At 38.7% G+C, this 142,879-nt stretch overlaps 1 protein-coding gene across 5 annotated transcripts; it reads left to right on the forward strand.

Moving 5' to 3' along the window:
* Positions 1–2,314: 2,314 nt before the first annotated feature.
* Positions 2,315–119,670, forward strand: ZBTB44 (zinc finger and BTB domain containing 44). Of its 5 annotated transcripts, none has more exons than XM_077112419.1 (6): positions 2,315–2,399; positions 84,570–85,642; positions 112,498–112,582; positions 115,404–115,567; positions 116,786–117,086; positions 118,402–119,670. In XM_077112419.1, exons 2-6 carry the CDS (start codon positions 84,625–84,627, stop codon positions 118,682–118,684), a joined length of 1,851 nt encoding a protein of 616 aa, XP_076968534.1. In that variant the 5' UTR covers positions 2,315–2,399; positions 84,570–84,624; the 3' UTR covers positions 118,685–119,670. The 5 variants fall into 5 exon arrangements, with proteins under 5 accessions (XP_076968534.1, XP_076968536.1, XP_076968537.1 ...); XM_077112421.1 differs by having other exon boundaries at positions 115,455–115,567; XM_077112422.1 differs by having other exon boundaries at positions 115,458–115,567.
* The last annotated feature ends 23,209 nt before the right edge of the window (positions 119,671–142,879 follow it).

Raw genomic sequence — 142,879 nt, forward strand, 5'->3', positions numbered from 1 at the left:
GCTTCTTGCATGAAGCAGCTCCTGTGACTCATGCTTGAAAAATGTTTGTTATCTGCTTCTTGCAAAAATGTTTATCTGCTTCTTGCAAAAGTGTTTGTTATCTACTTCTTGCATGAAGCAGCACCTGTGACCCATGCTCGACCCTCACCCCCCTCCTCCTACCCCTTAAAAGCTTCCCCAAACCCAGGCTCGGGGCTCTCTGTTCCTGCGCGTTCAGTGAGCCCCACGCATGTGTGGTAAATAAACCCCTTTGGGTGTTGCATGAGAGAACGTCTCTTGGAGTCCTCCTTTGCGTGGCAAAACTCTCGAATTCTTACAATGTGATGGTATTGTGAGCCATTGGTCTTACACTATGGATGGATTGTATGTGCGTGAAGATTTCTCAATAAAATTTTTTTTAAAAAATCATGTAATTCCTACAGTATTGTGCAAGTCTTGACGCTGCCAGAAGGCTGTCCTGATTAATAAGACACAGAAATCCTGTGTATAAAATTCAGAACTATTTAACATTATTTAAACCGGCGATTTGCATTTAAGAAACTATAGGGTCAATACCTAGAGGCCGATCTTCTGCATTTCATTAAAATTGAGTTACTGGTTCATTTCTCTCCTTGGGCAACTCATTCCAGCCGTAAAGTAAAATCAGGAGGATAAAAGAACAAACCTCCCAGTAAAAAAGAAAAAAGTAAACATAAAATGCTAATATTAGTACAATGATTATTATCATTAAAAAACAAAAACAAAACTCAGAACACAAATGCCTGGACCTAAATCGGACCTTTCTGATTTTCCTCGTTTGTGAAATGGGAATAATAAAGATGATCGTGGGAATAACAATTAAATTCATGTATCAGTGTTGTTGTGAAGACTAATTAACATCCTAGTTATTTGAAAACTTGATGGAAACGTAAAGGAGGATACAATTAGCAGGTTTTAAAAGTTGTCTTTATTTCTCAAGCAGATTTCAAATGTTACGATTAGGGTGTTAGGGTACCTGGTTGCTAGTCTCTCACACTGAGAATTAATGCGAAATGTCGACAAGTGTTTCAGAAGAGTAATTCACTCGGACTTCAGAACGTCAACCCACTTGGAACAAAGCACTTGAGAGAGAAATCTTTCTGTTTAAAGGCTGGAAGCTGGGGAAAACAAAAGATGCAAATGAAGACAGCCCGGGGCGCGTCTGGCTACCAGGATCCCACCCTCGCACTGCCTCGAGGGTCCGGGCAGGCGCCCTCCCCCTGGGCGTCTCGGCGGGGCAGCCGGGACGGTCCTTTTCATCGTCGGGTCCTGGCCCGGAGGGGCCGGCCAGATGGGGGAAAGTTCGGATCCAGGGACTGGGGAGTCTGAACATGGTACACGCTCCCCGAGTCCTCCCCAAGCAGTACCGCCACTTTGGGGTGCCCAGCAAATAAAGTGCCGGTGTCATCTGAGGATGAGGCGCGGTGGCGGAAGGCATGGGGGCAAGCCAGTTCTCGGACCCCTCTCCCGGCTGCGGGGTCGCCTCTGCACGGCAGCGTTTCCCTAGGAGAGGCTTGACCTCCCCGGTGGGTCCGGGCTGTGCTGTTCCGGGTTCAGCCCCGCAGCAAAAACCACTGGAAGAAACCGGCCTTTCTTTGCTTAATTCATAGGGAAGAAGTGCGAGCTGCGTGCAGAACGCCGAAAAAGGCGGATCTTACCAAGTGGAAAGCAAATTGAGCGGAGGCGGGACGAGTTGGGGGGCGCTCCTACGGCACGTGGAAACCCATGTGCGCGCGCACCCGGGCAAACACACCGCCCGCGTCCCGGCTCCGCCAGCGAGGCCTGACAGGCAGCCCTTCTGCGCCTGCGCGATAAGTCCGTGCGGCCGCCCCGCCCCGCCCCTCCAGCCAGCCCCGCCGCCGGCGCACAGCATTGTGGGACACAAACAAAGTGCCCCCCAAGCCGGCTGGAGGGAGCCGGGCGGTAGCAGCGGCGGCGCAGGGCCCGCACGAGCGGCGGCGGCTCCCCCTCCCCAACCTCCCCTCCCCTCCCCTCTCTCCCCTCCCCCCCTCCCCACCCCGCCCCGCCGGGACCACGCGAGCCGTCGCCGCGCTCCCTGCGGCCACCCGCCCCCACGGCCGCCGGTCGCGGCCCCCTGGGCCCTCGCTCCGCCCCTTGGGCCCGCCGGCCGCCGGGGCTGCGCGGCCACCCTCCGCCGCGCGCACTCCCCGCGGGGACGCGCTGGGCGTCCCCGCCGCCATGCCCCAGCACCAGGCCGCGCACGGGCCTCGGCGCGGCGGCCCGAGATAGGGCCTCGGCCCCCGGGGGGGACCAGGAGCCAGCCGCGCGCCCCGCCCTCCCCCGGGCCGCCGCCGCCGCCCGGGCCTGGCGGGAGGAGGAGCAGCAGCAGTAGGCCTCCGGGCCTGGCACCGCCGCCGCAGGTAACGGGAGGGCAGGCGAGCGCGGATGGCCGGCCTCTCTCGGCGCTCGGTCCCTCGGGCGCGCCCTCGGCAGGGCTGACACTGCGCGGGCGCTGTAGGGACCGGGGAGCCTTGTCTGTCACCCCCCCCCCCCCTCCACGCGCACACAGAGACTCTCCACGATGGCCTCTAACCCTTGAGGCAGGAAACTGGTCTTAGCCCACGCGGTTCGGGGGAAATTATCCCGATCTTCAGTCTGCGCACCCTGATCCAAAGGTTACCGCCGCTCACCTGGGGGGATTTTTAGGTGGGAGCCCTTGACCCGACTCCCCCCACCCCCACTCTGCCACGCTCCTTGTCTGGTATTGGAAAGAGGCTGGCACTTTTTTGTTGTTGTTTGTTTGTTTTAATCACACCTTTTTTTCCTGCTGTACCTGAAGATCATCCTCCATCTAGTCATTTTACTGCCGGCCTAACCAGAGCAAGGGGTTTCCTGCGTTTCGTGAAGTGACAAGTAACGTTAGAAATGATGAAATTGCATCCGTGTGAGTTCTATGAACTCACCGGAATTTAATCCAAATTTAGTCGAAAACCCAATAAATGTGTACTTTATTGGAATGGATCTATTCAATGAAGACAGCGACTTAAAATTTTTCAACAAGGGCGTAGATGTGCGTTGGAGTCAGGAAAACATTCTTTAACTTCACTTTTCTTAGTGTTTTCTTCGTATGTAGGCTACTACCAAAAGCAAACTACACAATTTGAAGCAAATACTTTATGTAGGTGACGAGTTTTATAATTTTCCTTTTTGTCTAGGGTATCAGTTGAAATTCTGAGATTTAAAAAAGTTATATGAATCTTCATATCCCGTATTATTTTACTTTAACTTCCGGTGGTTTAATACTACTTTTTTTTTTTTCTTAACATGGGCTGAGGCACCGGGAATCGAACCCGGGGTCTGCGGTGTGGCAGGCGAGAATTCTGCCTGCTGAGCCACTTGGACCGCCCAGTACTTAATTTTACCTTAAATGTGGTTTCTTTATCTTGGAATGTGAAAATAATGAAAGGAATGTTTTCCTTTATTCTTGTAGTTTATGATGATTGCAGTCATTATGGAAATTGTTTACTTGTATGCAACGTTGTGCTAGGCATTTTACTATGGAATCTTATTTCTCAGAGCAAGCTAATGAAGAAGGTATTACATTTTATAGATGAGACAAAAACAGTGATGTTAAGTAACTTGTTTTAGGCCACACAACTAATAAGTGAAAGAGATGAAATTTAAACCCAGAAATAATTTCAGTGTAGATAGGTGCACTTTCTACTGTATCTCCTAATAGGAGTTACAGGTATCTCCTAATAGAGTTAGAATGTTTTTAAGTTTATTATGAAAATTTTCAGCTGTACGAAGGCAGGAAAAAACATGCAATTATTACCCACCATCAACATTGAGGAGTACCGTTTTTGCTGCATTGTTCCCCCCTTCTTCTGTGTGTGTAACCATTTGAAAGTAAGTTGCAAACATCATGACACTTATATTTCAGCATGCATTTCCAAAAAGTAAAGATGTTCTCTGACCCCAGTATCATTACCACATCTATCAACATTAAGATTCCAATCCCTATCCAAATTTCCTCATAGCAAAAAGTTTGTCTCCTGGCTGGATTCAGTTGAAATTCATGCGCTGTATCTGGTCTCTTTTTAAAAAGAACATACTCACTCCCCACTGTTGAGTTTTTGTTTTGTTTTGTTTTTCCTTCTCGGACATCTGAGATCAAAGCAGTTGACTTTTGAATATTGTGGCATTCCCACGTTCTAGAATTATTTCCTCATAGTATCACTTAACTTTTTCCTTTATCCTCTGAATTTGTGTTAGCTGGAAGTTAATCAACGAAGACTTGATTAGCTTGAAGTAAACTTTTTGGGGGCAAGAATTTTTATAGGTGATGCTATTTACTTTGCATTACGTGATTTCATCTGTCTTTATTGAAGTGGTGACTGCCAGATATCTCCATTATCTAATCACCCTGGTGTGATTAGTGTGTAATAATGACACCAAGCCCATAATCCGTTTATAGCTACCTTTTGTTCAATGATTTGAGTACCCTCAGTTATTTTATTGGAGATTCTCTGTAGGAGAATTTTCTTTTCTCCTTTCCTTCAATACCTGGGCATATACTAAAGGTCTTCCTGAAATGCAGGTTAAATGTTTAACTTCTTCCCTTTCATCATCAAAATTCAGAGTCAAGACCAGGGTAATAGTCAACCTCTGATGGTGGCAAACAAAAATTTTTTTTGGTGGAGGGGGCGGGGGGTGTTCATATCACTATGTGAAAGGCAAACTCGCCAGAAATAAGTTGGGAACAAAGGAATTCAGGCAGAGGCTTTATTTCAGAAGAAACAGGGCCGCCGAGGCAGTGGGCAGTGGGCAGTGGGCAGTGGCAGCGTTTCAAGAGAGAAACAGCTGCCCCGGAGGTGTCAGGAGATAGGGTTTTCATGGGTTGGGGTTAGGGTGTTGGGGCAAAGGTTAGGCAGGTTCTTATTGGCTAGTTTTCAGAAACAGGGGGCTAAGTTTGGAGTTGTCAGCTTTCCACTGGTAAAGCTTAAAATTTAAGCGCTGCTTTAGGCATGCAAGGTTGTAAATGTCGGAGGGTGGATATTGAGTAAGGAGAGTTTACTGCAAGAATGAATATGCCAGAGGGTGGAGGTTGAGTAATGTGAGGTTATCGCAAGAGGGCGACTGCTGGAGGGTGAAGGAGATGCGGGCTGGTGTGAATCGGGGTGAGAGAGGCTTTCTGAAATATTTGCCAGGGGTAGGTCATGTTATAGGGGAAGGGGTCCTGTCCTCCAGGCCTAACACTGTAGACACAAGGATTTTAATTTCTTTATTAATTGTTTTATAGCCATTTGCAGTCTTGGTTCTTTTTGATGATTAAATTGCACCTAATTTTGCTGGAAGAACCCTTTTAGGCTAGCACATGTCCACTTCTCTACTCTCCATCAGCTTTGCAGTGCTTTCTGGCACAAAGTGTCCCAGGCTTGCCTTGTACTTTCTTTGCACCTGATATGGGATGGACTGTTTATCCAAGGAGTCCTGGTTCTTTTTAGTGAGAAAAAGGTATATAGAAATCACACACTGAATGTTTAGCGTATTCATTGCTGCTAGTGTCCTGGCTTCTAGGCCCTTTCTGAGGAGAGAACTAGATGTTTTTTTCTTTGTTTAATCATGAGTTCATAGTGATATAGCCAAATCAAATTGGACATGGTAGTTTTTTTCTTCTTTGATTCATATGTGTATCTTTTGTTGTAAGTGAAAATCTTGATACCTAATAAAAATTAACATACTTATTTGCTTTATCCTGTCTGCATGATACTATTTCAAAATTATAATGCCCTTTTACTGCTGTGAAACAGAAATAGAGTGGAGTTTGATTTCTTTGCATTTATTTGGATCTTTTGAATGTATTCCAGGAAGGATGTATAATCAGAGTACTATGTTCACAAGTCACTTGAAATGCTTCTCTCTTGGTTTTATTACCAATTTGATACACAGGTTCATTGGTTTCATTTTTTTTTAGGTCTTTTTTTAAACTTTGTTTTTGAAAATAAATGTATACATGATGGAAAGTAAGAAAAATGTTTTAAAAGTATGCTTAAAGAAGTCTCAACCAAATTAGTTTTTTAAAATTAAGCATTCTTTACCTTTTCCATACTCCTTTTAATGTCTGTTATGTTCTTATGTCTCTTAAGTACAAAATGATTAGCAGTGGACAAGATGTGTCACTTGGTGTGATGTAGGGGTACTTTTAAATTTTGTTACTGGATTCTGATTCTTCTGGCAAAGAAAACAGTAATTTTTAGAGTTTAGCAGAGAAATAGATTTCAAGCTTGCTTCTGCATGTCATATTTTAAAATAACAAACTACTTTAAAACTAGAGCTTTAGCTTTTACTTGAAAATCATGTCTTTGAAGAAACAGATAGTTGGTAAAGGTTTCATGGCTCTATCTCCTTATAGGCCACGTGACAAAACCGGTGTACATATGCCGGCTACCAAAGGCATTTGGGCATATCATTAGTGAAGACAACACATTTGTATTGGATATACTTTGATGGGAATTCATAGTTGTGTGGTCTTAAATATCTTGTTCAAGTTAGGTTTTAAGAGGGAGCAATGGTTGTCTAAAGTAGGAGGAGCATAAAGAGGTAATTTATCAGCACCCTATCAACCAGATGCTGAGAAAGTAAAAGATAGACCCACAGTTTGTTCTCCTCTGTTTACGGCCACTACTTTTGGTAATAAGGGGAGCATTTGTTTTCCTCCTGTAGTAGAGTGGGAAGATGGAGAGTGTAGGTGCTTTGGACCCATTTGCCCTCCTTCTGTCTTTAATCCCAGTAAAATAGACTACCCAGATGATGAGAACACATTCAGTGCTGAGAGAAATGCTTTTCTAAAGTTTCTTTAGCATGTTCAAGTAAACGGACTGGCTTAGTACATTGTTGATCATTGCTAAGATTTTTGAGCCTTTTCTTCAAGCTAGCACTGTGCTAAACATTGTATTCATCATCTCATTTAAGTATCACGTGAACCCTATCATATGATTATTATCATATTTTTCAAGTGAGGAGACTCATATTTACAGTGCTAAATGTCTTGCCTGGGGTGACACAGCTAGTAAGTGCCAGACCCAGGTTTCAAACTCAAGTCTGTCTTCAGAGTTAGCTTTTAACTGCTCTGCCACACTCCACAATTAAATTTAACAAGTCATTGACAGCTATATAAAAACCAATAACATGCTATATTCTCCATGTCTACAGTGATCCTCTTGAACTTTTACTAAGTCATCTTAACCTTGGGAAGGATAAACTCTTTGAAACTGAAAATGGTCAAGCATCAAAGATTATTATTGTAAAGGGGTTTTCTTAGGAGACTCCTTCCAGCTATAACTTTTTTTTTTAATCCTTTAGATATTACATCTAACAAATACAGTTTTCTTTTTCTCTGTGGTTTCCTAACATTTTGTAGACTGCTGTTGAGTATATTCTTTACGTAAACTTTATGGGGTGTTTTTATTTTAAATGCCACAACATTCATGACTGAAACAGATAGCTTGAATACTCCTCAGGATGGTTGTTTGAAATCTGTCTCCTGTTGAGCTAAGCCACATTCATTTTTTTTTTTGCTGTGCATATTAGAAATACTTTACCCCATTTTAGGCAATGAACTGAAAATCTTTAGCTTCTTAGTCATAGGATCTAAAATAGTATATGTGCCTTTAAAAATATGAAGATTCATTGGATTAATATTACATTCTTGCTTGAAGGCCACAGTGAATATTACATTAGTTTCTTCACTAAACATTGTTAGTGTGGTTGCCAAAGTTGATCATGACCAGGGCATTTGTATATAACTGGACCTGAAGGAAAAAGCCTTGTTTTGGATGTGGTGGTATTGCTTTGTTTTACAAGAATGAAAATTGGGGGATAAAGGTTCTAGTAATGCCTCCCTCTTCTTGGAGATCTTCCTTATTTCCACATGGAATACTCTTCCATTTTAATAGTTGTCTTGTACACCTCACAGAAATGTGAAAATTACAAATGCTTGATACCCAATCTGTTTGCAGTCTCAGTATTGTTACTTCAAGATATTGCTATCCTTTGAAAAGTATTAAATGGTGAATGTTTCTTTATGTTGAAGTGATCTGATATTAACTGGGTTTAATAGTTTTTGATGTGTTCAACATAACTACAAACGTCTTGGGGTGGCAAGTAACCAAACCTGAATTTCTGGAATCATTTGGTTGTGGAACTCTTTACCTCTCACCTTCCAAAACAACTTTAGAAAATTCCTTTTCAAAATTATTTTCTTTTACTCAGATCTTAACTCGTTGAGTATCTAATCCTCACCTACTCTTGACAAGCAAGCATCAGTGTTGCACATTGTTAATTTATTTATGCTATTAAACTGCTAAAATTAGGATATTCTTTGGCCCAATCAAAATAAAGCGTGAGTTTCAGACTTACTAATTTTTAAAGTATTTTTTTCCTGATTTTTTTTTTAATTAGAGAAGTTATAGGTTTACAGAACAATCATGCATAAAATACAGGATTCCCATATACTACCCTCTTATTAACACCTTGCACTGGTGTGATACATTTGTCACAATTTATAAAAGCACATTTTTATAATTGTACTATAACTGAAGTACATGGTTTAACTTAGGGTTTAACCCTAAGTTAACCCTGTGTTGTGCAGTTTCATGTATTTTCCTTTTTCTGTTTTTATTCTAATGACATATATATAACATTAAAGTTCCCCTTTTAACTAGAAATATATAATTGTGTTGTTAATTACATTCACAATGTTCTGCCACCATCACCATCATCCAAATAGAAACTCTACATTTTAAACCTTTACTCCCTATTCCCTGCTCCCAGCCCATCCCCTGGTAACTGGTATTTTATTTCTCACTATGAGTTTGCTTATTCTAATCATTTCATATCTGTGAGATCATACAATATTTGACCTTTTGTCTCTGGCTTATTTCACTTAACATGATGTCTTCATGGTTTATCCATGTTGTCGCGTGTATCAGAACTTCATTCCTTTTTACAGCCAAATGATATCCCATTGTATGTAAATACCACATTTTGCTTATCAGTCATCTGTTGATATGCGGTTGGGTCGTTTCCATGTTTTGGTAGTTGTGAATATTGCAGCTATGAACATCAGTGTGCAAATATCTGTTTGAGTCCCTGCTTTCAGTGCTCATGGATATATATCTAGGAGTGCAATAGTCAGATCATGTGGTAATTCTGTGCTTAACCTTCTGTGGAACTGCCAAACTGTCTTCCACAGTGGCTGCACAATTGTAAATTCCTACCAGCAATAAATGAGTGTTCCTCTTTCTCCACATCCCCCCCACACTTGTAATTTTCTGTTTGGTTTTTTTAATAGCAGCCATTCTAGTGGGTGTGAAATGATATCCTTTGTGCTTTTGATTTGCATTTCGTTAATGGCTGATGATATTGAGCATCTTTTCATGTGCTCTTTTGCCATTTGTATATCTTCTTTGGAGAAATATCTAGTCCAGTCTTTTGCCTATTTTGTAATTGGGTTGTTTGTCTTTTTGTTGTGGAGCTGGAGGATATTTTCTCCCGTTGTTTAGGTTGTCATTTTACTTTTATGATAAAGTTCTGTAAGGCACAAAAGCTTTTAATTTTAATGACGTCTCTTTTACCTATTTTTTTTTTTTCTTTTGTTGATTGTGCTTTGGCTGTAAAGTCTAAGAAACCATTGCCTAACACAAGGTTCTGAAGATGGTTCTTGCTTTTATATTTAGGTCTTTGATCCATGTACAGTTGATTTTGCATGTTTTTGTATATTTTCTTTTTAAAAGCCATTCTGTTTCTGGTAATTGCATTTCAGCAGCATTTAACAAACCCGAACAGTCTTGTATGCTGACACTTTGCAGAATTCATTTATCTTGTGAATTTTTCAGGATTTTCTGTGTATTGTATTATTTTATCTGCAAATAGGGAGAATTTTACTTCGTCCTTTCCAATTTGGATGCCTTTCATTTTGTTTTCTTGCCTAATTGCTCAGGCAAGAACTTCTAGTACAGTATTGACTAATATTGGTAACAGTGGGCATCCTTATTATGTTTCTGATCTTAGAGGGAACGTTTTCGTTCTTTCACCACTAAGTAGGATGTAAGCTGGGGGCTTTTCATATATGCCTTTATCATGTTGAGGAAGTTTCCTTTTATTCCTAGTGTTCTAAGTGTTTTTATTAAGAAAGAATGCTGGATTTTTTCGAATGTCTTTTCCACATCAATTGAGATGATTATGTGTTTTTTTCCTTCATTGTATTAAAGTGGCTGTAGAACATTAATTGATTTTCTTACATTGAGCCACCCTTGCAAACCAGGTATAAATCCCACTTGATCATGATGTATAATTATTTTAATATGTGGTTAGATTTGGTTTGCTACATCTGTATTCATAAGAGATATTGGTCTATTTTTCTTTTCTTGTAGTGTCTCTATCTGGCTTTGGTATGCGGGTGATTGGGGCTTTGTAGAATGAGTTAGGGAGTGTTCCCTCTATGTTTTAGTTTGCTAAAGCTGCTGGAATGCAATATACCAGAAATGGAATGGAATTAAAAAAGGGAATTTATTAAGTTACAAGTTTAGAGTTTTAAGGCCATAAACATGCCCAAACTAAGGCATCTAGGGAAAGATACCATGACTCAAGAAAGGATAATTGGTCTGGAACACCTGTCAGCAGGAAAGGCGCTTGGCTGGCATCAGCTGGTCCTTTGGTCTCTGATTTCAAACAGGTTCCCTGGCGGGGGTATTTTCTTTCTGCATCTCCAAACATCTGGGTCTCAAGATGACTCTGAAGCAACTGCTGTCCAACGGTCTGCATCTGAGGTTTCTCCAAAATGTTTCCCCTTTTAAAGGACTCTTGGAAACTAACCAGGACCCACCATGAATGGGTGGAGTCACATCTCCATTTAATCAAAAGGCTACTCCCAAAATTGGGTTGTCACATCTCCATTGAAATAATCTAATCAAAAGGTCTTACCCACGGCTGGTGTGTCACATCTCCATGGAAGCAGTTCAATCAGTTTTCACCCCACAGTATCGAATCAGGATTAAAAGAAACATGGCTGCCCCTACAAGATTAGATCAGGAAAAAGGACATGGCTTCTCTGGGGTACATAACAATTCTAAACCAGCACTCTTCTTCCGTTTTTTTGGAAAAGTTTGAACAGGATTGCTGTTATTTTTCTTGGAATGTTTGGTAGAATTCCCCTGTGAAGCCATCTGGTCCTGAGCTTTTTTGTTGGGAGATTTTGTTTGTTTGCTTGTTTGTTTTTTGCTTTTCACAATGGAGATTTATTAGGTCACAAATTTGCAGTTCTGAGACCATGAGGATGTCCAAATTAAGGCATCAATAGGATGATGCATCTTGGACGTCTTTGTCACATGGGAAGGCACATGGCGACATCTGCTGGTCCTGCACTCTTGGGTTTCATTGCTTTCAGCTTCTGTCTGGCTTCAGTGGCTCCCTCTTTCAGCTTCTCTGGGTGTCTCTCAGCTTTTCTTTATGAGCTGCTCTTAAATTCTTCTCTTTTAAAGAATTCTATCTAGTAGAAGGATTAAGACCTACGAGTGGAACAGGTCACATCTCTGTTGAAATATCTGAACCGAAAGGTCCCACGTCTGTACCCACAGGAAAGGATTAAAAGAACAAGGCTTTTTCTGGGGTACATAACAGCTTCAAACCACCGAAACATCATTAACCATTAGGAAAATATGAATCAAAACCAAACTAGATACCATTTCACACCCACTAGAATGGCTGTTGTTTAAAAAAACAGGAAGAACAAGTCAAAAATAGGAAACCTTACACATTGTTGCTGATAATATAAAATGGTACAGCCACCGTGGAAAACAATTTGGTGGTTCCTCAGAAAGGTAACCATAGAATTACCATATGACCCAGCAGTTCCACTTCTAGGTATATATGTTGGGAGGTTTTTGATTATTGATTCAATCTCTACTAGTTATTGGTTTGTTGAGTTCTTCTGTTTCTTCTTGAGCGAATGTAGGTAGTTTGTGTCTTTCTAGAAGTTTCTTCATTTCATCTAGATTGGCATATTTGTTCATAGTATTCTCTTTTGATACATTTTATTTCACTGGAGTGGGTAGTAGTGTCCCCATTTTCCTTTGTGATTTTAGTCTTTTGTGTCCCCTCTTCTTTTCTTGTTGGTCTATCTAAATGTAATTTTATTGGTCTTTGAAAAGATCTGTAAGATTGGTTTTGTTGATTCTCTCTTTTTTTTTTTTTTTTAATTGTCTACTTCATTTCCCTGTTTCCTTCCTTCTGCTCAGTTTGGGTTTAATTTTTACTTCTTTTTCTAATTCTTCCAGTTTTGAGTTTAGGTCTCTGATTTGAAGTCTTCTTTTTTTAACATAAGCATTTACAGCTCCAGATTTCTCTTGCAGCACTGCCTTTGTTGCATTCCATAAGTTTTGGTATGTTGTATTTTATTTTTTATTTCCCTCAATATATTTCCTAGTTTTCCTTGTAATTTCCTCTTTAGTTCATTGGTGGTTTAATTTCCGCATATTTGTAAGTTTTCCATTTCTCCCTGTTATTGATTTCTGGCTTCATTCCATTATGTTCAAAGAAGATACATTGTATGACTTCAATGTTTCTGAATTTATTGAGACTTATTTTGTAATATAAGATATAGTTTGTCTAGATTGACCCAGGCACACTTGAGAAGAATGTCTTGTTGGGTTAAGTGTTCTATATGTGTCTGTTAGGTTTAGTTGGTTTGAAATATTGCTCAAGTCACTTATTTCCTTATTGATATTATGTTTGGATGTTCTATCATATTAAAGTCTCCTATTTCTAATGTAGAACCATCAATTTCTCTCTTCAAATCTGTTAGCATTTACTTCGTATATTTTGGGGCTCTGCTGTTAGGTGCATATATATTTATAATTGTTAGGTATTCTTGTTGAATTGACTCCTTTATTAGTATATGATACCCATCTTTGTCTCTTGTTACTATTTTTGTCTTAAAGTCTATTTTATCTGATATTAGTACAGCTATCCCAGCTTTCTTTTGGTTACCACTTGGAATATTATTTTCCCATCCTTTACGTTCAGCCTACTTATCCCTTTGAATTTAAGGTGAGTTGCTCATAGACAAGATATCATTTGGTCATGCTTTTTTATCCATCCTGCACATCTTTACCTTTTGACCATAGAATTTAATGCATTTACATGTAACACCACGACTAATAATGCAGGACTTTCTTCTCCCATTTTACTGTTTAATCTGTGTAAGTCATATCTTTATTGTCCCTCTCTTCTGTTAATGCCTACCTTATATTTATTTGATTTTTGTATCATACCATATTGAGCGTATCTCATTTCTATCTGAATATATTTTTCATTTATTTTCCTTGTGGTTACCATGGTGTTAATATTTAACATCCCAAATATATAACAGTCTGATTTGATTTGATACCAGTTTGACTTCAGTAGCATATACGTGCACCATTCCTATTTCCCTCTGTGACATCAATAGCATACATATACACTATTCCTAGTTCTCTCTGTTCTGCCACTTTTTTGGTACTTGTTACAAATCTATCATTGTACGTTGTATGTCCAAAACCATAAATTGAACAGTACTTTCTATGCATTTGCATTTAATACCCTTAGGAACTAGGAAGTGGAGTTATGTACTGAGAAATATAAGACTATATTACTTGAATTTATAATTACCCAAATGGTTACCTTTAGTGCAGGTCTTTATTTCTTTATGCCACTTTGAAGAACTATCTAGTGTCCTTTCAGTGTGAAGAACTCCTTTTTTTTTTTTTTATTTTTTTTTATTTTTTTTTTTTTTATTTTTTTTTATTAATTAAAAAAAGAATTAACAAAACAATTAGAAATCATTCCAAGAACTCCTTTTTAACATTTCTTGTAGGACAGGTCTAGTGGTGATGATCTGCCTCTGGGAATATATTAACCTCCCCCTCATTTTTGAAAGCAAATCTTGCCAGATATAAAATTCTTGGTTGGCAGTAGTTTTCTTTCAGCACTTTAAGTATTTCACCCAATACCTTCTTGCCTCTGTGGTTTCTGGAAAGAAACCATAGAGGTCTCTTTTAGAACTCCATTTTACATAACACATTTTTCTCTTTCAACTTTCAGAACTCTCCCCTTGCCCTTTGCATTGGACAGCTTAATCATTGTTCCAGCCCAGCTTTTAAAGAGTTCAGGTTGGCACAGCCCTAAGATCAAAGAATATGCTAGGCAGAGAGTTAGAAATAAATTTTACTGAAACTCACAAACAGAAGAAGACTCTTCCTGGTGGTGGCCAGTAGGGAAAGTCAGGGTTCTGCAGAGGGTAGGGAGTGCATGGGACAGTTTATAAGGGTTTAAGACAAGGGTGTGACAACAGAGTTTCAGTAGGGTCGCCTGACACAGGAATCTGGAGGTTTGTTATCAGTGGTGATCAAGGGAGGGGAGTTTTAATGCTTTGCTTGTACATTCTTCCCCCCTCCCCCAGAGGAATCTGATGACTTTTCACTTTTGTTCCAGTCATTGTAGGTGGCTACATGCAATAACTTATTCTCAGTATAAGTGGAGGAGGAAGTAAGGGCTGGGCCCATGGTCTCCACAGTCAGCATGGGATGAAATGTATTTGTTTTTTTTCAAGTTTACCATCATTGGTGTTCTCTGGGCTTCTTGAATGTGCAAACTCAGTGTCTTTTGCTGTATTTGGAAAATTTTTCTGTCTTTATTTCTTTGAATATTTCTTCTGCCCTTTTCACTTTTTTTCTCCTCTGGGACTCCATAGTGCATATTTCGCTATGTGTAATGGTGCCTCAGAGGTCTCTTAGGCTACTTTCACTTTATAATTCTTTTTTTTTTTTTCAACACCTCAGCCTGACTGGTTTCAATTGCCTTGTCTTCAAAAATCACTATTTCTCAAATTCTTTATATAACTCTCAGAAAATATTTTTAACGCCCCCCTCCAATTTTTGAAAGACAGCTTTGCTAGGTGTAGAACTAATGGTTGGCAGTTTTTTTCTTTCTGAATCTTAAATATATCACTGCCTTCTCACCTCCATGGTTTCTGCTGAGAAATGTACACATTCTCTTATTGAGCTTCCCTATGCAGTGGATTGCTTTTCTCTTGATGTCTTCAGAATTCTGTCTTTGGCTTTGACATTTGAGAATCTAATTAGTAAGTGTCTTGGAGTAGGTCTGTTTGGATCTATTCTGTTTCGGGAACTTTATTACTTTGTCAAGCTGCCAGAATGCAATATACCATAAGGGAAATGGCTTTTAAAAAAGGAATTTAATAACTTACAACTTGACACTTCTGAGGCCTTGAAAATGTCTAAATGAATGCACCAACAAGGGGTTACCTTCACTTAAGAAAGGCTGATGCCATCTGGAACACATCTGTCAGCTGGGAAAGCATGTGGCTGGCATCTGCTCATTCATTGCTCCTTGGCTCTGTTGTTTTCAGCCTCTGTTTACTGTGGGGTTCCTCACTTGGCTTCTGTGGGCCTTCACTTAGTTCCTCAAGGACACAATCCTGGGTTCTGGCTTGCTTAGCATCTCATGGAAAGGCACATGGTGACAACTGCTGGGCTTTGCCCATGTCTGGGGACCTGCTTTCTCTCTCACACCCCAAACATCTCCAAGCATCTGTATATCTATCAGCTCTGAAGCACCTATTCTCCAAGCCTCTGCATCTGAGGTTTCTTTAAAATGTTTCACCTTTTAAAGGACTCCAGTAACCTAATCAAGACCCACCCTGAATGGACAGAGTCATCTAACCAAAAGGCCACACCCATGTTGGGCGTGCCATATTTTTCTGGAAATAATCTCATCAAGAGGTCACATCCACAGTTGGGAGCACTATATCTCTATGGACACAATCTAATCAGAAGTATTTCCACCCTACAGTATTGAATCAGAATTAAAGGACATGACTTTTCTGGAATATACAACACTTTCAAACCAGCAGTTACGCTGCATTTCTTGGATCTGTAATTTTATGTCTTTCATCAGAGATGGTAAATTTTCAGTAGTTGCTTCCTTCATTAGTCTTTTGTCTCTTTTGTCTTTTCTTTTCCTTCTGTGACACCCAGAACATGCATTTATGTGCTTCATGTTGTCATTCAATTCCTAAGACCCTGCTCATATTTTTTTCATTCTTTTCCCTGTCTTTTCTCTTGAATGAAGGATTTCAGATGCCCTGTTCTCTAGTTTACTAATTCTTTTTTCTACCTCTTCAAATCTGCTATTGTAGGGCTCCATTGTTTTTTCATTTCTTCTGCGGTGCCTGTCATTCCCAGAAGTTCTGCCATGTTTTTTCAAACTCTAGAGTTCTTTATGTTCATCCACTCTTTTCTTTATATCCTGCATCTCTTGCCATATCTTCCTTCAACTCGTTGATTTGATTTTTGTTGTGATTTTGCATGTCTGTTGAAATATTTGAAATGTTAGTTTGTTCCTTTGACTAGGCTATGTCTTTGATTTTCCTAGTATGACTCATTCTTTTTTTGATGGTGTCTAGACATTGGATTTCCTTAATTAGTTTATTCTAGAGGTCATTTTCATTCTTTTACCTAGGGTTTTATTGTTGGTTGGTTTTGTTTCTGTTTGTTGGAATTAAGTTCAACTTATTGTAGACCTTTAGCATAGCTACTGTTTAACTGGTCAAAAATTTTCAGCCCTTGTTTTTCTAGTTCTTGCACTGCCTCTATGGCACCAGTTTGTAAGGAGAGTCTCCTCAGATATGGTCAACCCCAGTCAGATCTTCCTAGACCGAACAGCCCGTGTCTCAGGAGGAGGGTGTCATAACTGTCAAATTTCCTTTAGGGTGACATACAGCAGGTTGTTAGACTTTCCTCTGAAGCCTCTAGATTCTGTGCTTTTCCTATCCTGCCCAACATGTGGCTGTTGTCAGCGGGCAGCTTCCCACCAACAGAACATAATGTGGTGCCTTTAATTCTCAGCAGCCTCTCCCTGTCAGGGGTGTAGTTGAGACAGAAGCTATGGTAAAAAGTGGGCCTGGGTTGCTTCTGTTTTCCAAACCCTGTGGTCTGAATTTTCTGAGGGAGGCTGCTGCTTGAGCTGAGACCCATCCCCCTTTTCTTGGGGAAGATATGCCTTTAGGAAATTATTCCCCCACTTGATTCATTAGTTTGTCCTTCAAACCTGTCTTAACTCAACCCTTGCCTGTGTTCTGCTGGTAGTTGAGAATGCCTGGGGATTTCTTCAATGAGCTACTTGGAATAGTTTAAAGATAAAATAAAATAATAAAAGAAATCCCTTTTCAGAGTCAGTCTCCATCTCCCAAGTTTCCAATCTGAGCTTGACTGACTCTAAAACCCTCGCTCTTTATTCTATTTCACTTTAAGAGACTAGCTCTACAAAAAATACTAAAAGGAGCATTGCAGGAAGATAGGAAAAGACAGGAGAGAGAGGTCAGGAGAAGAGTGTAAAAATGAAGACTATCAGAAAAGAGGGGAAAAAAGATATGAATATAAAATCCAAAAAACAAAATGATTGAAGAATGTACTGCCTTTACAGTAAAAACGTTAAATGTTAATGGCTTATAATCCCCAATCAAAAGGCATAGACAGGCAGAATGGATTTAAAAAGAGGACCCATCTATATGCTGTCTACAAGAGACTCATTTTCGACCTAAGGACAAAAACAGATTGAAAGTGAAAGGTTGGAAAAAGATATTTCATGCAAACAACAACCATAAAAGAGTGGGGATTGCTATACTATCCAACAAATTAGACTTCAAATGTTGAACAATTAAAAGAGACAAAGAAGGACACTGTGTATTAATAAAATGAACAATTAATTGAGATGACATAATAATCATAAATATTTATGCACCAAGCCAGAGTGCCCCTAAAATACGTGAGGCAAAACTGAAGGGAGAAGTAGACACCTCTACAATAATAGTTGATGACTTCAGTATACTGCTCTCATCAATGGATAGAGCATTTAGACAGAGGATGAGTAAAGAAACAGATTTTGAATAATACAATAAAATGAACTAGACTTAATGGCATTTACAGAATATTATACCCCACAACAGTGAGAAACACATTTTTCTCAGGTGCTCTTGGATCATTCTTAAGAATAGACAATATGCTAGGTCACAAACCAAGTCTAAATACATTTAAAGATTGCAATTGTACAAAGCACTTTCTCAGATCATAATAGAATGAAGTTGGAAATCAATAACAGGAAGATGGCCAGAATTCAAAAATGTATAACACACTCTTAAACAACTAGTGGGTCAAGGGAGAAATTACAATAGAAATCAGTAAATATCTCGAGGCAAATGAAAATGAAAACACAGCATATCAAAACAGCAAAAGTGGTGCTGAAAGGGAAATTTATTCCCCTAAATGGCTATATTAAAAGAAGAGAAAAATTAACTGCTCATCTGGAAGAACGAGAGAAAAAACCCCAGCAAACTAACCCCAAAGCAAAAAGAAGGAAAGAAAGAACAAAGATTGGAGCAGAAATAAATGAAAATGAGAATCTGAGAAAAATAGGGAAAAAATCAACAAAACCAGAAGTTGGTTCTTTGAGAATATCAATAAAATCGATGGACCCTTAGCTATAGTGGCTAACAAAAAATAGAGATAATGAAAATAAGAAAACAGAAATGAAACAGAGGACATAATTACTGACTAGTAATTATGAAGGAGTTAATGGAAGGTTACTATGAGCAACTATATGCTAATAAACTAGGCAACATAGATGAAAGGGACAACTTCTTAGAAAAGCATGAACAGCTAACATTGACTTCAGAAGAAAGAAATGACCTCAATAAACACAATTATTGAGGCTTTACATGTGAATTCTGCCATTAAAGGAAGAATTAGTACCAGTGCTGCTGAAACTCTTCAAAAAAAAATTGAAGAAGAGGGAAAGTTACCCAACTCATTTTATGAAGCCAACATCACTTTTAATACCAAAACCAGACAAAGATATTGCAAGACAAGATTACAAACCAGTCTCTTTAATGAAAATAGATGCAGAAATCCTCAACACAATACTTGCAAATGGAATCTAGCTGCACCTTATAAAATTTTACACCATGACCAAGTGGAATTTATTCCAGTTATGCAAGGCTGGTTCAACATAAGAAAATCAATTATTGCAATACACCACATCAATAAATTAAAGCAGAAAAGCCACATGATCATCTCGATTGATGCAGAAAAGGATTTGACCACATTCAACATCCTTTCTTGATGAAAACAATTCAAAGGATAAGATTTGAAAGGAACTTCCTCAATATGATAAAGGAAATATATGAAAAACCCACAGCTAACATCATACTCAGTGGGGAAAGACTGAAAGCTTTCCCTCCGAAATCAGGAACAAGACAGGGATGCACACCATCTCATTGTTATTCAACATTGTGCTTGAAGTTCTAACCATAGCAGTTAGACAAGGAAAATAAATAAAAGGCATCCAAATTGGAAAGGAAAAAGTAAAACTCGCACAGTTTGCAGATAATCTGATACTATATGTCGAAAATTCTGAAAAATCTACAACAGAGCATATAGACCTAATATATGAGTACAGCAAAGTGGCAGGGTAGAAGATCAATATCCCCAAATCAGCAGTGCTTCCATACACTAATAATGAGCAATTTGAGGAGGAAATCAAGAAAAAACCTCCAATTACAGTAGCAACCAAAAGAATAAAATATTTAGAAATAAATTTAAGGACGCAAAAGACCTACACACAGAAAACTAGAAGAAATTGTTAAAAGAAGTCATGGAAGGCCTAAATAAATGGAAGGGCATACCATGTTCATGCATTGGAAGAGTAAGTATGGTTAAGATGTCAGTTCAACCCAAATTGATTTATAGAATCAATGCAATACCAGTTAATATCCCAACAACTTACTTTGCAGAAATAGAAAACCCAACTACCAAAATTATTTGTGAGTGCATGGTGCCCCGAATAGGTAAAAATATCTTGAGAAAGAAAAATGAAATGGCGATCTCACACTACCTGACTTTGAAGCATTCTGCAAAGCTACAGTGGTCAAAATAGCATGGTACTAACATAAAGATAATATATTGACCAATGGAATTGAATTGTATGTTCAGAAATAGATCCTTTCTTCTGCGGAGAATTTGTCTTCGTTAAGGCAGTTAAGCCAATGCTTGGAACAGAGCAGCCTCTTCAATAAGTGGTGCTTGGAGAACTGGGTATCCATATGCAAAAGAAGAAAAGAGAACCCGTATCTTAGAACCATATACATTAGAACTAAGACCATAAAACTTTTAGAAGAAAATGTAGGGAGACATCTTATAAATCTTGTGATAGGAGGTGGTTTCCTACACGTTACACCCAAAGCTCAAGCAATACAAAAGGATATAGATAAATCGGATCTTTTCACAGTTAAACACTTCTGTGCATCATATGACTGTCAGGAAAGTAAAAATGTAGCCTACATAATGGGAGAGACTGTCTCCCATTTGGAAACCACATAACAGATAAGGGTTTAATATCCAGACTATATGAAGAGATTCTACAACATAACAACAAAAAGACAACCTAATTATAAGATGCACAAATGACACAGACACTTTCAAAAAGAGGAAGTACAAATGGCGAAAAAGAATATAAAAAGATGCTCAACATCACTGGCTACTAGGGAAATGCAAATCAAAACACCATGAGATATCATCTCACACTCACTGGAATGGCCATTAAGAAAAAAATGGAAAACATCAAGTTCTGGAAAAGATGAAGAGAAAGAGGCACGCTTATTCACTGTTGGTGAGCACGTAGAATAGTACGACCATTCTGAAAGGCAGTTTGATAGTTCCTTAAGAAGCTAAGTATAGAATTGCCATATGATCTAGCAATCCCATTATGAGGTATGTATTCAGAGGAACTGAAGGCATGGACACAAATGGACATTTTCACACCAGTGTTTATAGTGATAGTATTCATGATTGCAGAGAGACGGAAACAGCCCAAATGTCCATCAGTGGATGTGGTAGTTGGGTTCAGTCATCATCTTGACCTAGTTCTGTTATTGTGGACTTGAATCATTAGCATGTGAAAGTCATCTATGGCTGATTACATTGGCTGGAGGCTCAAAAGAGAGAGGTTAAAGAGAGCTCAGTGCAGCACAGCCCAAGGAGCTCAGCCCAGACGTTTGGAGATGCAGAAAGGAATCGCTCCAGGGAAGGCTGTTGGAACCCAGAAACCAGGAGAGAAGGCCAGATAGACATCACCATGTGCCTTCCCATGTAACAGAGAGCCTCAGATGAAAGCTGCCTGCCTTTCCTCTGAAGACCTATAAATTTTTAACTAAATAAATCCCCTTTTATTAAAAGCCAATCCATCTCTGATGTATTGCATTCTGGAAGCTTTGGCAGACTGAGACAGTGGGTAAGTGGCTAAACAGGCTGTGTTACATACATACGATGTAATATTATGCAGTTTAAGACACAATAATGCCATGAAGTATTTAACTATATGGATGAACCTTGAGGACATTATGTTGAGTGAAATTGGCCAGAAACAAAAGGACAGATACTGTCTGGTCTCACTAATGTGAACTAACATTAATGAGTGAACTTAAGAGTTAATGTTAACACAGGTTATCAGGCGATAGAAAGAGGGTAGAGATTGGGCATTTGGTGCTGAAGGAGTACAGAGTGTGCAAGAGGACTGAGTGTAAAGACCCAAAAATGGATAGCATCATACTATCTGATGTTAGCACAGTAATGTAAGTACACTGAATGAAGTGAATATGTGTATAGCTGAGGGAGAAGGCCTGGGGGCATGTATGACACCAGAAGGAGAGATAAAGGATAAAGATTGAGGTGATGTAACTTCATGATGCCTAGAGTAGACAGTGATGATGATTAAATGTACAAACAGAAGAATGTTTTTGCATGATGGAGAACAAATGGATGTAAACATTGCAAAGTGTTTAAAATGGGATGGTATACAAGAAAAAATGCAGTCAGTGCAAACTAGGATTTATACTTAGCAGTAGCATTGTAATATGCTTCCATTGAGTGTAACAAAGGCAATATCCCAAAATTGTCAGTAAGCAGGAGAAGGGGAGGGGGTTCTTTGCAGAAGAAAAGGAAGTGTCTTTGTATTGATTGTGGTGATGAAGGATGGCTATGTTATTATAGCAGGACCATTGATTGTTCTACTTAGGTTGGATTGTTTGATGTGCAGCTATAACTTTAAAAAAACAAAAACAAAAACAAATGAACAGAGAGATAAAAGTGCTGTAGAAAATATGGAGAGAGATATACCTATTCACTGCTGTAGGAAGCAGAGTGGTGCAGCCTCTCTGGAAGCAGTGTGGTAACTACAAGAGACTAGGGGTAGGATTGCTATATGATCCTGCAAACCCGTTGCTAGTAGTATACATGGAAAAACTGAGAATGGAACACAAATGGACTTTAAACATTATTGTTTAAGGCTGCAGTGTTCTCAGTTTGCAATGAATGGAGGTGGTCTAAGGGTACATACTGAGAAGTGGATATGGGAACTGTGGTTTATACATATAACAGACAACTGAGTGGCTATAAGAAGGAATGAAGTTGTGAGTCATGCAACTACGTGAATGACTCTTAAGGACAGTATGTTGAATGAAATGTTGGAAGCAAAAAGACAAATATCATGCCTCACTCATACGAACTAATTGTAATATCTCCTAATCAAAAGTTCACCCCCACAGTTGGGTGTACTGCATCTCCATGGTGATAATCTACTAAACCCAGAAATCCTCTAATAAAACAAAAGAACTTATGACCCGAAAGAAATCTTTAAAAAATTACATTATAAGGGCAGTCTTAAGTATGAGGGGGACATAGGTGGGGTGGGGAACTGTGGACAAGGAAGTAGAAGCCAGAAGTTAGAAGAAGCCAGAGAATTTAGTAGATCACCATGGGACAGAGAAAAAAATCTAAGCCAAAGAAACCCAAAGATTGCAGCAAGCCAGTAACAAAACACTACAGACTGTGGAGGTCTTGATTTTGGACTTAAAATCTCCAAAAACATGAGAAAACAAAAAATCCTCTAACTTAAGCTAACCTGTGTAGTGTGTGCCATAGCAGCCCTAACAAACTAAGCCAAAAAGAAGAAAATCTACCAAATGAGGACTGGAGAGAAAGGAGACATAGAAAATACTATTGAGACTGTCTAAGGTAGGTATATTTGGATTCCCAAAGGAAAACAAAAGATTTAGACAGAAGCAATATTTAAAGATGTAAAGGGTGAGAACTTTCTAAAACTGATGAAAGACATCAAAGCACAACATCAAGGAGCTCCACAAGCAAAATACTTAAAAAAAAAAATCCATACATAGGTACTTAATAGTAAAACTGCTGAAAACCAGATTCAACGAGAAAAAGCTTAAAAACAAACCAGAGAAAAGTGACACATTATCTTTGAAAGAGCAATTACACTGGTAGCTAACTTCAATAAAAAACGTAGACTTCAGGAATGGAATGAAATAATTAAAGTGGTGAAAGAAATTCTATTCCTGATGAGCACATCTTTCAAGAAAGCCAGTGAACGGATATTTTGCTGAAAGAATGTATCTCCAGCAGACCTACTCCTAAGAAGATTCTAAAGGACGTTTTGGAGAAAGAAAAATTATGCCAGCAGAAAGATAAGAAGTATAAAGGGCATGAAGAATAACAAAGAATAAATATGTGGTAAATGTAAAGCAAAAGATCTCAACTGGGCTATGAATTTGAATTATGCAGGAGCTTTTAAGACCCCTCTCAAGAGGTTCTGATTTAATGTCTTACTCTACTATAGATTAAAAAGTATATGAAATTGACATATACAGCAACAGTGGCATGTCAATTTCAGATGGGGGATAAATGGAGTCAGAATGTTCTGTGGTCCTTGTCTTCCCCATGAAGAGGGTAAAAGTACCAATTAATATGAGATACTATTAAGTGTAAGGTATTGACATTTCCAGTGTAACAACTAAAGAGATAATAAAAGACTATGCAAATATGTTCCAATGTAATAAGAGAGGGAAGAATAACAACCAATTCCAAAGGAGTTAAGTAGGGAGAAAAAGAAACAATAGATAGAACAAAAAGCACTAAATAACCTTTTGCCTAGGGTATGGACATATGAGTAGAAAATATGGATAAAAAATAAATGGATAATAGGGGAAACAGATTAAAAGAAGTCAGGTAGATGGAAGCACTAGTGGTTAATGAGAGAGAGGGGTAAGCAGTACAGTATGGTATGTATGAGTTGTTTCTTTTTTATTTCTTTTGCTGGAGAGATTCAAATGTTCAAAAAATTATCATGATAGTGAATACACAGCTATGTGATGATGTTGTGAGCCACTGATTGTACACCATGTATAGAATGTTTGTATATCAAGAATGTTTGTATGTTTTTAAGGTTTACAATAAAAATATTTTTAAAAAAAGAGAGAGAAAAATAGTATTTGCAGTGTTCTCTTGGGGGACAGGAGAGAAAAGAGGGAATATTCAACTTCCCCATTTGGAGAATTTCTGATATTCTCACAAGCAATGGGGCCAATCAGTTCAATAGGATGAACTCTTGATCTTGGGGTTCACCACTATGAAACTTATTCCTGCAAAGGATTTGGCTAAGCCAACTTAAAATTAAGCCCAAGGGTCACCCCTAGAGAAACTCATGGTTCAGATGAGGCTTCTCTCTCTAAGCCAACTTGACAGGCGAACTCACTACCCTCCCCCCTATGTGGGACATGATTCCCAGAGGTGTAAATCTCCCTGGCAACATGGGACAGAACTCCTGGGATGAGCCAGGACCCAGCATCAAGAGATTGAGAAAGCCTTCTTGACCAAAAGGGGGAAGAGAGAAATGAGACAAAATAAAGTCTCAGTGGCTGAGAGATTTCAAATAGAGTCGAGAGGTTATTCTGGAGGTTATTTTTATGCATTACATAGATATCCCTTTTCAGTTTATGGTGTACTGGAGCAGCTGGAGGGAAATATCTGGAACTGTTGAGTTGTGTTCCAATAGCTTTGAGTCTTGAAGATGATTGTATAACGATAGAGCGTTTAACATGTAACTGTGTGATTATGAAAACCTTGTGTCTGGTGCTCCTTTTACCCAGGATATGGACAGATGAGTAAAAAAATATGGATAAATAAATAAATAGGGGGAACAAAGGGTAAAATTAATTGGGTAGATAGAAACACTAGTGGTCAGTGAGAAGGAAGGGGTAAGGGATATGGTATGTATGAGTTATTTCTCAGATTCGGAGAATTCAAGTCACGAGCATGGGTAATCAGGTTGAGGCCTATTGTAAAGGATTCTAGATTGTAAGCTCTTACAGCAGTCATATCTATTCTGGAATTGTAACAGTATTTTTAAATTCTGAGATACTGAGTTCTTTGTGTATATCCTGGTTGTTCCCTGAAACTTTGGCATGTGACACTTGAGACTCACATTTAGAGCACTGAAGCTATGAAAGTCAGCATTACCCCATAGAGCCACGTTTAAAAAGTAAAAAAAAGTGATCAAACTTCAACTAGAGATATGAATGAAGCTGATCTGGATAGGACTAAGGTAATTCAGAATACAGGGTTAAGGATGATATGGTTTACATTTTGAAACTTGAACTTCCATGTGAGACCAAAGGGAGAGGTTTTTCTGGTGTGAAATTTCTATTTCTTGTAATAATATATACAACTTAATTTGTATGGTCAGTTTATTTGAACACTAGAATTGCATGGAATCTTGAACAGGGATCTTGTTGGTTTGTACCCGTTACATCCCAAAATATTTTGGGTATTTAGTTTGTTAAGCTGCTGGAATGCAATATAACAGAAACGGCAGCTTGTAAAAAGGGAATTTAATAAGTTATAAGTTTGCAGTTTTAAGGCCAAAATTTATATGTGTCCTAACTAAGGCATCCAGAGAAAGATACCTTGGTTCAAGGAAGGGTGGTCTGGGAAGGCACGTATCTGGCGACTACTGGTCCTTGTTCCAGTTCTGTTGTTTCTGGCTTCTGATGCCAGTGGTTTCCTCTCTAACAGTCTGTGGGCTTTCACTTAGTTGCTCCAAGACAAAACTCTGCGTTTCGTCTCTTAGCTTAGCATCTGCCTGGAATGGAGATTTCTTCTCTTCAGGTTCTCGCTATTCCTGTGAGTCTTTGCTTAGCACTCAGGCTATTTCTGTCCCAACCTCCAAAGATCTATGTTGACTCTGACTATCAGCTCTGTTGTTTCTGAGGTTTCTCCACAATATTTCTCCTTTTAAAGACTCTGGTAAATTAATCAAGACCCACCTGGATGGGTGGAGTCACATCTCCTAATCAAAGTTTCTGCCCTATGATAATGAATCAGGATTAGAAGATGGCATTTAGGTGGTAATAATAGCTTCAAACCAGCACAGGCAGACAATAAAAAAGTATTTGCAAAGCCCCCTGCAGGAACTGTAGAGAAAAGAGAAAATATTAAACTTCCGCACCTGGATAATTCCTGATAATTCTTGCACACATTGGGGACAACCAATTTAATGAGCCAAGTCCTCCATCATGGGGCTCATGCCTATAAAGCTTATTCCTGCAAAGGAGAAGCTAAGCCTACTTATAATTATACCTTAGAATCACTCCCAGAGACCCTCTTTTGTTACTCAAATGTGGCTTCTCTCTCTGAGCCAGCTCTGCAGGTGAACTCACTGCCCTCTCCCCTACGTGGGACATGACTCCCAGGGATGAGCCAGGACCCAGCATCATGGGATTGAGAAAGTCTTCTTGACCAAAAGGGGAAGGAGAGAATTGAGACAAAATAAATTTTCATTGACTGAGAGATTTCAGACAGTTAAGAAATTATCCTGGAGTTTATTCTTATGCGATATATGGATGTCCCTTTTTAGCTTATGATATATTGGAATGGAATTGGGAAGTACATGAAACTGTTGAACTGTATTACAGTAGCCTTGATTCTTTTTTTTTTTTAACATTTTTATTGTAAAAACTTAAACATACAAACGTTCTTGACATACAAACATTCTGTACATGGTGTACAATCAGTGGCTCACAATATCATCACATAGTTGTGTATTCTTCGCCATGATCATGTTTTTTGAGCATTTGCATCACCCCAGAAAAAAAAAAAAGAAAAAACACACATACCATACCCCTTACTCCTCCCTCTCATTGACCATAGTATTTCAATCTACTCAACTTATTTTAACCTTTGTTCACCCTATTATTTGTTTATTTTTTGTCCATATTTTGTACTCATCTGTCCATACCCTAGATAAAATCAGACACAAGGTTTTCACAATCACACAGTCACTTTGTAAAAGCTATATCATTATACAAGCACCTTTAAGAAATGTGGCTACTAGAACACAGCTCTAGAGTTTCAGGTACTTCCCTCTAGCCACTCCAATACACTATAAGCTACGAAGAGGATATAGTATGTAAGAATAACCTCCAGGATAACCTCTTAACTCTGAAATTTCTCAGCCACTGACACTTTGTCTCATTTTTCTCTTCCCCCTTTTGGTCAAGAAGGTTTTCTCAGTCCTTTAATGCTGTGTCCCAGCTTATTACAGGGTTTATGTCCCACATTGCCAGGGAGAGTTACACCCCTGGGAGTCATGTCCCCTGTAGAGGGGGAGGGCATTGAATTTACTTGCCATGTTGTCATAGAGAGAGAGGGGCCACATCTGAGCAACAAAAGAGATTCTCTGGGAGTGATTCTTAGGCCTAATTTAAGTAGGCTTAGCCTATCCTTTGCAGGGATATGTTTCATAGGGGTGAACCCAAAGATCGAGGGCTTGGCCTATTGATTTGGTTGTCCCCACTGCTTCAAGAATATCAGAAATTCTCTAAATGGGGAAGTTGAATATTTCTCCCTTTCTCTCCAGTCCCCTAAGGGGACTTTGCGAATACTTCTTTATTCGCTGTCCAAATCATTCTGGGATTTATCGAGGCATCACACTAATCTGGACAAACCAACAACCTCTTATGCCCTATTTAAGATTCCATGTAGTTATGGTATTCAATTAAACTGACCATACAAGTTAAATTAGGAAATACAGTACCCAAAATATAAATTTTGCATCAAATAAACATCTCTCCCTTTAGTCTCATACGGAAATTGAAGTTTTAAAATATGGATGATATCATCCTTTGTCCAGTCTTCTGATATACCTTAGTCCTATTCAGATCAGCTTGATTTATATCTCTACTCAATGTCTGATCACTATTTAAACTTTTTAAATAGCTCCTTTATGGGGTACTGCTGACTTGAATAGTTTCAGAGCTCTAACTTTGAGTCTTGGATGTCATATAAATTACAAAGTTTCTGGGAAAGGCCATGTTATATACGAAGAGCTCAGTATCTCAGAATTTAGAATTAACAGTTACAACTCCTGAGTATATATAACTACTGTAAGAGTAGCTTTTACAGTGTGACATGTGATTGTGAAAACCTTGTGTCTGTTGCTTCTTTTTTATAGATACAGACAGATGAGTAGAACAATAAGGATAAAAAAATAAATAATAGGGATAAGGGGTAAAAAATATTGAGTAGATTGCAATACTGGTAGTCAATGAGAGAGAGGAGTGAAAGGTCTGGAATGTATGGGTTTTTTCTTTCAATTTTTTTCTGGAGTGATGCAAATGTTCTAAAAATGATCATAGTGATAAATATACAACTATGGGATGATATTGTGAACCATTGCTTTTATACTTTGGATGGACTGCATGGTCTGTGAAAATATGTTACTAATTTTTTTTTTTAATGATTATTGTTTCTTTCTTCTGCCAAATCCTGTCTGCTGTTGAAACTTACCTGGAAATTTTTCATTTCAGTTATTGTGGTTTTCAACTCCAGTAGTTCTGTTTGGTTTCATTTCAGTATTTCTGCCTCTTTATTGAGATTCTCATATTGCTTGTTCATTTTTTATTGGATATCCTTCAGTTATTTCTCTGCATTTTCCTTCATCTCCTTGAGCATATTGAAGATCATTTTTTTAGAATCCTTGTCTGATATCTCCAGTCTTATCTTATTTGTTGGTGTTTTCTGGATTTTTTTCTCTTCCTTTGGATGGGCCATCATTTACTGTCTTTATATTGTAATCTTTTGTTGCATACTTTACATTTTAGTATTTTTTAAATGTTAGCTAACAGATTTATTCTGTGATATGACTTTTTCTTGCACTTGTAACCATCTAATAACGTGACAGGCTTTTCTGTCATGTCAGCCCTCTTATCAAGTAGGTCTTTCTAAGGGGAATGCAAAGTCCCAAGTTGTCCTTCTCTTTTCAGGGCCTGGGTTGTCCTGGGCTTGTGCTTGCTAGTCTTAGGAGTTTCCTTGTTTACATGAGTTTGAATATCCCCTCTACTTCCCAGAAGACAGACCTTCTCCTAGGTGTTCCAATGTTGGGGGAAAAAAGCAGACAAGCTTTTGATCCAGTCTGTCTACCTAAATTGTTTCTTATGCTGCTTCCCTTGTTTCAAGCTGCTTTGACCTTGAGGGTCAGTTCTGGAGGGGGCGGTGCATACGGAAGGGGAGTTTCCCAAGTTAGTCTTTCCCAGCTGGAACAAGACCAGGAATGCACAGAGAGAGTACCAACTGTCTCCAAACTGCCCTGGCTTCCCAGTCAAGCACATTCTTGCCCAGAAAGTGCAACCCTTCAACTGTCCTTTGTGGCTCTGAAGAGGTGTACTATCCCCTCACCACCTTTGTCTGGGACCGTTTGTAACAGTGACCACCCTCACTCAGAATGGGGGCCTCCGTGATCCATAGTTGCAAATCAAGAGCAGTGATTGGTGATTGGACCATACCTACCCTGGATGTTGGGGAAGTGGATTTTTATGTCTCTTTCTGGCACCAGTAATCAATACCACATGCTGGACTCTACTGCTGCCTGCTGCAGGGCTGAGCAATGGGTGCTGGTAACTGCTATGCCAAAAGAGCAATTTATTGTAATTTAGCAGCCTCTTACTCTTGCTCTTCCCTGCATGCTGTTCGGTGTTCTGCTGGACTCCAGAGTTTTGAGTTAGTTGATTCAGATAGTCCCTGCCTATGTAATAGTTGTGGTGGAGGGACTGATTCGTGGAGCTTCCCATTCTGGCATCTTCCTAAAATCCACTCCCTGCTTTTTACATTCTACCTGTATTTTACTTTGTCCTTGGCTCTTTGCTTTTCTTCCTTTCTCCTTTGACTCTTTTTATTGCCCATTTTCTTTTTGTGACTTTCCATACTGTGTGAGGACAATTTCTTGTATCTTTGGTACTGTATACATGCTGCACAAAATTATATAAACCATTCTTCTTTTTTTTTTTTTTTTTTTTTAAAGGAAAGACAGAGAGAAGGAAGGAAGGATAGAAGGAAGGAAGGAAGGAAGAAAGGGAAACATCTTTAAACATTTTCTTGTTTTATTGTATTTTGTTTTTTTGTTTTTGTTACATGGGCTGGGGCCGGGAATCGAACCGAGGTCCTCCGGCATAGCAGGCAAGCACTTTGCCCGCTGAGCCACCGCGGCCCAAACCATTCTTCTTTGATAATTATTTTTATTTACTGGAGTTACTGCCTCTCCTTGGGTTTTTTATTTTTATTTTTGACCACCCACACCCCCAGGTATTGTTTCCTTCTCATTTCCTTCTACTTTCCTTAACTAAGTTTACTTAGCTTTACTTTGAGAGGTAGTATAGTATAACGTTAAAAGTTTCAGTGTCATTCGGAGTGAGGCAGGCCACTGCATAGGCCCTTGGAAAGGGTGGAACTGCTGCTTTTTAAAGCCCAAAGATGAATGGCCCTCAAACTTTGAAATCTAAGCCCTGCAGGTTTCCAGAACTGTTTGAGTTTTGAAACTACCTGGTTTCAAATCTTGGCTTATTTACTAATTGTAAGGATCTTCAGCTAGTTCTTTAACATCTCTGTGCTTTGATTTCCTCACTGCCAAAATGAAGGTAACAACTGATACTTATGTCCAAAGGTTATATGAAAATTAAAGCATTTAATATTTTAAAAGTACTTAGAACAATATGTGACACATAATGAGTATTATATAAGTATTAACAAATGAATACTTTTCATTTTTGGTAAATGGTTCAATTTTATTGATTTTTTTTATTAATGTTCAAAAGCCAAGGATTTTTTCCACTATAAATTTATAATTTCTGTTGTCATTTGGTTCTTTAATTCCTCCTAGCCATCGTTCTGTCTTTTTTTGTTCTATGCACACTGGTTCTCAAATTCTTCATTTTCCTCAAAATCCTCCTTCATCTCTTCCTTTCTTAGCTGCCTACCTGTACTTATAACTTCAAAAAGAAATCAAAGCCATAGCTATCGGATAAGAAGTCCTATTACTTCTTGCCACTCCATCTTTCCTCTTTTCTTCCTGTCACTGGGTCTCCTCCTATTTAAGGCTAATTCTTCCACTGATGCTCTGAATCCCATTTCCTTCTACCTATCCAGGGACCTTATGCAACTCGTCATCACCTGTTTCCCGTATCTTAACTTTTACCTCCCCTCTGAATCTTTTCCAACAGTGATCAAAACATTATCTGTTTGTTCCCATTCTATAAAAATCTTGATACTCTGCTTTGCACCCTTATTTCCCTTGAGCCATTCTCTTGCTCAGTCTTTAGAACCAAAGTTCTTTGTTTGGAATTGCCTATATGCACAGTCTTCACTTCCTCATTTCCATGTACTCTTCATCCTTGGTTATTACAATCTAGCATCTAACTCTGCTGCTTCCCCTTATATGCTATTATATAGTCATTAATGACTCCTTTATGGCTAAGTCAAGTATGCATTCATCTATATTTTATTTAATCTGTCAGCAGCATTTGACATTGTCAACTGCACTCTTGCTTTCTGAAACATAAGACCATCCTTGTTATTCTGTTTATCTCTTTCCCAGGTTTTCCCCCATCCCCTTCTTCTTCTTTTTTTTTTTTTGTTAATTTTTAAATTTTCTTTTAAATACCAAAAAACCCCAAACAAACGCAAACATTTGTAACTTTTGATCATTCCATTCTACATATATAATCAGTAATTCACAATATCATCACATAGTTTCATATTCATCATCGTGATCATTTCTTTGAACATTTGCATCTATTTAGAAAAAGAAATAAAAAGAAAACAGAAAAAAATTCATACATCTCCCCCACTCCCACCCCTGCCCCTCACCTATCACCAGCATTTCAGTCTAAATTTATTTTAACATTTGTTCCCCTTATTATTCATCTTTATTCCATATGCTTTACTTGTCTGTTGATAAGGTAGATAAAAGGAGCATCAGATACAAGGTTTTCACAATCACGCAGTCACATTGTGAAAGCTATATCATTATATAGTCATCTTCAAGAAACATGGCTACTGGAACACAGCTCCACATTTTCAGGCAGTTCCCTCCAGCCTCTCTACTACGTCTTGACTAACAAGGTGATATCTGTTTATTGCATAAGAATAACCTCTAGGATAACCTCTTGACTCTGTTTGGAATCTCTCAGCCATTGATACTTTATTTTGTCTCATTTTGCTCTTCCCCCTTTGGTCAAGAAGATTTTCTCAATCCCTTGATGCTGAGTCTCAGCTCATTCTAGGATTTCTGTCCCACGTTGCCAGGAAGGTCCACACCCTTGGAAGTCATGTCCCACATAGACAGAGGGAAGGTACTGAGTTTGCTTGTTGTGTTGGCTGGAGAGAGAGGCCACATCTGAGCAACAAAAGAGGTTCTCTTGGGGGTGACTCTTGGGCCTAATTTTAAGTAGGCTTGACCTATCCTTTGTGGGGTAAAGTTTCATATGAACAAACCCCAAGACTGGGGGCTCAGCCTATAGCTTTTGTTGTCCACACTGCTTGTGAGAATATCAAGAATTCAACTTGGGGAAGTTGAATTTTCCCCCGTTCTCATCATTCCCTGAAGGGAACTTTTCAGATACTTCTTTATTCAGTGTTCAAATCACTCTCCCCACCCCCTTCTTTTTTATTCTCGCTCCCTTCTTTTCATTGATTAGTTTAACTAAAGGTTTATCGATTTGCTTATCTTTTCAGAAAACCAACTGTTCTAGTTTGAAAGTTGCCGGAATGCGATAAATCAGAAACAGAACGAGTTTTAAAAAGGGGTATTTATTAAGTTCAGTTCAAAGGCTGTTAAAATGTCCAAATTAAGGTACCAACAAGAGATTACTGTCACTCAAGAAAGGCCAGTGAAGTTCAGGGTTCCTCTCTCTGCTGGGAGGGCACATGGTGATATTTGCTAGCTTTCTCTCCTCCTTATTTCATGAAGCTCACCGGGTGTCTCTGGTTGTGTGGACTTTGTTTGTTCTGGTGACTCTTGTCACTCTCCCCAAAGTGGTTCCCTTTTAAAGTAAGCAACTGTACCTTGAATGGGTGAAGACACATCTCCATGGAAACTATATAATCCAAAGGTACCACTCACAATTGGGTGGGTCACATCTCCATGGAAACAATCAAAAGTTCCCACCTAGCAATATTGAATGAGAATTAAAGGACATGTTTTTTCTGGGATATGTAGTAGCTTCAGACCAGCACATTCTACCCTCCATGGAAACAATCAAAAGGTCCCACCTAGCAATATTGAATGAGAATTAAAGGACATGGTTTTTCTGGGGTATATAATAGCTTCAGACCAGCACATTCTACCCTTTAACCTTCAGTTCAGCTTTTTCTGGGCCTCTAGCTTAAGTTTTGTTTAACAGAGGGTAATTTTTCAGTTCTTGTTTTCTTGTTTCTTGTCCTGCTTGTAAGTTGCCTTTTCCCTCCCCACCCTTAGGAGGGTCTACATAGGTATTACAGACTCCAGCCGGGTTTTCCTGGACTAAACTGGCCTCCTATCAGGGGGAAGGAGTCACCTGTGTCAGTTTTCCCTGAGGGTGAGACCCAGCAGGTTGAAAGACTTTCTTGTGAAGTCTCTGGGCTCTGTTTTCTTATCCTGCCCAGTATGTGGCGCTTGTCTGTCTGCGGGTCCCACCAGCAAAAGATGTTGTGGCTCCTTTAACTTTGGAAGGCTCTCCCTGCTGGGGGCGTGGTGGAGACAGAGGAGAGGTTGTAGGCTGGTTTTAATGGCTTCAAATTGCCAAGTCCTGGGGTCTGAATTCCTTGAGAGAGGGATTCCACCTAAGTTGGGCTTCACCCCTCCGCTGGGGAAGGCACACGTGGGAGATAGCTCTGAAAGCAGTCTGTGTCTGCCTATTCCTGGGGCAGTTGCAGCCCGAGTAGTCCCACCGCTGAATCCAGAGGCAGCCAAGCCTCCATAGAAACAGCCACAAAAACCTGTTTCGTCCCCTTTCCTCTTTTTTAGTTTAGTTAGCCCAATAAGCGACCTCCGCCTTGACCAGTTTTCACCTGAGCTGGGGGCCTATTTTTAGTAGTCATAATTTGTTTATTAATGCCACAATTGGTGTTTGGTTGGACTCAGTCCCTGCTACTGTTAGAGTCTCTTTCCTTTCCCTCCGGGAAGCTGCCTGTGGGGGAGGGGCGCCGGGCGCCAGCCGCCACAGCTTGGGGAACTCAACGGTTCCGGAGACTCGCAGCCGGTCCAGCTGGTCCAGGCTGGGGTATGCTCTGTGTCTGGTCACTATCGTGGCTCCGGGAGCTGTTCTGTGCTGTTTCTGGTTATTTAGTAGTTGTTCTGGAGGATGAACTAAAACACACACATTGCTAAGCCGCCATCTTGGCCCCTCCCTCTCCTTTTTTTTCTGTTCTGCCCTTTAGAGCCCAAAAAGACATGTTCTTTCCAAATGCAAAATACATTCATTCTATAACAATATTTGAAAGCCTTAAACCATTTCAATAACAATACAAATTCAATACAAAGTCAAAAACAGTACAAAATCTTCTCAAAGTCAGCTACAGGCATTATCTGCCCTAAGGTAAAATTCTCCTTTGTCTCTGGACTTGTAAACTCAGAACAAGCATTTGCTGCAAGCATACAAGGGAGGAACAGCATAGGATACATATTCCCAGTTCCATAGAGAGAAATTGGAAGGAACACAGGGATCACTGGACCCAAACAGTTCTGGAAACCTATAGGGCTTAGATTTCAAAGTCTGAGAGTCATTCATCTTTGGGCTTTAGAAAGTGGCAGTTCCACCCTTTCCAAGGGCCTGTGCAGTAGCCTGCCTCACTCCAAATGCAACCTTGGGGGACACTGGGGAGACCACCTTTTTCTTGGCTCTGTCTTGTCCAAGCGTCAGGGTTGCACCCAGGCCCTCTGCTATCTCCAGGGCACATGCTCAGCTCCTCCAAGTGGTGAGAGCCAGGCTCTCCCCAATCCCCAAGGAATATACTCCACCCTCTCCAAGGCCTGAGACTGTACAACTCTTCCACTGCTAGGAGATGGAAGGCCCACCCTCTGCTTTTGAGGCAAACTCACCCTCTCCAAGTGCTTGAGTGGGTCCGCTCTCCTGGTCCATAGTTTCTTTACTTCAGACCTCAGCCTCCAGAGTTCTGCCTCTGAAGACATTTTACATTCACTTTCTCCCTTTTCTGAGTCTTTTAGTCCAGACTGGCAGTGGTTCCGTTTATACAGGTCCCACAGCACTCTTGTTGGCTTTCTATGTAGTAAATAAGGATCATACCATTCAGACAGAAGGAGTTTCCACAGATCCTCCCTGGGTAACTCCATCTCCAATCCTGGCTTTTTCTGAAATGGCTGACTGGTTCCATGTTTGCTTAAATCCTCACATGGGGCACCGTTCTTTAGGGTTTCCCATTCTGGAAGCCCAGAATTTTCCAGACCATCAATTTTTGTTTTTTTTTTATACTCAAGAGTTCAGTACTCAACTTTTCTCCTTCCTGTCATATTTCACTATAAGCTGCAAGAAGAAGCCAGATTGCACTTTCCACATTTAATTTGGAAATCTCTTCTGCTAAATATCCAAGTTCATGGCTTTTAATATCTATCTTCCAGCCAAACCGCTAGTCAGTTTTGCCAGATTGTCTGCTATTTTAAAACAAGGATCACATTCCATTTTGCAATAAGGCACCTCATTTCTCTCTAAAGCCTTATCAGAAGTATCTTCAGAGTCTACATTTCTACCAACAGTCTCTTCAAAGCATTTAGGGCTTCTCTATCAAGCTCCTAACAACTCTTTCAGAATCTCCCTCTTAATCATTTAAAAGTCCATTCCAACATGTTTGATATTTACAAACCATAGCAATACCACATTTCTCCAGTACCAAAATCTGTTCTAGTTTGAAAACTGCTCGAATGTGGTATACCAGAAGCAGAATGGCTTTTAAAAAGGAGTGTTTATAATTTGCAAGTTTGTAGGTCTAAGGCTGTGAAAATGTCCAAATTAAGGCACCGACAGGAGGTTACCTTCACTGAGGAAAGGCCAGTGAAATACAGGTTTCTCTCTCTTCTGGGAGGGCACATGGTGACGTTTGCTAGCTTTTGGTCCCAGATAATTGTTTCATGAATGTTCTAGTTTGCTAGCTGCTGGAATGCAATATACCAGAAACAGAATGGCTTTTTTTTTTTTAATTTTTTTATTAATCAAAAAAAAGAAAAGAAATTAACACAACATTTAGAAATCATTCCATTCTACACATGCACTCAGTAATTCTTAATATCATCACATAGATGTATGATCATCATTTCTTAGTACATTTGCATCGATTTAGGAAAAGAACTAGCAAAACAGCAGAAAAAGATATAGAATGTTAATATAGAGAAGAGAATTGAAATAATAATACTAATAAAAAATATATATATATAAAGGAAAAAGAAAAAAAACAAAAACAAAAGATACAAACAAACAAACAAGCAAACAAAAAACTATATTTCAGGTGCAGCTTCATTCAGTGTTCCAACATAGTTACATTACACTTAGGTATTATTGTGTTGTCCATTTTTGAGTTTTTGTATCTAGTCCTGTTGCACAGTCTGTATCCCTTCAGCTCCAATTACCCATTATCTTACCCTGTTTCTAACTCCTGCTGGTCTCTGTTACCAATGATATATTCCAAGCTGATTCTCGAATGTCAGTTCACATCAGTGGGACCATACAGTATTTGTCCTTTAGTTTTTGGCTAGACTCACTCAGCTTAATGTTCTCTAGGTCCATCCATGTTATTACATGCTTCATAAGTTTAGTCTGTCTTAAAGCTGCATAATATTCCATCGTAGGTATATGCCACAGTTTGTTTAGCCACTTGTCTGTTGATGGACATTTTGGCTGTTTCCATCTCTTCGCAATTGTAGATAATGCTGCTATAAACACTGGTGTGCAAATGTCCGTCTGTGTCTTTGCCCTTAAGTCCTTTGAGTAGATACCTAGCAGTGGTATTGCTGGGTCGTAATCCATTCTGCCAGTCTGTGTCTTCTGATTCGGAAATTCAGTCCGTTAACTTTTAGTGTTATTACTGTTTGGATAATATTTTCCTCTACCATTTTGGCTTTTGTATTATATATATCATATCTGATTTTCCTTCTTTCTACACTTTACTCCATACCTCTCTCTTCTGTCTTTTTGTATCTGACTCTAGTGCTCCCTTTAGTATTTCTTGCAGAGCTAGTCTCTTGGTCACAAATTCTCTCAGTGACTTTTTGTCTATAAAAGTTTTAATTTCTCCTTCATTTTTGAAGGACAATTTTGCTGGATATAGAAGTCTTGGTTGGTAGTTTTTCTCTTTTAGTAATTTAAATATATCATCCCACTGTCTTCTAGCTTCCATGGTTTCTGCTGAGAAATCTACACATAGTCTTACTGGGTTTCCCTTGTATGTGACAGATTGTTTTTCTCTTGCTGCTTTCAAGATCTTCTCTTTCTCTTTGACCTCTGACATTCTAACTAGTAAGTGTCTTGGAGAACGCCTATTTGGGTCTATTCTCTTTGGGGTGCGCTGCACTTCTTGGATTTGTAAATTTAGGTCTTTCATAAGAGTTGGGAAATTTTCAGTTTTTCTCCTCCTTTTCCCTTCTCTTCTCTTTCTGGGACACCCACAACACGTATATTTGTGCGCTTCATATTGTCATTCAGTTCCCTGATCCCCTGCTCAAGTTTTTCCATTCTTTTCCCTATAGTTTCTGTTTCTTTTTGGAATTCAGATGTTCCATCCTCCAGTTCACTAATTGTAGCTTCTGTCTCTTTAGATCTACCATTGTAGGTATCCATTGTTTTTTCCATTTTTTCTTCTTTGTCCTTCACTCCCATAAGTTCTGTGATTTGTTTTTTCAGATTTTCTATTTCTTCTTTTTGTTCAGCCCATGTCTTCTTCATGTCCTCCCTCAATTTATTGATTTGGTTTTTGAAGAGTTTTTCCATTTCTGTTCGTATATTCAGCATTAGTTGTCTCAGCTCCTGTGTCTCATTTGAACTATTGGTTTGTTCCTTTGACTGGGCCATATCTTCAATTTTCCTAGCGTCATCCATTATTTTCTGCTGGTGTCTGGGCATTTGATCAGATTTCCCTGGGTGTGGGACCCAGCTGGTTGAAAGGTTTTTCTGTGAAATCTCTGGGCTCTGTTTTTCTTTTCCTGTCCAGTAGGTGGCGCTCGTGGCACTCGTCTGTCTGCGGGTCCCACCAGTAAAAGGTGCTGTGGCTCCTTTAACTTGCCAATCTGAATCTCGCAGTCGGCCCGGGAAACCGCGCATGGAGCGGGGGGGGGGCCGCCGGCCGCCGTGGCTTGGGGGAGTGCCAGTCCAAATTGCCCAGCTGGCCCGAGACACCAAGCGTGGCGGGAGGGCCCCGCTATCCAACGTTCCCAGTCAGACCGGGGAGCCACGTGCATGGAGGGGACCCCAGTTGCCAGCCGCCCCGTCCGGGAAAACACGCCCCCCTCAGGTATCTCACCGCAGCGGATTCTCCCTGCCCGTTCAGCCGTTCCAGAATGGGGTACGCTGTCTTTTTGGTCTCTGTCGTGGCTCCGGGAGCTGTTTCTTATTGTTTCTGTTTCTTTAGTTGCTGTTCTGGAGGAGGAACTAAGACCTGCACGTCTTACTAAGCCGCCATCTTCTCCGGAAGTCTCCCAGAATGGCTTTTAAAAAGGGGAATTTAATAAGTTGCTAGTTTACAGTTCTCAGGCCGAGAAAATGTCCCTATTAAAACAAGTCTATAGAAGTGTCCAATCTAAGACATCCAGAGAAAGATACCTTGGTTCAATAAGACTGATGAAGTTCAGGGTTTCTCTCTCAAGTGAGAAGGCACATGGTGAAGATAGTCAGGGCTGCTCTCTCAGCTGGAAGGACACATGGTGAACAGTGTCATCTGCTAGCTTACTCTCCTGGCTTCCTGTTTCATGAAGCTTCCCGATAGGTGTTTTCCTTCTTCATCTCCAAAAGCCGCTGGCTAGTGAACTCTCTGCTTTGTGGTACTGCAGCATTCTCCACTCTCTCTGAATCTCTCAATCTCCAAAATGTTTTCTCTTTTATAGGATTCCAGTAAACTAATCAAGACTCACCCAAATGGATGGAGACACACCTCCACCTAATCCACCTTAACAACCTCTCTTGATTAAATCACATCTCTGTGGGGATATGATCTAATTATAGTTTCCGGCATACAATGCTGAATAGGGATTAGAAGAAACGGCTACCTTTACAAAATGGGATTAGGATTAAAACATGGCTTTTCTAGGGCACGTACGTCATTTCAAACCAGCACAATGAATCTCCCCCAGTAGTTTATGGCTGCATGGGCTTTGTTGGTTCTGGTGGCTCTCTCCAGAATGGTTCCCTCTTAAAGGGCTCCAGTGAGCATCCCTGCCTTGAATGGGTGGGTCACATCTCCATGGAAACAATCAAAAAGGTCCCACCCAGCAAATATTGAATGAGAATTAAAGGACATGGCTTTTCTGGGGTACATCATAATAGCTTCAAACCAGCACACCAACCTTTGGCTTTCATTTTTTCCCATGATTTGCCTTTTTTAATTTGTTATTTCTGCTTATTATTTCCTTTTTAGTTGTTTCGAATTTGCTTTGCTCTTTTTCTAGCTTCTTAAAGTAAAAGCCTAGGTCATTGTAGGTTTTTTTGTTTTGTTTTGTTTTTCTCGATGCCAGTGTTTATTTTGCAGTTAGCAAAAATTTGCATTAATCCTGAAATTTTGTTACTTCGAAGCTCCAGTCTTGTTTTTCTTTTTCTTTTTCAGAGAAGTTGTGAGTTTATAGAACAATCATGCATAAAATACACCATCCCATCACCAACACCTTGCATTGGTATGAAACCTTTTGTTACAATTGATGATAGCACCTTTTTATAATTGTATAATTAATTAAAGTCCATGGTTTAACTTAGGGTTCACTGTTTGTGTAATGTAGTTCCATGGATTTTTTTTTTTTAATTTTTACTCTGCTACCATATATACAATCTAGCATTTCCACTTTTAATCATATTCAGATATGTATTCAAATATGTTATTTGCATTCACAATGTTGTGTTTCTATCATCACCATCCGTTACCAAACTATCTCTATCGTTCTAAATAGGAACCCTGCACATTTTAAGCCTGAATTTCCCCTTCTCTGTCCCTATCCCATTCCCTGGTAACCTATATTCTAGACTCTATGAATTTACTTACTCTGATTGTTTCAAATTAGTGAGATCATAACATATTTTTCCTTTTGTGTTCGGCTTATTTCACTCAACATGATGTCTTTAAAGTTTATCCATTTTTCATGTATCAGAACTTTATTCCTTATTACATCTGTTTGATATTCTATTGTAAGCATATACAACATTTTATTTATCCATTCATTCTTTAATGGACACTTGGATTGCTTCCATCTTTTGGAAATTGTGAATAATGCTGCTGTGAACATTTGCGTGCAAATATCTAATTGAGCCCCTGCTTTCAATTCTCTTGAGTATATAAGTAATAATGGAAAAGTCAGGTCATATGGTAGTTATTTTTCAGTGCAGTTTTATTGAGAAATATTCATGCACCATACAATCCATCACAATCAATGGTTTACATTATCCATGCATAGTTATACTTTCATCACCACAGTCAATTTTAGAACATTTTCATTACCTTCCTCCCCCCAATAAAACAAAAAAAAGCCAAACATCCTATATCCCTGTTTCCCCATTGTTGACCCCCTAGTATTGGTGTGGTACATTTGTTCCTGTTGATTAACTCTAATCCATAGTTTACAATAGATGCATTTCCTCCATATACCTTTCTATTATTATTAACTCCTTGTAATAGTGTTAAGCATTTATTTAGTTCATGAAAGAATTTCTTTTATATTCATACTGTATATATTTATATATATGTATATATTTATATATATACAGTCATTATCTACTGGCAGGAGTTACTATTTAATACATTCCCATGTTTTAACCTCTAGCTTTCCTTTTGGTAATGTTTGTGACTCTTCACTTCCCCTTTCAGCCACATTTACACATGGTACAGCACTGTTAATCATATTCACAGTAGCCTGCTACAATCACCTTTATCCATTTCCAAACATTTAAGTTCAACATAGTTAAAAATTCTACCCTTATTAGGCAACTGCTTCCCATTCCCTAGCTTCAGTCTATCTCCTGGTAACCTGTATTCTAGATTTTATTTTTATGAATTTACGTAATATAATTAGATCATATTAATGAGCTCATACAATATTTGTCCTTTTATGTCTGACTTATTTTACTCAACATAATGTCAAGTTTCATTCATGTTGTTCTGTGCTTCAGGATTTCATTCCTTCTTACTGATGAATAATATTCCATCATGTGTATATGCCACATTTTGTTTTTCAGCTCATCTGTTGATGGGCACTTGGGTTGTTTCCATGTTTTGGCTATTGTGAATAATGCTGTTATGAACATGACTGTACAAGTGTGTGTTCATGTCCCTGCTTTCACATCTTCTATTTGTACACCAAGTAGCAGGATTGTGGGTTGTAAAACTTTATGAGGAACTGCCAACTCATCTTCTACAGTGGTGGTTCCTTCCATTTTACATTCCCACCAGCAATTATAGCTTCCTATTGTTTAATAGGAGCCATTCTAATAGGTGTGAATGGTATCTCATTGTGGGTGGTGTTTTTTTTGTTGTTGTTGTTGCATGGGAAGGCACCGGGAATTGAACCGAGGTCTCCAGCGTGGCAGGTGAGAATTCTCCCTGCTGAGCTACTGTGGCCCACCCCTCATTGTGGTTTTGATTTGCAGTTCCCTAATAGGTGGTGAAGATGAACATCTTTTCATGTGCTTTTTAGCCATTTGTATTTTCTCTGTGGAGAAAAAGTCCACATCTTTTGCCCATTTTTAAATTGAGTTGTTTGTCTTTTTATTGTTGAGCTGTAGGATTTCTTTATATATTCTGGATATCAAACCCTTATTAGATATGTGGTTTCCAAATATTTTCTTCCTTTGAGTTGACTGCCTTTTCACCTTTTTGACAAAATCCTTTGACGTACTGAAGTACTCAGTTTTGAGGAGGTCCCTCCCATTTATCTATTTTTGCTGTCATTGCTTGTGCTTGGGATGTAAGGTATGGGAAACTACTGCCTATCATTAAATCTTGAAGATGTTTCACTGTAAGTTCTGTTAGAAATGTTATGATTCTTTCTCTTATATAAAAGTCTTTCCATTTTGAGTTCATTTTTGTATAAGGTGTGAGATGGGGGTCCTCTTTCATTCTTTTGGATAGGGATATCCAGTTCTCCCAGCTCCATTTATCGAAGAGACTGTTCTGTTCCATTTGTGTGAGCTTGGGACCTTGTAAAAAACCAATTGACCATAGATCTCAGGATCTATTTCTGAACTCACAGTTCAATTCCATTGATCAATTTATCTATCTTTATGCCAGTACCATGCTGTTTTGTTATGTTTTTTTGTTTAATTTGTTTTTCCTTTTGTCCAGTTTATTCAGCAGCATTCGTCAGGCGGACTGAGGCTGGGAAAATGATGTCAGTCCAAGCAGGGGAAGGGGTACAACTTATAGAGGATGGTTGGCAAGAAGTGGGCAAAGGAAGATGGTGGGCTTTCTTTGTCTAGTTTGGTAGTGGGAAGTTGACAGATTCCCATTGGTTGGTTTTGGAAGCAGGGGGCTAAATTGGGAATTGGCAACTTCTCATCGGTGAGGTTTAAAATTTAAACACTGCCATAGTCATGGAGGGTTACAACTGCTAGAGGACAGATGTTGGGTAAGGGGAGCTTATCTCAGGATTACAGCTGCTGGAGGGCAAGAGGGCATGGACTAGGGTGGGCTTGGTGGGTTTCCTGGAAATAATGGGTGGGGAAAGCTTCTTGGAATATTTGCTAGGGATTGGCCACATGGGGGAAGGGGTTCTTCCTAACGTTCCAGCCTTTTCCTTTTAATTTTCTTGGGATGCTGAAGGGCAAAGGTCTCTCTTCTGTATCTGCTTCCAGCTAGTGGGGACATAGAGCTGTCCCTACATTTCATCACAGGGGAATGGCTGGTACTAATGTGTTTGCCCGAGAAGTAGCATATCACCAACAGCCTGATTCATCATTGTTTGGAGGGTTCTGTGAATAAAATTGGTTAAAAGTTTTAAAAGACAGGGCCTAGAAAGTAACAACCCTATAATGAGGATAATAAAGGGGATAAAAGCAAAGAATGAAAAGAACTGGGGGCTCCACCTCCCCCAAGGGGGTGCAGGTTCTTGAAGAGATTTTCTGAGGTCTGGTACAGCTGTGATGACAGATTGGACTTGGCCAGACTGGTTTATATAATAGCAGCATTCTTCTCCAGCGTAGGCACAGGTTCCCCCTTGTGCAGCTGTGAGAGCATCTAAGCCTCTCCTGTTTTGGAGGACTACTTGGCCAGGACATCAAACCTATCTGATAAGTGATCAGTCAGTTCTGCGACTTTGGAGGAGAACTGGGGACAGGTCCATGGAACCTGCTAAGGCCCCTATGCTTCCAAGTATAGCCAAGAAGCATACGCCGTTTTTGATCAGAGAGAAGCCAGTCTAAAGAGGGAGGTAGCAGATGTGAAAGTATTTAGGTAGCCAGTACCATCTGTTTTAACCCCTGTAGCTCTATAATATGCTTTAAAATCAGGAGATGTGAGTCCTCCCACTTCATTCTTCCTTTTTAAGGTGTCTTTTGGCTATTTGCACTTATTTCATTCCAAATAAAAGTGATAAATTAGCTTTTCCATTTCTGCATAGTAGGCTGTAGGAATTTTGATTGGTATGACATTGAATCTGTAAATCATTTTGGGTGAAATTGATATTTTAATGACATTTAATGATATCTTATGACAGTCCATGAACATGGAATGCCTTTCCATTTATTGAGGCCATCTTTGATTTCTTTTAACAATGTTTTATAGTTTTTCTGTGAGGTCCTTTACATCCTTGGTCAACTTTATTCCTAGATATTTGATTTTTTTTTAGTTCTTATTGTAAACAGAATTTTTTTTGGATTACCTCCTTGGATAACTTATTACTAGTATATGGAAACCTTTTGATTTTTGTGTATTGATCTTCTGTCTTGCTACTTTGCTGAATTTATTTGTTAGCTTTGTAGCTTTGTCTTCTGGCGGGGACTTTCTAATTATAGGATCGTTTTGTCTGCAAACAAAGATTTACTTCTTCTTTTCTCATTTGCATGCCTTTTATTTCTTTTTCTTCCTAATTGTTCCGGCTAGCATTTATAACACAAGGTTGAATAACAGGTGGTGACGGTGGGCAACATTGTCTTGTTCCTGGTCTTAGAGGGAAAACTTTCATTTTCTCACTGCTGAACACTATGTTAGTTGTGGAGTTTTCATGTATTCCCTTTATCATGTTGAGGACATTTCCTTTGATTCCTACCTTTTGAAGTGTTTATATCAAGAAAGTATGCTGAATTTTGTTAAATGCCTTTTCTGCATCAATTGAGATGATCATGTGATTTTTCCTTTTCAGTTTGTTTATGTGGTGTATTATATTAATTGATTTTTCTTGTATTGAACCACCTTGCATACCTGGAATAAATCACACTTGGTCATGGTGTATAATTCTTTTCATATGAAGTTGGATTTGATTTGCAAATATTTTGCTGAGGATTTTTGCAGCTATATTCATTAAAGATACTGGCTTGTAGTTTTCTTTTATTGTAGTATCTTTGGCTTTGGTGTTAGAATGATTTTGGCTTCATAGAATGAGTTAGGTAGTATTTCCTCTTTAATTTTTTGGAAGCATTTGAGCAGGTTTGGTATTAATTCTTCTTGGAATACTTGGGGTAAAATCTGCCTGTGAAGCCATTTGCTTTAGGGTTTTCTTTGTCAGGAGTTTTTTAATGACTGATTCAATCTCTGTGGTTTGTTGAATTCTTATATTTCTTTGAGTCAGTGTATATTGTGTGTTTCCAGGGAATTGCCTGTTCCATCCAACTTGTCTGGTTTGTTGGTATGCAGTTGTGCATGCCATGTGATCCATGTGCACTCAAAAAGAATATGTATTCTGTTTTCATTGCATGTAGTGTTCTATATATGTCTGTTAGATCTAGTTGGTTTAGTGTATCATCCTAGTCCTGTACTCCCTTATTGATCATCTCACTAGATGTTCTGTGCATCATTGAGAGTGCTGTGTTAAAGTCATTATTAATTTGAAACTGTCAATTTCTCCCTTCAAATCTGCCAGTATTTGCTTCATATATTTTGGGGCTCTGCTGTTAGGTGCATATATATTTTAAAATTCTAACATTTCCCTGTTGAATTGTCTACCTTTATCAGTATGTGATGACCTTCTTTGTGCCTCACATCTGTTTTTAACTTACAGTCTATTTTATCTGATATCAGTATAGCCACCACAGCTGTTGGTTACTACTTGCATGGTATATTTTTTCCATCCTTTCACCATCAACCTACTTGTATTGAGTCTCTTGCAGACAGCATTAGTTGGGTCATGCTTTTTTATCCATTCTGCACATCTCTGCCTTTTGACTGGAGAATTTTTTCCATTTACATTTAAAGTCGTTACCTTTCTTTTGCCTTTTTGCTGTTTAGTCTTTGGAAAGCTTATACCTTTTTGACCCTCACTTTTTCCCCCCTATTTTTATGTTTATTGTACCATTTTGTCTTCTCATTTCTCTCTGGATATATTGTTCATGTATTTTCATTGTGGTTACCATAGGATTAAAATTTAAAATCTCAAATATATAACAGTTGCATTTGGTTTGATAACAACTTAACTTCGGTAGCATGCAAATATACTTTTTCTATACCCCTCTGTTCCCACCAACATTTGTTTTGCATTTGTTAGCACTTACATTTTTGTACATTGTATGAACGAAAACCTAGATTTATAGTTTTTTATGCATTTGCATTTTAGTGCCTGTATGAAGTAAGAAATGGAGTTATATACCAAACGATACAATACAATAATATTGGCATTCATAGTAATCCACATGGTTATCTTTACCTGCAGGTCTTTATTCGTTTATGCTACTTTGAAATGTGTAGTGTCCTTTCTTTTCATTCTAAAGAACTCCCTTATCATTACTTTTAAGGCAGTTGTAGTGGTGAGGAACTTCTTCAGTTTTTGTTGATCTGAGAATGTCTTAATCTCGCATACATTTTTGAAAGAGATTCTCACTGGATATAAAATTCTTAGCTGGAAAAAAGAATCTTAGCTGGCAGTTTTCTTTCACCACTTTTAAGTATTTTAACCCACTGTCTTCTGGCCTCCATAGTTTCTGACAAGAATTTAGCACTCAGTCTATCTGGGACTCCCTTGTATGTAATGTGTTGCTTTTGTCTTACAACTTTCAGAAGTCTGTCCTTTTCTTTGTATTCAATATTATGATCAGGATATGATGGGGTGTATTTTTCTTCAAGTTTATCCTGTTAGGCTTCTTGAATATGCATATTTGTGTCTTTCACTAAGCTTGAAAAGTTCTCTGTCATTATCTCTTTTTAAAAATTCTTTTTATTTATGAAACATCTATATACAAACACAAATATTCTTAACACATGATCATTCTGTTCTTGTCATATAATCAGTAACTCACAATTTCATCACATAGTTGTATATTTGTCATCATGATCATTTCTTAGAACATTTGCATCAATTCAGAAAAAGAAATAAAAAGAAAACAAAAAAATTCATGAATACCATACCCCTTACCCCTCCCTTTCATTGATTACTAGCATTTCAGTCTACTAAATTTATTTTGACATTTGCTCCCCCTATTATTTAGTTATTTTTAATCCATATGTTTTACTCGTCTGTCAATAAGGTAGATAAAAGGAGCATCAGACACAAGGTTTTCAGTCACATTGCAAAAGCTATATCATTATACAATCATCTTCAAGAAACATGGCTACTGGAACACAGCTCTACATTTTCAGGCAGTTCCCTCCAGCCTCTCCATTTCACCTTAACTAAACAGGTGGTATCTGTTTAATGCATAAGAATAACCTCTAGGATAACCTCTCAACTCTGTTTGGAATCTCTCAGCCATTGACACTTTATTTTGTCTCATTTCGCTCCTCCCCCTTTTGGTCTAGAAGGTTTTCTCAATCCTTTGATGTTGAGTCCCAGCTCATTCTAGGATTTCTGTCCCATGTTGCCAGGAAGGTTTACACCCCTGAGAGTCATGTCCCATGTAGAGAAGGGGATGGCAGTAAGTTTGCTTGTCAAGTTGGCTGAAAGAGAGAGGCCACATCTGAGCAACAGAAGAGGTCCTCTTGGGGGTGACTCTTAGGCTTAATTTTAAGTAGGCTTACCCTATCCTTTGTAGGGGTAGATTTCATATGAACAGACCCCAAGATTGGGGGCTCAGCCTATTGCTTTGGTTGTCCCCACTGCTTATGAGAATATCAAGAATTCTCCACTTGGGGAAGTTGAATTTTCCTCCTTTCTAACTGTTCCGCCAAGGGGACTTTGCAAATACTTTTTTATTCACTGTTCAAATCACTCTGGGATTTATCTGGGCATCACTCTGAACAAACATACAAAATCTCATGCCCTACTCAAGGTTCCAAGTACTATGATATTCAGTTAAGCTGTTTACGTAAGTTATATTAGGAAATGAACTAGTCAAAATATAAATTTTTTACCAAATAAACATTTTTTGCTTTAGTCTCACACATAAGTTCAAGTTTTAAAATATTAATTACCGTCCATTTTCAGCACCCTGCAGTAACGACGTTCCTTTGTTCTTCCTTATGCAAAAACATTTTTGAATTTATACATTTAGTCACTATCATTATACACTCTAGGTATTCCTATATTATACCATCTCAGTCTTTATTGTCTATCTTTCCTTTTGATTTCATTTGTGCCCCCAGCCCTCCTCCCTCTATCATTCTTACATTCAGCTTCATTCAGTGTTCTAACATTATTGTATTACAGTTAGGTAGTGCTATCCATTTCTGAATTTCTGCAATCAGCCCTGTTGCACAGTCTGTATCCTTTCAGCTCCAATTACCCAATATCTACCCTATTTCTATCTCCTGATGGTCTCTGTTCTTAACTGAAATTCTCCAAGTTCATTCACTATTGTCAGTTTATATCAGTGAGACCATGCAGTATTTTTCCTTTTCTTTCTGGCTAATCTCACTCAGCATAATGTCCTTAAGGTCCATCCATGTTGTTACATACTTAATAACTTTATTCTGTCTTACAGCAACATAATATTCCATTATATGTATATACCACAGCTTGTTTAGCCACTTGACTGTTCATGGACATTTTGGCTCTTTCCTTCTCTTGGCGATTGTAAATAATGCTGCTATAAGCATTAGTGTGGAAATGTGTCCTTATCTTTTTGTCTATTCCTTCTGCCCCTTTCTCTTTCTTCTCATTCTGGGACTCTCATAACATGAATATTGGTGCACTTCATGGTGTCCCATAGCTGTCTTATGCCATTTTTCCTTTAATATTTCTTTTTGCTCCTCAGCCTGATTTATTTCAGGGGTCCTGTCTTCAAGTTCACTTATTATTTTTTCTGCCAGCTCCGATCTGCTACTGAAACTATTCTGAAATTTTTCATTTCTGTTATTGTGGACTTCAACTCTAGTAATTCTGTTTCTTTCCTTTTTAAAATTTCTCTCTCTTTATTTAGACTATTATATTGTTCACTTGTTGTTTTCCAGTTAACCTTTAGTCCTTTCTCTGTACTTCCCTTAATTTTCTTGAGCATTTTAAGATAATTTTTTAAAAGGTTTTGCTTGGTGTGTCCACATTCTCATCTTCTTTGTTGGTGTTTGTATTTTTATCCATTCCTTTGGATGGGCCATCATTCCCTGTTTCTTTGTTGTATGCTCTTTTGTTGGGCACTGTACGCTTTAATATTTAAAAAGGTTTACTCTGGACTCCCTAGAATGTCTGTTTCTTGGTTTTGTGACCAGCTGGTGATAAGATGGAGATTTTCTTGAGCTTTACTTCTCTTATCCGGAAGGTCTGCCAAAAGTGAATTCACTGTACACGGTTTCCCTGTCTTTCTGGACCTTTGTCTTATCCTGGGCTTTTGCTTGTTAGTTGTTTTGGAGATCCTGTGTACAGGAGTTTGGTGATCCCTTCTTGTTTCCCAGGGGACAAACCTTCCTCTCTCAGATATTTGATGCCTGTAAGCCTTTGTCCAAACTGTCCACCTCTGTAATTTTTTATGTTCCTTTTGTTGTCTTGAGCTGCTTTTGCCCTAGAGGGCAAATTCTGCGAGTAGGGTCACCCCAGAGTAAACTTGCCTGAGCTGACCTTTCCCAGCCAAAACAGGGCCAGGAACCCTGTAAGGGTGCATACTGGCTCCAGAGTGCCCTGTGGGAGGGGGTCAGAAAGGGCTCCAAAATCGTTTCTGATAGCTGCCCAAAGTTGAGCTTTCCTGGCCTGCCCATCAAATGCAGCCCTTCAGCTAACTTTCATCCGTAGCCCTAAGGAAATCCTGCATCTTTAAATGCATCTCTCTACTACCTCTGGGGAGGTATGAACAATGGTTGCCTCCAACTTTGTCTGGGGTGGATTGAAACAACAGGTGTCCTCCGAGCCAGAACCCAGCAATCTGAATTCGATTGACCATGTCCACCCCTGTTCTTGGAGAAGATGATTTTTATGTCCCTTTCTACCCAGAGACTGGACCCTGCAGTGAATCTGCTGTGAGAGTGCGCAGCTGCCACTCAGAGCACTTTAAGTTCTCTACTGTCATTTATCAGCTTCTTCCTCCTGCCCTTCTCTGGATATTGTACTGTGTTCTTTTGGGCTCTAGAGTTTCAAAATGGCTGTTGCAGACAGACCCTGCCTGTTTAATAGTTGTTTTGGTTCAATGACTGAATCCTAGAACTCTCTACTTCACCATCTTCCCTGGAACTTCTAATTTTTTAAATAGCCCTTTTCTAAAATGTGTATTTAAAACTATAAATGTTCTACTAAGCACTGTTTTAGCTGCATTCTACAAATTTTGGTAATGAATTTATTTTCAGTACCACTCAAATAAAACCAATTTTCAGTTTCTCTTGTGATTTGCTTCTTTGATTCATAGATTATTAAGAAGTGTATTTAATATCCAGATATTTGGGATTTCTTGATACCTTATTGTTATGATTTCTAATTTAATTTTCTTGTAATGAGAGAACACACTCTGTTCACATTCCTTCCTTTAAAATTTATTTTGATTTGTCTTATGGCCAGTGTATGTTCTATCTTGGTGAACATATGTTGCACTTGAAGAGAATGTTGCACTATAAATATCAATTAGGTCAGGGTGGTTGATGGTATTGTTTGGATCTTCTGTATCTGTACTGTGGGTTTTTTCTATTTTTCTTTTTTTTTTTTCTTGTATTGGTCCAGTTCTACCAATTGGTAGGGGGGTATTAAAATCGCCAACTATTTTGGAGTTGTCTGTTCATCCATTTACTTGTTGATGTTTGACTCATACAATTTTTAAACTTTTTTTATTGTATAATACAACCTATATACAAAACAAAGAAAGAAAAAAACAGTAATTTTCAATGCACTCTTCACCAAGTAATTATAGAACAGATCCCAGAGTTGTCATGGGCTACCATTCCATCATCTCAGATTTTTCCTTCTAGCTGCTCCAGTACACTGAAAGTTAGAAGGAATATATATATCATCATCACAATTGACTTTTTTCTTTTTTGTGAAAAATAACATATATACACAAAAGCAATAAATTTCAAAGCACAGCACAGCAATTAGTTATAGAATAGATTTCAGAGTTTGGTATGGGTTACAATTCCACAATTTTAGGTTTTTACTTCTAGCTAATCTAAGATACTGGAAATTAAAAGAAATATCAATATAATGATTTAGCAATCATACTCATTTGTTGAACCCTACCTTCTCTGTATAACTCCACCATCATCTTTGATCTTTCTCCCACTATTTAGCGGAATTTGGGCTTTACTCATTTAAACTTTTTCATTTTGGAAGGGGCTGTCAATAATATGGGATAGGGGAATGAAACTAGTTGATGTTCTGGAGAGGCTGGCCCCTCTGCATTCAAGATTTACTTGGTCCAGGAACCCATCTGGAGGTTGTAGGTTTCTGGAAAATTACCCTAGTGTGTGGAACTTTTGTTGAATCCTATATAACACCCTAAGTGTTCTTTGGGATTGGCAGAAATGGTTTTGGTTGGGGGTTGGCAAACTATGAAGGGTAGCAATGTCTAACTGAAGCCTGCATGAGAGTGAGCTCCAGAGTACCCTCTCAACTTTATTTGAACCCTCTCAGCCACTGATACCTTATTTGTTCCAGTTCTTTTCCCTTTTTGATCAGGATGGCATTGTTGATCCCACAGTACCGAGCCAAGCTCATCCTTGGGAGTTATCTCCCATGCCGCTAGGGAGACTTTCACCCCTGGATGTCATGTCCCACATAGGGGGAAGGGCAACGTTTTCACTTGCAGAATTGGGCTTAGTGAAAGAAAGAGGTCACATCTGAGCAACAAAAGAATGCCTCACGTATTTTAAAGCAGTGTTAATAGATGAATACACGAATTTAAAATTATATGTCCCTGTTTATCTTTAGCATTTTTTTTGTTTTGACGTCTACTTCATGTGATTTTAAAAATAGCCACCTCTAGCCTCTTTATTTTTGTTGTTTCCATGGTATGATTTTTCTGTATCTGTCTTTATATTTAAAGTGGGTTTCTTGTAAATAGTATGTAGTTGGGATAGAGCCAAGATTGTGGCTTAGCAAGGTGTGGGATTTAGTTCGTCCTCCACAGCAGCTAATAAATAGCCAGGAACAGTACACAACAAATGCTGGGGCCATGTCAGTGACCGAACACACAGCCTAGACAAGCTAGACTAGCTGCAAGCCCACCCAGAACCATGAGTTCCCCAAGCCATGGCAGCTGGCGCCCCTCCTCCGCAGCTGCTTCCCAGACTTTAAAAGAAAGGGACTTTACCAGCAGCAGAGGCTGAGGGCAACCAAACTCCAATTGTGGAATTAATTCACAAATTCTGACTACTAAAAAAGGCCCCCGCTTAGCTGAACCTTGAGTAAAAGCAGAGGTCGCTGGTTTTTGCTCTAGCACAGAGGGGGCAGGGCTGACAGAAAAAGAAAAACGAAAAAAAATGAGGTGTTTTTGGATCTGAAAAGGTCTGGGACCTGAAGGAAAGGAGAGGGCACATAGGACCTGGAGATACACAGAGCAACATACCAACTTAAGCTCTTGATTGGCAAACTCAAGGAATGGGGGTCCTGCTCTGAAACGGATTTTTCTTTTTTTGTGGCTGTGTTTTCACAGCTTGGCTACTCTTTAGGTACAGCTGCAAGGTTTCTCAGGCTCCAACTACCCCAGGCATAGGCAGAATTGAGCTTCTTTGGGTGTTTTTCTGGAGCCTATGCCTTCCCCAGAAGAAGGGTGGCCCCAGCTCAGGTGGAATCCCTCCATCAAGGAATTCAGACCCCAGGCTTTACTTTTTAATGGCAAAAGTAAAGCTATTAAAGCCAGCCTACAACCTCTCCTCTATCTCAACCATACCTCCAGCAGGAAGAGTCTGCTGAAGTTAAAGGCACTGCATCACCTTATGCTGGTGGGACCTGCAGGCAGAAAAGTGCTGCATACTGGGCAGGATAGGAAAAACGCAGAGTCCAGAGACTTCATAGGAAAGCCTTTCAATATGCTGGGCCTCACCGTGAGGGAAAACTGAAGCAGGTGACTGTTTCCTCCTAAGAGCAGGCCAGTTTGGTCTGGGAAAATCTGGCTGGGGTCTATAATACCTAAGTAGACCCTCCTAAGTGGGGGGAGGGGGGAAAGGCATTATATAGGCAGGGTAAGAAACAAAAAAACAAGAACTGAAAAATTCTGATCTGTCAGACAAAACCTAAGCTAGAGGCTAGATTAAGCTGAACTGAATGTCAAAGAACAGATAGACAACAGAGTCATCCAGGAAGAAAATTCTAGGTAAAAAAAAAAAAGTGAAAACAGTCCTCAGAATAAACTGATTAAGGTAATTAAATGCCTAGATGCCAGCAAAAAATAATGAATCATACTAGGAAAATTGAAGAAATGGCCCAGTCAAAGGAATAAAACTGCAATTCAAATGGGATACAGGAGTTGAAACAATTAATTCAGAATGTTCCAACAGACATGTAAAACTTCATCAAAAATCAAATCAATAAATTGAGGGAGGATATAAAGAAGGCAAGGAATGAACAAAAACAAGAAATCAAAAGTCTGAAAAAACAAATCACAGAACTTATGGGAATGAAAGGCACAGTAGAAGAGATGAAAAAAACATTGGAAACCTGCAATGTCAGATTTCAGGAGGCAGAAGATAGTGGCGAACTGGAGGACAGGACATCTGAAATGCAACAAGTAAAATAAAATGTAGGGGAAAAAATGAAAAAATGTGAGCAGGGACTCATGGAATTGAATGACAACATGAAGTGCATGAATATACATGTTGTGGGTGTCCCAGAAGGAGAAGAGAAGGGAAAAGGAGGAGAAAAACTAATGGAGGAAATTATCACTGAAAATTTCCCAAGTCTAACTAAAGACTTAAAATTACAGATCCAGGAAGTGCAGCATACCCGAAACAGAATAGATCCAAATAGACATACTCCAAGACACTTACTGATCAAATGTCAGAGGTCAAAGAGAAAGAGAAAATCTTGAAAGCAGCTAGAGAAAAACAATCCATCACATACAAGGGAAGCCCAATAAGACTGCATAGATTTCTCAGCAGAAACCATGGAAGGGAGAAGACCGTGGGAAGATGTATTTAAGATACTAAAGAGAAAAACTGCCAACCAAGAATTCTATATCCAGCAAAATTGTCCTTCAAAAATGGGGGGGAAATTAAAACATTTTCAGACAAAAAGTCACTGAGAGAATTTGTGACCAAGAGACCAGCTCTGCAAGAAATACTAAAGGGAGCAATAGAGACAGATAAGAAAAGACAGGAGAGAGAGGTGTGGGGAAGAGTGTAGAAATGAGCAATATCAGTAAAGGTATAAAGAAGGAAAATTAGATTTGACACATAAAACCTAACAGGAAAATGGTAGAAGAAAGTACTGCCCATACAGCAATGACACAATGTTAATGGATTAAACTCTCCAATCAAAAGACATAGACTGGCAGAATGGATTGCAAAACAAGACTCATCTATATGCTGTCTAGAGGAAATGTATCTTAGACCCAAGGATAAACATAGGTTGAAAGTGAAAGGTTGGGGAAAGATATTCCATGCAAATAACAATCAGAAAAGAGCAAGAGTAGCTATACTAATATCCAACAAATTAGACTTCAAATGTAAAACACTTAAAAGAGACAAAGAAGGACACTATGTATTAATAAGAGGAACAATTCAACAAGAAGACATAACAATCATAAATGTTTATACACCAAGCCAGAATGCTCCAAAATACATAAGGCAAACACTGGAAACACTGAGAAGAGAAATAGACACATCTACCATAATAGTTGGTGACTTCAATTCCCCACTCTCATCAGTGGACAGAACATCTAGACAGAGGATCAATAAAGAAACAGAGAATTTGAATACTACAATAAATGAGCTAGACTTAACAGACATTTATAGAACATTACACCCCACAATAGCAGGATACACCTTTTTCTCAAGTGTTCATGGATCATTCTCAAGGACAGACCATATGCTGGGTCACAAAGCAAGTCTCAATACATTTAAAAAGATTGAAATCATACAAAACACTTTCTCAGATCACAAAGGAATGAAGTTGGAAATCAATAATAGGCAGAGTACCATAAAATTCACAAATATGTGGTGCCTCAACAGCACACTCTTAAACAACCAGTGTGTCAAGGAAGAAATTGCAAGAGAAATAAGTAAATATCTTGAGGCAAATGAAAATGAAAATACAGCATATCAGAATTTATGGGATGCAGCAAAGGCTAAGACGGAAATTTATTGCCCTAAATGCCTATATGAAAAAAAGAAGAAAGAGCAAAAATCAAAGAATTAGCTGTCCACTTTGAAGAACTAGAGAAAGAAAAGCACAGTAACCCCAAAGCAAGCAAAAGGAAAGGAAGAATGAAGATTAGAGCAGAGATAAATGAAATTGAGAACATGAAAACGATTGAGAAAATCATCAAAACCAGAAGTTGGTTCTTTGAGAAAATCAGTAAGATTGATGAACCTTTACGAGGTTCATGAAAAGAAGAGAGAGGATGCAAATAAATAAAATCTGAAAAGGAAGAGGAGACATAACCACTGACCCCACAGAAATAAAGGAAATAATGAGAGGATAATATGAACAACTTTATGCTAATAACCTTAACAATGTAGATGAAAGGGACAACTTCCTAGAAAAGCATGAACAACCAACATTGATTATAGAAGAAAAAGACGACCTCAACAAACCAATCACAAGTAAAGAAATTGAATCAGTCATTAAGAAGCTCCCCAAAAAGAAAAGTCAAGGACCAGATGGCTTCACATGTGAATTTACCAAACATTCAAGAAAGAATTAGTACCAATCCTGTTCAAACTCTTAAAAAATTGAAGAGGAGGGAAGGCTACCTAACTCATTCTATGAAGCCAACATCACTCTCATACCAAAGCCAGACAAAGATATTACAAGAAAAGAAAACTACAGATCTCTCTAAATGAATATAGATTTAAAAATCCTCAACAGAATTCTTGCAAATCAAATCCAGCTACACATTAAAAAAATTATACACCATGACCAAGTAGGATTCATCCCAGGTGTGGAAGGATGGTTCAACATAAGAAAATCAATTAATGTAATGCACCATATCAACAAATCAAAGCAGAAAAACCAAATGATCATCTCAATTGATGCAGAAAAGGAATTTGACAAAATTTAGCATCCTTTCTTGTTGGAAACACTTCAGAAGATAGGAATAGAAGGGAAGTTTCTCAACATGATAAAGGGAATATATGAAAAACCCACAGCTAACATCATCCTCAACAGGGAAAAACTGAGAACTTTCCCCCTAAAATCAGGAATCAGACATGGATGTCCACTATCACTATTATTATTCAGCATTGTTTTGGAAGTTCTAGCCAGAGCAATTAGACAAGAAAAAGAAATGCATGGCATCAAAATTGGAGCTGAAGGGATACAGATTGTACAACAGTACTGATGGTAAAAACTCAGAAATGGATAGCACAGTACTACCTAACTGTAATACAATTATGTTAAAACATTGACTGAAGCTGAATGTGAGAATGATAGAGGGAGGAGGGCTGGGGGCACAAATGAAATCAGGAAGAAAGATAGATGATGAAGGCTGAGATGGTATAATCTAGGAATGCCTAAAGTGTATAATGATAGTGACTAAACATGCAAATTTAAAAATGTTTTTGCACGAGGAAGAACAAAGGAATGTGAATACTGCACAGTGATGAAAATAGATGGTAGTTAATATTTTAGAACTTGAACTTATGACTGAGACTAAAGCAAAAAATGTTTATTTGGTACAAAATTTATATTTTGAACAGTGCATTTCCTAATATAATTTATGTGGACAGCTTAATCGAATACAATAGTACTTAAAACCTTGAGTAGGGCATGAGATTTTGTATGTTTGTCCAGAGTGATGCCCTGATAAATCCCAGAGTGATTTGAACAGTGAATAAGAAAGTATTTGCAAAGTGCCCTTGGGGGAATGGTGAGAAGGGGGAAAAATTCAACTTCCCGAAGTGGAAAATTGTTGATATTCTCACAAGCAGTGGGGACAACCAAAGCAATAGGCCGAGCCCCCAGTCTTGGGGTTTGTTCATATGAATCTTAACCCTACAAAGGATAGGCTGAGCCTACTTAAAATTAGGTGTAAGAGTCACCCCCAAGAGAACCTCTTCTGTTGTTCAGTGGTGGCCTCTCTCAGCCAACTTGATAAGCAAACTCACTGCCCTCCCCCTCTGTCTTGGGACATGACTCCCAGGGGTGTGGACCTTCCTGGCAACATCGTATAGACACCCTAGAATGAGGTGGGACTCAGCACCAAGGGATTGAGAAAACTTTCTGAACTAAAAGGGGGAAGAGCGAAATGAGACAAAATAAAGTGTCAGTGGCTGAGAGATTCCAGACAGTTGAGAGGTTATCCTGGAGGTTATTCTTACGCATTAAATAGATGCCACCTGTTTAGTTAAGGTGAAATGGAGAGGCTGAAGGAAACTGCCTGAAAATGTAGAGCTGTGTTCCAGTAATCATGTTTCTTGAACATGATTGTATGATATAGCTTTCGCAATGTGACTGTGTGATTGTGAAACCTTGTTTCCAATGCCCCTTTTATCTACCTTATCGACAGATGTTTAAGACATATGGATTAAAAAGAAATGAATAATGGGGGAACAAATGTCAAAATAAATTTAGTAGATTGAAATGCTAGGGATCAATGAAAGGGAGGGGTTAGGAGTATGGTATGCATGAATTTTTTTCTGTTTTCTTTTTATTTCTTTTTCTGAATTGATTCAAATGTTCTAAGAAATGATCATGGTGATGAATATACAACTAAGTGATGATATTGTGAGTTATTGATTATATAACAAAAACAGAATTATATGATAAGAATGTTTATGTTTGTATGTGTTTATGTAACATAAAATTTTTTTTTAAGTGTATAGTTGGACCTGCTTTTTCTTCCTTCCTGACAATCTCTGCCTTTTAACTGAAATGTTTAGTTCATTAAAACATAATGCAGTTAAGTTTTACATTGTTTTGAGAAGCTGACACATGTTGGTAAAGCCAATATACTTGTATACATATTTTAAAGCATTTATACAGTATTAACTCTTTAGTACTTGGTATGAATACTTCCTAACACTTTAAGACAAAAAAATAGTCATTTAATTAACTAAACCTGAATTGAATTCGACTTGCTCATGTTAAAAGGTAGAAGGTATAAGCTTTCTGTTGAGTAATAGTGATACTGATGATAATTACTGATATCCTTTAAGTACCGTGATTGCATTCTTCATCTAGCAACATGAGTGGGTAGCAAGAGGAGACTGTGAGTATAAAGGTTAATTTTTAAATTTGGCAGATTGCATAGTTAGAAATACTAATTGTGTTAACTACTTAGTTATAAGATTGAGGGCAAGTTATTTAGCTTTATGTTTCCTTATTACTGAAATTTTTAAAATTCTTACCCCAGAATTGTGAAAATAGAGTGAGATTATGACACTTGGGCAAGAAGAGAAATTACTCTTTATTAATTCATCTTCTCTTGAAGTGGAAATTAACAATCAACATAACTTGGTGACAACCAGCAGTGAGAGTAAGTTCAAAGAGAGAAAGAGAGAGAGAGAGAGAGAGAGAGAGATCTGGAGAAATCAAAAAAGAGTACTAAATTTTAAGACTGGAGTGAATGGGCAATTAACAGCATCATTAACAATAAAAAATTCTGCCATGAATTATTGGTTTAGTTCAGTTTCAGACATGTTGAAATTGAAATGATAACAAGCACATGTAGATAGAGTTGTTTCAAACTCTAACTGGTAATTTGGGCCCCAGACTTAAAGTTCAGGAAGGATGCTGGGGTGGGAGATTTAGAATAGTTCAGTCGAGGTGATGGAGATGGACCTCCGTTATGATAGCTCATCTGTTGCTCAGTACAATCCTATATTTATGTGTACAGTGTGCTAGACTCTGCACTGAGGACTTTTCTATACACTCCTCCCATTTCATCCTTGCAGCAGTCCTGAGGAAGCTCACCTTGTTTAAGGCCATCCAGTTCAACATATCAGCCATGATTAAAATCCAGGTCTATCTGAACCTTAAAGCCCTTATACTTCCAAGTGTAAGTGCTTCCTCCAAGATATGTTAATATATTAACTGATAACTGAATTAAGTATGGTGATTTCTTGAACAAAGCTTAATTATACACTAGGTGAAAAAAATCTGTTATTGGATTTTGGGTTCTAGGAGAAGACTTTAACTCCTTTGATTAATGCGTAAAATGTGTCAAAGTACCAATGTATTTATCATTACAGTGATCTTCTGTATTTCAAAGGAGCAGGGATACTAAACTGTGTCTAAGACAGATCTAGAATTAGAAACCTTAGTAGGAATTGAGGACTAGTTATGATGTGTGGTATATATGGTTCATTTGGAAAATTTGGGCTAATAAGTTTCTTTTTTTTCCTTTTTTTCCTTTTTTTTTTGGTGACTTCACTGAATACTTTATTTTTTTCGTCACATAGTTATGTATTCTTCACTGTGATCATTTTTAGAATCACTAGAGAAAAATAAAAATAGAGCTCATTCCTCCTATACCCCTTACCTTTCCTCTTATTAACCCACAGTATTTCAGTCTATCCAGTTTTTACCCTTTATCTTTCCCTATTAATTATTTATTTAATATCTTTTTTTTATTCATCTGTCTATACCCTGGATAAAAGGAGCATCAAATACAAGGTTTTCACAATCACACAATCACAGTATAAAAGCTATATAGGTATAGTCTTCTTCAGAATCGAGGCTATTGGAACACAGTCCAACAGCTTCAAGTACTTCCCTCTAGTCTCTCTGATACACCATAAACTAAAAAGGAATATCTATATAAGGCAGAAGAACAACCTTCAGGGTAACTCTCGACTGTGTTTGAAATCTCTCAGCCAACTGAGCCCTTTTTTGCGTCATTTTGCTCTTCCCCCTTGGTCAGTAAGGCTCTCTCGTTCCCATAATGGCAGGTCCCAGCTCATCCCCAGGAATCAGGTCCCACATGGGGGGTAGGACAATGAGTTCACCTGCCAAGTTGGCTTAGAGAGGCCACAACTGAGCAACAAAAGAGGTTCTGTGGGGGTGACTCTTTGGCGTAGTTATTAGTAGGTTTAGCTTCTCCTTTGCGGGAATAAGCATCATAGGAGTGAGTCCCAAGATTGAGAGCTCAGCTTATTGACTTGGTTGTCCCCACTGCTTCTGAGAAGATCAGAAATTCCCCAGATAGGAAATTTTAATATTTCCTCCTTTCTCCCCAGTCCCGCAAGGGAACTTTGCAAATACATTTTTCTTGCATGCTGTATGTTGGGGTCACATTTCATTATTTTTTCCATGTAAGTATTCCATTATTGCAGCACCATTTGTTCAGTTTTTGTTTGTTTGTTTTTCAGTTGTTTGCTTTGCTTATTTGTTTGTTTTTTTTGTTTGTAAGTGTGTGGACCAAGAATCGAACCCAGGTCTCCCCCAGGTAAGAATTCTACCACTGAACTACCCTTGCACATCCTGCAAATACTTTTCTATTCTTGCCAAAATTACTCTGGAATATATCAGGGTGCCCACTAACCCACTCAAACCAACAAAGTCTCATGCCCTATTCAAGATTCCATGTAATTATGGTGTTCAAGTTAAATTAGATAACATGCTACCCAATTATAAATTTTGTACCAAATAAACATCTCTCCTTTGGTCTCGCACAGAAAGTTTGAGAATATGGGCCATATCATGGCTTATCCAATATTCTGATTTACCTTAGTGCTGTCCATATCAGTTTCATTCGTATCTCTAGTTGAAGTCTGATCATTTTTTTAGCTTTTTGCACAGTCCTGAATGGGGTAATACAACTTTCATAGCTTCACTGCTCTTAACTCTGAGCCTTGGGTGCCACATAAATACCCAGAGTTTCAGGGAATAACCAGGTTATGTACAAATAGCTCAGTATCTCAGAATTTAGAAGTAACAGTTATATCTCTGAAATAGATCTGAAGAGAGAGTGCCTCTTTTCAGTCCATTCCATCATCCTTCATCCTTATCTCTTTAACTTCTTAAGATAATGTTGAAGCCATGAATTAGATTTGTAGACTAGAGAATGAAAACTTCAGTCCCAGAGGCATACACCACATTCTGGCATATGGTTCCTTTAGGAATATTTAACATACTATCAACTATATTATCAAAGCAAGATGTTCTTCCATAGTTGTCTGAATATTCTTTGCTGATTTCCAGCATTTGATCATGTTTAGTCAGGGTCCTTCAAGGAGCTGACCTCATCAGAAGTTTTGTGATTGCTGTTTCTTGATCAGTTGTGAATTAAAGCTGGAGCTTTAGGAATTGGGCTTTCATAGCTTAACACCCACAACCTTTTGTAAAGAACCATTTAAGCACCGTTAGTGGTGTGGCAATAAAAATTATTGAAGTGTTTGTGCTTTATCAGTGGATAAGATTTTAATAAGACAAGGATGAGTAAAAACTCTGAGAGTTGTTCATCCACATTTCCTTATAAACAAGAATGATGCATGGAAATAAAATCTATAGTTGTATCACATGCAGTAGTTTATGATTCTGTAAATTCCATGCATTCTAATGTTAAATTTGTGAAAATTTTAATCTACATATTTGCTTGCTCAGTATCATCATCTGAGTACAGAACTAGGAGAAAAAATCAATTTTCTTTTTCACTGTGAAATTAAGCTTAATTTTTAAGAATGAGATTAATCATATTTATTTCTTTAGATAAAAATGAGAAAATATTAATATATTTAAATGGATAAATTTGTTTCTTACTTGCAGACTTTGTAAAATTCTTTTGGGAAAGGCATGCCAAAGTAAAAGACTGTGATGCTATTTGTGTCTTGTTCCCTGCAGTTCTTTAGAGATTTGTCAAAATTTGACCTTGCCCATGGAAGTGTGTCACACATATGCACATCATCTATGTGTGTCATGACCAAATAAATAAATTAAAATGCAAATTATAATTGCCTACTTGAAGAGAAAGAAATTAGTTTAAATTGAGTAGTGTAAAGTGGTAGGTAGCCACGCTTACCCATTAAAAAATTCAGATAAGTATTTCATGGTATTATCTTATTGGAGCAGTATCAGTGAAATGGTTTAAGTATTAGAAGGTACTCTGCCTGCAGATTATGTGAATTTATGAATACTCCTTGCTTTCCTATTTAAATGGAGTATTTGAAACCAAATGTTATTGAATGAACAAATAAGAGTTTTAGAGAATTTTTTGTTTTAAGCAGATGATAAGAGCATATCACCAATAAAATGAAACTGCTTATTTATATTAAGTACCCACAGGTGGCTAGTAGCTAATATATTGGACAGTGCAGTTCTATTTTTTCATGCCTTTACTTTCAGTCTACCTATGTCATAGTGTTTGAAGTAAAGTTTTAGACAAGATATGGTTGGCTCATGTTTGTTTGTGTTTTCATCCACTTTGCCAATTTCTATCTTTTAATTAATGTATATAGAAAATTTAACCTGCCATTTTATTTTTTGTTTTCTGTTTCCTTTTTCCTGCCTTCCTGTGGACTACTTGTAATATTTTTAGCATTCTGTTTTGATTCATCCATAGTGTTTTTGAGTGAATTTCTCTCTAATTTGCTTTAGGTATTATATTACATATTTATGACTTATCACAGTCTACAGTTGTCAACATTTTACTATTTTGAGTGAAGTGTAGAGGACTTAACTCTCTTTACCCTTCCTCATTTATAGTATAATTGTCTGAAATATTTCCTTAAATATTTTGATATTCAGAACCATATCAGAAATGTAATGATTTTTGCCTCTATTATGTCAATCAGAGTAAAATCCATAAAACTCTTAGAGGAAAACATAGGGGAAAATCTTTAGGACTTTGGCTTTGACAATGATATCTTAGATATCTTGAACAAATACCTGTTTGTGGTATCTGTTGTGGTGGTTTGTAGCTGTATGTACTCCATTAAAGCACAAGTCTTTAATCAGTTCTTGTTGGTGTGAACCCATTATAAGTAGGACCTTTTGATGTGGAACACATTCTCTATCCAGTGTGACATTCTCTGCCTTTTGATTGGATTCTTATATCAATTCACACTTAATATTTTTATATGGTTGGATATATGTCATTTTAATTTTTGTTTTGTATGTCTAGTCTTTTTTCCTCTATTCCTCCTTTACTGCTTTCTTTTGCATTAAGTGAATATTCCCTTATGAAGCATTTTAATGTCTTTATTTTTCATTATTTTTGAGTTACCTTTTAGTGGTTGCTCTAGGATTTACCATATATATTTTAATTTAACAGAATGTTTCGTATTTATGCTAGCTTAATTGCAGTGGTACATGGGAATGTTAACCCTATACAACTCTATTCCTTCTTTTATGGTGTTATTTTTATGCATACTACATCTATTAATGTTATAAACCCAACAATACATTGCTCTAATCATAACTTTACCATCTGTAGTTAGTTCCTTAGCCCAGTACAGCTTTGCACCAGATTCTTCCCTTGTGCTATTCTTGTCAAATGTATGTCACATGTACTACATTTCTATATTTTATAGGCCCAACATTACATTATATACATATTATCTTATACAATTGGTTTTTAAGTTAGTTAAGGAAAAAAAAGGGAAATAAGCATTTATATAGTGTTTTATAATACATAATTACTTTTATTGGTGTTCTTTATTTTTGTGCGTTAGAGTTAGTTGCCATCTGGGGTCACTTGCTTTCAGATTGAAGAACTTCTTTTAGTATTTCTTAAAAGTCAGGTCATCTAGCAATAAGTTCTCTCAATTGTTATTGCTTATCTGAAAAATCTTTATTTACCTTCATTCCTAAAAGATAACTTTGGCTGAGTATAGGCTTATTGATTGATTGTTTTTCCTTGAGCATTTGACATGTGTTATCGCATTGCCTCCTGGCCTCCCCTGTTTTTGCTGAGAATTAGTTGTTAATCTTATTGGGATTCCCTTTTAAGTAACAAGTCATATTTCTCTTACTGCTTTCAGAATTGTCTCCTTAATTTTGACTTGCTGCATTTTTACTGTGATCTGTTTGTGGATCTCTGTGTTAATCCTACTTAGAATTTGTTCACCTTCCTAGATGCATAGGATATTGTATTTCAATAAAATTGTGACATTTTCAGCCATTATTTCTTCAGATTTTTTTTTTTCTGTTCTGTTAAGTTTCTTTCTCTTATTGCCACTTAATGGTCTCACATTTCTCTGAGGCTTTTTATTTTTCTGTTCTTTGGTTTGCATGGTCTCTTATCAGTCCATCTTCAAGTTTGCTTATTCTTTCTTTTGGCAGTTCAAGTCTACTACTGAGCCCCCTCTGTTGAATTGTTCGTTTCAGTTATTATACTTTTCCACTCCAGAATTTTCAGTTCTTATGATTTTTATCTATTGAAATTTGCTATTTGATGCAACATTGTCATCCTCCCTTCTTTCACTTATTTAATCATGGCTTCCTTAAGTTCTGGGACCCTGTTTAAATGACTATTTGAAGTCTGTTTCTGATGAGTCTGCCATCTTGTCACTCACTGAACAGTTTCTGTTGCCTGGATATGCCTACACTCATGCTAGGATGACAGTGCTTTTGATAGACTCTCTTCCTATCTTTCTTTCCCTGACAACACTCAGCTGTTGAACGCCTCTAATTGTCAGCTGATTGCTTTATTAGTTTTAACATTGTCCTGGGACATAATTTACCTACAAATTAGCCCAAGTAAATAAATTCTGAGGCCAGTGTTTATTTGTTCTGCCCCTAGGATCATTTCTTCCAGCTGTCTTATTCCCCAATGCTCTCCTATAAACTAACTAGTTTATAATTTAGCCTGTCTTGAGTCTCCTATTTGCCTTTCACTACAACCTACACTGTTCCTCAGAGTGCCCTTAGGCATGAACCGCTCCATGCTCCACTGCAAATGAAGTCAGTTCCTTTGAGAAGAGATTAGGAGTTGTCCGTCTGTTTTTTTTTATATATATACTTTTTTTTAATTTTTAAATTTTTTTTGAAAATACCAAAAAACACCAAACAAACGCAAACATTCCTAACTAGGCACTGGAAGGAGAGAGAGCCCCATCTGTGTTCATAACTGCAGCAGTCTGTTCTGGAGGCTTCTACACGACTCAGCTTTGTTGGGCTAAGAATGTGAAGGGTGTGAGGAAGTAAAATGCCACATACTCAGTACTTTTTTATTTGCTGTTTACCTTTAGGTCCATTGTCAGAGGCTTTAAATGTTTGGGTTTTTGTTTTATTTTGCCTTTTTTTTTCTAGTAGTTTTCACCAGTTTAACTGGTGAGCAGATGAGTGAACATTCCTCACATTTTCATGTTGGAAGTCAATTTCACTTTCAGGTTTTTTTTTATGTTTAGTCAAATATTCCTATTTATATTTTCCTCTGTGGATTTTTCTTTATAGATTACAGTTTTGAGAAAGCATTAGATTTTTTTCTAGCTTGGGAGTGTGTATAAAAACTGACTTTCCATAATTAAGCACCTAAGCCCTCTCTCCCAATTTTAGGACTCACTGTGGTCTTCTGTAGCTTCATTTTTCTTTTTCTTTTCTCTCTTTCTTAGCTGTTTATTGCAAAATACTTGTTTGAGTCTCTAAATATATTTATATATTTTAAGCAGTTTTAGTCACACGCAATATAATCCATCCAGAGTGTACAATCAATGGCTCTTGGTTTAATCACAGTTTGTTTTCATCACTACATCAATCTTAGAACATTTTCATTGCTCCAAAAAGAAAATCCCCATATCCGTTCTACCCACCTATTATTGACACTTAGCATTGGTGTTGTACCTTTATTACAGCTGAGGAAAGAATATTAAAATATTGCTGTTAACTATAGTCTGTGGTTTACATTAGATATATTTTTTCCCATATACCACCCTATTATTAACACCTTGTAACAGTGACATACATTTGTTCCAATTCATTAAAAAACTTTCTTATATTGTTATTATTAACCACATTCATTGCCCACATCAGGATTCACTATGTTATACAGTCTTGTGTTTCATCTTCTAGCTTTTCTCTAGTTGCATACACGACCCTAAACTTCCCCTTTCAACCACAGACACATAGACATATGCACAGTTTAGCATTGTTAATTACACTCAGGATAATATGCTATACCATCATATATATAATTTTCAAATATTTACAATCATCTTTATTAAAAACTGTACAAATTAAGTATCAGTTCCCCATTCTTTCTCTCATTCTGTCTCCTGGTAATTTATATTCTAGCTATTAACTCCATGAGTGTACTCATTATAATTAGTTCATATTAGTGAGATCATACAAAATTTGCCCTTTTATGTGTGGCTTATTTCACTCAGCATAATGTTCTCCCATCTTGTCACATACATCAGAACTTCATTTCTTCTCACAGCTGAATAATGTTCTATTGTATGTTTGTACATTTTATTTACCCCTTCATCAGTTGATGATACTTGATTTGTTTCCATCTTTTGGCAACTATGAATAATGCCACTTTGAATATTGGTCTGCAGAAGTCAGTTTGAATCCCTGCTTTCAGGTCTTCTGAGTTTTATACCTAGTAGTGGGATTGCTGGTTCATATGGCAATTCTATACTTAGCTTCCTGAGGAATCACCAAACTATCTTCCACACCATCCTCTCCCACATTTGAAGTTTTCTGTTTTATTAATAGTGGCTCTTCTAGTAGGAGCAAAATGATATTTCATTGTCACTTTGATTTGCATTTCCTTAATAGTTAGTGCTTGTATTTCCTCTTTGGAGCCACTTGTATTTCCTCATAGGAAAAACTATCTATTTAACTCTTTTTGCCCATTTTTAATTGGATTGTCTTTTTATTATTGAATTGTAGGATTTCTTTATATGTTCTAGATATTAAACTGTTATATGTTCAAGACAAGTAATCTCAATCCCCTCACCTTCTCTACGTGGGACATGACACCCAGGGGTGTAAACCTTCCTGGCAACATGGGACAGAAGTCCTAGAATGAGCTGGGACTCAGCATCGAGGGATTGAGAAAACGTGCTTAACCAAAAGGGGGAAGAGAGAAATGAGACAAAATAAAGTGTCAATGGCTAAGAGATTTAGAGTCGAGAAGTTATCCTGGAGGTTATTCTTACTCATTATATACATATCACCTTTTTAGTTAAGCTATATTGAAGAGCCTGGAGGGAAGTGTCTGAAAATGTAGAGTTGTGTTCCAGTAGCCGTATTTCTTGAAGATGATTGTATAATGATATAGCTTTCGCAGTAGATTGTGTGATTGCGAAAACCTTGTGTCTGATGCTCCTTTTATCTACGATACGGAAAGATGAGTAAAATATGGATTAAAAATAAATAATGGGGGGAACAATTGTTAAGATAAATTTAGTAGATTGAGTTGCTAGTGATCAATGAAAGGAAGTAGTAAGGGGTATAGAAAAAAATAGGGGAAACAAAGGCTAAAATATATTGGGTAGATGGAAATACTAGCAGTCAATGAGAGGGAGGGGTAAGGGATATGGTATGTATGAGTTTTTTTCTTTTTTCTTTTTATGTCTTTTTCTGAATTGAAGCAAATGTTCTAAGAAATGATCATAGTGATGAATATACAACTATGTGATAATATTGTGTTATTGATTATATACCATGAATGGAATGATCATATGGTGAGAATGTTCGTGTTTGTGTGTTGTTATGCTTAAAAAAATTTTTTAAACTGTCATATGTGATTTCCAAATGCTTTCTCCCTTTGATTAGGCTGCCTTTCACCTTCTTAATAAAGTCCTTTGAAGCACAAAAGTATTCACTTTTGAGGAGGTCCCATTAATCTGTTTTTTTTCTTTTGTTCCTCATGCTTTGGGTGTAAAGTCTCAGAAACCACTGCCTACCACAAGTTCTTGAAGGTACTTCCTACATTTGGCCATTATTTCATCAAATATTGTTTCTGCCCCTTTTCCTTTCTCGTTTTGGAATACCCCTGATGTGTATGTTTGTACACTTTGTGCTGTCATTCAATTCTGTGAGAGCCTGCTCAGTGTTTCCGTTATTTTCCCAATCTATTCTCCTCTCTTTAAGATTTTGAATTCCTGTTTCCTTGTTTGCTGAGCCTTTCTTCTGCCTGTTCAAATCTGCTGTTGTATGCCTCTAGTATATATATATATATATATATATATATATATTAGTATTTTTAATGCAATTTTGTTGAGATATAGTCAGACACCATATGATCCATCCAAAATATACAATCAGTGGCTCACAATCTCATCGTATAGTTGCATTCATCACTACAATCAATTTTAGAACATTTTCATTACTCCAAAAATAAAGATTAAAAAAAACACCCAAAACATTCCAAACCCCTTATCCTCCCATTATTTATTTGTTTGTTTATTTTTGTCTTTATTTTATTACTCATCTGGCCATACACTGGATAAAGGGAGTGTCAGTTGCAAGATTATAAGGTTTTCACAATCACACAGTCATACCATAAAAACTATATGGTTATGCAGTCATCATCAAGAATCAAGGCTACTGGATTTCAGGTCTTTCCTTCTAGCTATTCTAATATTAAAAACTAAAAAGGAATATCTATATAATGCACAAGGATGATCTCCAGAGTGACTTCTTGACTCTATTTGATATCTCTTAGACATTGAAACTTATTTACATTTCTTTTCCCCCTTAGGTTCGATTCCCGGTGCCTGCCCATGTAAAAAAAAAAAAAAGAGAGAGAGGCCATATCTGAGCAACAAAAGAGGTTCTGTGGGAGGTGATTCTTAGGCATAATTTTAAGTAGGCTTAGCTCTCCTGTGCAGGAATAAGTTTCAAAAGGGCAAGTCCTAAGATTGAGGACTTGGCATATTAAATTGGGAGTTCCTAATATTTGCGAGAATACCAGGAATTACCGAGGTGGGGAAGTTTAATAGTATCATATTTTTTCCCCAGCTCCTCCAGGGGACTTTGCAAATCCTTTTTCATCTTCTGTCCAGATTACTCTGGGATGTATTGGGGCATTACACCAACCAATACAAGCCAAGTTCTCATGCCATATTCACAGTTCCATGTAGTTATGGTGTTTGAATAAACTGACCAAATAGTTAAATTAGAAAGTGTGCTATAGAAAATATAGATTTTGTACCAAATAAGCATCCTTTCTTTGGGCTCAAACAGAACCCTATATATATATATATATAATAATTTTAAAAGTATAAATCAACAACAAAAAGAAGAACAATAAATAAAATAGAAATTTAAAAAAAATTTAATGCAGTCAGTATCATTCTTTAAAAAGTAGTTGCCGTATGGAGCAATGCTAACTTTCAGAGCTGCAGTATGCTAACTTTAATTTAACTCTAATTCTCAGGTATCACACAGATATCCAAAGTTTCAGGGAACGACCAGGTTATACACAAAGAGCTCTGTATCTCAGAATTTAGGAAAAAACAGTTAAAACTCAGGAATAGATGTGACTGCTCTAAGTGTTTACAATCTAGGAACCTTTACAATAAGCCTTATTGAACATTCTGTACTCCTTAATCATCAGTTGCCCAATCTCTGCCCACATTCTATCCTGGTAAGCTATGCTGTCGAATTCCATTCTCAGAGTTTGCACATTATACTTAGTCCCTATTAGTGAGGCCTCAATATTTTTCCTTTAGTTTCTTGCTCATTTTACCCAACATAATATCCTTTAAATCAGGTTGACTAGTAGATAGATGTTGGTCCTCCTTGGATAGCAGGTCTCCCCCCATAGCCTACATAGGGAGATGGTCTGCACATACCCTGTCATGCTAGGTTCTTTTACCTGTATATCCCCACTAGGTCCAGATAGAACAGTGGGGCTGGCCATGTGCCATAAAACAAACAGCCAGTCAGTCTCCATAAATGTTTACATATGTTCAAGATAAAAAGGGTAAGGAATGTGCCGGTAGACCACTATCTCCTAAGGGTTGTGTTTTATGACAGACCACTCCAAGGAGGGAGTCAGCCCACATTCATCATCGATCTCAGGCACTAGACTGACCCATTTCATCCCAAGCACAGGGTTTACTGTAGGTCACAGGGAGAGGCAGCAGGTTGTGCATATCAGTCGCCATATCATTTTATCCTTAGACATTTCAGTTTGTCTCTCTAAAAGGTAAGACCTTTTTTAAAATACATAATCATAAATTGTCACATTGAAAAAGTTATCAGTAATTCCTTGAGATCATCAAATAGCCAGTCAGTAAACAGGTTTCATTATCTCATAAATATTTGTTTTTTAAACTTTAGTATGTTTCACATCAACACAATGTGATTGGTTCATAAAATCCTTCAGTCTGTAAGTTCACCCTCTGTCTTCTTTTTCCTTGCAGTTTATTGGTTGAAAAAACTCCTTAAGAGTTTCTCACATTCTAGGTTTTGTTGTTTGCATTCATGTGGTATAGTTTAACATGGTCCTTTCACCTCTCTACTTCTGTAAATTGGGAATTGGATATAGAGGTTCAATCAAATTTAATTCAGTCTTTGTTGACCATGTCTCCTTTTTCTCTTTCTGTGAAGTTTAGTCAACCATTGATGAGTAATGCCTATTCATTAGGGTGGGTTACAAAATGGTGATATTCAAATTCTGATATTCGTTCTCCTGTTATTACCTGAAATATTTCCATAAATTTTACCTGAAATATTTCCATAATGAGAAATCTCCTTTACATTCTATTTGATTACCTAGCGATATCATTTGTGTTAGAAAGGCAAAATAAATGCTTTGTTCTTTCCCTTTTAAAAAAGTTTTCAAAATAGTTACTTAGTTAAGTAGCATCTTTTAAATTAGTTTTGTATAAAAAAGATTTGCGTTTGTTTTTTGTCCCATTTTGAACCAATGGAACCTACTCAAATGATTTTCATTTGACACACACCTAGTAATCTTTGATAGCTTCTTTTGTTATAAGAGATTACAAGCTTATATTGGAAATTTACTGTTCCAGACATGAATCAGCCATCTCTCTATGGATGCTACAGATATTCATTACTGACCATTAACTGTGTCATGAGTTCATATCAATGCTTTTATTTCAAATTCAGGACTATAAATTCAAACTGAAGCTGTTTCTTCAACTTTTAAGCATTGATGATGAATAGATAAGGGCAATTCGTATAGCCAAACCAGACATAAATTTCATGACATATATTTATCCATTCACAATATTATTATGCTAAAATACTGGGCAGATCAATTAGATGCTATAAAACATTTTAAAAAAATCCTTTTCCTTTGCCTACTCCGAGCTTCTCACAACTGGCATATCTGCTTCTCCCTGCATTCATTCTTTAGAAGTCCTCAGCTCTAACAAATCCAGAAGAAAGGGATTTATTAGTGACTCGTGTAAAATCCAGTGTTTAGGTTCAGCTGTAACTTCTTCCCTGAATTTCAGACTAGAAAGAGCAACTTCATATATAAATTTATACCTGGATTTCCTCTCGGAGGTATCTCTAACTCAACATGCCTAAAACAGAAGTATTTCTGTCCCTCTATCATTAACCCCTACCCAACCACCTCTTGCTTCTGCATTTCCTACTTTATTTGGCGAAAACAACATCCCCTTAGTCACTCATGTTGGAAATCTCAGGTCAAACATGATGGATCTTCCCCTTCTTTCCTAGCTACTACATAACTCTGTAATCCACACTCAGCGCCACCCCACCCCCAGTAGAAAATCATGCCCTGATACTTTTATCCCCTACATATTTCTCAGACACATTTTCTCTATCCCCACTGGAACTAACTTAATTCACTTGTATTCTGTCTCATTCTTGTACGTACTGTTGTAAGAGTCACTCTAAAATTTGCTCTCTATTTTGTCACCAGGCTAAATTTTATCAAACATGAATCCAACTATACTGCTCCCCAGAGGCTATCCATATCTATTTTTTTTAATTTTATTTTTTTAAATACCAAAAAACACCAAGCAAATGCAAACATTACTATTTTCATCATTCCGTTCTACATATATAATCAGTAATTCACAGTATCATCACATACTTCATATTCATCATCATGATCATTTCTTGGAACATTTGCATCTATTCAGAAAAAGGAATAAAATGAAAACAGAAAGAAAAAGATTATACATACCGTACCCCTTACCCCTCACTTTCATTGATCACTAGCATTTCAAACTAAATTTGTTTTAACATTTGTTCCCCCTATTATTCATCTTTATTCCATATGTTTTACTCATCTGTTGATAAGGTAGATAAGAGGAGCATCAGACACAAGGTTTTCACAATCACACATCAAACTGAAAGTTATACCATTATACAATCTTCTTCAAGAAACATGGCTTCTGGAACACAGCTCAACATTTTCAGGCACTTCCCTCCAGCCTCTCCATTACATCTTGACTAACAAGGTGATATATATTTAACGTATAAGAATAACCTCCAGGAAAAACTCTCAACTCTGTTTGGAATCTCTCAGCCATTGACACTTATTTTGTCTCATTTCACTCTTTCCCCTTTTGGTAGAGGTTTTCTCAATCCACTGATGCTGAGCCTCAGCTCATTCTAGGGGTTTCCTCAACCCATTGATGCTGAGTCTCAGCTCATTCTAGGATTTCTGTCCCACGTTGCCAGGAAGGTCCACACCCCTGGGAGTCATGTCCCACGCAGACGGGGGAGGGTGGTGAGTTTGCTTGTTGTGTTGGCTGGAGATAGAGGCCACATCTGAGCAGCAAAAGAGGTTCTCTTGGGGGTGAATCTTGGGCCTAATTTTAAGTAGGCTTGACCTATCCTTTGTGGGGTTAAGTTTCATATGAACGAACCCCAAGATTGGGGGCTCAGCCTATAGCTTCGGTTGTCCATACTGCTTGTGAGAATATCAAGAATTCAACTTGGGGAAGTTGAACTTTCCCCCATTCTCACCATTCCCCGAAGGGAACTTTGCAAATACTTTTTTATTCACTGTTCAAATCACTCTGGCATTTATCGGGGCATCACTCTGGACAAACCAACAAAATCTCGTGTCCTACTAAAGGTTCCATATACTTATGGTGTTCAATTAAGCTGTCTACCTAAGTTATATTAGGAAATGCACTAGTCAAAATATAAATTTTGTACCGAATAAACATTTTTTGCTTAGTCTCACACATAAGGTAAAATTTTAAAATATTAATTACCATCTATTTTCAGCACCCTGCAGTAATGACATTCCTTTGTTCTTCCTCATGCAAAAACATTTTTAAAATTTGTACGTTTACTCACTATCATTATACACTCTAGGCATTCCTAGATTATACCATCTCAGTCTTTATCGGCTATCTTTCTTTCTGATTTCATTTGTGCCCCCAGCCCTCCTCCCTCTATCATTCTCACATTCAGCTCCATTCAGTGTTTTAACATAACTGTATTACAGTTAGGTAGTATTGTGCTGTCTATTTCTGAGTTTTTACATTCAGTCCTGTTGCACAATCTGTATCCCTTCAGCTCCATTTACCCAGTATCTTACCCTATTTCTATCTTCTGATGGTCTCTGTTACCAACAAAATTCTCCAAGCTTATTCGCTAATGTCAGTTCATATCAGTGAGACCATACAGTATTTGTCCTTTTGTTTTTGGCTAATCTCACTTAGCATAATGTCCTTAAGGTCCATCCATGCTGTTACATACTTCATAACTTTATTCTGTCTTACAGCTGCATAATATTCCATTGTATCTGTATACCACAGTTTGTTTAGCCACTCATCTGTTGATGAACATTTTGGCTGTTTTCATCTCTTTGCAGTTGTAAATAATGCTGCTTTAAACATTGGTGTGCAAATGTCCATTTGTGTCCTTGCCCTCATGTCCTCTGAGTAGATACCTAGCAAGGTATTGCTGCATCATATGGCAATTCTATATTTAGCTTTTTGAGGAACCGCCAAACTGCCTTCCACAGCAGTTGTACCATTTGACATTCCCACCAACAGTGGATAAATGTGCCTCTTTCTCCACATCCTCTCCAGGACTTCTCAAAAGTTTTCTGTTTTATTGATAATTGCCATTCTGGTGGGTGTGAGATGATATCTCACTGTGGTTTTGATTTGCATTTCTTTAATAGCCAGGGAAGTGGAGCATCTTTTCATGTGCCTTTTGGCCATTTGTATTTCCTCTTCTGAGAAGTGTCTGTTCAAGTCTTTTGCCCATTTTGTAATTGGGTTGGCTGTCTTGTTGTTGTTGAGTTGAACAATCTCTTTATAGATTCTGGATACTAGACCTTTATCAGATATATCGTATCAGATATACAGTTTCCCATTGTGTAGACTGTCTTTTTACTTTCTTGATGAAGTTCTTTGCGCAAAAGTGTTTAATTTTGAGGAGTTTCCATCTATTTCTTTCTTCAATGTTCCTGCTTTGGGTGTAAGGCCTAGGAAACCGCCTCCTAGTATAAGACTTATAAGATATTTCCCTACATTTTCTTCTAACAGTTTTATGGTCTTTGACCTAATGTTTAGGTCTTTGATCCATTTTGAGTTAACTTTTGTATAGGGTGTGAGATATGGGTCCTCTTTCATTCTTTTGCATATGGATATCCAGTTCTCTAGGCACCACTTATTGAACAGAACGTTCTGTCCCAGGTGAGTTGGCTTGATTGCCTTATCAAAGATCAACTGTCCATAGATGAGAGGGTCTATGTCTGAACACTCTGTTGTAATCCATTGGTCAGTATATCTATCTTTATGCCAGTACCATGCTGTTTTGACCACCACAGCTTCATAACATGCCTTAAAGTCAGGTGGCGTGAGACCTCCAACTTCCCTTTTTTCCCTCAGGATACTTTTAGCTATTGAGGGCACCCTGCTCTTCCAGATAAACTTGGTTGTTGGTTTTTCTAGTTCTGAAAAGTAAGTTTTTGGGATTTTAATTGGTATTGCATTGAATCTGTAGATCAATTTAGGTAGAATTGACATCTTAACTATATTTAGTCTTCCAACCCATGAACACGGTATGCCCTTCCATCTATTTAGGTCTTCTGTGATTTCTTTTAACAATTTCTTGTAGTTTTCTTTGTATAGGCCTTTTGTCTCTTTTGTTACATTTATTCCTAAATATGTTATTCTTTTGGTTGCAATTTTAAATGGAATTCTTTTCTTGATTTCCCCCTCAGATTGTTCATTACTAGTGTATAGAAACACTACAGGTTTTTGAGTGTTGATCTTGTAACCTACCACTTTGCTGTACTCATTTATTAGCTCTAGTAGTTTTGCTGTGGATTTTTCAGGGTTTTTGACATAGAGTATCATATCATCTGCAAACAGTGAGAGTTTTACTTCTTCCTTTCCAATTCTGATGCCTTGTATTTCTTTTTTCTTGTCTAATTGCTCTGGCTAGAACTTCCAACACAATATTGAATAACAGTAGTGATAGTGGACATCCTTGTTTTGTTCCTGATCTTAGGGATAAAGTTTTCAGTTTTCCTCCATTGAGGATGATGTTAGCTGTGGGTTTTTCATATATTCCCTTAATCATTTTGAGGAAGTTCCCTTTTATTCCTATCCTTTGAAGTGTTTTCAACAGGAACGATGTTGAGTTTTGTCAAATACCTTTTCTGCATCAATTGAGATGATCATGTGGTTTTTCTGCTTTGATTTGTTGATATGGTGTATTACATTAATTGCTTTTCTTATGTTGAACCATCCTTGCATATCTGGGATGAATGCTACTTGGTCATGATGTATGATTCTTTTAATGTGTTGCTGGATTCGATTTGCTAGAATTTTGTGGAGGATTTTTGCATCTATATTCATTAGAGAGATTGGTCTGTAGTTTTCTTTTTTTTGTAATATCTTTGTCTGGCTTTGGTATGAGGGTGATGTTGGCTTCGCAGAATGAGTTAGGTAGCTTTCCCTTCTCTTCAATTTTTTTGAAGAGTTGGAGCAGGATTGGTACTAATTCTTTCCAGAATGTTTGGTAGAATTCACATGTGAAGCCATCTGGTCCTGGACTTTTCTTTTTAGGGATCTTCTTAATGCCTGATTCAATATCTTTACTTGTGATTGGTTTGTTGAGGTCTTCTATTTCTTCTCAAGTCGAAGTTGGTTGTTCGTGCCTTTCTAGAAAGTTGTCCATTTCATCTACATTGTTGTATTTATTAGCATAAAGTTGTTCATAGCATCCTGTCATTACTTCCTTTATTTCTGTGGGGCAGTGGTTATGTCACCTCTTCCATTTCTGATCTTCTTTATTTGCATCCTCTCTCTTCTTTTTGCCAATCTTGCTAGGGTCTATCAGTCGATTTTCTCCTAGAACCAACTTCTGGTTTTGTTGATTTTCTCAATTGTTTTCATGTTCTCAATTTCATTTCTGCTCTAATCTTCATTATTTCTTTCTTTTTGCTCGCTTTGGGGTTAGTTTGCTGTTCCTTCTCTCCTGCTTCCAAGTGGACAGTTAATCCCTTGATTTTTGCCCTTTCTTCTCTTTGATATGGGCATTTAGGGCAATAAATTTCCTTCTTAGCACTGCCTTTGCTGCATCCCATAAGTTTTGATATGCTGTGTTTTCATTTTCATTTGCCTCGAGATATTTACTGATTTCTCTTGTAATTTCTTCCTTGACCCCCTGGTTGTTTAAGAGTGTGTTGTTGCACCTCCACGTATTTGCGAATTTTCTGGCACTCTGCCTACTATTGATTTCCAACATCATTCCTTTATGACCTGAGAAAGTGTTGATTTCAATCTTTTTAAATTCATTGAGACTTGCTTTGTGACCCAGCATATGGTCTGTCCTGGAGAATGATCCATGAGCACTTGAGAAAACGGTGTATCCTGCTGCTGTGGGGTGTAATGTTCTATAAATGTCTGTTAAGTCTAGCTCACTTATTGTATTATTCAAATTCTCTGTTTCTTTATTGATCCTCTGTCTACATGTTCTGTCTACTGATGAGAGTGGGGAATTGAAATCTCCAACTATTAAGGTGGATGTGTCGGTTTCTCTTTTCAGTGTTTGCCTCGTGTATTTTGGAGCACTCTGGCTCGGTGCGTAAATATTTATGATTGTTATATCTTTTTGCTGAATTGTTCATTTTATTAATAGATAGTACCCTTCTTTTTCTCTTTTAACTGTTTTACATTTGAAGTCTAATTTGTTGGATATTGGTATCCAACTATGCCTGCTCTTTTCTGATTGTTATTTTCATGAAATATCTTTTCCCAACTTTTCACCTTCAACCTATGTTTATCCTTGGATCTACGATGTGTTTCCTGTAGACAGCATATAGATGGGTCCTGTTTTTTAATCCATTCTGCCAGTCTGTCTTTTGATTAGCGAGTTTAATCCATTGACATTTAGTGTTGTTACTGTACGGGTAGTACTTCCTTCTACCATTTTGCCTTTTGGATTTTATATGTCAAATCTAATTTTCCTTCTTTTTACCTTTACTGATAGTCTTCCTTTCTACACTCTTCTCCACACCTCTCTCTTCTGTCTTTTGGTATCTGTCTCTGTTGCTCCCTTTGGTATTTTTTGCAGAGCTGGTCTCTTGATCACAAATTCTCTCAGTGATTTCTTGTCTGAAAATGTTTTAATTTCTCCCTCATTTCTGAAGGACAGTTTTTCTGGATATAGAATTCTTGGTTGGCAGTTTTTCTCTTTTAGTAATTTAAATATATCATCCCACTGTCTTCTCGCCTCCATGGTTTCTGCTGAGAAATCTACGCATAGTTTTGTTGGGCTTCCCTTGTATGTGATGGATTGCTTTTCTCTTGCTGCTTTCAAGATTCTCTCCTTCTCTTTGACCTCTAACATTCTGATTAGTAAGTGTTTTGGAGTACGTCTATTTGATCTATTCTCTTTGGGGGTACGCTGCACTTCTTGGATCTGTAATTTCAAGTCCTTCCTAAGAGTTGGAAAATTTTCAGTGATAATTTCCTCCATTAGTTTTTCTCCTCCTTTTCCCTTCTCTTCTCCTTCTGGGACACCCACAACACGTATATTCGTGAGCTTCATATTGTCATTCAATTCCCTGAGTCCCTGCTCATATCTTTCCATTTTTTTTCCTATATTTTCTTTTACTTGTCGGATTTCAGATGTTCCATCCTCCAGTTTACTAATCTTATCTTCTGCCTCTTGAAATCTAATATTGTAGGTTTCCATTGTTTTTTTTTTCATCTCTTCTACTGTGCCTTTCATTCCCATAGGTTCTGTGATTTGTTTTTTCAGACTTGCAGTTTCTTCTTTTTGTTCATTTCTTGTCTTCTTTATATCCTCCTTTAAGTCACTGATTTGATTTTTGATGAGGTTTTCTATGTCTGTTTGCACATTTTGAATTAATTGTTTCAACTCCTGTATCTCATTTGAATTGTTGGTTTGTTCCTTTGACTGGGCCATAGCTTCAATTTTCCTAGATTGATTTGTTACTTTTTGCTGGCATCTAGGCATTTAATTACCTTAATTAGTTTATTCTGCAGATTGTTTTCACTTCTTTTACCTAGGGTTTTCTTGCTGGATGAATTTGTTGTCTGTCTGCTCTCTGACATTCAGTTCAGCTTTTTCTGGACCTCTAGCTTAGGTTTTGTTTAACAGAGGAGAAACTTTCAGTTCTTGTTTTCTCGTTTCTTGTCCTGCCTATATGCTGCCTTTCCCCTCACACCTTGGGAGTGTCTACTCAGGTATTATAGACCCCAGCTGGATTTTCCCAGACCAAACTGGCCTCCTGTCAGGAGGAAAGGGTCACCAGCATCAGTTTTCCCTGAGGGTGAGACCCAGCAGGTTGAAAGACTTTCCTGTGAAGTCTCTGGACTCTGTTTTTCTTATCCTGCCCAGTACGTGGCGCTTGTCTGCCTACAGGTCCTGCCAGTGTAAGATGATACGGTATCTTCAATTTTGGCAGACTCTCCTTTCTGGGGGCGTGGCAGAGACAGAGGAGAGGTTGTAGGCTGGTCTTAATGGCTTCTTATTACCAAGCCCTGGTGTCTAAATTCCTTAATGGAGGGATTCCACCTAAGTTGGGCTTCACCCCTCACCTTGGGAAGGCAAAGGCCCCAGACAAGGCCTCAAACAAGCTTGTTTCTGCCTATGCCTGGGGCAATTGCTGCCTGAGAAGCCCTGCCTCTGTATCCAAAGGCAGTCAAGCCTTTGTAGAAACACAGCTACAAAAATCTCCGTTTCTTTTTCCGTCAGCCCTGCCCCCTTTGCACCAGGGCAAAAATCAGTGACCTCCACTTTAACCAGATTCACCTGAGCTGGGGGCCTTTCTTTAGTTGTCAGAATTTGTTAATTCCACAGTTGGTGTTTGGTTATTCTCAGCCCCTGCTGCTGGTATAGTCTCTTTCCTTTCCCCTCTCAGAACCAACCTTTGGGGGTTGATTGCCAACTGCCGTGGCTTGGGGCACTCACAGTTCTGGGGGACTCACAGCTGGTCCAGTTGGTACAGACTGGGGTACCTGTGTTGCTGGTCACTGGTGTGGCCCCAGGAGCTGTTCTGTACTGTTCCTGGTTATTTAGTAGTTGTTCTGGAGAACGAACTAAATTGTGCATGTTGCTGATCCACCATCTTGGCACTACCCATAACTATTGAAATAAAGTTGTGCTTCCTCAGTATGGCATGAACATGATGAGCTTGAACATATTAAATTTCTAAGCCTCACTTTCCTGATCTTTAAAATAGGAGAGCATTATCATCCTTCTCATGTTTGGTAACATTTGAAGCTACTAGTGTTCTGTCTGCACATAGAAAACAGCCAACTAGTACATACAACTTCACATATAAATGACCTCATTATTCCTCTAAGCTGCATCTTAATCTTAGTATGTCCCCCTTCTTGCCCTTCTTTTCTGTCCTTGTTTGATTTTAATTACAATATGGGGTAAGAATGAATTGAAATCTCTTGCCAGTTTTAACATAATTAAAACCTTATTTGCATAGTTTGGGAAATTGGCATCTGATCTTGAGGTGCAGGTCAATATTTAAACATGGAAATTCTTACTAAATATCAGGTTTTTCATCCTCCTAAGTTATTAATAGGTTAACTATCTCATTACTTTCTCCTTATTCATCTTAGGTAGCCACTTCACTTTACATGCTAATAGCTACTCCATCTAAATCTCAAGTCCTTCTTCAATAGACCACCAAAATCAGAAAGCCACTATAAAACTCAGTGAAGTATTCCTTTGATGCTCTGAACAGGGAAAATTTAGAGTGATGGTTGACGTTTCACATTTAGGATCAACTAATTGTTTGATGTTTGACAACTTTTCACTAATGGACCCTGACTTTGAGCAAATGAAATTAAAATGGTAGAATTATCAGTTTGAAGATCCATAGTCTAAACAAGGATCTGGTCCTATTTTGTGGGATACTGTCGCAGGAGTATCACTGGAAAATATAGGTTGCCCGACATTCTGGTAATTTTGGGGGGTTAGGCCCCAACAGATTTAAGGAAGTCAAGTCGATGTTGAAGGCTGAGAGGGAGGAGAGGACATAAAAATGAATTTTAGTTTTTCCTCACAAGGCATTTGTGCCAAGGTGGCTTATGTGTATCAACATCAGGGAATACAATATCCTGGGAATAAAGATGAAGTCTCTCAAAACTAGAGGGGAGAAGTGTTTTCTCCTGTATTAATCCAGCTTTGGAGACATTCTGGTAGTCACATTTGCCCCCTCCCCAAAAAACAACAATGAAGTACTAACAACATAGCTTAAAAAAAATAAAAAGTAAAACAAAATTCTTCTTTTTTTTCACATGAGCAGGCACTGGGAATCAAATCTGCGTCTCTGACATGGCAGATGAGAACTCTGTCTGCTGAGCCACCATGGCCCGCCCAAAATTCTTCATTTTTATAAAACTTGATTAAAAGTTGTATTTCAAACTGTATAGTCACCAGAAGTACAGAGTTATCAAAAATGCTCACACTTCTCTTGGCATCTCCAGCACTTTTGGCTTTCTATGCCTGGTCTGTTTGGGGATCTCCATTTTCTGCAGGGTAATTCCCATCCTTGCCAGTATCAGCTTTCCCCTTTTTCCCTTTGGGTACCTTCTCTCCCTTCTTTGCAAAGGCCTTTTTAGGCTCCGGTTCTGGCTTCGGAGGAGCAGGTTTAGCATATAACCTTGCAGATCTTCTCTGTGGTTCATCTTTTACCTTGGCTTTGTCCCCTTTAGCAACCCATTCAGCCTTTCTCTGGGCTTGGTGGCAGCAGCAGTGGAGCATAGGCCCTGGATGTGGGGATACAGTGGCACATGGGCTTTGGTTGGTCTGGGGGTCATTCTCACCTCTTCTCACTGCTCTGAGAAATGTTTTTAACAGCATTAATTTATAAAATTTCAAGTTCTCTTCTCAGTGTTCTGAATTGTTCAGCATTATGTTAAGACTTTTTCCAGTAGTTTAATTTCATCCTTTCATAGTTTTGCTGCATTATGTGATTTTGCAGTATTTCCAAAATATATTTCTCCATGTGATTTTTTTATTGGAGCACATCATGGGACTAATTTTCCACAGACATGTGTCTTACAAGCCATTACACCATCTAATCCTAATCTTTCTTTCAAGCCTCTCATCCTCTGTTCCCAGCTCTATCAGACTTTGTATTGTGTATTTGTAAACATTACATAGAATAAGTACGCTTGCAGGATGTGCTCATAATCTATCTTTATTTTTGTTTTCCACTCTCCATTAAATTTCATTTGAGGGGTTAGTTCTTCCCACCTACCTGGAGGACAAGTCTTAACTTTTCTGTTCACTTTTGGGAAATAAAATTAATCTGTCCAAGAACTAATAAACTATCCAGAGTAAAACTTTTCTTCCTTTTCTAACTCAAGCCTACTATAAGCTTCAGTGAAGTAGTAGGGTTTGGTTGGCTTCTGTTTTCTTTCTTTTTCCTTCTCCTAACTTTGCCCTTTTACTTCTTCCCATTGCTGACTAGTTGCTGGCTAGAAGCAGCAGCAGTTACTAATGTTTATATAACATTTATTACCTGCCAGGCACTATTCTAAGCACTTTACATGTATTAGATCATATAATCCTCAGAACTCTATGAAGTACGTTCTTCATAGAAGAAACTATGTGCAGAGAGTTTAAGTGACTTGCCTAAGGTCCCAAAGCTATAAATGGCAAAACCAGGATGCGTAGCATCCTGGATTCAGAGTCTGTGCTCTTAACCCTGTTCTCTGTTCTAGTCTTGGCCAATGTTTAGATCAGACTCGCCCTTTAGATTTTTTTCAAATATAGCCCACATTTGCTATAGACCTGGAACTCCTTTCCCTTGCAGGAGTAGGAAGATGCAGAACAGGGTTTGGGACTCATAACACACTAATCATTCTCACCAAAAATTTTTTTTATAATCTTTATTCTTAGAAGGTTGAAGGTTGGGTGGGTGTAACTCAAGATTGAAAGTAGTTTTCCACTATCTCCTTGCCTAGGCAACCTGTATCTCACTGGAAGTTGTGTGGGACCTCCCCTGAAACCGAGATTGAGATGGTTCCCTTTTAACACCCCATTGCATATCCTCCAAATATGTGACTTAATTTCATACCTTTGTTCATGTATATTGTGTCACTTACTCTGAAGACATCTTTCTTCACTGAATCACTCAATCCCAGTCAAATTAAACACATTCTGCAGGTAGAAGAAGCAAATGGAACAAAAAAACCTTTATATGTAGCCTTTCCATTTTGTTCCTCTCCCTCACATTGCTCTGATAGATAAATCAGCAAATATATTAAAATATGTTAGCCAGTCCTAGCTGCCTTGTGTCTCCTTATGATTACTTGTCTTGGGGAAGGATATGAGGAGCAGATTTATATTTTAACTTGTGTCTCTCATTATAATCAAAATAAGTATTTCAGTGACTTTGTCTATCTTAGCACAGTACTTTTTGCCTTTTAACTTTTCCACTGTGGTATCAGACAGGGCACAGTCCCAGACTGATCATTTTATCTACCAGGTTAGAATATTCAGTGGCCTGTTTTTATTTATTCAGCTTGAAATGTTTACTTGTTGTTGTTGTTTCTCTTTTTTCTTTTTCCCTCCCCATATTCCTTTACTTGTATAGAACATTTCATGAAATGCTTATGTAATGGATGATGTTTTAGTTTCCTGGGCTGCTGAAGCAAATACCATGAAATAGGTCAGGTTAAACGATGGGAATTTATTTGCTCACGGTTTTGAGGCTTAAAGAATGTCCAAATCAAGGTGTCATCAGAGTAATGCTTTCTTCCCAAAGGCTGACTGGGACTCTGGGGTTGGCTGCCAGCAAGCCATGGCTCTTCTGTCACATGGCAAGGCACATGAAGGTGTCTCCTGTTTGCCCTTCTTTTCCAAATTCCATTAGTGTCCAGCCTCTTGCTTCCTGTGGCTTTCTCTCTGTCTGAATTTCACTCCATTTATAAAGGACTCCAGTAATAGGATTAAGTCCCATCCTGACTGAAGTAATTTCATCAAAATGTCCTACTTACAGTGGACTCAAACCAACAGGAATATAAGTACATGTTTTTCAGGCAGGCCATGCTGGCTCAGCAGGAAGAGTTCTTGTGTGTCATGCCAGAGATCTGGGTTTGATTCCCAGTGCCTGCTCATGCAATAAAACAAAACAAAACAACAACAACAACAACAAAAAACCCTCATTAATGTTAGTTCAATTAGTGAGAATTCAGTATTTGTCCTATTAAAAAAAAGAGAGAGAGAGAGAACATGTTTTTCTGGAGTACATACAGCTTCAAACTACCTAGGTTTTTTCATGTTTGTACTGACATTGCCCAGTGCATGGTCCCATCTAGAACATATTACAGTCCTAGTTAACAGCCATTTGTCAGTACAGTACTGCCTTGTCCAGGTGGTACAGCAGAGTGATGAGCACTTAGCAACATCATAGCATTCATCACAGTTCTACTTTCATTAGGTCCTGCCCAAATAATATCTCCTTATGTTGCCTATTCTACCTTGAATATTCAAAATTAAGCATTCCATTCTTTGCTTTCACAAGGCACTTTGTTAGAAGTCTCTGCAGCATACCTTTTATTGGTATTTAACCCTTTTTTATTAAGTGGGGGAAAATAATGTACCTATCTGACAGGGATACCATAGTGATTAAATAAATTATCAAAGGGGAAGCATTTAAAACAGTGTTGGGCACATAGAGAGTACTCTGTCATTATTTTAAAACTATTATTGTTCAGAATTAAAAAACTATTATTATTCATACTGTGCAGCTCTTTAAAACCATGAGCTGAGGGTGCATGGGTAGTTAGTTCAGTGGTAGAACTCTCACCTGACATGTGGGAGACCCAAATTGGATTTCCAGCCCATGCACTCCAAAAAAAAAATTTTCAACAAATGGTTTTGCAATAACAGGATATTCACATGGAAAAGAATGAAATGTGGCCCCCCATCACACAGCATACGAAAAAAAAATGAGCTCACAGACTCCTGATTGCATGGTTTGGGAGACAAGTAAGGAGAATATATTTTAGTATGTTTTCTACCTTGAATTTTCCCTCACTACCATCTTTCAGCTATTTTATTTAGTTCAGTGGCCACCTGAAAACAATCTAAATCACTTTCCATTTTAACTACTAAAACTATCAATTAATGCTTTATTTTATGTGTTTTTTTAGGATACTTCTGGTTCATTTGCATCCTTGAAGAGCACTGTAGAAGAGGAAGAAGAAGATGGGTGTGAAAACATTTACTCATAGCTCCTCTTCCCACAGCCAGGAAATGCTTGGAAAGCTAAATATGCTGCGAAATGATGGACATTTTTGTGATATCACTATACGTGTCCAGGACAAAATATTCCGGGCACATAAGGTGGTTCTAGCAGCTTGCAGTGATTTCTTTCGCACCAAGCTTGTGGGCCAAGCTGAGGATGAGAACAAGAATGTGTTAGATTTACATCATGTTACGGTGACTGGCTTTATACCCCTTTTAGAATATGCTTACACAGCCACTCTGTCAATTAACACAGAAAATATTATTGATGTTCTTGCTGCTGCCAGCTACATGCAAATGTTTAGTGTTGCTAGCACCTGCTCGGAGTTCATGAAATCAAGCATTTTATGGAATACACCCAATAGCCAACCAGAAAAAGGCCTAGATGCTGGACAAGAAAATAATTCCAACTGCAATTTTACTTCTCGAGATGGAAGCATTTCTCCAGTGTCTTCAGAGTGCAGTGTGGTAGAAAGAACCATTCCTGTTTGCCGAGAGTCCCGGAGAAAGCGCAAAAGCTACATAGTTATGTCTCCTGAAAGTCCCGTAAAATGTAGCACACAAACAAGTTCTCCCCAGGTATTGAATTCTTCAGCTCCCTACTCGGAAAATAGAAATCAACCAGTTGATTCTTCTTTAGCTTTTCCCTGGACTTTTCCTTTTGGAATTGATAGAAGGATTCAGCCTGAAAAGGTTAAGCAGACGGAAAATACCCGGACTTTAGAATTACCTGGCCCATCTGAGCCAGGTAGAAGAGTAACTGATTATGTGACTTGTGAAAGCACAAAAACTAGCTTGCCACTGAGCACTGAAGAAGATGTCCGGGTCAAAGTAGAAAGATTAAGTGATGAGGAAGTCCATGAGGAAGTGTCCCAGCCTGTCAGTGCATCTCAGAGTTCCCTGAGTGATCAGCAGACAGTGCCGGGAAGTGAGCAAGTTCAAGAGGACCTTCTGATTAGTCCACAGTCTTCCTCCATAGGTATAATGTCTTCTGTGTTTTTCATAATACTATAAAGTCAATTTAGCAAACATTTTTAAGTGCCTGTTAGATACCAAACGTGATAACTGAATTTTTTAAAATGCTATTAGCATTATAATTTTTTTTTTTAATTCTGAATTGGGAAAGAAAGAATATAGTTGAACAATATCTGATGGGACAAAAGCAGAAGGTACAGATCGTGACTCGCTTTCAATGTAAAAAATGTAAAAAAGCAGCCGTTTAAAAAAATCCAGTTAATCCTTTTTATTAAAATACTCATTGAAAACTTACCATATGCCAAACAATGCAGATGCAGTATGAAAAAGATACAGTCCCTGTAGCTGAGGAGTTAAGAGTCTAGTTGGACAAAGCAAATGTGTAAATAAATGATTACAATGAAATATTAGAAGTCTTAGGCTAGAGGTATGAACAAAGTGTTAATGGTTCACAAAGAAAAAACAAGTTAACACTGCATATTTGAGCTTTATATGATAGGTCTGACTCAGTAAATAGGAATTTGCCCAGATGAGGGAATGGAGTTTTTGTTAAGATGAAAAAAAAAAGCATGTATAAGAGCAAAAGCATAAAGGTATGGAAGGTCATTGCATGTTTGGTAAGCAGTCAGTTCAGTGCAGAATAATGTAAATAAAGCACAGGTATCTGAAAGTGTGGGGAGTAATGGGAAATAAGACAAAAAGAACACTTGAGAGCAAATTGTGAAGAGCCTAAAATATACTAGTGTCAGTTAAGATTGCATTAAATTGCATTTAACAGAATCTCTTCTAGAGTGGTTTAAACCAAAAAGGATTTACTTTTATCACATAAAATTTCCAAAAATAGGTAAAGTGGCTGGCCAGTGTAATCATTGGTCCAGGCTCCTTTTTTATAATTCACTATTCTCACTTTGTCAGTTTCATCCATATGCTTACGGTGTCATGGTTACAAAATACTTACTTCATCTTCAGACTCTCATTCTAAAAAGGGACAGGGCTTTATCATGAAAGTACAACTCTTCCCAGAAATCCTTGTAAGACTTCTGCCAGATCACGTCACCTGGTCTTTCTTAGCTGTAAGGGAACCTGGGAAGACATGTATACCAGTTTGGTATATAACCTCCTCAAACAAAATTAGAGGATATTAGATTCTGGTATGCAGTTAGCGGTGTCTGCCATAGCTAGGCCAAGTAAATATGGATTTTATCCTAGTGGTAGTAAGGGAAGCAAGCCTACTTTAAAGGGAATAAAAAATAAAACATGTATAGGTATGTTAGGAAAATTTATTTGCTTTTGGTATGAGACAAGAGGCTAGACAGAGACAAGAGGCTCAGAAACCATTTGCAATACAGTTGTTTCAGTATGAATGGAGAGGCTTAGAGGAGAACTAAAAAGAAAATGGATATTAAGAGACTTTTTGTAAAGGAAAAATCAGTACTACCTGGTGATACTGAGTATGTGGATTAAGGGATAGGAGGAGATCAAAGTACTCCGGATAACCAGGAAAATAATGATAGCATTTTATTATTATAGTCATTGATTCCTGGTCACAATTTTTCATGTCTCATTTTTTCCGAAATCCATGTGTTTCTTGCAGTTACTTTTTCTTTCTTATTTGCTCTCAAAAATAATGGCAACAGGGCAGTGCAAAGGTGGCTCAGTGACAGAATTCTCATCTGCCATGCTGGAAACCCAGGTTCAATTCCCAGAGCTTGCCCATGCCAAAAAATAAAAATAAAAAATGGTAACTTTGGGATGCACATGTAGTTCAGTGGTAGAATTCCCGCCTGTCATGTGGGACACCCTGTTTTGATTCCTAGCCCATGCACTCCAAAAAAAAAAAACGTTCAACAAATGGTATTGTTGTAGCAGGATATTCACCTGGAAAAAAAAGAATAAGTCACAAAATATATGGTTATTTTAATAGTAAAATCTAACTGATAACATAGACATCAACATACATAGGTTGAATAAAATAATATATTCTGGCTTCTTTTTTTTCTAATTATTGAAATAGAAAGAAAAATATATAAGTTTTTTTTAAATTCTGATTTAGCATTCTATGTCACTTTTTTCTTGTATTTCAATATAACTTTTTCGCCATCCCAGACCTAAATATGAGAGAAAATTATAATAGACTTCAATTTCAGTTCTTTCAAATCTTCACTATCAAGGAAGCAAAGAACTCTTCTTCATTGTTTATTGATGTAAAAGTCATTTAATCATATTGCTTCACTATAAAAATTCTATATTTTGCCATTTATAACTTAGATAATTTTAGTTTCTGTTTAAAACTAGTATTTGATATATTTTTAAGGATTAAACTTTCCTTATTAGTCATCGAGGTTACCTTCAAAACCTTATATCATTTAGCCATTCAAATAGCATGTATTATACACTTCGAAAATTGCTTCACCTCTAGAAAGACATACTATGCCAATATATTGATCAAACCTCATAATAATTGAAAACTTAATCTGAGCAAGAGTACAAGAATGGCAGAATTACCAATTTCTATAGCAACCTAACTCTACTTTTCAAGGTCAAAACTTTCTCCCAATCAGCAAGAAAAAAGTGTCTATCTTCCAGAGAGTATCTCGAGTCTGAAGGAAACAGAATTTTTATGAAATGACAAACTTACAAACATAAATATTTTAAATATGTTCTGAATTTTTACATATTAATTTAATATTAAAATACTACTATCCCCTGACACACACACACACCCCCCCCCCAAAAAAAGGAAGTCAGAAAGGTCAATTCAGTGATCAAGCAATATCATGCCATAACACTATTCAAAATGCGGGGTTGATGAGATCAAAACTAAAGATTGCTAACTGGGTGTTTTTATTTTAGCAGTGGCAGATTGAATCTCCATGAGAAATATATACATAAGAGCCAAAACCAAAGGACTCATCCTTTGGAAAGATCTATGTTCATTGTTGGAAACAGAGAGGAGAAAAACCTGCAAATAATAATAAAGAGGATTTCTCTAAAAGATTGGAGAACCAGGAATTACCCACTGTCGATGATATTCCTAAATTTGGGTCAAGATACTTTTAAAGAATTCAAGCATCCACACATCTAATAAAATATTTGGCAAGAAATCATAGCTATTTCTTGGTATGACCAACTTTTTGTTAAATACTAGAGTCTTTAATCCTGAAGACACCTTGGTACCTTGTGAATAATAAGCTGCTAAATGAACAATTACTATTTTAGTCATTATTCTGAGAACTTAGAAATCTAAATATCAGTCTAACTAAATATCTTGCTAACTAGACATATGAAGTAGTCCATTTTTTGCCACTCCAGTATATCTAATCAGTTCACATTTTGCATTTAGAATCTCACTAACTAATTAAATAGAGAAAGAATGTAAGTAGAATAAACCTTTCATTCACATAAATGTTATTGTATATTATAAATATAGACTATACAAAGTTGACATAGGAACAGCTTCTCTGATCTGAATATTGTGTGATCAAATAATCCAAGAGGGGATTTTTTTTCCTCTTGCTTTTGTATTACATGCATTTATACTTAACAAATGTATCTTAACTGTAAATCAATCTATAGACTAAAACGAGACTATACAAAAAAAGAGTGTGTTGATGGATGGAATACGCAGTCAGTATATGTGGGAGGGAGAAAACAAAGATGTGATGGTAAAGAATACTTGATTTCACTTACTAATTTTTTAAAGATACTTAAGAGGTAATTATTCTAGGGACTGAGAATGTAATCTTTAATATATTCATTATGAAGTTCTATAATAACAATTATTTGATTAGCCATGAAATCAAATAGGATTTTGCTTGTTATATTTAAGTTCCCTTTGTGGCCAGTTTCCCAGCAGAAGGTTGTAAAATCAAACACTCCCAATTTGGGACAAATAAAAGTAATTTAAAAAGCAAATATAGAGGGGGAGAAAAGACTGCTATATTAGGTTGGGTCTTAGTTACTCAAAAGAATAGTCCATCAATTTCTGGAAAGTTTAACAAAACCTTTTATAAGTAAGATGGTCTTCATGGTATGGCTTTATTATTTATCTTGAGGTATTCAGTTATCTATATACACCAAAGACAGATATAATAGTTGTAGATAAAGTCATCCACTGTACCAACAGAGAAATTGAATGTTTTTAAGACTAAAATCTCTGCCATTAGTACACATAGACAAGCACACAATAAAATCTTTATGGGCAGCAGTTAAGGTATTAAGAAATAATTTTACAGTTTTTCATTGGCAGTTGTGAATATATAAACTTGTTGCAGTGGACAGCTAGGGTAATAATGGGAGAAAGCTGGAATTGTATTATTGTTAATATGAAGAAGCAATATAGTATAATGGTTAAAAGTTCAGACCTTGGAGTCTGACATATTAGGAGCCTACTTTCATTTCTGACACTTAATAGATATGTGACTTTGAACAAGTTACTTAACTTCACTTGAGGTCCATAACCATAAAATAACAATATTAGTACCTATCTACTAAGTAAGTCAGTGCATTCTAGCCAGAGGACACCAGGAACATATCTGTAATTGGGATGGTAGTTTAAGATCTGAAAATCTCTCACAGTCACCCCAGATACACAGGACAAGTTGTGGCAGCAGGCAGGTAGAAACCTAATGTCCAGAATAAGTAGTAATACACTAGTGGTGAGAGTATAAGTATCTTATCTCACAACAGGAATTAGCCAATTTTGTGTCCCTTTAAAATGGACATACTCCTTGAGTGGAATTGAACAGTTCCTACAAAGCAGGCAGAAGTGTCTCCAGGGAGAGCAGACTGACTCATGCTGAAAATAGTCCGTTATTAGTATTTTTCTAATTAGGTCTTACAGATTGGATTGTAATGACTTCAGCAGAAGCATTTCAATGATGTGAGGTCAGGGACCAATTTTTACAAGATTGAGCATTGGGATTAATGATGTGAGGGAAACCTCAATATCAGAGGGCCCCAATAGAAGGAAATCTGAAGTGTTTAAAGGAGCAGTAATTCAGTTTTTGTCAACCAAGTCAAATGAGGAATAATAAATCCAGTGATCTGTTAAATTGAGAGCAGTAGCTCTGATCTGGGAAAAAATATATAAAAATTTTATTTTCCTTAAGTAGCAGAAGGAGATTTTAGGGGTTTAAAAATATTAAAATGAAGATAAACTATCTTATTAGTTGTAATTGACAAGATTAGTAGTAAAGCAAAGGGACAGAAAAGAATATTGAAGAATCAGAAAATTAATTTTGTTTCATCATCTTGGGTGGAAGCTATCTACTTTTGAAATCAGTATCTTCTGAAGAATCCCTCAGGCTTCTTAATAGTCAGGAAGATGTAGTGTATGTGTTTTAAGTTGGGAAACATAAATCCAAAGATCAGCATTTTGGAGTTTTAATAATCAGGTGCTAACGATATCTGATAAGGTACTTTCACTGATACTCAAGGCCAATTTTTCTTTTATGTCTTTTTCAGAAGACCCAACTCCAGATTTTAAATCATTAAGAGGCTTCTTATGTGAATCTTTTTGAAATGCAGTTCATACCTATTAGTGGTAAAGCTGGAGGCATTATATGGATCTCTTGTAGTACTCAGTCATAACAGCTTATAATAGGAATAGAATCTAAGATTTAAAGGAGAATTCCCAAATGTAAAAGGCAGCCTGATAGTAACGCATGAGGAGATAATGTGTGGGTCCTAGAGATTTATCTTATTGTCATTAAGGCTTCTGGAAATACTTTGGACTGTGGAAGTTCGAGCAGTTTTCAAGTTCTTTGGTAATTATACTTTAGAATTCCATTTGTTCTCTTTATGTTTTTTGAAAGTTTGTGGGTGAGAAAGACAATGGTGAGTCCAAGTAAAAGATAATGCTTAGAGAGTTCTTTAATAACAATATTAGTATAACATGTAGTCTTCTTACTGGAGAAGCAGTGTAGGGTTGCCCCAGTCAGGGATACAAAATCAAGTAATCTTTTTTTCCTACCATCACGGCCATAACTCTTCAACAACAAAAAAAGCCTTGCTCCATCTGAGAATGAATACTAATCAGAACATACTCATAGCCTCGTTGGAAGTATCTAAAGGGGCTTTGGTGCTTTTAATTTTTTCTTATTAATTATGTTTTTTAAAAAAACATTTTTATTGTGAAATATAACATATACAAAAAAGCAATAAATTTCAAAGTACATTGTAACAAGTAGTTATACAGCAGATTTTAAAGTTTGGTATGAGTTAAAGTTCCACAATTACAAGTTTTTCCTTCTACGAAATACCAGTGTAATGATTGAGAGTCATACTCATTTGTTAAATCCTGTCTTCTCTGTTTCAACTCTGCCTTCTCCTTTGATCCACCTCCCAATCTTCAGGGGTATTTGGGCTATGCCCATTCTAACTTTTCCATGTTGAAACAGGATGTCAACAATATAGGATAAGGGGATAGAACTAGCTGATGTTCTTGTAGAGGCTGTCCCCTCTGGCCTAAGAACCCACCTGGAGGCTGTAGATGTCTGGAAAGTAATCTTAGTGAGTGAAACCTTTGTAGAATCTCAGATGGAGCCTGTTCTAGTTTGCTAGCTACTGGAATGCGATATACCAGAAATGGAATGGCTTTTCAAAAGGGTGAATTTAGTAAGTTTCAAGTTTACAGTTCTAAGTCCATAAAAATGTCCCAATTAAAGCAAGGCTATAAAAATGTCCAATCTAAGGCATCAGGGAAAAGTACCTTGGTTCAAGAAGGCTGATGAAGTTCAGAGTTTCCCTCTCAGCTGGAAAGGCATGTGCGAACATGGTAATGTCTTCTAGCTTCCTATCCAGGCCTCTTGCTTCATGAAGCTCCCCCAGAGGTGTTTTGTTTCTTCATCTCCAAAGGTCACTGCCTGGTAGACTCTTGCTTCTCATGGCTATGCCCTTCTCAAGCTTTCTCCAAAATGCTTCCTCTTTTAAAGGATTCCAGTAAACTACTCAAGATCTGCACTGAATGGGTGGAGACATGTCTCCGTCTAATCAAGTTTAATTCCCACAACTGATTGAGTTACATCTCATTGGAGATAACCTAATCAAGTTTCCAGCCTATAGTGCTGAATAGGGATTAGAAGAAACCATTACTCTCACAAGATTGATTAGGATTAGAACATAGCCTTCTGGGATACATAAATCCTTTCAAACCAGCACAGAGCCCTAGGTGTTCTTTAGGGTTAACAGGAATGGTTTTGGTTGGGGTTTGGCAAACCATAGTAATTAGCAATATCTAGCTGAAGCTTGCGTAAGAGTGACCTCCAGAATATTCTCTCAACTCTGAACTCTCTTAGCCACTGATACCCTTATTTTGTTCCATTTCTTTTCTCCCTTTTGGTCAGGAAGGCATTGTGAATCTCATGGTGTCAGGGCCAGGTTTATCCCTGGGAGTCATATCCCTCATTGCCAGGGAGACTTTCACCCCTGGATGTCATATTCTGTGTAAGGGTGAGGATAATGATTTTTCTTGCAGAGTTGGGCTTAAAGAGAGAGACCATGTCTGAGCAACAAAAGAGGTTTTCTGAAAGTAACTCTTAGGCATAATTAGGTAGGCTTAGTTTCTCTGCTACTCTGAAATAAGTTTCATAAGAGCAAGCCTCAAGATCAAGAGCTTGGCCTATTCATTTTGGGAGTCCCTGTGTTTGAGATAGTATCATGGGTTTACCTATTGGGAAAGTTTAATAGTTCCATATTTTTTCCTTGAGTCCCTCAAGAGACTTTGCTAATACTTTTTAATTATCTGCTGAATATACTCTAGGATGTATGTAGGTATTACATTAAGCTCTGCAGAATTACACAAGTCCTTATTCCCATTCTGGGGTCCACATGTTTGGGTTATTTAAATGAGGTATCCAGACATGTTTAGTTAGATTTTGTGCTATAGAAAATTTAGGTTTTGGGCAAAACAAGTCTCTCTTCCTTTGAACTCATACAATAGGTGAAGTTCTAAAATACAGACAATGTCATCCTTACCCCTGTATTCTGATTAACCTTAGTCCTGACCAGGTCAGCTTCATTCTTATCTCTAATTGAAGCCTGATTGCTCTTTTGGTTTCTTTAAAAGTTGTTTTATGTAGCAGTGCTGACTTTCAGAACTGCAGTACTCCAACTCTGAGTCTTAGGTGTCACACAGGTAGCCAAAGTTCCAGGGATTTACCAGGTTATACATGTATAGCGCAGCATCTCAAAATCTAGAAATAACATTTACAGTTCCTGTAAATGTGACTGCTATAAGAGCTTACAATCTAGGTCCCAATTTTCTTATAAGCATTTTCTAAGAGAGACAATTCAATATTTGTACTTTTGTTTCTGGTTTATTTCATATCACATAATATCCCTGTTTCATTTACCTCATTGCATGCCTCATCACTTCGTTCCTTTCTGTAGCTGCACAATATTCCATCATACGTATATACCACAGTTTGCCATTCTACTTCTCAGTCAATGTATCCTTCAGCCACTTCCATCCATTAGGCATTATGGATAATGTTTCAAGTAAACATGTCTCACATTATCCTCACTTAGTTGTACAGTCATCAACACTTTCAGTTTGAGACAATGTTCATTGCTCCAAAGAGAAAAATAACCGTAAGTCAGAGATATAAGGGTGTCTGTAGAAGGTTGGTGTTAGACATGGATAATTCCTCAATGGAGGTTAAGCAGCCATGGAATTCTCCTTCAGGCAAAAGGAGGAGGAGGACTGGGTTTAGAGTGTTACCATAATGATGATAATATGTGAAGGGGAAAGCAATAAGAGTTCATGGGATTAGGCACTAGATGAAAAGTAGTCATCGTTTTTTGTCAGTTGAAGAATTTGTACAGCATGGCAAAACCATTATTTTCATAGAGACCAAAAACTAAATCATCTGAAGTTATAACGAATTTTACTATCATTTTTATAACTCTTAGAATATATGTTTATTTTTATGTATAGGTATATGTTTTGGCTGTTGTATCTAACAAAAGATTCAAACGACAGAACTATGATGATCCCCATGGAACTGATTCAGTACTCCTAGATCCTATCCAGACCTTTCATGAACAAAAAGGGAAAATTTTGAAAAATTTGTTGTAGAAAATTATTGTATCTTTGTGCTCAAACATGAGTGTATTTCTTTTAACTTGAAAAATACACATTCCTTGAAAGATACTTATGTTAGCATATTATGTGCTTTTTTATATACATGTAAAATTAATCTAGTAAAAATGTGATCCTGTGTTTGCTAAACAAGAATTTTTATAGCAGTTTAGAATTCAGTAAAATTTGGAGAATTTTTCTTAAAAAGCTAATTATTCCTATAGTCCTTCCATTTATAGAGTAAAGAAGCAGATCCTTGTAACCTAATGACCATTTTGGAAAACCAAATATAGTTTAGGCATAAATGACTTCGTAACAGTTTTATTATTCTGGATTCAGAAAAAGCAAAACCAGCAGTAGTGTTAGATAAGGTATAAGTCAAAAGTATCCACAGATAAGAAATCATTATACGCAACATTATATAAACACACAGCAATAGTTTTTAGGAACCTAACTCTTTTTCTAACATAAGAAATCTTTTCAAAAATGATATGAGTATGTCAGACAGCACCAAGGAATTAACAGATTAATTTGATGACAAAAGGGACCTCATCTAATCTAAGTATAAATCAGTCAATTTATATTTTAAAAGACTCAAGTTCTCATTTTATTTCATTACTCGTGTCACAATTTGTAGTAAGGATTTATTAATATACCCTTATATATGCATTTAGCTATGTACAGATGTGTAAATATACAAATAGGTAATAAGTATTAAAATTTTAACTATGGTTTTAAAATATAATTACCATTATATTAAATAAATATGTTAGTGTTCTATGAGATCATGTCCAAGCAGAGAACACCATGACCTAGGTGTGAGTACCAGCCTGTACCTATGTGTATGTGGCAGGCCAGTTCTTGAAGGCCAGGGGCTGGTTCTCTCAAGAATGAAGTAATATATTATAAGCCTCTAAATTTATCTCAGTAGGAGATAGTAGAAGAGTGCCCTTTCTCTTGATAACTTGGCCCTTTCCGTATAAAGCTGATTATCACTTCCACAAATTGAAAAGTTCTGTCCTGAATTTTTAGCTTTACTAACACTGAGAGTTGACTCCCTCAAGTGTGAAAGGTACTTCATTTTAATAACTTAGGAAGCATCACTATTGCCTCAGGAAAGTAATATTGCTTTATATCCTGCTATTAAACCATTCGAATTCAAATTGCAATTCATATTACTTGTGTTGTCATTGGCAAAAATGATCTTCTTGGGCTAAAGTTTACAAATTTTATTGTTGCTGATAGTACATTGAGTTGTAGAACAGTACTTTACATGTTATAACTTCCATAGTGTGGATAGAATTCTGAAAAATCTGTTGTTTTGTTTTTATGATTACAATCTGAACTTTAATTTTTATAAGCATTTTTAAATGTAGCTTCTCTCAGAAATAACATCAGACAATTGTTTTATATTAAGAAGCCATAGCAGAGGTTTTGTTCTCTTTCACTTTTACACATTTATCAAAGTTATGTTAATTAACAGATAAAATAAAATATATATATTTATCCTGTTTTTCTTTTAAAGTTTTTCCTTATTACAAGATAGAGCTCCATCCTATAGCTGACCACATATACTTTTTTTTAATTTTTTTATTTTCTTTAAGCATAACAACATACAAACATGAACATTCTTACCATATGATCATTCCACTCTTGGTATATAATCAATAACTCACAATATCATCACATGGTTGCTTATTCATCATCATGATCATTTCTTAGAACATTTGCATTAATTCAGAAAAAGAAATAAAAAGAAAAAAAGAAAAAATTCATACATACCATATCCCTTATCCCTCCCTCTCATTGACTGCTAATATTTCCATCTACCCAATATATTTTAGCCTTTGTTTCCCCTATTTTTTTCTATACCCCTTAATACACTCTTTCATTGATCACTAGTATTTCAATCTACTGAATTTATTTTAACATTTGTTCCCCCTATTATTTATTTATTTTTAATCCATATATTTTACTCATCTGTTCATAAGGTAGATAAAAGGAGCATCAGACACAAAGTTTTCACAATCACAAAGTCACTTTGCAAAAGCTTTATCATTATACAATTATCTTCAAGAAACATGGCTACTGGAACACAGCTCTGCATTTTCAGGCACTTCCCTCCAGCCTCTCTATTATGCTTTAACTAAAAAAGTGATATCTATATAATGCATAAGAATAACCTCCAAGATAACCTCTCGATTCTGTTTGAAATCTCTCAGCCACTGAAACTTTATTTTGTCTCATTTCTCTCTTCCCCATTTCGGTCAAGAAGATTGTCTCAATCCCTTGATTTTGAGTCCCATCTCCTTCTAGGATCTTTTCCACATTGCCAGGAAGGTTTACACCCCTGGGAGTCATGTCCCATGTAGAGAGGGGAAACACATACTTTTAAAAAAAGTTTTAGAGCAAAAAAAGCAATGCAACTGACAATTTGGCTGTTTCTATGATCTGTAGCATTTTAAGAATAACCTAAACCATGACTGACAATACCATACCATTGCTTAACATCATGCAGATTAGTATCAGCATATAACATGGACAGTGAGAACATTATCAAATTTTTAAGAATTTTATACAGTCTCTAAATATGTGAATAATATTTTACCTATACAACTTTAACCAGCTAACAGGATAGAAAAATCCCTTTTAACCACTGTAATACTTCCCAAACACCTCCTATGCAATAGGTTAAATTATTTCAGCATCTTACTTATAGAAGGTGAAAGAACAAATTATTTGTAATAATTTTCCCTTAACTGTGAGAAGACTTGTCTTCTCAAATAAAAGAGGAAAAGGCCAAGGATTTTATCAAGGATATTGTTCTGATGTCCATGTTATTTTAACAGGAAGAAAATCAAACTCAGACTTTGGTTTTATGTGAATTTCTGGTTTGACACAAAGCTTTTAAAAAACAAAAAGATACACAAAGCTTTTGAACCTGCATACCTCCTTACAATAATAGTATTCATGAAGTGGGAAAGAAATGGAGACACTAGAAAATAATGGAAAAAGGAAGAAATGTATGTTTGGGTTTAGCGGTTTAGCACACAGCCTGAAATCTGTTTTGTTTTAACTCTTAAGTTAGTGTGGAGTGGTTTTAACTTTCAGGTTTTGGTGCATTTAGTAGCCATGGGTAGGGGGAAGAGTACTTTTGTTTTATTTTCTATGGTCACTGTCCATCAAATGAGGGATTGAGAGGCTGAGGTTTAGGTGGTATTTAGAATGTAAGAGTGGATTTGTTGTAAGAAGGACCATCTGCTGGATGCATCTTATACTTCATTTTAAGTTCTTTTTGATCAGCTAATTAAGCAAACCCTTGATAGTACCAAGACTCTACTGCCTTCTAGGGGTATGGCCTGCCTTGATCACACCTCCAGCCCTTTTTGTCAAGTGTTTACCTGTAACTTTATATCATCTGTGCTCTGAATAAGAAGTTCAGAATACAGTTATATTATAAAGTAGATTTTTGTGCTCATGGTGACTGGGTCTAAATATTAGGATGCTTTTCATTTAAATCCTATGTCAGAAATATTAGTGTTTAATTCCTTTTTCATTTCTTTAAGACAAAAAGTGGAAATGGGAACATACTGACAAGTGAACAGTTGTTCCTTAAACAGAACACATCACTATCAGGAATAAATTGGATAAATAGGCATGAGGAAAAACATAAGTATAAGGGAACCAGAGAAAGAAAAAGTGTGCTCGGAAATGCTAAACCAGTAGATGGGATTGTGGGGGAATAGGTAAGGAACAAAGAGGGTACAGTTGGAGATGAATGTAAACACACATAGTTCTGCCTGCTTTTATAAGCCTCTAAATCTATCAGAATATTAAAACATAGTATAATAATGTTTTTGACTTCCATGAGTCATCAGAATATAAGAAATATATTTAAAATTCTTTATTTAAGAACTCAAGGTAAAATGTAATCCTATCACAAATTTTCAAGCACAAGTAAGTTTGGACAGTTTAAAAGGCTAGAACTAGATTAATTTTTTGGAAAATTTATTTCTGTGGAAAATTATTTGTTTTCTAATAATACCAGCTAATTCAAGTGTTTCAAAAGGGGAAACTGAAATATTAGAGTCTATAAATTTTCATCAGGAGGAAATTTCATTGTACGTGTCTGTCAGTGGTTGATATTTCTAAAATGTTCACATGGATGTGGTGCTGGACAAACTATTATATAGTTACAGTTAACACATTTTAATTTTCATTAAAATATTATAGCCAAAAGATAGTTTGCTGTTAAAAGGACTAGGTAGTTTTAGAAGCTGAGATTTGTTCATTTGATACAGCACAGCTTATTTGCCCACAGTAAAGAAATTGGCAGACAGGCCAGGTTGTTTGGATCTACCCTCCACTAACAACAACAAGAAAGTCTGGATTTTAAAAGTCACCTTAAAAGTATTTGAAAAGGTGAAAGGATAATAAAGGAACTGCCAGGTTAAATTTGAAACAAAAAGCCTGAACTCAGAGAAGACAGTAATAATCAGAGCTCTAAAACCAATTTTACCTTTAGGACATTTGCCAAAACATAGATTGGACTTTGCTTCATCAACTCAGAGAGCCAGGGTAATAGAAGTCAAGGCCCAGGTTGTGCGGACGTTGTGAAGTCTTAGAGAAGTTGCTCCACACATAAGTAGGGACCCGGAAGAAGTATACCACCAGAGTAAAGTTGAACCAGAACTAAACCAGCTCCCCTTCCTCCAAATTCCAGGGACTTTAGAAAAAGCTGTCATGGCAGTAGACAGACCAGATGAAGAAAAAGAGATAAGGTGGGAAACACTTCCCTGAGAAGTTGTGGCCGCAGACCTCTTGCAGATTTACCTCCTGTTTATGCCTACCATGGGGTAGGCCAGGGACTCTGAAAGAGTGAATTTGATTTACATTGGTCCCTGACTAGTAGTACACCCCAGGAACTTAGCAGAAGCAAACAGTATGCCTCTCTGAAAGAGGACATATTCATTACAACCTCAGGAAATTCCTTGCAAGTGATTTTCGAGAGCAGTAACCACTGTCAAAAATAACTTCCTCTAAACTCCAGAAAAGAGTTAAAGGGTTGCACTGACTGGGAAAGTGCCAGATCAAGAACGCAGCTTTAAAAATGGTAAGAGAGAAACTTTGGGTAATCATGTGACACCTAAGACTCAGAATTAGAGCTTTAAACCTGTGAAACTCAGCATTACCCATACAACAACTGTTTAAAAAGTTAAAAAAGTGATCAGACTTCAATTTGAGATATAAATGAAACTAATCTTGATAGGATTAAGGTAAATCAGAATATAGGATAAAGGATGATATGGTCCACATTTTAAAACTTCACCTGTGTGAGACTAAGAAAGAGATGTTTATTTGGTGCAAAATTTGTATTTTGGGTAGCACATTTTCTAATTTAACTTGGATGGTCAGTTTATTCAAACACCATAATTACATGTAATCTTGAATAGAGCATGTGATCTTACTGGTTTGTCCAGGTTAGTGTGATACCCCAATACATCCCAGAGTATATGGGCAGAGGATAAAGAAGTATTTGCAAAGTGCCCTTGTGGGATTGGGGAGAAAGGAAAAAATATCTGGGGAATTCCTGATATTTTTACAAACAGTGGAGACAACCAGTTCAATTGGCTGAGCCCTCAATCGTGGGGTTCACCCCTATGAAACTTACTCTTGCAAAGGAGAAGCTAAGCCAACTTGAATTACGCCTAAGTGTCACTCCCAGAGAATCTTTTTTGTTGCTCAGATGTGCTCTCTCTCTCAGCCAGCTTGGCAGATGAACTCACTGCCATCATCCCTACATGAGACATGACTCTGAGGAGTATAAATCTCCCTAGTAATGTGGGACATGACTCCTGGGGATGAGCCAGAACCTGGCATCATGGGATTGAAAAAGCCTTCTTGACCAAAAGGGGGAAGAGAGAAATGAGACAAAATAAAGTTACAGTAGCTGAGAGATTTTAAAGAGTCAAGAAGTTATCCTGAATGTTGTTCTTGTGCATTATATAGATATCCCTTTATAGTTTATGTACATTGGAGTCCCTGGAGGGAAGTACCTGAAACTGTTGAACTGTGTTCCAGTAGCTTTGATTCTTGAAGATGATGGTATAACTATATAGCTTTTACAATCTGTGTGATTTTGAAAACCTTGTGCCTAATGCTTCCTTTATCCAAGGTATGGATGAATGAGTTAAAAATATATATATATGGATAAAAAATAAATAATAGGGAGGATAAGGGGTAAAATAAATTGGGTAGATTGAAATACTAGTGGTCAGTGAGAAGAAGGGGTAAGGGTTATGGGATGTATGAGTTTTTTTTCTTTTTATTTTTCTGGAGTGATGCAATGTTCTAAAGTTTCAATAAAAATATTTATTTTTAAATGTTAGGAGAAATTCATGGCACCCTTGCTGGCCCCTCCCCAGCACAGCATGAATCCAACCTGTTCTGTCATTGTGGGTCTCTGGCCCTGTTCCAGAGGGAGAAACTTACTGGGGTCCCAGTCTTATCAGGTGGCAGCCTGAAAGACTGAACTAGGAAACTCTTCTCTGGCTCACCCTCCCAAGATTTGCCCTGCAGGCAGAAGCAGATTGCGTGTATCTATAAAGCAGTGTAAGAAACAATTAAGTCGAAGTGGCCTGGGGCAAAGGAATACCTGCTTTAAGTCATATTGAAGTACCCAGGAGGGAGAGAAGGTCTGTTTCATGGGGAGTAGATGGGGCATTTGAATTCCTATAAATGAAAGAATTCATAAGGCCTTAAGCATATACAAGTCCAGGATCAGAAGCAGGCTCAGAAAAGACTTAAGACATTGAGTATCCTGCATTTTACATTCACCTTGGAGTGCTCTTGATAAGAGGACTAAACTCTGAAAGAGAAACCAGACACAGCAGAGCTAATTTGTAGAGACATAAAAGGTGTTCGTTGTATTGGTTTGTTTTTGTTAGCTTCTGGCACTCAGCTTTGTCAACTCAGTAGCTGGATACAAACTTATGGAGCCAACAGCTGAGGGACTAAAATGCAGAGTTAACACTTTAACATGTTAACATGTACAGTGCACAACAAAAGATTCCAAAACAAAGAAACAGAAAATGATGGTCCATCCAAAGAAACAAGATAAAAATCCAGAAACTATCAAGTTAGGAAGACCAAACTTTGAATTTACCAAGCAAAGACTTTTAAAAAATGATCTTCAGTACACTCAAGGACATAATGAAAAAAAAGAAAGAACTGAAGGATATCAGAAAAACAATGAATACAAAATATGAGCATCTCGAGAGAATTTTTTTTTAAGGAAACAAATAGAAATATGGCAGTTGAAGACCACAGTAACTGAAATGAAAAATTCCCCAGTGAATTTCAACAGAGGTTGGAACTGGCAGAAGAAAGTCAACCTGAAGAGAAGACAATTGAAATGATTCAGACTGAAGAGCAGAAAGAAATAAGAATACTTTTTTTAAAGTGAACAGAACTTCAGAAACTTGCGGGACACTATCAAGCTTACCAGTATTTGCATTGTGGGAGTCCTAGAAGGAGAAAAAAGAGAAGGGGCAAAAAAGAATATTCAAAGAAATAAAGGGAGAAAACGTACCAAATTTAACAATAGACATGAATGTGCACATTTAAGAAGCCTAGTGAACCCCCAACAGGATCACCTCAAGAACCATACTCAGACACATTGTGGTCAGATTGTTAAATACCAAGGATAAAGAACAAGTTCTGAACACTGCAAGAGAAAAAGAACATGGATGGGCAAGGGAGTCCCAATAAGTACTGATTTATCTTCAGACACCATGGCAAGAAGGCAGTGGAACAAAACATTTAAACTGCTGAAAGAAAACAATTGCCAACCAAGGATTTTATCTCCAAAGAGATTGTCTTTCAAGATAAGTGAGAATGAGGACATTCCCAAATCAGCAAAACAGAGGGAGTTCATCACTACTAGACTTGCTCTACAAGCAACACTAAAAGTTGTTCTTCACAATGAAAGTAAAGGACACCATACAGTGAATAGAAGTAGTAGAAAGAAACAAAGACCTGTGATAAAGGTAACCATATAGATAATTATAAATGCCTGGACTGTTATATACTTTGGTATGGTGCTAGAAAGGAAAAGCATCAAAAGTAATGTTAGGAGAGGCGGCCAAGATGGTAGCTTAGCAAGGTGTGGGATTTAGTTCGTCCTCCAGAACAGTTACTAACTAACCAGAAACCATACAGAACAACTCCTGGGACCACATCAGTGACCTGACACACAACGTACCCCAGTCTGGACAAACTGGACCGGCTGCGAGCCGCCCCATCCCTTGAGTTCCCTAAGCTGTGGCAGCCAGCGCTCCTCCCCAATAGGCTGCTTCCCAGAGGGGAAAGGAAAGAGACTATACCAGCAGCAGGGGCTGAGAATAACCAAACACCAACTGTGGAATTAACAAATTCTGACAACTAAAGAAAGGCCCCCAGCTCAGGTGAATCTGGTTAAAGTGGAGGTTGCTGATTTTTGCCCCGGTGCAAAGGGGGCAGGGCTGATGGAAAAAGAAACGGAGATTTTTGTAGCTGTGTTTCTACAAAGGCTTGACTGCCTTTGGATACAGAGGCAGGGCTTCTCAGGCAGCAATTGCCCCAGGCATAGGCAGAAACAAGCTTGTTTGAGGCCTTGTCTGGGGCCTTTGCCTTCCCAAGGTGAGGGGTGAAGCCCAACTTAGGTGGAATCCCTCCATTAAGGAATTTAGACACCAGGGCTCGGTAATAAGAAGCCATTAAGACCAGCCTGCAACCTCTCCTCTGTCTCTGCCACGCCCCCAGAAAGGAGAGTCTGCCAAAATTGAAGATACCGTATCATCTTACACTGGCAGGACCTGTAGGCAGACAAGCGCCACGTACTGGGCAGGATAAGAAAAACAGAGTCCAGAGACTTCACAGGAAAGTCTTTCAACCTGCTGGGTCTCACCCTCAGGGAAAACTGATGCTGGTGACCCTTTCCTCCTGACAGGAGGCCAGTTTGGTCTGGGAAAATCCAGCTGGGGTCTATAATACCTGAGTAGACACTCCCAAGGTGTGAGGGGAAAGGCAGCATATAGGCAGGACAAGAAACGAGAAAACAAGAACTGAAAGTTTCTCCTCTGTTAAACAAAACCTAAGCTAGAGGTCCAGAAAAAGCTGAACTGAATATCAGAGAACAGACAGACAACAAATTCATCCAGCAAGAAAACCCTAGGTAAAAGAAGTGAAAACAATCTGCAGAATAAAGTAATTAAGGTAATTAAATGCCTAGATGCCAGCAAAAAGTAACAAATCAATCTAGGAAAATTGAAGCTATGGCCCAGTCAAAGGAACAAACCAACAATTCAAATGAGATACAGGAGTTGAAACAATTAATTCAAAATGTGCAAACAGACATAGAAAACCTCATCAAAAATCAAATCAGTGACTTAAAGGAGGATATAAAGAAGACAAGAAATGAACAAAAAGAAGAAACTGCAAGTCTGAAAAAACAAATCACAGAACCTATGGGAATGAAAGGCACAGTAGAAGAGATGAAAAAAAAAACAATGGAAACCTACAATATTAGATTTCAAGAGGCAGAAGATAAGATTAGTAAACTGGAGGATGGAACATCTGAAATCCGACAAGTAAAAGAAAATATAGGAAAAAAAATGGAAAGATATGAGCAGGGACTCAGGGAATTGAATGACAATATGAAGCTCACGAATATACGTGTTGTGGGTGTCCCAGAAGGAGAAGAGAAGGGAAAAGGAGGAGAAAAACTAATGGAGGAAATTATCACTGAAAATTTTCCAACTCTTAGGAAGGACTTGAAATTACAGATCCAAGAAGTGCAGCGTACCCCCAAAGAGAATAGATCAAATAGACGTACTCCAAGACACTTACTAATCAGAATGTTAGAGGTCAAAGAGAAGGAGAGAATCTTGAAAGCAGCAAGAGAAAAGCAATCCATCACATACAAGGGAAGCCCAACAAAACTATGCGTAGATTTCTCAGCAGAAACCATGGAGGCGAGAAGACAGTGGGATGATATATTTAAATTACTAAAAGAGAAAAACTGCCAACCAAGAATTCTATATCCAGAAAAACTGTCCTTCAGAAATGAGGGAGAAATTAAAACATTTTCAGACAAGAAATCACTGAGAGAATTTGTGATCAAGAGACCAGCTCTGCAAAAAATACCAAAGGGAGCAACAGAGACAGATACCAAAAGACAGAAGAGAGAGGTGTGGAGAAGAGTGTAGAAAGGAAGACTATCAGTAAAGGTAAAAAGAAGGAAAATTAGATTTGACATATAAAATCCAAAAGGCAAAATGGTAGAAGGAAGTACTACCCGTACAGTAACAACACTAAATGTCAATGGATTAAACTCGCTAATCAAAAGACAGACTGGCAGAATGGATTAAAAAACAGGACCCATCTATATGCTGTCTACAGGAAACACATCGTAGATCCAAGGATAAACATAGGTTGAAGGTGAAAAGTTGGGAAAAGATATTTCATGAAAATAACAATCAGAAAAGAGCAGGCATAGTTGGATACCAATATCCAACAAATTAGACTTCAAATGTAAAACAGTTAAAAGAGAAAAAGAAGGGTACTATCTATTAATAAAATGAACAATTCAGCAAAAAGATATAACAATCATAAATATTTACGCACCGAGCCAGAGTGCTCCAAAATACACGAGGCAAACACTGAAAAGAGAAACCGACACATCCACCTTAATAGTTGGAGATTTCAATTCCCCACTCTCATCAGTAGACAGAACATGTAGACAGAGGATCAATAAAGAAACAGAGAATTTGAATAATACAATAAGTGAGCTAGACTTAACAGACATTTATAGAACATTACACCCCACAGCAGCAGGATACACCGTTTTCTCAAGTGCTCATGGATCATTCTCCAGGACAGACCATATGCTGGGTCACAAAGCAAGTCTCAATGAATTTAAAAAGATTGAAATCAACACTTTCTCAGGTCATAAAGGAATGATGTTGGAAATCAATAGTAGGCAGAGTGCCAGAAAATTCGCAAATACGTGGAGGTGCAACAACACACTCTTAAACAACCAGGGGGTCAAGGAAGAAATTACAAGAGAAATCAGTAAATATCTCGAGGCAAATGAAAATGAAAACACAGCATATCAAAACTTATGGGATGCAGCAAAGGCAGTGCTAAGAAGGAAATTTATTGCCCTAAATGCCCATATCAAAGAGAAGAAAGGGCAAAAATCAAGGGATTAACTGTCCACTTGGAAGCAGGAGAGAAGGAACAGCAAACTAACCCCAAAGCGAGCAAAAAGAAAGAAATAATGAAGATTAGAGCAGAAATGAAATTGAGAACATGAAAACAATTGAGAAAATCAACAAAACCAGAAGTTGGTTCTAGGAGAAAATCGACTGATAGACCCTAGCAAGATTGGCAAAAAGAAGAGAGAGGATGCAAATAAAGAAGATCAGAAATGGAAGAGGTGACATAACCACTGCCCCACAGAAATAAAGGAAGTAATGACAGGATGCTATGAACAACTTTATGCTAATAAATACAACAATGTAGATGAAATGGACAACTTTCTAGAAAGGCACGAACAACCAACTTCGACTTGAGAAGAAATAGAAGACCTCAACAAACCAATCACAAGTAAAGATATTGAATCAGGCATTAAGAAGATCCCTAAAAAGAAAAGTCCAGGACCAGATGGCTTCACATGTGAATTCTACCAAACATTCTGGAAAGAATTAGTACCAATCCTGCTCCAACTCTTCAAAAAAATTGAAGAGAAGGGAAAGCTACCTAACTCATTCTGCGAAGCCAACATCACCCTCATACCAAAGCCAGACAAAGATATTACAAAAAAAAGAAAACTACAGACCAATCTCTCTAATGAATATAGATGCAAAAATCCTCCACAAAATTCTAGCAAATCGAATCCAGCAACACATTAAAAGAATCATACATCATGACCAAGTAGCATTCATCCCAGATATGCAAGGATGGTTCAACATAAGAAAAGCAATTAATGTAATACACCATATCAACAAATCAAAGCAGAAAAACCACATGATCATCTCAATTGATGCAGAAAAGGTATTTGACAAAACTCAACATCGTTCCTGTTGAAAACACTTCAAAGGATAGGAATAAAAGGGAACTTCCTCAAAATGATTAAGGGAATATATGAAAAACCCACAGCTAACATCATCCTCAATGGAGGAAAACTGAAAACTTTATCCCTAAGATCAGGAACAAAACAAGGATGTCCACTATCACTACTGTTATTCAATATTGTGTTGGAAGTTCTAGCCAGAGCAATTAGACAAGAAAAAAGAAATACAAGGCATCAGAATTGGAAAGGAAGAAGTAAAACTCTCACTGTTTGCAGATGATATGATACTCTATGTCAAAAGCTCTGAAAAATCCACAGTAAAACTACTAGAGCTAATAAATGTGTACAGCAAAGTGGTAGGTTACATGATCAACACTCAAAATTCTGTAGTGTTTCTATACACTAGTAATGAACAATCTGGGGGGAAGAAATCAAGAAAAGAATTCCATTTAAAATTGCAACCAAAAGAATAACATATTTAGGAATAAATGTAACAAAAGAGACAAAAGGCCTATACAAAGAAAACTACAAGAAATTGTTAAAAGAAATCACAGAAGACCTAAATAGATGGAAGGGCATACCGTGTTCATGGGTTGGAAGACTAAATATAGTTAAGATGTCAATTCTACCTAAATTGATCTACAGATTCAATGCAATACCAATTAAAATCCCAAAAACTTACTTTTCAGAACTAGAAAAACCAACAACCAAGTTTATCTGGAAGAGCAGGGTGCCCTCAATAGCTAAAAGTATCCTGAGGGAAAAAAGGGAAGTTGGAGGTCTCACGCCACCTGACTTTAAGGCATGTTATGAAGCTGTGGTGGTCAAAACAGCATGGTACTGGCATAAAGATAGATATACTGACCAATGGATTACAACAGAGTGTTCAGACATAGACCCTCTCATCTATGGACAGTTGATCTTTGATAAGGCAATCAAGCCAACTCACCTGGGACAGAACGTTCTGTTCAATAAGTGGTGCCTAGAGAACTGGATATCCATATGCAAAAGAATGAAAGAGGACCCATATCTCACACCCTATACAAAAGTTAACTCAAAATGGATCAAAGACCTAAACATTAGGTCAAAGACCATAAAACTGTTAGAAGAAAATGTAGGGAAATATCTTATAAGTCTTATACTAGGAGGCGGTTTCCTAGGCCTTACACCCAAAGCAGGAACATTGAAGAAAGAAATAGATGGAAACTCCTCAAAATTAAACACTTTTGCGCAAAGAACTTCATCAAGAAAGTAAAAAGACAGTCTACACAATGGGAAACCGTATATCTGATACGATATATCTGATAAAGGTCTAGTATCCAGAATCTATAAAGAGATTGTTCAACTCAACAACAACAAGACAGCCAACCCAATTACAAAATGGGCAAAAGACTTGAACAGACACTTCTCAGAAGAGGAAATACAAATGGCCAAAAGGCACATGAAAAGATGCTCCACTTCCCTGGCTATTAAAGAAATGCAAATCAAAACCACAGTGAGATATCATCTCACACCCACCAGAATGGCAATTATCAATAAAACAGAAAACTTTTGAGAAGTCCTGGAGAGGATGTGGAGAAAGAGGCACATTTATCCACTGTTGGTGGGAATGTCAAATGGTACAACTGCTGTGGAAGGCAGTTTGGCGGTTCCTCAAAAAGCTAAATATAGAATTGCCATATGATGCAGCAATACCTTGCTAGGTATCTACTCAGAGGACATGAGGGCAAGGACACAAATGGACATTTGCACACCAATGTTTAAAGCAGCATTATTTACAACTGCAAAGAGATGAAAACAGCCAAAATGTTCATCAACAGATGAGTGGCTAAACAAACTGTGGTATACAGATACAATGGAATATTATGCAGCTGTAAGACAGAATAAAGTTATGAAGTATGTAACAGCATGGATGGACCTTAAGGACATTATGCTAAGTGAGATTAGCCAAAAACAAAAGGACAAATACTGTATGGTCTCACTGATATGAACTGACATTAGCGAATAAGCTTGGAGAATTTTGTTGGTAACAGAGACCATCAGAAGATAGAAATAGGGTAAGATACTGGGTAAATGGAGCTGAAGGGATACAGATTGTGCAACAGGACTGAATGTAAAAACTCAGAAATAGACAGCACAATACTACCTAACTGTAATACAGTTATGTTAAAACACTGAATGGAGCTGAATGTGAGAATGATAGAGGGAGGAGGGCTGGGGGCACAAATGAAATCAGAAAGAAAGATAGCCGATAAAGACTGAGATGGTATAATCTAGGAATGCCTAGAGTGTATAATGATAGTGAGTAAACGTACAAATTTTAAAAATGTTTTTGCATGAGGAAGAACAAAGGAATGTCATTACTGCAGGGTGCTGAAAATAGATGGTAATTAATATTTTAAAATTTTACCTTATGTGTGAGACTAAGCAAAAAAATGTTTATTCGGTACAAAATTTATATTTTGACTAGTGCATTTCCTAATATAACTTAGGTAGACAGCTTAATTGAACACCATAAGTATATGGAACCTTTAGTAGGACACGAGATTTTGTTGGTTTGTCCAGAGTGATGCCCCGATAAATGCCAGAGTGATTTGAACAGTGAATAAAAAAGTATTTGCAAAGTTCCCTTCGGGGAATGGTGAGAATGGGGGAAAGTTCAACTTCCCCAAGTTGAATTCTTGATATTCTCACAAGCAGTATGGACAACCGAAGCTATAGGCTGAGCCCCCAATCTTGGGGTTCGTTCATATGAAACTTAACCCCACAAAGGATAGGTCAAGCCTACTTAAAATTAGGCCCAAGATTCACCCCCAAGAGAACCTCTTTTGCTGCTCAGATGTGGCCTCTATCTCCAGCCAACACAACAAGCAAACTCACCACCCTCCCCCGTCTGCGTGGGACATGACTCCCAGGGGTGTGGACCTTCCTGGCAACGTGGGACAGAAATCCTAGAATGAGCTGAGACTCAGCATCAATGGGTTGAGGAAACCCCTAGAATGAGCTGAGGCTCAGCATCAGTGGATTGAGAAAACCTCTACCAAAAGGGGAAAGAGTGAAATGAGACAAAATAAGTGTCAATGGCTGAGAGATTCCAAACAGAGTTGAGAGTTTTTCCTGGAGGTTATTCTTATACGTTAAATATATATCACCTTGTTAGTCAAGATGTAATGGAGAGGCTGGAGGGAAGTGCCTGAAAATGTTGAGCTGTGTTCCAGAAGCCATGTTTCTTGAAGAAGATTGTATAATGGTATAACTTTCACAGTTTGATGTGTGATTGTGAAAACCTTGTGTCTGATGCTCCTCTTATCTACCTTATCAACAGACGAGTAAAACATATGGAATAAAGATGAATAATAGGGGGAACAAATGTTAAAATAAATTTAGAGTGAAATGCTGGTGTATGGTGAGGGGGAGGGTTGAGGGGTATGGTGTGTGTGAATTTTTTTCCGTTTTCTTTTTATTTCTTTTCTGAATAGATGCAAATGTTCCAAGAAATGATTATGATGATGAATATGCAGCTATGTGATGATATTGTAAATTACTGAGTATATATGTAGAATGGAATGATCAAAAATTACGAATGTTTGCATTTGTTTGGTGTTTTTTGGTATTTTTAAAAGCAGAAAATTAATTAATAGAAAAATAAAATTCCAAAAAAAAAATAATGATAAATCTATGGTTTTGGAGATATGGTATATAAAGATGTAATTTGTAACAAGTACAGCAAAACCATATACTGTTTACAGGAAACTTGCCTTAAATTCAACGATGCAGGTAAGTCGAAAGTGAAAGGAAGGTGGGTGCATGAGTGTTTGGAAGTGCACAGGTAGTTAAGCAGTAAATTGCTTACCTTCCATACAGGAATCCCAGGTTCAATTCGTGGCCGAACCACCCAAGAAAAGAAAGAAAGTTGAAGGAAAGAAAAAAAGATATACCACATAAATTTTAACCAAAACAGAGCTGGGGGTAGCTATACTAAAATCAGATAAAATAGACCATTTTATCTTATAAAATAGACTTTGTATAGTAACTCTTATAATCCTATCTTCTTTCTGAATTGACGCCTTTATCAGTACTTATTGACCACCTTTGTCTTTTGTAAAACAAAATACAAAAATAGTCAATATATAGAACAAAGGGGTCAATTCAGAAAGAAAGCATAACAACTATAAATACATGAGCAGAGCCCCAAAATATATGAAGCAAATATTGACAGATTTGAACAGAGAAATAGTCCTACTAGTAGACTTCAATATTAAACTTTCAATAATGATAGTATATCTTTACAGAAGATCAATAAAGAAATGGAAGACTTGCACTACACTTAACTAACCAGATTTAACAGACATATATAGAACACTTCACCCAACAGCAGCAGAAGACACATTCTTGTTGAGCGCACATGGATCTTTCTCCAGGATAGCACATTTATTATGTCACAAAACAAGCTGAGATTCAAAAACATTGAAATCCTACAGTACATCTTAAACCACAGTGGAGTGAAGCTAGAAATCAGTAACAGAGGAAGGAAAAGAAAATGCATAAATATGTAGAAATTAACAAGACACACAAAAAACCAATGTATTGAAATCACAGGGGAGAGTAAGATATATCTTGAAGCACATGAAAAAGAAAACACAACAAACTCATGGGATGCAGCAATGGCAATGCTGAGTGGAAATCTGTAGCTCTAAATGTTTGTGTTTAAAAAGAAAGATTTCAAATCAGAGACCTTACCTTAAATCTGGAAGAATTAGGAAACAAAGAACAAACTAAGCCCAAAAATGAGCAGGAGGAAGGAAATAAAGACTAGAGCAAGGATAAATGAAACAAATAAACAATAGAATGAACAAAACGAAAAGTCAGTCTGTTGGAAAAATCAATATGAAACATTTAGCTAGACTGACAAATTTACAAAGAGGACACAAAAGACTAAAACCAGAAATGAAAAGGGGATATTACTACCAACCCCACTGAAATCAAAAGGACCATAAGAGGATACTATGAACAACTTCTGCCAGCAAATTTTAGATAACCTAGGTGAAATGAACAAATTCCCAGAAACACACAACTTACTTTCAACATCTCAAGAAGAAACATAAAATCTCAACAGATCAATAACTAGTATAATAGAGATTATATGAGTAATCAAAATCCTCTTAACAAAGAAAAGCCTAGGACCAAATGGCTTCACTGTTGAATTTTCCAGACATTCCAAGAAGAATTAACACCAATCCTGACATTTCACAATAAAGCAAGTTTTAGAAAACAAAAATTATCAGGACTTCCTCGAAGAGTTGTTACATTATTTAATTTTATGTGGCTTTTTGTTCATTTACCTTTGAATTGCTCTGCTCGTTTTCTGGAATTTGTATCAAATAAATATTCCTAAAGAATTTAAATAGTAGCATTAAAGCTATTATATATGATTTCTTTTTTAAATCACTTAAACACTTAAAGTAAAATATTAAAATGCTATATAAACTATTTTTTCTTTTATTTTTTTGTGTTTTTTTATTCTTTTTAAACTACTTTTAATCATGATATATACATTACATAATATATGTTGGAGGCTTGGAGACATGCCTTGCAATCAATATCTTGGCTTTATTTATGCAAAAACATTGACAGATGCTCTCTTTTCTTTCTTTGTTCACAGGCTCAGTAGATGAAGGCGTCACTGAGGGCTTACCCTCCCTTCAAAGCACTTCTGGCACTAATGTCCATGCAGATGATGATGATCGGTTAGTATGTGGTTCTCTTGTAAGGATTGTGCTTAAATTAAATTGAACCATTTTATTTGGATCCTCACTTGAGTATATTTTTCAGAGTTATAAGGTAGCTTCATCAAAATAGAAATTAGACTCCTATACACTTTTTTTGGGCATTGCCAAAACTACCCTGTCTTATTGCATTAAATAATGTCTATAGCAGGGATTGGCAGACTTAGGCCCATGGACCAATTCTGGCCCACCCCTGTATTTGTAAATAAAATTTTGTCGGAACACAGCCCCACTCATTTATTTACATCTTGTGCTGGGTGCTTTTACACTTATAGTGCCAGAGTAGAGTAGTTACAACAGAGAACGTATGGCCTGCAAAGCCAAAGATATTTACTGTCTGTCCTGCTATAGGAAGGTGTACTGGACTCAATATATAGTCCCATAATTCCCAAGTTGTTGTCATGTCCAGCACTGACCCTGCCTGCTTGATATTTCTGCATACGTATATAAAGAGAACTTTTTCAAACTTAACAGACCCAAACAGAACTCTTTATTTCTGATTCCCCCTCTAAACCCTGCTCCTTTTGTCTTTCCTATCTTAGTAAACAGCATCACCATCCCCCCCCACCCCAGTTTTTCAGGCAAATTATTCTTTTTTTTATCATTATCATTTTTTTTAATTTATTTTTTATTATCAAACCACAACATACAAACATGAACATTCTTAACATCCAAACATTTCATGCATGGTGTACAGACTATGGCTCACAATATCATCACAGAGTAGTGTATTCATCACCATGAAGGCAAATTATCCTTGATCCTTCTTTTGCTCAGCACTCATTCCCTACCCCCATATTTAGTCTTTCAGCAAATCCTGTCAACTCGCCTTCAAAAATAAACCCCTGATCCATCCACTCCCCTCCATCTCTTCCTACACCCACCCTAGTTGTAAGTCGCTGCCATCTTTTGCCTTCATGTTGGCCTCTGATTTCATTCGTCCCTTAATCTAACCCATTCTCCACATAATAGACAGAATGATCTTTTTTGTAGTGTTTTAAATAAATCAAATTATGTCACCACAGATCTAAGATAGAGAAGTAAATAAATCATCAAAGTGATTTGCCATTATAGAAGCATTAACTAATATTAAAGGAAATGACTACAGACTTAGCGAAAACCCTCCATAGCTAAAGCAAGTTAGACCTTATTTCTGCTGCTATTGCTGAAATGTGGCTTTGGCATTCTGGTTGTCATAAAAATTTCTTGCCCAAAGGCTTGTTAGGATACACCAGTCTTTTATCCATCAAAGTTTGTAGTTCATTTATAAATAAAACACTAGACATATTTTGCTGGAATGTCAAATAGTCAACAGTTCTAAGTAGTTCAAAAGAAAATTAAAGCATATTAAACTATGCAAAAGAAAAGGATTAATTGATCAGTTGATTGACTCAAAGTTCATTCTTGTTGCAATTGAACATGACTTATACATGGAATGGGAAGGATGCTTTTTAATGTATGGCCTGGAGAGACATTAAGGTAATTGAAATCCTTTCCAAAAAGTAAAGCAAGAGAGTAATACCTTTCTAAGTTATAGACCAAAGTCTGCCATAGAACAAATATTAGAGGACAAACAATTACAAACAAATCTCTCCAAAGGACGATACCAGTATTATTAATGTGTAATGCCACAGGTATGAAAGTGTTGCCTTATTTCATGATTCTAAAACGTAGCTATACAGATGTAAAATGGATAACATTTGTTTAAAATAAAGAATTAATACTTTAAAGTCAGAAAAAAAGTGATCTGGAGAGGTTCTGTTACTCTGCATAGGATGGCACCAATAAATCAAAGCCACAGATAAATCAAAGAAGCTTTCCTAGAGGATAGCTACATTTCAGAAAGTGAGTAGGTGTTCTAAATACCCCTAAAGAATGGGAGAAATATCAAAGGTGATGGTGGAGTTATACAGCGAAGGTAGGGTTTAATAAATGAGTATGAGTGCTGAATCATATTGACATTTCTTTTAGTCTCCAGTATCTTAAAGCAGTTAGATACAAAAAGTTAAAATTGTGGAGGTGTAACCCATACCAAACTTAATCTTTCTGCAACTAATTGTCTTGCTGTGCTTTGAAATTTACTGTTTTTTTGTATTTGTTATTTTTCACAAAAAAAAAAAAAAGAAAAAGTGAGTAGGCATTATCTAGGCAAAGAAGGTAGGCTGGGAAAGAACATTAGATGTGCCACAGCACTGAGAGAGATTATGGCACACTGGGGGAATTACTTGCTATGGGTTTGTTTGCGAAGTATGACAAGAAGTGGGATTGGAAAGGAAGGAGCACAGACCTCAGATCTCAAGAAGCAGTGCATGACTTGCAAGGGGGGTTAGACTTCATTCTGAAGACAACCGTGAGCTGTCATGGGAACTAAAGCAGAGGGGTGATTTAATCAGAGACAACTGTGGTGCAGTGAAAAGGGGGGATAAAGAATTGCGTGGAGCTAGAGAGGGGTAGGTAGTAATTCAGGGTTGTACCGATGAGGGCCTAAATTAAAGCATTACTGGGAAGAACAGTCTTAGAGAGGTTAAGGATCTCTAAGGTAAAATAGTTTGATATGTTCTGTAGTCTTAAGTCCATGCTGAAATTAAGATGCCGAGCATTCTGGATAATAACATTGCTTTTTATAATGTTGTAGGTGAAACTTTTTATCTGACAGAGTAAGTGTTTCAAAAAGTCTTTAAATACTTTTTTTTTCCTTTTATTCATTTAAAGCTAACCTACAGAAATGTTTGTTCAACCTTAAAATCCGAGCCTGGTTGCCTTCTTCGGCTTGTTTTTTTAGATTGGAAAGTGTTCAGTGTCCCTACCAACTCTACATTGCTCCTTCCACCAGCAGTGCAGAGCGACCCAGCCCGAACGGTCCAGACAGGCCTTTTCAGTGTCCAACTTGTGGGGTGCGATTTACCCGTATTCAGAACCTAAAGCAGCACATGCTCATCCACTCAGGTAATGCCATCCACCCCAGTGTACCCCAAAACCTGGCATTTTGGTATCCCACTTAAAATAGAAAACAGGTGCTTTCGAGTTAAAAAAAAAAAAAACTTTGGAAAACCAGTTGAGAGCAGATTAACGTGTCTGAAAACCATTTACCATAGGTGTAAGTTTTCCAATTAAAACTTAATACAGGTGTGCTTATATGTGTAATTTGTAAATAAATAAAATAGGGGATTTATTAGTATGTTGTATGTGTGAGAAAACTGAGCACAGATGGTAAAGCAGATGGGATTGAAAGGGCGCATTTATGAATACTCTTTGTACTGTTCTTGTAACTTTTCTATAAGTTTGAAATTATTGGTAAATAAAAAGTTTTAAAAAATTAATAATAGGTTAATTCTGCAGTCCTAAGTTTCTCTGTGCTCTTCTTAGCATTGTTGTGGTTTTTAATGTAAGAAGGGTTTTGGATAAATGATGTGTAAAACAGATTTGAAACTTAAATTCAGTGATCACGTAAAGGTTTAACAAAATTCTTATTAATAAAACCTTGACCTGTGACGGGCAAGTTAATTCTGCATATTTTTTTCCTATCAGTATTATGTTAAGCACTCAAAAAGTCAGTTTATCACATGATGGTTCTATCATGATTATTATGATCAGAGATATTCAAATTTTCCTTTCTTTCCCTCTGATTTCTGAGATAATGGAGAAAAGGTTCTGATCATTTTCACTTACTTTCAGAATAAACTTCAGTTAAATTGAACGATAAATGCTGTTATATGAAGATTTTGTTTCTGATAAATACTGTGATTAAAATATATTTAAAGAGCAGGCCACAGTGGCTCAGCAGGCAGAGTTCTCACCTGCCATGCCAGAGACCTGGGTTCAATTCCTGGTGCCTGCCCATGCAAAAAAAAAAGTATTTAAAGCCTATAAAACAGATGATTTAGAAGGGTATTAAAAAATCAGCTTGAGTATGTATGCTCAAGTATACTCTCTCCCCAAGCCTTTTTTTTCTTTCTTTTTTGTTTGTTTTTGTTTTTAAAGCATTAGTAACTTGTCATATGTTCTGGATATTTCACAGATGTTGAATTGGAATTCTTTTTTGCTAGTAATTTTTCTTTTCAAATTATCTATTGCTACAAAATTATAGTTCAGAAATGTATTAGGTTTGTGAACTTTTACTTTATTTTGTTTTAAAACAATATTTTACTTTGCTTTATTTTCTAGGAATTAAACCCTTTCAGTGTGACCGCTGTGGGAAAAAGTTCACCAGGGCTTACTCGCTAAAGATGCATCGCCTAAAGCATGAAGGTAAACGCTGTTTCCGGTGCCAGATATGTAGTGCCACTTTCACTTCCTTCGGGGAATATAAACACCATATGAGGGTTTCCCGGCACATTATCCGCAAGCCTCGGATTTACGAGTGCAAAACATGTGGCGCCATGTTCACCAACTCTGGAAATTTAATCGTGCACCTGCGGAGTCTGAACCATGAAGCGTCAGAGCTAGCAAACTACTTCCAGAGCAGGTGAGGTGCACGACAGAAACCTACCAGGAAAACTGCTTTCTACACTCTTCTTTTCCTGCTTGTAGGGCAGCCTGCCATGGGTTTAATCAGGTTGCCCACTAATCAGTCCCATTCATTAATAATTCCCATACTCTTATCTTCTGATCTGATAAAATTTTGCTGAATCTTCCTAATATATAAAGTTACAAATATTCTTACAGTTGTTATTGAAACTCTTTTCCTACAGAAGTAGACTACTTACCTTCTTAATTTTTTTTTTCATAATATAAGTGCTGAAGTAATTCTGTAGTGGATCTTAAATAGATCTTAATGGAAAGTTTACTGAGTCAGATGATACCTGGTGATATTATTTCAGACTCTGAATGCTAATAAAACTCTTGACCATTTCTCATTTTTTTCTAAATTCTATATTCAAAGAAAAATACATTTACCAATAAGAATTTAAGAGAAGAGCATTAATAGCAATTCTAATGGATAGGTGTCTTAGATCAAATGAAATCTTTCCTTTTTTCTTTAGTTTAGAACTTCATGCTTTTAATGTTAATAACTTACAATAGAGTTAACCATATTGATCTGTAGGGTATCCAAGGAAATCAGGAAGCCTGGGTTCTAGTTACGGTCCTGCACTAACTGCTTTTGTTATTGAGCATGTCACTTTATGGAAAAGGAAGCTTTTAAAGACTTATTTTTCAGTACATTCCAGGTTATTCCTGTGTAGGTTTTGTTTTTATCTTCAAAACAGACACTGATTTTAATGTGCTCATTCCTAATTCTGAACATCTGGTTGTCCTATCACTAAAATGAGGTTATGCATGTCGTATTAAACATAGTTTGTTTAATATGATATGGTTTGTATATTTTCACATATATAGAAAATTATGTATAAGGTCATTTATATACAAAGACTTAGTTAACTAACTTTTATCCAGGAAGTAACATAAAGTTTCTTATCCCATGAGTAAGCCAAGAAAGTTAAGCATAAGTTATTCCAGGGACCTTTCTTAAGTGAATGTGCTCCTTGCATGTGTTTTATAAACAGAAACTCCACTCCAGAGAATAACAGAGGTTGTTCAGCTTTCTTTGGTGGGAGGAAGAGCTGACATAACTTTGGTTCTGCTGGTTGGCTTTGGTTCATATTTAGGAAAGTATATAAATTGAATATCCCTGAGTTTTAATCTTCATACAAGAGTCTTCCATTCAAAAATTAGTGAAATGAAAAATCCCAGTCTTGTTGTACAAATCACGTCTTTTTACTGTAATTTATCTATTGCTGCTGTGAAAATTAACTCCGTTTCCTCCTTTGCCTCTTATCTAGTGATTTCCTAGTACCGGACTACTTAAACCAGGAGCAAGAAGAGACCCTCGTTCAGTATGATCTTGGAGAACACAGTTTTGAAAGCAACTCCTCTGTCCAAATGCCTGTCATTTCACAGGTCTCCTCGACCCAGAATTGTGAAAGCACTTTTCCCTTGGGGTCCCTTGGTGGGCTGGCAGACAAGGAGGAAGAACTGCCAGAGCAGCCAAAGACCAGTGTCTGTGTCGAGGCAGCCAGAGATGACCCCCCGAAATCGGAGCTGTCTTCTATAACTATTGAGTAGTATTGTGGTTTGGTTTCAATTTTGGTTTTTGGAAAGTGCCTGTGCTTGGTCTTGTATATTTAATTTTAATTTTTTAAACAATTAAAGGGTTTGGGAAAGAATTTCCCTTTTTACTTTGTAAGCCCTGCAACTGATGTTTTTTCATGACTGAGAGATTGCTTTTGTAAGTACATAAAAACATGATGTCAAAACATAATAGAAACTCTGAGACTTAAGGAGAAACAGTTGGTTTAAAATACATACCAGTTTCTTCTTCCGTTGTTAAAAGTAGGCTGATAACAAATCATTAGGTCAAGAAGAATTCTGGTGATTATTGACCTTCCTGATATGAAAGGGTACAGCAGAAACAAATTTCTAAACAGAATTTGACAAATGACCTGAGTAAATGCTTACTTCTATACTCAGGACATTGTACAATATTTTGTAAAGCCTGTGATTTTTTGAAGTATTTATGGTATAGCTTTCTTTAAAATTATTAGAGAAAATACTTCTGAAATCCAACATACTCTTTTAAACTTTGTCATTTCTATTATGATTTTTTTGGTGAGAAATTGGTGTTCAGCTAGACAGTCCCTGTACCCTGCAGTACCACTCCTCCAGATCGTCTTTCCTTTGTCTGTGAGAGAAGGCAAAGAACCCTGCCTGAGAAGAAGCAGGCTGTGCACGAAACCACCAAGCCTGGAGGCCTGCCGTGGGAGGAGTCTAAAGCCCAGCCTCATAGGAACTCTCTTTAAGTACTGCTTTTCTGATGAAAATGGATGTTTACTTGGTCTTTTTGAATGTTAGTGCCTGGCTGATTAGTTCGTTTCCCAAATCAGTTTTCCACTTGCCCTATCAACAATACTTTCTCTCACATATACTGTCTAGCTACCTTACAGAGGAAAAATATTGGAGATATTCTATATTTTATATATAGGTTTATGTATTGTTTGAGATGTTTTTGTTGTGCTGTTCTGGACAAAATAAAGAATTCTTTGTTAAAGCTATGTTCTTAACCCAACTAAGATTGTTTACAAAATCCCATATGACAGTGATGCATTGTCCTTGTTCCAAAATATTTTTAGATATTTCCAAGTTTATTAAAGGCAGTTATGTAGTTATCTATACAATGTAAGCAATAATGTAAAATATGAGAAAAGGCTATAAACTGATTATGATTCATAAATCTGTTGGAGATGAGAGAAAAATAATTGTTAAAACTAAAGGAAACCTTAAATTAATGAATATCTCCTTTTTTGCTGCTAAAAAGTGCAACCTCTTAGTTTATGGTTGAAATTGATATGATGCTCTTGATTGGAGTATATTTTTCATCTGATGCCATGAAAGCATCTATGTCCTTGACCCTGAGTATTCTTGAGTCCATAAATAATGATCTTTGATTAAAGATCCATAAAATAATGATTTATTTTCTATGTATATACCCAAAGTTTAGTCATTATGGAAGCACCTCTTTGGATTAGAAAAGAAACAAAATACAGTCCCTTAGTTGAAACACAAGATCTGTGTTTTATTTAGGCACTAGACCTTAATAAAATATATTTTTAAATTATAATTGATTTAATTGTTTCATTTTTTTTAATTGGCTGATTCTGTATTTATTTTTTTCCCTCACAAATGTAAAGGAAGGGAAAGTAAATTCTTTAAAACTCTTTTAGGTTAAGATTCTGTCTCTTCCCATATCCTGTTGTCCTTAACTTGTTTCCAACTCCTTACCTCACTCCTGAACCTGTTGTTTACCCCTTTGCCCCCAAACATAGGTAGTAGTATATGTTAGTTCTTTGGGAAAATCAACATATACAGATTATGATGGGCTTCCACCATTTATGCTTCTTTACTGAAAAGGTTGAATTACTTTCTGCAACGGACTGTGATACTTACTACAGTACTGCTGTGTCTCAAGTGGAAAGGTCAGGAATTTTTATTTGTAATGTCTTACAGTCTTCGAAAATTGTTATGCCTACCAGAAAATAAATCTCAAAGTTAATTTTAAAATGCCATGTTGGCAAGACAAAGAATAGGAATAATTATGTCCAGAACTCTTTTGTCATTGCCCTCAGTTCCAAAACTTATTAAATAAATAAAAATAAAAGAAAGAAGAAGGAAAGAAAGATTAGGGTTAGAAAAGAAATGTGTAAGACTAATTTGGGGATTTATTGGTTGAAAGGGTGAGAACTTTCAATTGAGATCAGGGAACTCGCAGGCATTCTGACAAGGGTTCTCAGAATGAAGGATGACCACCACTGCCTATTCTTTCCCAAATGGAAATTTTAGATTCTCACTGGTAATTGCAAATTGCACAGATTCCTGAGTTTCATGGGAAATTTGAATATACTGTGAAAATGTATATGTGGCTAATTTTCTACTGCCCCAAATTACCTATACAGGTAATTAATCAGTATTTAACCTAAAATGATACAGAGGAAGACCTTGTATTTCCTATTTCAGTGAGGTTATGCATTTTTCTTGATACATGGTTTAAGAATATTTAGCTTATGGATCTGTTTTAGGAAACTAAGCTGCAAGAAATTGTAGATAGTATTTAATTAGATTTATATAAAATCCATCTATGTGAGGGATGCCTCTATGTATAGTTTTTACCAGACTATATGGGAAACATTGCAAAAAGATGAAAGTCAGTTAAAATAATACCCCATTGATTATAATTATTAGTATGACTAAACATAAAAATATTTCAGTTTAGAAAAATAATTCTGAAAAGGGTAATTTTGTGGTATTGTAAAGGGCTTAAATTTTAGGATGCAGGATAAATTACCTTTTTCTAAACTAAGCATTTTATACAAGAAAACTTTTTTTTTAATCTGCCAAGTAGAGGTGACATACTTTAGAAGTGAACAAAGATATTTTCCCACATGCTGGATGGTATAACTCCTGCAGTTGTTCTTTGCATTTCTAAGGTTTTGTTTTCCTAACAGTGAAAGCATCTAGCACGCCAGTGATTTTCAGAAACAAAAGGAGTAATATTGGTTTCTATTTTTTTACATTTTACATTTTCTAGAAATGGATGCAGATGGAGGGTATCACCCACAAATATATTTAAATGGATTTGTCATTTGAATTTCAAGTGATTTTCTTAATTTTTAATTTTGGCAATTAGTTATGCATTCAGTTACATTGCCAGTTTTTAATGTTCTCAATTTCATTGAGACAAAGTGTACTAAAATCTTATATAGCCTCATTCAGTTTTACATTTTAATCTCACAGCAGCCATTCTGGTTTACAGTAATTTGGTTCCATTTTATGACACGTGCCCTTTGGTTTGAAAAACAACAGAAACTCCCATGTCTAATGTCCTTAGATTGGTAACTTGGTTACGTTCTAACTACTGAGCCAGACTCTCCCAACATATATATATAAACCGTTCTCTGGGAGTTTTTGGAAGGTGTATTAAATGTTTTTGTCTTTGTCTCATTATTTTATTCTCTTGCTTATCTTAATCTACATGGAGGTCAGTTGTCTACTTTAAGGGCTCTCGTTTTGAGGATTCTCAGATCATGTTTTAGTCTCTTACAGCTTTTCAGTCCTGAAAAATGCATTACTATACAATGCCCTGGCCATTCTGTTCCAGTATATCACACAGAGAGGACAGTCCTATGATTTTAACACTTTCACTGAAAGGAGTTTAATGTTTGAGGAACTAATGAACAAGAGAATTAGAAACATTTTCACATAGCTCTTACTCTATTTTCACCCATCTATAAAATGTGAAGTTATAACTGAAATATAGATCCAAGCAAGGGAGAATAATTTTCTAGATATTCATATTAACTGAGAAAAAAATTAGTAAAATTGGTATTTAAAAGAAACAGACACCAAATTGTTAGAAGGTAATAAATGTGGTTTTTACTTTAAACTGTTGACAAGGTACCTAAATAATACATTTAAAATTTGACAGTTATTGAAAAAGAATGAATAGAACTCGATTTTCTTTTCTGAAACGGAACAGAATTTGGTGAACACGTCTGTGAGGAATATTTATAACTAATATTCCCACTGGCTTTAAGCTAAAATCATCAAAATTGAAATTATCTCCTATTTTGCCTATAGCCATTTTTCTTTCAGTGACATTTTTGCTTGACAGAATATGGTGACATGGGGTATTCTTATTTGGAAAGTTCCCTCACCAAGACAAATATACCAAAAGCAGTCATGGTTCAGGGTAAACAGTGAACTGGACTTAAACTAATTTCCAGACTCCACTAAAAGAACACCCACTCTATAAAGGTTTATAGGTTATAAATACGTCAGTTATTCTCTTCACAGGGAGAGTTGAGCCCATGTCAGATTGTGGAATGAAGATTTGATGCCACTACTACATTAGTCTTACTTTCTTTTTACTAAACTGATAGTTAGACATATCTGCTGTATCATAGTGATTATATTTTTTAATGATAGAAAAAAATAATACTTCCAAGTTTTTACAGGTAGTAATGAACCAGAGATGCCAGGTGATGTTCTTGGAATCTCTTTTGGCAGTGTCCTAAAAATAAGACTGCCTTTAAAAAGTTTATGCTTCTTTAGTTAACTCAACTCCCTTTGTATAGAGCCCAAGTCGGTTCCACCTAATACCAAGGTCCCTGTGTACATAATAGTTTACAAAGAACTTCATAGTTCAGACCACTGATTGAAAAATCAAAAAAATAAAAATGAACTTTAAAAAAAAATAAGCTTTTAAAATTTCTTATTTCAGTTTCAAGTGCCTGGTTTATAAAATCAAATTCTTTGATTATTGCCTCTCTTTTAAACTGAGTTATTTTGCTGATTAAGCTTAAAAGCCCTGGACTTTAAATTTTATTGATAAAATATCTGCTTGATAGTTTGGGGGGCTAGCTCCAGTGTCATGACATGTTAAATTGTCCTTGTTTTCCCAAATGTCAGTCTAGCCATATGCAGATTTCACTATTCAAACAAGGTTAAAAATCATCCTGTGAATGAATGTTCAGGTTACCAAAGTATATCATCCACAGAGGAAGGTTAAAACTTCCCTGCTTTAAGGAACGCCCCCATCAACTTCTCTTAACACAGCCTTTTCCCCTGGTATTAGTGGAAGCTGTGTTCGTGTCATGTAGTTCCTAGAAACTCCTGCTTTCTGGAGAGAAACTTTTCTATAATTAAGTTAAAATGCATTTTCTCCAGGCGATTTCTCTTTCTTTCATTAATTTAATTCTCAAGTTGACAAATGCTATGTAAGTCTCTCATACTGAGAGTCGTCCGTTAAATTCTTGAAAGTTGCACTGCTTTTCACCTTTCAGGTACCTGAAATGAACCACATCAGGTATTTTTGAAGGTGTAAGACCGTAAACTTTATTAATTTTCTTGTACAAAGTGATGGCTTCTAATGCTTATATCTCAAGGTATTTTTTAAAAAGATAGCAACAGTCCCTAATAAAGTTTGGTTTTGATTCATGTCCCCAAGAATATTTTTAATTTTTCTGTTATTCCTGGTGCCTCCTGTTGTTGCATCAGAATTAGATTGCCTGCCTCTTTGTAGGGCACCCTTATGGCACCTTATATCCAAATTGAAGGATGGTATATGGCTTCTTTGTGCCACTACTGTCTTTTCAAAAGCCATTTTATAAAAATCCTAGGTAGCCTATTTTAATATTTAAATATATATATTTGTGAAAGATACTTTTAGAGAACAGACTTTTTTTTTCCAATTTTAAAAGTTCCAAATTGCCATTTTTAAAAGTAAATTTAAACTTTCCAAAATGAGGAATTGTCTTTTTCCAGAGCAGCAAAATGAGAAAATCATATTGAGGTAACAGACCATAATTCAGTAATTGAAGAAATTGATGTTTGGTTGAAGGTGACTGATGTGAAGGAAAAAATTATTTTAATGTAACAAATGAATTTTTAAATAAAATTGTGTTTTAGTTTCTGTGATTTCCTATTTGCTGCTATAGTAGCTCAATAATTTACAGGGCTAACAAATCTAGCTCCATGTAAAAACTGGAGTCCTTTGTATTGCAACCAGCCGAAGAGGAAACTGCAACACAGTCTTCTGGCTGGTGAATAAATGCTTTGTTCAGCTGATGCATGCTTTAATATTTTGCCTATAGCCTGGGATCAAGGAGGTTTGGGAGGGGATCTTTTTACCCTGCCAGCTATAGCATCATAATTCTTTTGGGGCAATAGTATTTTGTGAAACTCTTGAGGGAGGGTACTGTGGGGGGGAAAGTTGCATTAAATTACATAGATGGGTGTTATACTTTCTGCCCCTCTCCTAGAACCAGTGCGACTCAACTGTGTCACTCCCCAGTTTCCCAACTTTATGTCCAGGTATCATCTCTTCAAGTATGGTTCTACTTTGATGACAGTGGCCATAACTAAATTACTTGGCATGTTTGACTTTCAACAGTAACAAAAATGGTTTGGATTTTGTTTTACTTCCTAAAAATCTATACAATGTCAGAACTTCACATTTTATATACTAGTATCTGGCTATTAGTATTTTACAGGAACCATCGTTCTTGGTGACTGCATATATATATATTTTTTTGTGACATTTTTGTAAACTAAGTGCCGTTTCAACGTTACAATCATTTTTAGAGTTATTGTAATCAATGTGAATATCATGTTTTTTCAAATCTGTTCTGAGCCTATAGTGTTTGCTTTGTGAACATATGTGTATTGTATATATTCTGTATAGTTACATTGTATTGAAATAATAGCCTGTTTGATATAAGTCAAGTATGTATTGAGTACCTTTTTTGCTAGCCTGGTTGTTTAATCTTTTTTGAAAGGTTTAAACTTTTTCTAAAAACAAAAATCTTTAAACTGGCCTTTATTACATGTTCAAAAATAAAGTTGCATTTAAAAGGGATGGGCAGGGAAAAACTAGTTTTGAGTGTCTTTGAATAGAAACATGAGACTAAAGTGGTTTTTTCCCCCATCATTAAAATTTCTTCCTAGTGCTTTATGGATAAAACTTCCTGCTTTTGTTATTTATTGCTGGCAAGAAGGAAGAATTGATGGTATTCGTTGAGGTCAAATGGATAAGAAGTCATCAGAATTATACATTACTTAAATGACCATCCTTTGAGTGTCTACAGTCTTGGAGAATATTATATTAAATAACACATGGCTTCCTGAGTAAAAAAAAAAAAAACTAAGTGCAGAGATTCCATAGACACCATCCCCAAGATTGGAAGGGCCATAAAGGGTACTAGTTAGAGAAAATCATCAAATCCCAGAGCTATTGAAGAACCTGGTTCTTAAGCAAAGCTACAACCTGGTTGATGGGTTGCATATCTTTAGAAGTTTCTTTCGGAAATTACACCTTGTTGATTAGAGACCTGTTGACTATCTTATGAGGAAGTAGTACAATGGACTCTAGTGGGAGTGGAACAGTTCATTACATAGGATATACGCCTGTGAGAGCCTTGGGATAGATTTTCTAACTTTAGATTCATCTTGATGTATGTTTTTACAATAGCTAGTCTGTTGAATGGGATTAATTGGCCAAGAAGAATATTTCATTAACCCCAGGCTACCAAGATCACTTCAGCTTTAGAGTCCAATTCAGAGAGGAAGAGGGTAAATTCAAAGAAAATTGTTTTTCATTCAATGAATGTATTGAGTGGTTGTTAAAAGCTTACAGAGCCATTAAAGATAAGCAAACTGTTGTGTTGTCCCATAACCTCAGCCACAGATAATGTATGTTAATGCAGAGTACAGAATTTTAAGTAATTACATCCTACAGTTTGATTTGTATATGAAAAGTATATATACCAGAAATATACTTTTCAGAGATTGGCACTAAAAATAATAACCAAAGTTGTGCATATCCTCAGCTGATAAGAGTTGAAATCAATAATACTAAACTGAGGAATTGGATTAGCTAGGGTACTCTAGAGAAACAGAATCAGGAAGAGATATAAAATTTATAGAAGTAAATATAAAATTTATAAAAGTGTCTCATGCAACTGTGGGTTGTAAGAGTCCAAAGTCTGTAGGGCAGGCTGCGAGCTGGCAGCTCCAATGAAGGTCCTCAACAAACTCTGAGGAGAGGCTGGCTGAAGCAGGAAGAGTGATTGTCTCTTCTGAATCCTCCTTAAAAGCCTCCCAGTGATTAGATTAAGCATTGCGCATTGCAGAAGACACTCCCCTTAGCTAATTACAAATGCAGTCAGCTGTGGTGCAACCAACGTGGTCATGATTTAAGCCCATGAAATGTCCTCACAACAACAGACAGGCCAGCACTTGCCTGACCAGACAACCGGGCACCATCTCCTGGCCAAGTTAACACATGAACCTGGCCATCACAGGAATTAACAAAACAAAATTACAAACATGCTAAGACTTAAAGGGATAAAATGTACTCATAAAAATAAAGTCCCAATGTTAAATGTATTTCCCTTTTTGCATGAGTAAACGCTACACAGCTGGAAAGAATGATTTAGCATATTTGATCTTGAAAACTTCCTCCTCAGCAAACTAGGGTTTAAAGGCAAAAGTAGATGTCGTTTTGTTGTTGTTGTTGTTGCTGTTTTTCCTTTAAACTCTGGTTTAGTTGAATTGTAGGCCTTTGAAATTTTTCTACCTACCCATTTTATAGATAACGAAGTAGAGACTCAGAGAACCAGCCCCTGCCAACACTGAGGGCAGGGTTGGCACTAGAATCACTCTGCAGGGCTTCCACACATGATCAGCACACCTGTCCTACCGTTCTTGTCCCCACACCTAACATTTCTGGCTTCCTGTGACTGGGTGTCTTTAGTGGATGAGTGAATCTCGTTCACTAAAGAACCTGAAAGTTGGAAAGCTCAATAAGACACCCCTACGCTCCCCCAAAACCTCCTGGAGTGAAAACCTCTGATGATTCTTATAGTCTGGAGACCTAAGTTGCTTAGAACATAACAAGGAAAGGTCATGACCAAATAAAACTGCTGAAGTTCATTTTAAATTAGGGACTGAAGCAGAAACAGTAAATATAGTAGGACCTGTGCACATGATAAATTTTGTCCAGGAACAGTTCTTTGTTGAATGTAAATTAAAGATTTTACTACTTAAAAGATTAGTAAAAAGTCCTTTTTTTTTATGGTATTCTGTTTCCCAGAGTGATTGGAAGAGCAGCCATATCCAGAACCCAGTGTTCTCCCAGTGGAGGAAGTGCTTATGTACTTGTTCTGAAGATACGGACCAGTCAAGGTTTTCTTCACATGCTCAGATCCAGTATTAACCAGAGAAAGACTGACCTTCCATTCCTACCCTGCTAATAACATTTCTCATCATTTTCTCCACCCTCCTCTTCAAGCTTTGTTTCTGGCCTCATCACTGCCCCTCCCTCTCTCTGGTCTAGCCCCCTTACAGTCTTCATGTTGCTATTAGAATGTCGTCATCATCCTACTCCAAAGCTCCTATCCGGGGAGGTCTTACCAGGCTGCTTTGCCTGGCTAATGACTGCTGGACTTTCAAGGCACAAATCAGGCCTCACCCCCTCAAGGAGCCCACCTCTCACACATCACTCCCCCTCCCCCACATCCAGTATGGAATTAAGAACCCCTCCTATTTATTCCCCTTGCAGATTTTGTAGCTAGTTGTAAGAATTAAATGAATTAAACACCCTCAGAAGGGCACCTGGTTATGGTCAAGAGTGTGACATGAACTCCCTGGGTCAGAGACTGTGGGCTTTTGCCTGTGATGAGCACAGCACATGCCACGTGATAAAACTCAAAAGCTTTTAGATGAGTAAATGAACATTGCCAAGAAAATGGTCACGGGCTCAGTTTACCAGGATACTGAGAGACACTGATGAACGCGTGGGAATTGCATCATGCAGCCTCGCCCCTCACATCACCATATGTATCAGAATCTTACTCACTTTTAGATAAGGGTGGAAATAGAAGGCTCGGTGAGACTGTGAATGAATACAGACTTTAAATCCAAGCCGCAGAGCAACAGCTCCCAGCTAGGCCAGCATCCTCGTAACTGTCCTGTAGGATGCTGCTGCCTGCGCCTTCTGCTGTGCTTACCCACCCAGCCGGTGCTTTCCAGGCCCTTGCCACGCTAGTATGGGACTTCCTATTGTGTTGACACAACTTCTAGTCCTTTTGTTACCGTGCTAATTGATTGTTTAACATTGATTGACTAAACTCCATTAGACCAAGCTCCATCAGCACAGGGACCCATCTCTTGTACCAAGGTGGCCCCGGGCGGATGGTAGGTTAAGTGAATGAAGTCTGCGACCTCGAGCAGCTATGGTCTCTGAAGTAACAGGAATCACAGAAATAAAACAGAGAGAGAAATATCTGACCACCATGAGAGAAACACCAAAAAGTGCTTTGAAGGAGGGGGAGACCTGGCTGGAGGAAGTGACATCTGAGCAGTAGCTTCCTTGAAAAGGGGCATAGGATTTGTACAGGCGGAACCAAAGCGACAGAAGACTCCAGGATACAGCACAGAGCCTAGCATGTGGGCGACGAAAGCAGTTCAAATCGCTGTACGTCTCAGGGTTGGTCCCTGAAGGTCCAGAGGAGTCTGGGACCAGATCAGAGAAGGCCCTAAGGATTTGGATTCTACTTGGCCGGAAAGAGAGAAACATCCAACATTTTCGGGCAGGAAACAACATGATCAGGGTTTGCCCTAGGAAGGTAAATGAGTATAAAGCACGTCAGAAGGGGTATCCTCTGTCTAAACAGACTTCACTGGGATCATTAGGAATCACCTGAGTAGTTCAGCTGGGAACCCTCCAGAAGATATGGGAGTGGGGCCACAGCAGACAGACATGTATGTCCTACAGCAGGTCAGGAAGGGTTTGCGGGTGGGGTGGGGGCACACTCACAAGTGCAATCTCGTGTGTGAACAGCAGAGAATACCTCCTGAAGTCCAAGTTATATCCACTATTTGCTGACCTCGGGAATCTCAGGGAGCCTCCCTGTGGTCTGGGGCTGGGGGCGAGGGGCTGGTCTCTGCATACTAGAGAGAATAGGGAAAGCAGTAGGCAGAGTTGAGTCATGTTCAAGAGGGGAGCCCAGAGTTAGGATGATGAGAGACTTTTTCCACCCTAGGAATGATCTTGCAAATTAAGTTATTCAGCCTCCCTTTTTTTTTCCCCTTCCCTCTCACCACCCACCACCTAAAAAAAAAAAAGAGAGAGAGAGAGAAAAGGAAAAATCTGCTTTCCTGCTTTCCTGGGTGGCCCTTTCTAGCAGAACCCAACTTCTACTAAACCAGATTGGCTGGGTGGGAAGTTCCAGAATTAGGAACTTAATTTAGGAACTTAAGTTCATCCTAATTCAACTTCTCCTCCCTCCTACGACAGTCTAGGGCAGTGGGTTTGGGAGGTGGGGGGTGGTCCCTACTTGGAGAAACACTGAGTGGCTGCCCTGCTAGGCAATGTTCTAAGCCCTGCAAGAGTTGCTGTGAACAGAAGGACAAAAACCTTCCCCTCCTGGAGCTTCTGGTCCTGGCAGGGGAAGGGAGGAGGGGATGGCCAACAACCAACAAGATAAATACTGGTGTGTGTGATAGCTGTAAGTGCCCAGGAGAAAAATAAAGCAGGAGAGTTGTGGCTTTGGGAGGGCTGGTGAGACCTTCCAGATAAGGAGGCCAAAGCAAGGCAACGACATGCACCCAAAGACCAAAGAAGATGCGGGAAAGAGCTGTCTGGAGCTGGGGTAGGGTACAGTGGACCCAAAACTGCCCAAACAGCGAGGCAGCTGGACCCCCATCCAGATGGGGCTTGTCTCGGGCATCGGTGGGAAGAGCCATGACAGAATAGGCAATGCCAGGAAAATCAGGAGGTGAAATCTAACCAAACATGGAGAAAACCAGTTTCCCAGTCTGATACTGAGTGTCTCTTCCTGCGCAAATTCGGGAGCCTGTTTGCCCAGCTCGAGCCGCCAAGAAGGCTGCTCAGACTTTGCAACTGAGCCTACCGGGCACTGGCAGAGTTGTAGGTTTTAATGTTTTTAAATAGCCAAGTTCATTCTCCATAAGAGTTTTAGATGCCACTTTAAGATCTTTGCCTTTATGGATTACTCAGGCCCACCCCTTCCTGGGGGGTGGCTGCATGTACCCTCCTTCATTCACCAAACCTGGAACACACACAGCCACAGACAGATGGCATGAGCATGTGGTCTGCTGTCACCCGAAACACCGGGTGGCTTTCCCCACACCCTGTTCCCCAACAACTTCCCAGCAGGCGAGGAGGGTACACACTTGCTGGAGAATGTCATCATGGGTATCTAAAGCGATGCCACAGGGAAGCCTCCAGGAGGGGATGAGGTTTGAGCCTGTGTGTGCTGATACCTGAGAGTGCCTTGGACATTGGTGTATAATTTCTCCCCAGAGTTGGGGTCCCTGTGCCCCAGGTGCATAGACAGTATTGCTGTAAGAATTCAAATCTGCATGGAGATTGCCCATCAGACATGCAGGGCCTCCCACGTGGTCCTAACAGAAAGAGATGGTGCAGCTAACCTTGGGGAAGAGCTGGTGCTAACTTTGCCGTGCACATTCATAAGTGCCCAGAACACACAAATGTGTGTGTACATATATATATTCATACACTTATAAGGCCTACATGCATACACAAACATTTTTACACGTACAAACACATATATATAAAATGCCTCTCAATGAAGGGAAGGTCTCTCCTAAATGTCTGTTTCAAAGAGCCCAATTAGCATGTCACTGGAATGCGACTGTGACCACTGGTTACTTCACTAAGTGTCAGCCACCCCACCTCCCACTCCTAGGACTGCTCTCAGACCCTTATGGGGACACAGGGCCTTGAGCCTCCAGCCCCGAAGCACAAGGGACCAAACCCCCTACCCACCCACCCCAATGCCCAGGAACCTTTAACGAGTCCAGTGAAATTGCAGGCATGCCCAATGAGCCTGCCACTCAGACCGCTTCTTGCGCTCCCCTCCAGAGCTAAACCTTAGCTCTAGGCCCTTTCTTACTTGCCTTTGTTTGCAGGCAGCAGGTGTGGAAGGCTTTTCCCCGATTTGCCAATTCTCTTTCCAGCTCTTATGTGCATCAGTGGATTTTCCAGTCCTCTCCCACCATAAAGGGTGGGTCCTCAGGAGTGGCAGTGGAGGGGGTGAGCAGAGCCAAGGGCAAAGGAAAAACCGAATAGCTCAGTTCTGCCCACAACCCCCAATCTCCTATAGGAACCAGATGGCCCATCTGGACCAGCCGAGGGCCCAGCACTCCCACCCAAGCCCCTAAGCCTTGGCGGTGGGCCTGGAGGCCACCTCTTCGGTGAGTTAAACAAGAACTTGTACAGCCTAATTGCAGTGTAGAGAGGAAGAGCTTGTTCTTGCTTCCCAGAAGTCATCTACAGTGCCGTCCCTAGAAGAACTGAGGACAAAGTAAAAGAGACTCACTAATCCCAAAGGAGAAAGAAAAGCATCTGGGGAGTTTAAGGCTGCATATAGTTCAGACTCAATCTAAAATAATGTTGGTGGCAGGAATATGTTTAACAAATGTTTACCTCTCCAGAGAGAAAACCCCATCATCTAGTAGCAGAGCAATGATAAAATTTCTATTAACCCTTTCATTCTGCTCCTTGTGTCTTTCAAGGTTCTTTTCGTGCTCCCCCGTACCCCCTATGACAGTACTGGGCAAGAGAGCTTGGACTCAGGGTCCTTGGATTCCAGCACGTGGGTGACTCCCTCACCTGCCCTGGGCCTCGGTTTCCTCCTTGAATTGTTCTGAGGGTCCCTTGTAGGTGCTTAGGACAGGGCCTGATCAGCATAAGAAAGAAGTCAAGGAGTGCCGTGTGAATGAGGAAATGAGCCCATGACCATGGAAATCTGTAAATCAGGTTATAGTTCACGAGAAAATAACAACCAGGGGGCTTATGAGCCTCAATTTGCCCCCTACCCCTGTAATTCTCATGCTCCATGAAGAGCCACCGATTTCTGACAAGCTCTTGAGCCATGCAGTGTTCCAGAGCCAGGAGCAGTGTCAAGCGGCAGCTTCATCAGCTTCTACAGTGCTTAACTGGAAAATAACACCAGTGAAGAAGACAGCCTAAAGAGCTTGAGGTGATTCAATTTTGAAGAAGAAAAAGCTTTAGCAGTGGGAACGTTCCCAGGTGCATTCAATGGGAGGAAGCCCAAACTCTGGAAGAGGAGCCTTCAGGAGCGTCTCCGAGCCCCCAGCATGCAGGAGAGGTAGGGACAAGGCTGCGCTCCTCAGAGCAGCGCGGCCAGGACGCCACATTCCCTTCCGCCTTCCATAAACCCGCGCCAACCTGGGGTCTGCCAGGACCCCACCCTGCCACCCTCAGGTCACAGAAACGAGGTCTGCGCCCCACGAAAAGGGGCCGGCCATCAAGTTCAGGGAACACTCGTGGGACTCAACGCGCCTGCCAGCCTCTCCGAAGCAGGGCGTTTTCCCACCGTGCTCAGGACGCAGCTGGCCACCGGCGCCACCGCCTCGGGTGAGGGGAGAGGGGAGAGGAGAGGCCCGGAAAGCCTCTCCACGGCGGCGGCCACACGTGGGAACGTGGGTGTTCCTGCGCCACGCTCCCCCAGACCCTCATAACCTGGAGGAGGGGTTGTGCTGAGGAGACAGGGCAGCTGCCCGTAGCCACATTCGGACGCGACTACCCACTGAAATGCGGTGTCTGAGCGCTCCCTACTGTCCCCGCCCAGAATGCACGCCGGGCGGGGACCAAACGGAGCCCTAGGCACCACCGCGCTGTAACCCGGACTGACAAAAGGTTCTTCCTGAAACCAAATCAAAGGCTTTTGTTAAAAACACGTACCCTTGCCCAGGGAAGCAGTTCAAACTGTTAACCGCTCGTGCATTCTTCAAAAGCTGCTAAGCCGGAACAAAATGCAATGGCCTGCCACTTCAGCCCTGAGATTTGCTACGTCCCCCCGCCCGTGTGTTGGTGAAAAGCCTCGGACAGGTGATCCAAAAACGTTCCTGACCCACCCCTTCCCCCAAACACACACATGCACGCATCGGGGGTCCTCTCCGAGCAAAAGGCTGGCCCTGGGTGGAGGGAGCTTGTGGCTCCTCCCTCGCACTCGGGGCTCCTGCCCCAGCTTTCCTTCACTTTCAGCCTTGGGTCCCTTTGCTAAAATCTCTCCGCCAGGGCCAAGCAGAGACGGCAGCTCACGGGGGTGGGGTGAGGGTGGGGGAGCCCCATTCGGTGGGCAGGACGGGCGGTTCTGCCGCCCACCGGAAAGACCTTACGGAAGAGCTTTCTCCCTCCACTCCACACCACTCCCCTGGCAGAATAAAAAGACAAAGCAGAGAGTGTGGCCTCTAAGAGAGGGAAATGCCCCGGGGTGCTGGAGGGAGCCCAGAACTTGGAATGGGGAAGACCGTGAAATGCTCCAGAGCCATCTCAGAGCCCAGCTAGCCAATGTGCACTTGAGCCTTTTGGGCAAGTATGTTAAGCCAGCGGCTCTATCAGCTGGAAAGAGGAGCCCTGGACCCGGGAGCTGAAGGTGTCTTAGGGAGCGTGTCCTGGCTCAGAAAGGCAGAGCATGCACGGTCTGGCCAAATCACATTGGCTTTGAGGTCTGCATCCTCCTATTCCCACGTGCAACACCAGCTCCAGGCCTCGCTTTCCTCCCACGTCAATGGGGACCATGAAATCGACTCCCCTGGATTGAGAGGACTCAATGAAGTGCTGTCTCTAAAGCACTCAGAGCAGGGCCTGCCACTTGGTATATGCCTGGGCTTCTTGTCTATGCTTGGAGCAGAAAATCTTTACAGCTCCATCCAGCTCTAACATCTAGCGGGGACCCCAGGCTCTATTATTAGAGGCCAATAATACCATCCATGGGCAAGGGCGATTGCCAACAGCTCTGCAAAGACAGACTGGAGGTGTGATGAGTGTCCCTAGAAACCCGTCTCTGCTTCAACAGGCTCATGGACAGGGTCCGAACACCTCTGCTGCAGGTCAGCCTGGGTAACAGGTTCTTTCCAACCGGGAGGCTGAATGGAGCCTCCTGGGCTCCCCACAGGTGGTTGGCTTATCCCAGGAGATGTTTTCCATCCAGCGACTGAAGGATCCCTGAGAAACCTTTCCACCCATCTGACAAGTCCCCATCACAGGGCAGAGCCTCACACAGCTACCTGGCATCTGAGCATTCCCAGGCTGCAGACCTGCTTCTACGCACAGCTTCCTCAGGTCTGGCCTGGGGAACCTGGAGCAGCCTCACATCCTATCTCAGTTGCTCTTCCCTTGCCCACAAGAGCCTTATCCGCTGTAGCCCAGCCCCTGCCACAGGGTTGGGTGCCATACCCTCGGCAAAAGTTTGTTGAGTGAACAGCCTCTTCCTCATCCTTTCCCCTGCCTTACTTAAGCAAACTTGTCACACCCCTTTCCCGTCCCCCCCCCCAACCCCTTTTTTAAACACGGGGACCACATTTCAAACGTTTTTCTTTTCTTTTTTTTTTTGGCCCCGGTCTGTTTCTATACATTTCTCCAGTCCTATTTGTCTTCCTTGGGTGTTTGGACAAGACTGAAATCAGCTTCAAAGAGGCAGCAGATGGCCAGTTTACTTGGGACACTGTTCTCCAAACGAGCATCCGTGTGGAAAGAGGAGCAAGAGTGAGCAAGAGAGTGGAGAGCCACCTTCCCTACCCTTCTCAGCCGGAGCTGCCCCACAAACACAAACACACACACTACACAACATTTCCTCGGGCTCTTTGGAAAAAAGAGCACAGGCCAAGGGTGGGAGAATTTCCTTACTGAGTTAAACAAGACCATATGACGTTCCAGAGGAGAGCCCTGGCAGGGAGGCTGAGTTATTCTTGATTACAGGGCGTGGATGGGGAAACAGTGATAACTTCCAAGGTGAAGGGGGCGTGGGGTGGAGGGAGAGGGCAGGCAGCCAAGGGGAAGGGAAAGGAAAGCCTTCAGCCCAGGAAAATACACACATCCCTCCTGCTGGAAGATTCTGAGACCACGGGACAGACAGACAACGGGGTGGACTTCACTGACGCCTGGAACAACTCTGGCAGGCGCTTTTAGGCAAACAGTTGGAGGGGAGGAGAAAGGATATAGGATGAAGATACAGTCTCCTAGCTGTAGGCTTCAGGACGGGGTCCCCAGAGTAATGTCCCCTTACCCCCACCTTTGAGAAGCAAAGGAGGGAAACTGGAAAAGGACAGCCAAGCTTGTCAACGCTGATCAGAACCCTAGGAGTTAGGCTTTCCTCTCCAGAATACAACGTCAGGACATGAAGCAACCAGCGTGGCTTACAAGCACCGAGCTGAGACTCAAGGCTCATCCAGCAAAGCCAGCCCCATCCCCTGCTGGTACAGTAGGGTGACAGGGGCCTGGGCCACCCCATTGCCCAGTGCCCAGGGGCTCGCCCCCTTCTCCAAACCTCTTGATGTCTTCCTTCTCTGTGGTCAATGCCAGCACTTGTCCTCTTGTGGAGGAGCAGTTGCAAGCACCTTCAAGACCGTCCCGAGGTCTTGTTTTGGGGGTGCACTCATCATCTTTCGTGCTATTTAGTAGCTTCTTGAGATTTCCTTCTCATTGCCAGCCTGAGCAATCCCAGCCCGGAGCCCCAGCCCTGGCTCCGACAGAGGGGTGGGCCCACCTCTTTCAACAAACACCGAGAACAGACCACCCTCCTCCCTTCCCTCTACTGCAGGCCACATCGCTGGGCAAGTTCAGACAGCGTCAGGGTCCAGAAAGTCACCTCCTGCTGCCTGGGTGGACTCCTGGGCCCAAGAGACAGAAGTACCCTCACCCCACCAAGGCAGGAAAAGGAAAGGATGACAGGCGCCTCGCCAGCCCAGAGCAAAACCCCACCTGGAAAGCAGGCATCCTGGCAGGAGGGTCTCGCAGCCAGACGCTTCCCTTTACCCCTTTGAAGAAGGGTGTCAGGATTCCCAAAGGAAACAGGGGGGGGCGCTTGCCCAGAGGAACAATTCTCAGAGTCTGACCCGCAAGTACCTGCTGGTCCGAGACAGTTTTCTCTGGCACACAGTAAAAATTGACAAAAAAAAGGACAGTGTGTGCACAAAAGCTAAAGCCATTCCTCTTAGAGTACTGCCCTTTACAATGAGAGCATGGCCTTCCTTCAGTTGACAGGTTAAAATGTCTCTTTTATAAAATGATGGTGATAGTATGTGAATTCTATATAGAATGTGGTGGGTACAGAGATAGATGGGTGATGATGGAGGAGGGATAGATGGACATACAGTAATGATTAGTTACAGTTAGATCATTAGATATGTAGGTAGATAGGTAGGCAGGTAGATAAATAGATAGATAGATAGGTGATAAAGTGATTATATTAGATACGCAGCACAGAGCCTAAGAGTTTCAAATCCTGAATGCACAATTTCCTAAATATGTGAATTTGGGCAAATTACTTACATTCTTGGTGTCCTTGATTTTGTTTTTTGGGGAGTGTCCTTGTTTTTTATCTGTAATATAAGTTATGAGATTTACATGAAATAAGACATAAAGAATATTAGAAATGTTGACTCCCAGTGTTCTCTTACGGTTTTGCAGTTCCAAGAAATTCCAGTGTCCAAGAACCAATAGTTTAGATAATCTTTGCCATATATAAGGCTACAGGTGTGCAGCACACACACTCCCTGATGCACTTGCACATTTATTCATACACACGCACACACTTGCTCTCACACTCAGGCACTCACAGTGGCTCACTATCATGGTCAGGTTCATGTGTTAACTTGGCCAGGAGGTGGTGCCCGGTTGTCTGGTCTGTCTGTTGCTATGAGAACATTTCGTGGACTTACATCATGACCATATTGGCTGCATCCACAGCTGACTGCATTTGTAATCAGCTAAGGGGAGTGTCTTCTGCAATGAGTGGTGCTTACTCTAATCACTGGGAGGCTTTTAAGGAGGATTCAGAAGAGACCATCACTCTTCCTGCTTCAGCCAGCCTCTCCTGGGATTTCATTGAGGACCTTCATTGAAGCTGCCAGCTCATGGCCTGCCCTACAGACCTTGGACTCTACATCCCCACGGCTGTGTGAGACACTTTTATAAATTTTATATTTACAGATGTCTCCTGTAGGTTTTGTTTCTCTAGAGAACCCTAGCAAATACACTCACACACCCACAGGAACCTGGTCATGTACCCGTGGTGGATTCTACTTGGTTTATTCCCAGGATTGAGAACACAGTCCCCAATGCACACACACACACACACACACACACACACACACACACTCCTCCCCAAATGCACGTTTGCATGGGACTGAACACACATGTGTACGTAACATGGTGAGAGATTGAATATATGAAACGGGAATGGCCAGGGCAGAATTCTCCATAACCTGCAACAGCCCATCTAGGAAGCTGACCCCATGTTCAGCAAACATCCTAAGAAGTCAAACAACAGCCAGCTCTTTATTGATAACTGACAACTTCTCTAATTTTCACCCCTGCTTCCAACATAGGACCAAAAGAAGAAAGCCAGACCTGCTCCCCATGACCAGTCTCAGGATGCCCCACTTCTGGTTAGCCTACCTCCAGCCTTGCATCGGGCATACCTGGTGTTTTGGTTTGTTAATGCTGCTGGAATGCAGTATATCAGAAATGGGTTGGCTTTTATAAAGGGAATTTATTAAGTTACAAGTTTACAGTTCTAAGGCCATAAAATGTCCAAACTGAGACATTCAAGGAAAGATATCTTGTCTCAAGGAAGGCCAGTGGGTCTGGAACAGCTCTCTTGGCTGGGAAGGCACATGGCTTGTGTCTGCTGGCCCTCTGACTCCTGATTTCAAACAGTTGCCCTGAGGATGTCTTCTTTCTGCATTTCCAAACACCTTTGTCTCCTATTGTCTCTGAAGCTTTTTCCAAAATCATTCCCCTTTCAAAGGACTCTAGCAAACTAATCAAGACCCACTTTAAATGGGTGAAGTCACATCTCCATGTAATCAAAAGGTTGCACCCACAAATGAGTGGGTCCATCTTCATGGAAATAATCTAGTTTTCACCCTAAACAATAGGTCTGGCCCCACAAGATTGGATCAGAATTAAGACATGGCTTTTCTGGGGTACATCATAATTTCTAGCTGGCACAACTGGTCTTCTCTTCGTCCACTCTATAAAGCGTCCCCACACTTCTGCTTGCTTCCAAGTCTCTGCCAAATGCAAATGCTTGTGGCTGACTCCCTTCCTACAGCTGGCTTCTAATAAATAGCCTTTGTTTGCTCTCTTTTGGGAGTTTTTTGCTCATTTTCACACAGAGGACCCCAGCCCCAGGATCTGTGTCATATCCTAATCTTTGCCAATTATGAGTGTTTAGTTAGATAATGTTTCACACTTGCGTGCCGCTTGCCGCAGTAACACCCTCCCACTGGGGTCCACAAGCTACCCTCTACTTTTCTTCCACCTCAAAAGCCACCTTGATTCTGCCCCCTTCCAGTTCCCAATGGCTGGGGGTCAGCCAGTCCTGCCTGTGGATAGGGAGTCAGGGAGAGGAAGGGACTAAGAACGGCTCACCCTGAGCCAGGACACAGATTCCACAGCTCTAACGGGGGCTGGAGAGCAGCAGCAGACAGAAGACAGCCTTTTCCCAGGGCGGAGGGGGCAGGGGTCACAGGAAGGCCAGGCTACCCGCTACCCCCTTCAATGGTGCAGCGGTGTCCTCTGGGGGAGCAGCTGCTCTCTCTACCCTTGGGTTCTATGACTGACTATTCCGTGTTCTGCATCCAATGAGTATCTGGCCCCTCCCAAACTGGGCCCAGAATTTGAAACCTACCACCCCCTTGAACTCTGTCCTAACTAATTCAAGTGTCACTTCTAGTCCTACAGCCTTCCTGTGTCATCTCACTGGAGGCACAGAAGAACCCTGAGTGAAGCATTCATTAAATGTAAACTGAATGCTTCCAGTGGGCGGATGGAGATACAAGGTAGTTTGGAGTGGGGGGAGCTGCTGAGAGATGGATCTTTTCAAGGTCCTAGAAACAAAACAGCCACTCAGGCAGGAGGAGATTCCAGCAGGGGTTCCTAGTTCGTTCCCATGAGCTGTCGGTGTCCCTGTGAATGGAAACCCACCCCTTCCAGGAGGCTTGCAGCCCGGCTCTGCCATCACTGCCCTGATGGGGCCCCACTCCTGCCAGAGGAGCTGAGGGTCCTGTGCCCGTTCGAAAGTATCATGTGTTTTAATCTTGGTTCAATCTTGTGGGTTGGAATCTTTTAATTAGAGTATCCCCATGGAAATGTGACTTACCCAATTGTAGGTGTTAGCTTTTGATTACATGGAGATGGGACTCCACCCATTCCGAGTGGGTCTTGATTAGTTCACTGGAGTCCTTTAAAGAGGAAACATTTTGAAGAGAGTCAAGAATGACAGAGAGAGCCGACAGAAACTTCACAGCAGAACTGACACTGATGCGGACGCATGGAGAACAGGAAACGGATGTTTGGAGATGCTTGGAGCCCAGCAGATGCTGCCATGTGTCCTTCCAGCTGAGAAAGAAACCCTGAATATCACTGGCCTTCTCCAAGGTATCTTTCCCTGGATGCCTTAATTTGGACATTTTTATATCCCTGCCTTAATTTCTACATTTTCACAGCCTTAGAATTGTAAACTCGCAACTTATTAAATTCCCCTTATAAAAGCTGTTTCAGTTCTAGTATATCACATTCCAGCAGCTAGCAAACTAGAACAGACCCAATCACAGCCTCGCCCAGTCAATGCATCACAACCTCACACAGCCCTCAGCCCTTGCACTCACCCCCTTTCACCTTCTCTAACTCCACCTCCCGATGCCCAAAATGACCATGCAGGGGCCTCCGGCGGCAGGGCCGGCTACTTAATTTGCAGGCCTGGGACAAAACGAAGAGTGGGGACCGCTGATCCCAACTATTACCATTTCATGGACGCCAAACCAGCAATAAACCAAGCACTGGCTCTTCTGAGCTGGGTCTCTGGGTGACACACGGGCTACTGGTCCAGGAAACTGATGAGAGGTACTGCCTGGCAGCCTTGCCTCTCAGCTCCCTTACTCCAAGATGGGATGACACTAATCTGAGAATGCATTACTCAATATGATGATACTGTGAACGACTGATTGTACACTTTGGATGATTACATGGTGTGTGAATATATATCAATATAATTGCATTACAATTTTAAAATAAGTAAATAAAAGAATGCATTATTCAGAGTCTAGAGGTTATCCCGGAGTTCATTCTTATGCATTCTATAGATATCCTTTTTCAGTCTATGGCGCATTTGCAGTGGCTAGAGGGAGGGACCTGAGACTGTGAAACCCTGATCCAGTAACCTTAATTCTTGAAGATGATTGTATAACTATATAGCTTTTACAATGTGACTGTGTGATTGTGAAAACCTTATGTCTGATGCTCCTTTTATCCAGGGTATGGAAAGATGAGTTAACAAATAAGGATAAAAAATCAATAAATAATAGGGGTGTAAGGGGTAAAATAAATTGGCTGGATTGAAATACTAGTGGTCAATGAGAGGGAAGGGTAAGGGGTATGGGAGATACGGATTTTTTTCTTTTTCCTTTTTATTTCTTTTTCTGGGGGTGATGCAAATGTTCTAAAAATGATCATGGTGACAAATACACAATACATGATGATATTGTCAGCCAATGGCTGTATACCATGTATGCACGCTACGTGTACGAAGATTTCTCAATAAGAATATTTTTTAAAAAGAATGCATTAGGGCCACCCACGGTGGCTCAGCAGGCAGAGTTCTCACCTGCCATGTCAGAGACCCAGGTTCGATTCCCCGTGCCTGCCCATGCAAAAAAAAAAAAAAAAAGAAAGAAAGAAAAGACAAGCATTACTCACCCCGTGCCCTGAATTGCAAGCTTGGCCACAACCCACAGACTGCGCTAAGAAAATTGGATTTTCTCCCACACACCAGTAGCTGGAGTTCTCGCACTGAAGATGCAAATATGTGCAAAAGAGGGAGATAATGGGACTGTTTCTGTGGCGAGTCCCCTCCCCCTGCCTCCCTTGGGGTCAGCAGCTGCTGGAGCTGGTCCTTGGCAGCACTGCCCTTTGTCCCTCATCCTGACAGATGCACCCAGACTGGAGTCACTGTCCTCAGCTGGGGAGAGCAGTTAGAGGGCTCTTTTCATCCCCATCACCAACTCAGAATGTCTGTTGGGACCAGCAGCTTCTGTAAGCCCACTAGGACCCTCAGCCTATTCTTACCTCCGCTTGGAAGTCACACTGGACTCAGCTCCAAGATTTTAAAGGCACTGACATTTTGTTGATTTTCTGAGCAATGAATGCTTCTTAAAACCCTGACAGGTTTCCAGAGAGGATGTCACGTGGACTTCAGGGCCAAGCGAGGTGCACTCAGACCTCAAATGCTGGAGAGAGCTGCAGACCCGAGGCTGAGCTGTGGGTTCAGTGTGGCACAAGGACCTCCCTCACCCATTTCACTTCTCCTCTGGGTCCTCCTTCCCCATCTGGCCCCCTTTTCTTCCCATCACCAGGGCTGCACCTGCCTCCCTCACAGAAACACTTTATCTCATCTCCTAAAACTGTGCTTCCCAAATGAGCCTGGTTCCCAGACCATCTGAGGATCTCTGAAACCATCCAGAGAGGAGCTTCTCCAACTTGAACGTGTATACAAGTTCCCTGGGGATCCGAATGGCTGCAGATGTGGAGCTGAGCCCAGCTGCTGAGTGCTAACAAGTCCCCAGGTGACACCAGAGCTGTTAAATCCAGCCACACTCTGAGCAGCAGGAAGCGCTGACAATAGCAGTTCTCAAACTCTCCTGTGCACTAGAATCACCTGTAGGGCTTGGGAAAACCCAGCTCGCTGGGCCCTCCATCCCCGAGTTTCTGATTCAGGTCTAGGTAAGGTGTGAGCATCTCAAGCTGATGCTCCTGGCCTAGGGGCCACACACAGAGAAACGCCACCCTAGAGGATGCCTGCCCCCTCACACCTCCCACCCCAAACCCAGGGTCTCAGCATCTGTATCTTTCATCTGCATCCCAGGTGGGAAACACTGACTCTGAGGCTGGTAAAGCCCATGGTCCTGGAAAAGGAGGTCGCTTAAGGAACGCAGTGGATGGATGCCACCTCCTTTCTGAACAAAAGCAGCGGACAGTCAAGTCTTCTGCTGGCTTGCCTGCTTGTCCAACCCGGAGGAGGGAGTTTGCACAGTCGAAATGTCAGGCCACGGAGGGTGCCATGTGTGCAAGGCTGGGCTGCCTCCTGAGTCACAAGGCGTGGTGATGACGGCAACAGCAGGGCCCAGCCCCGG

This window comes from Tamandua tetradactyla, chromosome 8, assembly GCF_023851605.1.
Source record: "Tamandua tetradactyla isolate mTamTet1 chromosome 8, mTamTet1.pri, whole genome shotgun sequence".
NCBI lineage: Eukaryota > Metazoa > Chordata > Mammalia > Pilosa > Myrmecophagidae > Tamandua > Tamandua tetradactyla.

Bases quoted from the DNA above. Each gene is read 5' to 3' on its own strand.
- ZBTB44 (XM_077112419.1), top strand. From the start codon at position 84,625: ATGGGTGTGAAAACATTTACTCATAGCTCCTCTTCCCACAGCCAGGAA. The intron at 85,643-112,497 runs GTATAATGTCTT...CTTTGTTCACAG, and splicing joins TCCACAGTCTTCCTCCATAG to GCTCAGTAGATGAAGGCGTC. The intron at 117,087-118,401 runs GTGAGGTGCACG...CCTCTTATCTAG, and splicing joins GCAAACTACTTCCAGAGCAG to TGATTTCCTAGTACCGGACT.